A 112,465-nucleotide genomic window follows, 5' to 3' on the forward strand; every position below is an offset into this window, starting at 1 on the left:
ATTCTTGCTTACTTTGTTGCTACTAATTCACAATATACACACTAAAACAGGAAGAAAGAAAGCACAGGGAGGATGAGAAGCTGACAGCTTAAAGAATGTATTCACCCAAATTGCAAAGAAGCATTTCTTTCATTTACCTCTATTGTTATTTGACCATCAGGTAGTTTTGAGATATTCATCTGGGAGATTTCTCTTTACAGAAATAATTTCAGTGGTATGACTTTACTGAAGGAATAGTCCCATAGAAACCTATTACAGCAATGTTTGTGAATTACTCCAGATAATGGGGACACTTATTGTGTTGCTGTTAAACATTTTTCAGATCCATTGTGATGGGGTTGTGGTAGAAGTCTCTGAAAACAAACTAAAACCTTGATGATGTGTTGACTATGATTCATCATCTTAATATTAAGTTTTACAGTCATTGTGTTTGATAAAATTTGCTGAAGGACCAAATGTCCACTGGTGAAATTACCAAAGCAGTTCTGTAAGACTGAAGCTGAGACAGAAAGAGTTGATAAAAAAAGCATGCTGTCTGGGACATGTCTTATCAAAGTCATCATCAGTATCCTTGCATGAAATTCCATCTAAGTGTACATTAGCTACCTTCGTAGTGTTCAATAATTCAGCAGCAGAAGACGTCGTCACATCTCCGATTTCCTGCCCGATGTTGTTTAATGCCTGTCGCTATCTCTGGAAACAGGAATGACTTGGAAGTGTTCAGCATGGGGGGGATGGGGGTGGGGGTGACTTTGACTCGCCTGTTCTTCTTATTCACTTCTCCTCTTTTCTGGAAGGAGAAAGATAGAGAGCAAGTCAGAGGAAGAGCGGGCGAGAGTTAAGTGGCGTGTATTCAGAATTATTGATTCCTGGCTGCCTGCACTGAGGGTAACCTCACAAGTTTCATTTCCATCATGTCTGAGTGTGAATAGTGTTTGTCTGCGGTCATTAGTGGCTCTCTGTGTATAGACTGGAGATACTGAATATAAGTGAAGATTAGATGTTTAATCCAGAGGTCGATATGTTAACTGTATATCCTGGAGTTGTAGAATATTATTACATGCATTTTATTACAATGCAAACCTACCATTCAAAATGAATGAATGACATGAGAGGTGATTTTTCACTCTGTATTGACATATTTTGCTTTTTTGATAATGCAAACACTAGACTTGACATTGGCATGGCTCTTTTGGAAGGCATTGTAGGTCATTTGAAATACTGATAATTAAAAATACTTCAATCCATACATTGCCTGAAGTTTGTTGTAAGAATATTTCAGTAATTTATGTCTTTGTATATTTTTAAGTTTGGATACAAATATTTCTACTTAATACTGTGTCTCAGGAAGCAAACTAAAGGGGGAATAAGACCATAGACCACAACAGAAAATAAGGAGTGAGACTGATGTGTTAAGTGCTGCGCCACACACACACATATACCCCCGAACTCTAAAACCAGCAGAAGCACAGGGAGGGTGCTAATGGTGCCTCACAGCACACACTCCTTCAGGGTATGTGTATCTGTGTATGTCTAAGAGAACCATTACTCATCAGAGGCAACTGGCTGGCGAACAGGCATGGATGGATGGGTGGATAGCGTCCCCCACATGCTTGCATAGGTGTGTGTGCACGATACCAACCCTGGATTAGGTTCACAGACAACGTTTCTTTGAGTGAATGAAGTGCTATACAATTATATATTGCAGAGAAGTGGATGGTGGGCACACATTGCCCAGGACTTGGACATGATGGACATATTGTGGTTTGTTTCTGTAACCTTAACTCAAGTGTTGCAAGTACCTTAAGATAAGTGTAACAATGCTTCGTACGAGCAAATATTGTCTTGCAAGATTGGATATATTGGTCTTACAAAATGAAATACGTTGTCTGATAACATACACACAAAGACACACAGAGTCTCACAAAACACATGCTGATAACACACACACAATAACAGTCTTCCTTGATTTGGAAATGTCAACACTTCACCTGCTGATCTGTGCTTGAGGAAAAAAAAAGAAATAAAGATGTACTGTTTGCAGCTTTTTATTTCTCTACTTTGAAGGTATTTTTGTCAATGGTGTTGAGGGAGCAAGAGGATGTCGACCATGAAAGGTCACAGTTGATTGGTTAACAGCAGAAAGCTTTTACCTGTTTTGTGCAAGAACGTCTGCCTGACCACACTATCTCTTGTTCAGCCTGCCTGAATGAGACTGGATACCACTAAATTCTTTTTAGATGCACCCAAGGCCAAATAGTATCTTGTTATTGTGACACACTGTCTGCTCCTCTGGTGAATTAAAAAGGAGGGGAAAAGTCAAATTGAAGTAATTGAAAATGGCAAAAAGAAAAAAGAGGCGCTGGCTCTGAGCAACTGTTGTTGGGTGTAGACCATTATTAAACGTAAAATGTTAAGTACTAACACTATATGAGCCACAAAAGTGAAACAAAAAAGCTTTTTGTGCAAAGTCCTTTTGCTTCTTCATTATAATGTAACAATGTATAATAACTTCCAAAAGAAATCCAGAGTATATCCCAGCTCTACTCTTGCAGACTTTGGCTTAATTACATTACATTTTTTATTAATATTCTGTTTCAACTTACATTACTAAAACCATTTTCATTACAGGCCTACTAGGTATTTTTTTTATAGTGATAATGATAATAGTTGTAGGATAGATAGAATTTTTTTCTGTAATGGTTCCTTTAGCTGTCCTACGCTCTTTGAAAGGTTAGGGGGCAGTGGTGGACTGGATAGTTGGTTGCAATTTGCAAAAATCCCCGTTAGGTGCCACTAAATCTTACACACTGAACCTTTAAAGGATAAGCCTTGTCTTGTTTTTTTTTTTCTTATTGCCAGCAGATCCCATGAAAAGGGCAAAAACAGATTTACCCCATGTGGCTCTGGGGTTAAGATGCCAGTGCCATCTCAATACTAAAGGCATAAAATGGCTTCAGAAAACAGAAACCAAAACCACCAATGTATTAGTCCGACTCTGAGTACTTCCCAACCCTGCCTGCGTGTCTCAGTCCCAAACCCATTAGCTGCAGTTGAATACTTTACTCTTTAAAAGCAGGTCATGAATGGTACTGTAAGCTGGTCACTGTACTTTTTAGCAAACAGTGCTAAATAGTGTATTTGTTATGGACTGTTTTCAACTGTGGATTTGGGGTTGACTCAAAATAAACTACAGTGCCCATGTTCATAGTAATGAAGGAACATGTCACCCAGTACAAAAGTGTGGCTCACTGATGTGTTTCTAATAGTTTTTGGATGACAATGGAGCTCTATGGCACAGAGGATTAAAGGAGACCTATTATGCTTTTCCATATTTTATGACTTATCTACAATGTTACAATGTTGGATGTTTATGTTAAATATTGCCAAAGCTTCAAATAATGAGGTTAAAGTATAAATGCTCTGTTTTCAACAGATTTTTCTACCAACTGCTCCGTTCTATGACATAGGGAGCCAGATGGAGCCGGTATTCCATATATGGTCATTTGCTCCGCACAGCTACACTTAGGCTGTATTCGAAACTGCCTACTATACAAGTAGTACATACTGATTTGGCCTAAATGGAGTATGTAGTATGCAGTTTGCAAGCAAAAGCAAAATCTGCAATCTGTATACCAAAAATACCTGGCTTACTGATTGGGAAAAATCTCCAGTATGCGTCAGACCAGTCTACCTTGCGAACTGTGGCCCATAATGCAAAGCACTACAACTGTAACAACAACCAGTCTTTCTTTTAGAGGAAAACAACAGAACTTGTTTTACAATTTTCATATGGTATTTCATCACTAAATCCACTTCTAACAAGTTTTGAGGCGAGAAATCAACTGTGTAGATTTTAAATATCAGCAGTTTTACGAAAATTGTTGGCAAACTGAAAATGTGCTTGAACATTTTCTCTGCAAACGCGATGGGGGAAGCTAAAGAGCCAGCCCGCGGCCGGCCAGCCAGCTCATGGAGCCCTCTGGTCCTCACGTCAGCTTACGGACCTCACAGCCACACAGACCGCTGCAGCCAATGCAGCAGACGAGTCCAGCAACAACGTGAGAGTAAAGACCCGCAGCTGTGAAACAGTTTAAATGTTTGTACCACTGTTATTCTGTCTTTACATTCTGAGTAATGTTGTTACGTTTTAACTTAAATCAAGAGACATCTGGTTTGTGATGGACAGTCTTGTAAAAACTTACAGCACTTTGATAAAAAAATAAACAACAACAGTCTTGTTGCTTTATTATTATCATTATTCTAAATAGACATTACTTTGTGGTTACAGTACTTGCTTATTATTTGCTTTCATTTCATTCCGAATACAGTCTTAAGGTGCGTTCCCACCGAAAGTGAATCCAGCGTTTTGGGCGGCTTTATTACATACAAAGTAAATGCAAAGACGCGAATTCCTGCGAATTTGCTCCGGGTGGCGCGAATGAGGCATTTGTCGTTCAATTCGCTGGTTTGTGCGAGTTCAAATTTTTCAACTTGGGAGAGAAATTCGCTTGAGGCGATGTTGCGAAAGCTTATCAGCAGCGAGATTGTCCAAACGTCACCGGCGGCTTCGGACGTTGCTTGGAGAGGACCAGGCGAACGGTGTAATGACAATCCACTGGCCGACGGGGAGCTGCTAAAGAACGGGGAAGTGGACGGCGAGTAGCGCTGCAGCTTTCGGACAAATAAACACCCGTAGTAGTCTGGATTCTGCTCCGACAACTACGCCGTTTACCAGCGGGAGGAGGTCAGAGTTAACTGGTTTTATTAAATTAGCTTTTTACTTTAGTTCTTGGAATTAAAACTTGATTTATCTTCACTCACGCTTCTCGGCAGCTAGCTTCCGTGCACATTAAATAGACAGGAGCATCTACAGCTTGTTTAAGACCTAGGCCTACATGAAGTGCCAGTATGAAATAGACATTTTTTTTGAACTTTCAATCATGCAAAGCTTCCATACAAGAGCCTAATAAAATTGTAAACAAAGCAGGCAGTGGCGCACAATCTGTCATCAAACACAGCAGATAATGGCACACACTCTGATGTTGCAAGGCAAAAACTCCGGTTTTACTGTCAACATGACTACCTGACTAACTACATGACTATCTACATGACTGCAACCGGTGTTTCTGAAAAACCTCACACTGGCAGGGGTTTCCAAAAAGGATTGCTTTCAGTGACCTGATGCTGTGTTTCCGTGTGGATGAACGGCCAAACCGTGTCGAAAAGGTCACGGTTTTGAAAATACCCGTGTTCGTGTAGACAGGACCTAAGATTTTCAGTAATTAACTAGGAACTGTGCTACAGCTCCAAAGCTGTTGTTGCAACTACCCAACTTTGTTTTTCAACCTTTGTTTTCTCCCAACCACACAGATACATTTCCTCTGCATGTGTGTTCTGTAGCTCTGCCGGTGTGTTATGTGTCTGTGATAGTATATATTACAGAGTATGCATTAATATTCTGAGCCAGACCAGGCTGCAACATTAAGCTTTTTTATCAGCCCAAAGACCTGTGTTTCAACTCAGCCATAGAAGGCAACAGTCTCTACTGTGATGTTTACGTACACACACACACACACACACACACACACACACACACAGTGATAAATATGGAAATTTCTCTGACTCTAAGACACAATGACACAGCAATGAACATGCAAATTATTCCTCTCTCTGTCTCTCTCGCTCTCTCTCTCACACACACACACACACACACACACTTAAAGCTAAGTTATTTCTGTGAAGTTGTGCCATTTGTCTTGAAGTATTTTGATTAAACTTCACAGGAGCAGACATCTATAATAACAGTATTTTACCTTCACAGTGGTTTTGGAGTACAAACTTTGAGGAACCTCCTTAGAGACTCCTCGGCTCCCACACCTCTGCCTGGCCTGCCCTCTTGTGCTGCTGTTGTTTGGATTTGAATGTTAAAAACGATGCTACTGAAAGTCACATGCAAGTATTCCCAGTGTGTAGACACACAGATGCACACGCACACACACACGTTTGTATTTGGCGGTTTTCACTCTGGATTTGTTTGATTGAGTCGGAAGCAGAGATTTCTATTTCCCCTCTCTCTGACCCCAACGGTCTGCTTTCATGCTTGTGTACTGCTTTTGTGGTTTGTGTTCAGTTTGCATAGTCCATCCATCACAAACATGAGAATGGTCTTCACTGTTGCCAGGAAATTATGTTGGCGGCCTGTTTGAAGAAGAAAAATGCCAAGAAGAAGAAATACAGAACAATATACAGACAGGTATAACTGTGTGAGCATCAACATCTGTATGGACATAGAAATCAAAATTAGAGTAGAAACAAAAGCAAGACAAGCGAACAAATCCCATAGCGAAGTGGATAGCTACACACTGCATTCTGATTAGTATTGGGGAAGATGTCGGTCTTAGGGGTTGCTCTTTGCTACGGTGAGTAAACAGCAGGCGCTCTATTGATAGTAACCATGGCAACGGCTTATGTACGCTACACAGCGGTAGCTTATTTAACTTTAAAATTATAGGCTACATAACTTTACCTGATAAGCCTGTATCTAGTTTAAAAGAAAGAATGTTTCTGCTGATACTTGTTCAGAAAAAAACCCACAAGAATAACGTAGACTAACCATGTTCCGTACACAACGATATTCCGTACAGATGACCTTTTCCCACCGATCGCTGAATAAATACTTCCAGGTTATTTATAAACTATCTATGTGTGTAATCACAATTTCCCCCTCTTTTATTCCTGACCAAAAAAGAGACCCCCCTGCTGCTTGTTTCAGTGTGATTTCAGTTAGGTTGCTATGTGCGCCCACTGCGCTTGAAAATGGAGGGTGGGCAAGCTACAGTCCAAAAAGCAGCTTGGGTGTGGAGACTGCTACAGCAGCAAAAATGTACATAGTTTGAATTAATGATTCTCACAGTACTACAGTCTTTATGAAATGATTATTATGTTATCACAAATCATTAAATATTTGTGTTAAAATATCAACATTTTGTTGAATAAATTCTTTGAAATAGGATTTTTTAAACGTCAATTCTGGGCAATGACCGCTTGGTGCCACTCTCACACTGAGACAGGCAGCAAAGACGCAGCACGTCTGTCGACACAGACGCTGTTTGCATGTCATCCTGTGCGCAGTGATGATGTTTATATTTATAAAGGATTAAGATAAGGTTAAAAAAAAATTAACAAATGCACATTGTTTGCCCTTATTCTTGTTCTTCAGAAAGATATGGTAATGTTGTTCACTATCGTTTTACATGGTTCATGCTTAACTCACTCCTTCTAGCTTATTAAAGCAGTAATTAACTTGTGTTTTAAACAAATTAAATGTCCTGACCTTTATTAATAATTTAAATAATAACGGAACACCATTAACCCTAATGAACATCCGTACACATGCGGAGGAGGTACTTTTCCCCACTTTTCTCAAATACTATTGGTCCAAAAGACATCAATTAAAGAATAAACCGTCCAATAGGTATTCCCCCTGGGAATGAGCATACAAACATGCTTGTCAGGCTCTCAACAACAGCGTGGTGGTCAGTGGAGTGCAGTGAAGTGCGCAAAGTGTACGGAACATTGTTAGTCTACATTAGCTCAGAAGGAGCCTGTTTTGATGTTATGATTGTAACTCTGATGGTAACTTGTTTTAACAAGCTAGATAAAAGGTCATGTCCTGGCAGTGGAAAATATCTTTGGTTTAATATTTGATTTGATTACATTAATAAGAAGAAGATAAGAAATATTTTATTGCTACTGTGGAAAGGGAATACTGCTGGTAAACAGCACCTTATTTGTTTAAAGTGTTTGCAAACCACATATTATTGAACCTTTGTGTATATAGCAGTACATTTAAATTAAAAGTACGCAATACACTACTTAAGAATTCATTATTAAATTTTGCGCATAACTATGCAATTTATTGCAAGAAAATCACGCAATTAAAATTTTAATCGTTGCCCAGCTTCTGCTGTGGGAGCACTGGACAGGTTCTGTTCTACGTTCAAACTCTACCACTGTTTGACTTTAACTAAGAGCGTCATGCACAGGTTTGAAAAAGGCTTTCAAATGACCAATTTTCTTTTACATGAAGCACATATACATTTACTCATTTGGCGGACGCTTTTATCTAAAGCGACTAACATTTGAAGAACATACAAGCATCAGTGAAGTAAGATATCTACGAGCAACAATAGATACTAGTAAGAGTGATTAATGCATATGGCACCAATGGGATAAATACCTAGGGGAAGCAATAAGAGTTAAAAAATAGTGCAATTAAGACAAGTGAATTGTAAGAAGAATTGCATAGGAAGTGCATGTTAGAGGTGTTATAAGATGAAGTGTTCTTAGAAGAGATGAGTTTTCAAAAGCTTCTTGAAGTTAGAGAGGGATGCCCCCTGCTCTGATGGCATGTGATAGCTCGTTCCACCAACATGGTGAGAACAGGGATGGAGAATGCCTTGTGTGTAGGGATGGCAGAGCCAGACGACGTTCATTGGAAGAGCGCAGTGGCTGAGAAGGACCGTAAGCTTGTATTTTAGAGTTTAGGTGGACGGATGCAGACCCAGCAGTCACTCTGTATGCAAGTGGAGTGACATGAGTCCTTTTGGGCTGATTGAAAACCAGACACACCACCGCGTTCTGGACCATTTGTGGGGGCAGTAGTCGAGGCAAGATCTAACTGCCAGTTTGACAGTGCCCTTATAATACAAGTGAATACGAGCATTGATAACATTCAGTCCCTAAAATTTACACTCACCTTAAACAGTATGCTTCAAAGAAACTTCTTGCATAGTATGGTTTCTGGCTGTTTGGCAATCTGACAAGCAGTTCATTTTAAGCTTTTACCCCCTCTACAGCATGTGCTAAACTTAAAACCACTTTGTTTGATCAACATCTCCTCAGTTCAGTTTTTCATATCTTTCATTCCAATCATGACATTTGGTCAACACAAAGAGAAACACACAAGCTAGAAAGCTTCAAATCACTTATGGTCTCTCTACTTAACCAGACCCCCATGTCTTCCTATTGTTTGCAGCATAAGCCATTAAAGCTTCAAGCATTTCCATATGGCCAGGTGGATTTGTTTACTACAGATCGGAGACAATGGCAGTGCTTTTAAATGCATGAGCATGCCTCTGCACTAATGTGGGCACACACATTTGCAAGACTAAATGTGCCAGAAAGAAGCCGCCCATTCTGTCACTCCCAGCCACGCTCTTTGATGGTGGACTAAATAGGTTGTTGATGCTTTGACGAGTTTTTAAACAGCTTTCAGCAGACTCCAAAGAGCCAGGTGCTGATAGACTTGGCTGAGACATCTCAGTCAGATTTTCGCCTTGACCACAGTTCTTTTCATGGTTTCATCAAGATAAATTCTCAACTGTGTGCTTTGAATTGTTTTAGTCATAAAGCGCAACACATTTCCCCTCAGGGTCCTGAGTTTTGCCTTAAAGAAAAAATGGTAATTAGGAAAATCGAAGACATTCACAGCAGCCTAGAACACCCATGTGCTGTCCTTTGCCCCAGATATGTTTTTTATTAACACCTGCCGGTTTTAGGCCCACAAGTGGTTCTTCAACTGAGACTTTGTGTACAAGGCTTCTCAAAATATAACAGCAGCGTTACTGTTAATGAATGCGCCCCAGTAACAAAAGACACATTTAATCTAATTAGAAATTGTTGTACAGAGAATGTCATGTAAGAACTTACTGATTGACCAGAATGCAAGCAGAAAATAGAGGAAGAATTTGCTTTTCATATCCTGGTAAGTGCGCATATAATAAATAGTAAATTAGCAGATTATTGTCTTTCCAAAATGCAGTCAAATTGTATTATGCCCATGTCTATGATTAAAATGAACAACATTAAAGTCACTAATCAGTTCAGTATGAAGTAACACGTGGCAGCCAACATGGGGTATAGTGTTAGTGAAGTGTTCTCTAGGAGAAAATGCTTTGGAATCTACTGCAGCTCTCTCAAATCAATGTCGTACACACACAGACACACAAAGCCCCATAGCTTCTGGCCTCACTTAACAAATCACAACTGCTTCACATCTTGTGCCGCCAAGGGTGCCTCTCCTTGTGACTCCCATTTTGAAACAAATTTATCAAACCACACGCTTTCTTCCTCTATTCTGCTCTCTACTCACGAGAGTGTGGCCTATTGAAGAGGCGACGACAAATTTAGGGAGTCAGAAAGGGAGATTGCACAAATATAATGTGACTGCTCCATATTGCCTCAATGCCCACACACACACACACACACACACACACACACACACACACACACACACACACACACACACACAGTGACGCATAATGTAGCTACACAAACCTTGAAGGACTGGAGCTGAGAGTATGGAGTAGGAGTCATGATTGAATTTATATTCCCCTTTTCCGTTTTAATGTTTTTCATTTTAAATCTTTACACAGTTTAAATTAAAGGGGAAATTCGTTTTTAAAATTTTGTTTAGATATTTTTACACTCTTTCCTCATATTTCAAAAGTTTTTAAGGAGTTGATATTGTGGCTCTGTGACAGCTTATGTTGCAAACAAATTACTTCTAATGCAATATTAAGTGACTTGTTGTAAGGCTCGGAATTAAGATTTTGGGTTCCCACTTCTGACTGCAAACAACTGCAACTGTGGCAAAGTAAGATCAGTCATTAATTGGTCACAAGCCCTGCTTATACTTATTCATAAATGAATTTATCATTCCCAGCGGGTTTTAAGTTTGTTCTTCTGCTGCTAGAATTTCAAAGACAGTTGGACCAATGTTTTGATTTTTGTGGTGCATTTAAAGACCGGCCTGATTGTCTGACCAGATTATCTCTATCTAGTGATCATCTTCCGCTCTTGGCCTGCTGTACATTCTGTTTTAATGGTCTTTAAATCACCTTTGCTAATTTTCTCTCTGTCTTTGCAGCTGGTCTGAGGAAAGCATTTCAGACTGTAGTTGTTCAATTTATTTCCATTGTCTTATAATTAATCTTCCATTGTGTCATAAATTGCACAAGTGAGCAACATTTTAGCCACGTTTTCTCTTTTATGAACAAATGTTGTTTTTCACTTCAAGGACATCCTTGTGTGTGTCTCTCCTTCATAATTAATGGGTCCAAACAATGCACATGATGCCTCACACACACTGAACAATTACACCAGAGGGACTATTATGTCTGTGTGTAAGACAAAGCCTTCAGATCCTTTCCTGAACCGGTGTGTCTGTAAGGGCCCTCTTTGTAGTAATTACTGGTGATGCCATTTATAGTTTACGTAGTACACTGCATTTATAATGATAAATATTGGGAGCCTCAAAATCCCCAGACTTTACTAAAGTTAGATACATAAGTGCTTAGATTCATAGTAAGTTAAAATTTTCTTGCACCAGTATAAATACATCTGTACTGATACCTAAATGATTTTTCAATACCTAGAAACAATAAATTAATTTGGGTAAGCAAGTAAAATGGCGGATATTAATTGTGGTGCACTTTAAAGTAAATAGGGACCTTGACCAGTCATCTGTGTATCACAAATTATGTTGTTTCAGACTAAAATGCAAACTTTTGAAATACTTTGATTCAGACAATAAACAACAGACTGATACACCATGTTTGCCTGTCTGTGGGAAGAGCCCTTCAACTGTATTACTTTTCTCTGTAATATTTTTCACTAGTGTAAACCAGACCTCAGGGTCTACTCTTTAAGGCCTTTTATTGATCCTTCGCTCCTGAAATTATTTAGTGTCTTTTGCTGAGAGATCCCTTTTACTTTATGGTGAACAACACTATTTATTTTGTTTTACAGCTAAAATGTTCCGAGTGATTCTCTGTGGCACATATTGATTTTTAATTCCCTCCTTCTTGGTATCATCCAACTCTGTCTTTCTCTTTTGTGTCTCTCTTTCATGCACACAAACACTGAAGAATACACTGAATCCACACATTGTTCCATACCTATACAATATCTAAATAATACATTAAATAGGCTTTTTCTTTTTATGGATTGTTGCCAAAAACTACCAGCCATTTTTAAAAGGACTGGATTAGTTTAAGCTCATTTTCACACAGAGTTTTAGTCCCCACGCATACAACGTGGTTTTGTTATCTCACTCCAATCATTTATCACCATAGTTTAAGCTATTCGAGGTCTTGCATCAAGTACCTCTCAGTTAAGTGAAGAGAAAAGTAGAGGGAAATTGCAGAGACAAGGCTGATTATGCACCATTTCAGAAAAAGGATTAAAGGAAAAACAAAGTAGACAAACTACACAGATTTATTGTGAAACTACTCGAGTGTTTTAAATATACTTTTAACAGATTTTCTTTTTTGGTGGCTTTTCGCGATCTGATTTTTTTTCTCTTTTTTATATACAAAATACACAGATTCTTTTTTGAAAACACAATACTGAATAATGAGCTATGTATATTAAATTGTGCAACAAATTGTTATCACCTACACATATAACATAATCTCATGCAGCCATTCAAATGCAACTCCTTCTATACACACATACTATATACTACATACTATACACATTGTTTTGACACACAAAGGGATCACACACTTGAAAAACATACTCCTTTCCTCACACATGTAGCAGCACTGTCACGTGGCTCTAAAATTTCAGAAACAAAAATTCATCCACATTCATACATACAAGCAGGAAAGGCATTCACACACACTCATGACCACTTAAACAAACAATTAATGCACATCCAGTATCTCACAAAAGTGAGTACTTAGGGGTGTACTCACTTTTGTTGCCAGCGGTTTAGACATTAATGGCTATATGATGTGTTATTTTGAGGGGACAGCAATTTTACACTGTTTTACAAGCTCTACACTCACTACTTTACATTGTAGCAAAGTTTAATTTCTTCAGTGTTGTCACATGAAAAGATATAATCACATATTTACAAAAATGAGGGGTGTACTCACTTTAGTGAGATACTGTGGGTGTAAGAACAGGGAGGTGAAACCCCCTAACCCATATGGTTAGGACCATTATTGTGCTGTTATCTGGGTCAGGGTCATGGTGGCCACACACAAAGCAGAGCGGCCCATATGTTCCTTTCTTCAGTAAGTTTCTCCAACTGCTCTTAGGATCTCCTGGGATTCCCTCTTAGACAAGCTTGGATGCACAGTTTCTCATGGGATCTACTCCCAGTATATCAAGCCCAGAACAGTGGCAAAAGGATGTGTCACTGGGCTGTCGCTTCATGGGGAGGAGCAGTGACAAGTCCTTGTCCTTGATCACTGACCTTTTCAATTCTAAACACAGTGTGGAGAGTGAGTGGACAGCAAAATAGAATAGATAAAGAGCATACAGAGGTTTCACTGAAACCACAGGCTGTCCACAGTCTGACAGGGTGGGTCAACAAATGCAGTGTGCCATTCTGGTCTCAGATATTTCTGCAGGTAATCCCAGCCTTCAGACCATTGCTGTTTCTGGGAAAATGTTGTTTAGTCAAGTGGCTTTGAGGACCAATTTGAGGCTTGTTTCATTCAAATGCTATGAAGTACATATTTTAAGATTGATAGATTTAGGCAGGTTGATTTGTTGTTGCTACAAACCATTACCTCGACAAGGAAATGTCCTCCATATCCATGAGAGCATACACTACCCTGAAGCTGCTCCTGCACTGTAAGTAATGATGTGTAAGACATTTGTTGCCATGTCACGTCTTGACCAGAACAGGGGGAAAGGTAAGTTTATTCCTGGAGATGTTGGGCCCGCACCACCTGATAGAATCCCTGAGAGGTAACACTGTACCAGCACAACATGAAACATAGGCATGAGGAGTGCTGCTGTGACAGCTGGCGCTAGAGAATCAATCAATGCATGAGACCTGGCAAAAACTTGTGGAACCCTTGGTTAGAGAGTCTTGGAGACTCCTGAGCAGTTGGTTTATTTGAAAAGCAGCTTCTGACACACAATCCCTCACTCTGACCATTAAAAAACAGGATATGATTGCTAAGGCAGCATCGCAGACCTTATGGGTTGCCAGACTTTTTATTGGAATTACAGTCATCACCTGGCTCATATCAGCTCCTCATGACTCGACCAGCCCATCTGGCTGATTTCAACCCACATTTGCAATGCTTGTAGGGGACACTGATGCCACTGATGATGATGGTGATGCAAGCCACCGCAATAAGCACAATCTGGCTAGTGAGAACCAGTAACCAGAAGCTAGTTGCACCAGCTCTTTGTAAGGTCAATCTTAGCGTAGTTATATTGTTAAGTGTTTACTAAGTAGAGATCAGAAATCATCAGAATCAGAAATACTTTATTGATCCCCAAGAGGAAATTATTGAAATATATATAAATAAATAAATTTATAGTGATCACTAAATTAAAATGGGTTGCTCCCCTATGGTTGCTCCACACAAGCAAGTCCTTACATGGGATTAGTTGATACTAAATATTTACACCCTGTGACTGCCAGGTGCTAATGATTTATAGCTACATGAGCTACATGAACTAGCTAACTGACAAAAATAGCATTAGCTTGCTAATATATGATAATTATTTTACTGATTAGGTGGTGTCAATCAGAGCCTCTATTACCCCTCCGCCTCTTACTCAGAGGTTCCTCACCAGCAACAAGATAGTTTTAACCAGTTTTATCCCATTGACCTGTCTGAGCTTTTAAAAACAGTATCACAAATGAGAGTGTCGTCCAGCCCACGTGATGTAATACCAACAAGTTTTTATTAAAGGTAATGGATTTCAGCTCTCTATCTACTGGTTGTGTCCCTGGTTATTTTAAAACTGCTTGCATAAACCCACTTTAAAAAAAAAAACCTCCCTCCCTCCAACTTTTAGAACAATTTCCAAACTACTTTTTATAGCAAAGACTTTGGTAAAACAAATTAACAAATTAACAAAATATTTGAAAGGTTTCAATTTGGTTTTGCCGTAAGTACCACAGCACTGAGACTGCTCTGCTTAGAGTCACCAATGACCTTTCAATGTCTGCTGATAATGGCATGCGCTCAGTCCTGGTACTCCTGGACCACTACATTTGACACCACTGATCACAACATCATGTTAGACAGAGTGAGGCACTGGGTGGGGATCTCTGGTACTGCCTTAGAATGGTTTTCATCCTACCTGTCAAATAGGATGTTCTGTGTGTCTGTTAATAACTATGTCTCTTAATTTTGTTCAGTTAAATATGGAGTGCCTCGGGGGTTGGTCTAAGAATCCATTTTATTTTCCTTGTATTTGCTTCCCCTTGCACACATTATCCAGAAACATGGTGTCTCTTTTCATATTTTCAGAGGTATGTTGTCGGTTCCAGAGTCTCGACTGAAAACTAAAGGGGACAGAGCGTTTACAGTCAGGACCCCGAGGCTCTGGAATAGCCTGCCCGAGGAACTCAGGGCGACTGAGTCAGTGAACTCTTTGAAGTCCCTTCTTAAAACATACTTTTATAGGAGAGCCTTTCGTGATTTAATTTTATTTTATTCTAATTATTTTTTATATATATATATTTTATATATATATATATGTGTGTGTGTGTGTGTGTATATATACATTTCTCTCTCTATATATATATTTTACAAATGATTGTCAGTTAAATTTGATGTTGTTTGCCCCCTTAAGACTGTTAAGTGGTTTCCTTGCAACAGATTTACACATTACTAAAGTCTTTATGTTTTAATGTTACAACCATATTTAGTAAATCAACTCTCAGAACACATGAAAGGCTTTATGCACAAATTTAGCAACAAAATCCAGACCGAAAAATATATAATATATAAAATACAAAAATGGTGAAAATGTGCACATCTTATGCAAAAAATGTGTAACTGTAAGTGAAAATAAAAACATACATGAGAGAAAAAGTTTAATATTTACCAAATTATATGTTTTAGTTAATTCAGAATCAGCTTTATTGCCAGGTATGTGCACACATACGAGGAATTTGACTCAGGATTGTAAATTGCTGATGATGTGCGATGTACTAATACAATAATACAATAACACAATAATGAAATAAATCAGACACAGGCAACAGTGTAGACAGCGCAAATATACACACTATGAGCAAAAAACAATATAGACATATTGACAAATAGTGCAGTGAGCAGAGTGCAAAGGATGCAGGAGTAAAATAGTATTATCATTATTATGTACATGTCGGAGGTGGAAGTGATATACAGGTACACATATACATACATGCATACATGTATACAGTGTCCAATGTGGCTGTATGATCTGTCTACACACCTATCTTAGTTTTTATTAATTGATTTTTTGGTTCAATATGATGACCAATGCGGGTTTACGGATTTGTGTGGAATGAAGTTAAACACGCTACTAAACTCAACTACATCCAGTCTTGTCTAATGGTCATATGTCAAGGTGGCATATCTCGTCTTAGTGAAGGACCTCGCCAATGCAAAACAGGTGTAAAGACTGACGGACCAGGGGCCTCATTTATAAATGGTGCGTAAGTACAAAACAGGGCTGGAAACGTGCATACGCCATTTCCCAAGCAAAGGTTGTGATCTATAAACAACAAACTTGACGGAAGAATGTGCGGTCCTCCACGCAAACTCTGAGGCATGCGTACACAAATAAACTGAAGAAATGAGAAACGGCAACTCACATGGGTTAAATGTCACAGTGAGTTAAATGTCTTTTTGTCAGAATTTGCCGTCCTTTTCTTCATGCAGTCAGTACATATTAATATTAATGAGGGGTACTTCACTGATCATTTATGGGCAACTATGGTCGTTTAAAGGGTTGTACATGGGGCTCCCTCACATGCACCACATTTCAAGGTGATTGTGATTTATAAAGGGAACATTGCTTAAAAGTGTGCATAAGCACAGACACACACAAGTCTGAATACTTTTTGGCAAAAGTCATTTTTGGCGTTTGGGTGCACATACACTTTTAGTGAGGATTCTACACACAGTTTTATAAATGAGACCCCAGGGCATGTCTGTTTGAGGCTACTATGTGTTTTATGCACCTGGCATAATTCCTGTTAGGCCTCTGTATTTTTTGTTGGCCTTGCTGTTGGTTTACTATGATGGTCTGGTCCTTCCACACCTGGTGGTAATCCCATTGCTACTATTTCAGCTTCCAGCTCAGTATCATTATCACTGGTGCGTATGTGCCAAGGGCTCTTGGGTGCTCAGTATTCCAGAGTCAGTGTACAGGCCGCTGCTCACAACAAAGCAGCTCTACTTTCATGGTACTGTCTAAACCCGGCTGAAAACCAAGGATGGTTCCCGGGCCTTTTCAGCAGTGATAAAGATGACATCACAAAAAACGAATCAACGACTCAAGGTCACAAAACTACAATGAAACAGAGCTGTGTGTTGAAGTGAGATTTAATTGTTTGTTGTTATTCCCAAATAACTGTCTTTATATGTGACGGGCTGTCTTTATCTGAGTGTATCTCTCACAGCGGCAGTTAGAATGCCCTTGTCTTTGGATGACAAACACCTGACGTCTAATTTTGCTCTTTTCGTTTATCATACAAACACACACACACACACACACACACACACACCTTGTGTCATAATCTTCATGGGGACCTGTCATTAACATAATGTATTCCGTAGCCCCTTATCCTAACCTTAACAATCACAAAATTCCTAAATCTAACCCCTAACTTTAACTTAATACTAACCCCAACCCCAAACCAAATCTTTAACCTCAAACAGCCCTGTTGGACCCCACATGTTTAGTGGGCTCCCAGTTTCTGGACCCCACAAATATAGTAAAACAAGCCCACACACAAACAAACACACACACACACACGCATGTGAAGTCACAGTAAGTCATATGCCAAACATTCTCTCATCACAAAGACTTACCATACACATACACACACATTATAGAGGCAGGCTTTCCAGGCAGGTGGACACACACACACACACACACACACACACACACACACACACACACACACACACACACACAGGTGTCTAGTGGTGAAGTTCTGGGGACAGTTGATCCCCAGACAGATTAGGCTGCAATCTGAAAGCTCCTCAGGCCAGCCCTGAGATCATGTACACACACACACACACACACACACACACACACACACACTGTGCCACCAGAGCTTTAAAGTCACAGACAGAAGTCACTTGAAAAACTCTTTCTGAGGGGGAGTTGGAACAGTTCAACTAACAATGCATTAATATAAGGCTTCCATGAGGAGTGTTAAAACATTTTATTGTTTACTTTAGAGAAATATGTTGTGTACTGGCAATTTTAGTGGCCCTTTTATAACAAGGCAACAAGTCTAAATACACCTAGCAGTCTCTGGAGGATGTGCTGTTGTTTATAACCTTGATTATAAACAACTGAGCAACTGTCTGAACACCTGATTGTCCATCTGTGCAACTGACCAGCCACCATTCCGGATATTGTTGTCCTTTTCTTTGCTTATGTTTTGAATATCTAAATCTCACCTCCTTTTAGCTTGAAAGGTGGCTTTGAAAAGTTTGTGTCTTGATCCTTTTCTGATGGCGGCGGCAGTTCTCGATTTGGATTGGATGGATTTGTATTTGTCACATTGTCAAATTCATCCTCTGCATTTAACCCATCCCTAAAGGGATGTGGGCAGCCACTATATAGCGCCCAGGGGCCAACTCCAGATTGCCAGGTCAAACGACACTGACTGGAGAACCTACATAACATGTTTTTGATGGTAGGGGAAAACGGAGCAGTGGGAGAAAACCCACACTGACCATGCTAACTTCACACAGAAAGGCCAGAACAACCAGGGTTTTTGATTGCACCTTCTTGCTGCGAGGCCACAGTGCTATCCACTAATCCACTGTTCCACTAGGCCACCATGCTGTCATCTCTGACTGATATGTGCTAGGTCCAAGCTATAAGGAAAAAGTGCACTCATGACTCTTCCCAGGACAAGCCGGGGCCCAGTGTGCTGGTAGCCTTCAAAATTAATTTCATGTTTTAAACTGAAACTTGGTTGGACCAAGCTAACAGTGCAGCTGTCCTTATCAAGTCTACCCTGTCCCAACTTCAGTTTCGTGAGCGAAGCTAGAGTGCATAAGAGAGAAGGTGGAGTTGCCATTTTGTTTAATGACTCCCTCCTAAGCAAATTGCTTCAGTTCTTCAGTTAAATTCCTGTTCTCGAGCTATTTTTCTAAATATCTACAGCTCTGTAACATCCTAGTTAGCCGCTTTGTAGGATTAAGTGCTGATCTTCATTTTGCGCTCTACTTTGTGCAAATTATTTGCTTCTGTGCATTTTGAAACCGCCATTACACTACAGGGATGGTTTCAAGAGCTTCTATTGACACGTTGATAAGGTTTGATGCATTATTTAGCCATGACCAAGGTTCACCGCTGAAATCCCTTGTTACTGCTGTAAATCCAGGCTGCTGTCCTCCATGAAGGATCAAGCTAAAGGGAGAGAGTGTTTACTATTTTAAATAGATTTTTGATGGACTGCTCTAAGCTTTACAGTCATGCTAGCATCACTCGGCTAAGCCTTCAGTTAAACTTGCCTCACCCTTCCATAGGGGCTGCTCACACTAAAATAATTTTATCATTGAAGTATTGGCCTTCAAATATTCGCATTGATTTCACTTGTCACCCCATACTGTTAGATCAATAGTTTTCCCCAACACAACCGAGAGAAACCTTCACTACAGGTAACCCTGTGTGGAGGATTCTCTCTTGACATATCTTGATCAGATGAAGTGTGTAAAGGGCCACTGGTGTTTGATTATATAACAGCTGTGAACTGCTTTTTTTCCATCACATGTCATTATTTATTCACCGTGTATCTTTTGATGTGCAGAAGCTACCACTCAGCCTTTTACAAGAACACATTTTATGAAAAAGATCAAGCGCTTGAAAAACTCTTTGCTAACCATTTAGAAGAAAGCCACTTTTGATTGTTGTTTGAATTGTATGGGTGTGTATACTGAGGAAATGGCAACGTGTTTGATTATCACTTTTCACATTGCGCTTTTTTCTTACAGCTCTCTAGACCTTATAATTATAAAAAGCCATGAGAGCTCACGAGCGTTTTGTTGGAAGGTTGATTATCTTTTGCTTTTTCTTTGTCTCTCTATTGCCCTTTCTCTGACTTTTTTCTTTCTCTAAATCAGAGGATTATAGTCTTTTTTTTATAATGTTCTCTTGTGGCCCATTAGATGAGCTTGTACACAAGGAAAAGTTGATTAATGTAACAAACCCTTTCCTTTTGTACTTTTTCTTGGTTTCGCAGTCTTTTGCTTGCTCAGGTATTCTTCTCTCATCTTCTAACCAGATTTTTAAATTTTGTTTGTGTAGGTTCGACTACCAGGAGCTGCTACACAACTCCAGTTTCTGCCTGGTGCCCCGGGGCCGACGTCTTGGATCCTTCCGCTTCCTGGAGGCCCTGCAGGTGTGTGTTTAAATATAATATATATATTATTACATGTGTGAATGCATACTGTATATCTATGTGTGTGTGTGCAAGGTGTGGACATACTACAGGCAGTATGTTTCAAATGAACTACATTTTATGATGTGTTGAGTACATCTAAAGTTACAGGTATTCATCATTGTGAAGGCTGGGCAAAAAGCCTGCCACCATAGTAAAATTGTGAAGTGTTTCAAACGAGATAATCTGACATGCTCTTTGTTTTAAACATACTGAGACTTTATAAAAAGTTATTTCCCTATTTTGTTTGCAAAATTGTGAAAAGAGACACAAGTCAAGTGTCCTGGGCGCAAGGGTGTTTAATGTTAACAGATCCAAAACCATGTTATTGAATTTAAAGTTAACACCCTCAGCGGGACTTTCCAACAAACCCTATCTACACTGAGCACATAAATTACATATTCATTACCTTTTCTTTCAGAGGTCATTGTTTTTTTATTAGTTGTAAGATTAGACACACTAGGGTCATGTGTCCACATTTCCCAAATGTAACACCATCTGCTGTAGAAAATGTCCAATATACACCATCTTTCTAATTTTGTTCTCTTTCTTTTTAACTGATTAATATTCAGTTTTTTCTTTCTGGAGTTTTTATCTCCTAAATTGAAGGTCTAAATGCTGTAATGCTATGTTTCTCCACGCTATCAGGATGTAATTCTGGTGGAGAAATGATTAAACCTTCTGTTATGTTTCTATATTTTATGCCTAAAAACAGTCAAACTCCTCCTCACATGACATTGGTATTGTGTTATTCCCACGATTACTGGTAAAAGCTAGTTCAGCTTGCTGGGAACTACATGGAACCAAAGAGTTCCTCGGCCTCTTCTTACCAACTCCTGATCTTATTACTATTGACAGATCTGTCATCTCCCTGCAGCAGAAAAGGCCTGATTCTGGAGATGCATCACAGAGAAAAGAAAGAGGACGTTTATACATATCTTCAGACCACAGATGTGTTCATCTTTCATTATTTCTATCTGTCTCTATGTTGTTTTGACATGAAGTATCTGGCTATGCCCTGTGCCTGCCTTTGGCTGTCATTATTTTCCTTCTTGTTTTTTCTCACATTCCAATTATGTATTCTGTTGAGGACAGACTGCCCACTTAGGAATAAATATAACACCAGGAATAAATAGGTTGTGCTTGCTTCCACCTTCAGGATTCATCTAGAGCTAGAAGGATTTGTATTTCATGTTTTTACTGAGTACTTTAGTGTTCTTGAATATTTTGGAAAGTCCTACGGTGGGGTTTAGCGATTCTAATACAATGCACATCTTTTTTGTCAAATGCAGCTAATATCTCCCTCACAGTCTGCTAGCTGTCCATTCTGTGTGTATGCTGAAAATAAATCTGGTATTTGTACACAGTCCCTGGCTCTGTAAATGTGGATTGGACCATGCTAAATGGCTTTCCCACGGACATTCAGCTTACTTTCTAGTTTGTCCAGATGTGCTGTTGTTGTGATGTTAGCTAATGCAGCACTGGAGGTGTATCGCTGTCTGGAGCTAGTGTGCAGGCTCTGGGACCCTTTCGTTTTCACTGCATGTTACTGTAGCGACAGTTTGCTAACGTCGGTTACATGCTGTGTCGTTGTTTGTTCTATATCGTGGTATATGTCATGGAATTCCTGAATCGCTAACCCCACCTAACAGATTTCACCATTTAGCTGTTTAGCTAGAAGAATGAGTGGACCACCTTGGCATATAGTAAAATCAGTTGACTCCTTTGATTATAGCACATTTACTTTACTTTGTTGTTTATTCACAATAATAAAATAACAATATAATGTAAATGTGTCAGATTATATATTAAAACAATCAAACAATACATAGGTGTCACCAACCTTTCTGTAGTCTGTTTTTGGCACTTTCTGGCACCATAATGTTCCCTGTACTCAATAGTAATGAGAAAGTAGAGGCTGAGCTTTCTGGTGACGTTAGAAAAGATAGGAGGTTTTTTTTAGGAAAGATGCAGAAAGGGATAGGAAGAATGATTGGCAGAAAAAATGGGCAATACTTTTCGTTAAACTTTTATTTTAAATGCATTTAAATTATTTAATGGCTTTTTCAGGAACTTAGGCCTGTTAGAGGTAGAAAAAGAGAAAAGGTCCCATATGCAAAGGTAGGAGAATCATCAAAATTCAGAGGACAGTGGATGAGAGGACAGAAAAACAAAGAGACATGTAAAAGGTTGACAGTGAGGAAGAAAACAAGAAACGAAAAAGAGAAAGTCATCTCACAAAGCCAGACTAATCAAAGCAGTGAGAATCTGCGCAGACAGGTCACTGATCATGCACTCGGCATTTTGTGAATCTCCTTTAATCTCTCAGCTTCACTTGATTGAGAATCTAGTCGAACTTGAACTTTAAATGAAAATACCAGACTTATTGAATTTTTGTTCATTCTTCTCTGACACTGCTCCACTACTTGAGACTAAACATAAAAACCTACCATACAGTATTAAAGTGAAGCCATGTGACATCCTGGGCTCTTTTCTGAAAAACCCGTATTAGCATTTATTAGTAGTACATGCGCCCTGTGATGGACTGGTGACCTGTCCAGAGTGTACCCCGCCTTTCGCCCGATGTCAGCTGGGATTGGCTCCAGCCAATGATATTTTACGCTTAATGGCAAATGTTGGCCCTTCACCATAAAAACACCTGTTTTACATATGTATATCTATACTTCTAACATTCAGCACTATCATGGTGTGAGGTTATCCATGGTTTTTCTTAGATAAGAAACAAGGTTTGGCTAATTCCCATTTAAATTAATTTAATATGTATTATATATAATTGCAGATGTAAATATAATGAAAGCACACCACAGGCTTATAGATGAGGCATACAATATGTAAAGTGGAAAAAATGATCTAGAAAACAGCATATCTTACTGAAAAACACAGTTTCAAGAGCCTCATCTTAAAATAATTTACAGCAACACAGAGAGCTGCTGTGAGAAATGAAAACAGCTCCTGATGAATAAACTCACATTAATGATTTCTCTAAATATTGATGCATACAGGGAAAATAAATAAATACTCTTCATTTCGTCCTTAATCTTTTTGGCAACTCCATTTGTTCCTGCAAAACTCTCACTTGGAACACTTTGAAAGTGTCTCATCAGACATAAACTACCTAAGAGGATAAATCCCTCAGCGGAGGGAAAAATAGATCCCTCCCAATGCTCTGCTTTAAACTTTTTTTCTCCCTCTGTCAAACTGTGAACACTTGTCAACAGAAACAAATTCTTACTTTTTTTGTTACGACTACTATAAAGCAAAACCTATTAATTGCATCTCATTTCAACAATATAGACAAGTATAACAAGTATACACACATAAGGTTAGAATGATTAGGTAGGCTCAATAACTCATTCAATTTTGTTTTATCATTCTGAACAGTGTGGACTACTGCTTTCTATTCTTACTTCCATTACATAAACATAAATTTCTGCCCACTTTCATTTACTCAACTCCAGTCCCCAAAAAGTGTGACTTGTCTCTTTCCTAACAGGCGGCTTGTATCCCTGTTATTCTGAGCAACGGCTGGGAGCTTCCCTTCTCTGAAGTCATCGACTGGAGGAAAGCCGCCATCATTGGAGATGAGAGACTGCTGTTACAGGTACTGAAAAATGATGGAGGGATTGGAAGGATATATGCTTGAATGAATGGATGGGTTTTAAGATAAGATAAGCTTTTATTGATCCCCAGAGGGGAAATTCAGGTCGTGTAGCAGCACAAGGACAGACATAAGTAGATAGATAAATAATTAGAAGTAGATAAAATAAAATGCAAATATTAACTGTACAAGAGCAATTAAATTCAAATTTACAAGGCATCTTATAATGCAGTACGGTCTCAAGCAAAGTGACATAGGTGTGATTAGTAGCAGCAAAGTCAGCATGTAATATTTGATATATATAAAATACCATCTAATATGCTATACTTCATGTTGTATCAAAATAGAAATATGATGTAGTATATTATGTAAGCTGTTAACAGCTGTAAACAGTTTAATATTGTACTGGATAATATATCACATATAAAATATTATATAGTATGAGTATAGTATATTAAATAGTATATAATAATGAATATAGTATAATATATTATATATGTATACATAAAGTATACTGGAAACTGAATAGAAAATGCTATAAAAAGACTATACTAAGAAGTGACATTGAGGGATAGATAGAAATAAAATGATTATTACATATACAATTACAGAAGGTATGTGGATGGAAGTTAGTGACCTGGATGAATAAGGCAAACATTCCTCACACTATATAGCATCAAAGGATAAAATGTGCCCTTTCAGTGCCAGTATGGTGAAATGCCAAATTCTTCCCCGATGATCCCTCAGGGATCTCTGGGAAGATCCCCGAGAGCAATCACAAAGACAAACACAGAAGCATATAACACATAAATCAGGAATTGCTGTGAAACTCATTGGGAACAGATGTGTGCCCCAAAACAATAGGTCGTCAAATAGAGCTGCAACAAGAGATTCATCAGTTTGATTTGAATGTTTAAGCAATTTTACACATGTATTCAGGTACAGAATCTGAGGAAAAATTCACTAATGGATGGAAAACATTAATTATCCAAAGCAGGAAGCCTGAGTTGCAGCACAAAGTGCATAATTGGCTATTAGTGCCTATCAACACACATGATGACTAGACTTTCAGTTCAATTGAGAGAAGGGGAGAAATCTAATTGCAGCCATGTGTTTTATATGTAGTAAATTGTATTTTATTCTGACACGACAGCTGTGATATTCACAGTCACTCACACCTCCTCCAGGAACTATTTTTGTCTAAGATGGATTTGATCTCCTTCTGTTCCCTTTAATTATGGCAGCGGTGATATTTACAATCTCTAATTACCCTCCATATTACTAGGTGCCACCTGCATGACCTGTATTGCCCTCTGGACAGCATAACACATAACATAAATTTGAATGTGTGTGTTTTTGTGTGTGTGTTGAGGGTTGGGGACAGTATGTGTGTCTCCCTTTAATTAATATGACAAGACAAGCCTAATTAATATATACACAAGCCTAAAAACAAACTGGCTTTTAGAAGAAATAAAGCCGCCTTTTATTATTAAACATTACTGAGACGCAAAATGATGCAGTAATGGTGTTAGAGGTTTTGTTGTTGGTTTGTTTCCTTCAACAGAACAAAACCATCTATCTAAAAGCTTGCTAATTGCTGGCTAAAATAATCTGTGTGAAGCAAGTATTATGTTTTGACGGGGTTAAAAACACTGAGGGTGTACACATTTATTACAGAGTTAGTTTTGGTGCTGACATATAGAGGCAGGGATGAAAAATAAATAATTCCAAGGCTTTCAGGATAAAACCTGACCTGACATTTGTTAGTACACAACACGATAAATCAATCACATGATGACTGATTTGCACACATTTTTTCATCTTATGACGTAGAGAGCAACCAGGTGGCATGGGCTAGCAGCTGCCAACCCTAAAAAATGCCTTGCTGCCCCAGTTTTGGACAATCTTATTTAAAATGATATATATTAGAAGGTGGCTGGTAATTTACAACAGCAAAACTCGGATTTCCTGCTCATTCTGCAGACACAAGTGCAACATACAAAGCACACAGTTTAAAAAGCACTAAAATGCTTTGCTCCAAGCCCCAAACAAAAAGCCACATTAGTCAGCAATGCAGTGACAGTTCATTCAAAGCTTTGTACCTGGGGGTTTGCACTTTCACCACATTTTCAAATTGCAGAGTTTTGCTGTTTCATCAGCATAACTGGAGATCTTGGATTGCTGGCAACCCTGAATGTGTCTTCACAGAGTGTAAGTGACTCCATTGGTGCATGTTGTCTTTACATTTAGTTCTCTATCTAAGAGTCAATTTAACATTGACATAATTACTGATCACTGAGAGCAACACACTCAATGACCTGTCACATGTAAACCCTCCAACCTGGTGAAAATTGTTTGTTGTTTAGTTGTGTTTTCCTCCTTTACTACCACCTGTATGAAAACAATAAATAACTTGGAGGAACAGGAATTGGGCAGTTGCCTTTTTAAATAACAATTTTTGATTAAAAGCTGCATTTATTGCTTATTAAATGGTACTATCAAACAGTGTAATTCAGTACAGTGGCTCTGTGGTTTCTCATATTCTTCCCTGTTCTTTAATTGTATTTGTCATTTAAATTGCATAATACAGAAGCCAAATGGGACTAAATTAAAGCTAAAGCACTTAGATGATTTATACATTAGTGATTGAAATAAAACGATTTATGCAACAATTTTGATGATACATTATTTTTTCAGACAAGCAAAAATGTAAGCAAACTCTCTGGTTCAGGCTTTTCAAATGTATCTGCCATTTTTCTCAGTTTTATATCAAGCAATTTGAAGATACCACTTTGTGCTCTGGGAAATAGTGATGGATACTTTTCATTTTTTTCTGTCATTTTATAGACTCAATGATACATGGGTTAATCCAAAAAATAATCAATAGACGAATCGATAAACTAATTCAACAAAGAACATATTACTTTTCACCCCCAAAGCACATCAAAAATTCATGTTTAAGCAGGATATATCTGTTGACATTTTTACATGTAAACTGCCGAAATAACTCATTTGCCATGTGTTGATTTATTAGACGTGAAAAGGTGTTTTACATGTGATAAACTTGTGTGCTTCTTTGTAAGCTTTTTTTTTTATAAAACTAAGCTTTCCATACTTTGAGGACACCTTGAAGGTGCTTAATTTGTTTACAGCTGTACTGAGACAGCTGGCAAGGTGGCAAGAGTTCCATCAGTTTCTGGAAAGGAAGTGTCACAATAGACTCTTTCCAGCTCAGGATTTGGGCTTCGTTGCACAACTAAACACCTTAAAAGAAGTCATTAAATGCATTTAAATACACTATACAATAAATCATTTAATTATTTGGTCTAAATTACAACATCTGTAAAATATTATAAAAATACTATAATAACAAGAGCGTGTTTCTGGTCAGTGAACAGATTCTGGATGCTTGCCCTCTTTGTCTCTTTGTCACACTCACACACTGTTCAACACATCGGAGCTCAAACACCTGCCGAGAGAGTTGAATCTCATTACTTTCAATTACATCACTGAGAACTGCAATACCTGGCTGTTTAATATGTAGCGTTTCTATTCCCCCTGTGGAGAGGAGACATGCACAACACACAGATGCCCAGACACACACAAAAACACACAATGCCCCTGCTGAGAAACATAAACACTATTAGAGTCAATCGAGGGGAAGAGAATTGAGCTGATTTGATTGGTGTTGTTTATATTCCGCCTCAGAGAGCTGAACAATTAAACCTCGCTCTGCTGTCTACAGATCCCAGTGACGTCAACAGCAACACAACCTCCAAGTGTGTCTTCAGTCTATATGGTGAATGAAGGGATTTCTGAGACTGTTTTGTTTTCAGAATCAGAATTGGGTTTATTGCCTGGTACATTTTCACATATGAGGAATTTACCTTGGTATGAATTGGTGCTTACAGTACACATAAAACATAAATATTAATATAAATATATAAAAGTAAGGAGTTCAAAAACAATTTACAAGTGTACAAAAAATATATAAAAATACAATAATACTATAAGACAATGCTGACAAGTATGTGCAAAAGTTGGTAACATGAGCATAAAGCACAGTTGAGCTTTGTTGTAAAGTGTGGGGTCAAGAGAGTCTATGAGGTGTGTGTGAGTTTGGGGAGGGGGGCATGAGAGTCACTGACAGTGGGGACCCGGGCCTTGTTGAGGAAGCCCACTGCCATCGGAAAGAAACTGTTCTTGTGGCGAGAGGTTTTGGTCCTGATGGACCGCAACCTCCTGCCTAGGAAGTTTGTATCCAGGGTGGGAGGGGTCAGCTGCAATATTTCCTGCACACCTCAGAGTCCTGGGGGTGTGCCGGTCCTGAAGAGAAGGAAGATTGCAGCCAATCACCTTCTCTGCAGAGCGAATGATACACTGCAGCCTGCCCTTGTCCCTGGTGGTGGCAGCAGCGTACCAGGTGGTGATGGAGGAGGTGAGGATGGACTCAATGATGGCATTGTAGAAGTGCACCATCATTGTCTTTGGCAGGCTGAACTTCTTCAGCTGCCGCAGGAAGTACATCCTTCTTTGTGATGAAGGTGATGTTTAGCTCCCACTTGAGGTCCTGGGAGATGATGGTGTCCAGGAAGAGGAAGGAGTCCACAGCGGTGCCTGGGGAGTCACACAGGATGATGGGGGAGGGTGGGGCTGGGCTCTTTCTAAAGTCTGCGACCATCTCTACTGTCTTTAGAGCATTGAGCTCCAGACTGTTCTGGCTTTTCACAAACAAAACTGGAAAGTTATTGTGTTTTGTCATGTTTCAGACTGTTGGCCAGACAAAACAAGCAATTTGACGATGCCATTTGGTGCAAAGTAAACACGGCTTTGACATCTCACCCTGTTCCTCATAGAAATGAATGGGCGAGAAATCTGTTGTAACCACAGCCACAAAGTATGTAAGGATAGGCAACATGGGTTCCCTTTTAATTTTGATTTATTTGAACTTTATTTTTGAAAAAGTGCAACATTTGAGTGTGTGGGGATATAAAATCCAAGTGAAATTAGTTTATACTCTTTCAGTGGAAAATCAGTAAAAAAAGCAAACATCAAAGACAGGCTCATTCTTGCTTGCAGCTTCCTCATTAGGCTCCATGAAGCTCTACAACTTGAGGAGAAGCTCAAGTAGCTTAGGACTCTTTGATTGATAGTCTACAACCTTCTCCTGGATCACAACTGGTGTTTTACTTCTAGTTGTTCTTGACAAGCTGATATTAGCACCATCAGTCACCGTGTGTCTTCTAGACCACAGTGGCTTTTCCATGGCCATGTTTGAAAGGTTGGCACTGTAACCATCAGTGAAGAGGTGTTCAGTTTGTGGCCAGAACACCAGAAGGGTCTTGGGTTCTAAATCCACCACCTCTTGACGGCAGATGAGGCTCTTCAGAAATATTGGTTGTAAGGCTGCTTATTCCTTTTTCAGCTTCATTATCAACCTGAGAGGGGCAGCTAAGGTCATGTCTGAGCACATCAAGGAGGTAGTTTGTTTTTCTCCAAACTGAGCATCAAGAGAGCACCCTGCTCCATCTTCCTCCATCAGGATGGTCAGGTTGGCAGGATCCTCGTCTGCCTTGATTTCATCCATCCACTGCTTCTCCCCGAGGGTGTTACTGCTGCATGCCAAAAGCCAGTTGCTCATGTCTTCCATGACAATGTGAGCTGGGACCTCAATTTGCCTCTGGTGCAACACGAACAGAGTATTTGGGCTCCAAGCAGATCTGCAGAGTTTGTTGGAACATTGCCGTTGCATAAATCCTTTAAAGCAGATTAACAGGATGAGGCACAAAAACAAAACTTGATTGATTTCTTGTCACTTTTCAAATAAAATAAATGAATCATGATTATTATTACTTTCTGGAGCAATGTATGATGTTTGGCAAGGTGCTTCAACACTACAGAGATGAAAATGTTGACTCATTGAAGCTTGAATGCTCTCCCACGATGTGTGTCCTCGATACTATGTTACAGGAGTAATAACAACTGGAATGAGTTAACATATAAGCTCCATTGTAGTGCAAAAATGATTGATGAAGAGAAAATTAATTGGTGACAGATTTGATAGTAGATCAACAGTCATTTAGCCAAAATACTAAATATTTGCTCGTTACAGTTACTTAAATTACTTCTTAAATGTGATGTTTTGGTGTTTTTCTCTTCTTTGTATCACTGTAAATTGAATATCTTTGGAGCCAAATAAAGCAGGAATCAAAACGTCACCTTGGACTCCAGAAATTTTTATGGGCATTTTTAATTATTTCTTGACATTTTATAGACTAACTGATTGATTCCCAATCCCATTTACTTGTGCCATTTTGCCTGTGTTTTTTAAAAAGATTTCATGAAGCTAGTTTATAAGCAAAAGCAAACATATAACATCACAAAATTGTGTGAGGGCAATCTTCATGATATTTCTTGTCATAATAACCAACAAACCAGCTACAAGAAGAACAAGAAACCAACCTGAGTCAGCTGTAACACCTGAACAACACATGCTGGCAAAGTATGTGGAAACTATTTAGCAAGCAAGCAGGGAGTTTGAAATTCCCTCCATGTCAAGTCAGTATGAATGCAAACTGAACCAAACCCACATAAAAAAAAGAAAAAAAGAAACCAAGTGTGACCAGGGAAGGAAGAATTTCCTCTGATCTTCTGAGCATGTCCACAAAATTACTTCTGCTTCCTCTACCTGTCTGCCAGGCTTTACACTTCTTTTTCTCCACACACCGATTCTCATCCCCACACTCAACATTGTTTAAAAATCTAACTTAATCTATCCCACTGTCATTTTTGTCCTCTTGCTTTTCTTTCTCCAGGTTCCCTCCATTACCCGGTCTGTGGGCCATGACAGGATCTTGGCTCTCCGCCAGCAGACTCAGTTCCTCTGGGACGCCTACTTTTCTTCTGTAGCCAAAATCGTCTTAACTACACTGGAGGTAAGCTTGAAGAAATTGCCTTAATGGGAGTTTTGGATTCAGTTTTGTCAGGAGAGCTTTATTTAATCAAGCAAACTGCTACGTCTTGTTCTATACTGTACATTGCTGCTGGCTAGGAGTCACCTCCTGGACATAAAGTTTTAAAAGAAATTTTCAGTTGTCAGTTATATTTTTTGACCGTTAACCGAAGGTTAGCTGAAAGTGCCCTCTTTTTTCCAGCAATGTTTGCTTCATGTTTATACAATTCTATCTTCTAACAATAACCACAGCATCTAGCTAAACTATAACTGGGGGTTATTTGTCTTTCTCAAGGGCACCTGGCCACTTTTAGCCTTTTACAAAACTGCGTTATTAACCAGCTTTCAGACATCTTCAGTTAACACTACCAGTCTGCACATAAAAATCATGGTTGTCACCTTTAATACATATTCAAAACACACAAAACACATGTCCACCCTTGAAGATTTGAGGTAGCTGTGACATAATTTGAATCCAGTCTAATGACCTGGGAAATATGATTAGTGCCAGCTGTTGATTTTAGAATTTTTATAAACAAACAGGTCATATTTTCTTAGGAAACTTAAATCTTTACACACAACCTCAACAGCAATCCATAAATGGTGATGTTTAAAGCAGCATAATTGTTTTGTTTTTTTGCCACTTGGGGGAAGAAGAAAAAGTTAATAATATTTACTCCCCTTTTACCTCTGTTTTGGTCCATCAATGCCACCAGTTGCTTAATGCTCTACTATGTTCAGCAGCTTTTCGCTAACATTGGTTGTTCGCCATTTGGTGTTGGGCAGGTTGCACATAGTCATTTCATCACATCAAAAATCAGAGCAGTAACACTAAACTGGAACAGTAATGTGGCAGGCCGTAAGAGAATGTATTTAGTAGTCTCCCAGCCTGAGGAAAGAAGCTGCTCTGAAGTATGGTGGTATGACAGCCGATACTTCTGTATCTCTGGCCAGACAGCAGTAGGGAGAACAAGGTGTGGCTGGAGTGGGTACTGACTTTTAGTAACCTTTGGGCTCTGTGCAGGCACCTCACCTCTCCGATGTCGCTGATGCTTGGTGGATGGGTACCAATAAAGTTCTGGGCAGTTTTAATCACCAGGTTGCTTCCTTGCAGAGACCTCTTCTCCTGGTCCATACACATCCCAAACCAATGCTTTCTATTGCTCTTCTGTAAAAGCTAACAAGAATGTTTTTGCCTTCTTAAGTTTCCTTAGGAAATACAGCCGTTTCTGAGCTTTCTTTACAAGGTTTGAGATGTGAGATGACCATGACATTTTCTGTGATTCTGATTCCCAGGAACCTGAAACTGTTCACCTGCTCCGCCTCAGCTCCACTGTTGTAGACAGGAGTGTTTTGCTGATGCTGAGAAGTAGGTTGTTCTCTGTGCACCACTCTGCAAGACAGTTGATTTCCTCCCAAACGTTAGTCTCATCATTGTTTGAAATCCTGCTGATGGTGGTGGTGTCGCTGTCTGTGGGTGTACGTTGTGAACCGGAGGGGCCTGAGTACTATAGTGGAGGAGGTGTCACCACCAATTCGAATTATCTGGGGTCTGTTTGTGAGGAAGTCCAACATCCAGTTGCAGATTGTGGTACTTGCTAAGCTTGACAATTAGTTTCATGTATTTATCAAGATGTGTGAGGGCTGAGTGGAAGGCTGTGGAGATGGCCATCCAAACTTTGACAAAGAAAAGTAACGTTGATTTTAACATAACACTGGAATAAAGTATTTTGATTCTTGAAATCCAAATACAATGTGAGCGGGAGAGGCAGTGTGAAGTGCCACATGGGAAGGCCTGTACTGTCATGCAGCCCTCAGGTTAGAGGGGCTCCACTATGTGTGTGTGGGTGTATATACCTGCTCCCAAGACCAGAAAGCTAGAGGCTTACATGACCTCGCTGTAGCTCAAGTGTAGATGGTGAACTTATTCATGTATGAGTCGTTGCTCTCTGTAGCATCTTTAAATACAGACACAGAACACAATAATCCTCTTTATTACCACCATCTGCAGCAGAAGCATCACATAAACATCAATACAATCGCTATGATATATCTTGCAGCACACATTATTGTTTGCAACCATCACCTTTACCTCAAATACTGAAATCATTACCACCATTGCTTTCTGTCACCATGTCTGTCATTGCAATAACAATGAAATCACCATCATCACTCAACTTCAGGCTTGTTCAGATGAGAGTAGTGTCATGACCAACATCTGATATATATTTCTGTTATAACATTGGACATCAGTCATTTACATACACATGACAATGAGATTAGACACTGTGTTTTGTCCACAGTGTAATGGTTGAAATGTTGTAGAATTTTTTCAGCATGTGGCTTTGAAGTGTAATATAGTACATATTTTGAAAAATTGCAATTAAGAGATGTAAAATCAGCAGTTTGAGGGGAAAACCACTCTCACTGCATCAGAACACCTTACCAATTTAGATTTAGTCTTTAATTTGGTCTTTGTATTCAATTATTACAATCCTTTAGTAAATTTTTTTGTGAATTACATTTTTACATTTGGAGTATGGATTGTGCCTTTAAGCGGTATATTAAACTCAGCGCAATCAACCCAGCAATCAAGCTTCATTATTTAAAGCAAGCCTGTGTAACTTTAGCTGAACATTGGCAACTAAGGCAACAAGTAGCAATTACAGGATAATGTTAAATGCTAAAATATAGTAGCACAAGTAGAGAAGAGTCATACTGTCAGCAAACTGGCTTGAATTTACACAACATTATCTAACAAAAGTTTGCTAACATCAGCTACCATAAGCTTCTGGTCATACCAGAACAATTAAGGCTATAGCAGTAAAACCCCTGAATGTATTACACTGAGCAAGGACTTACTGGTTATGAGTTTAACTTGCATTTATTAGAGAAACAATGTGCTGTTTGTGCTTTCAAAATATACACACTCTCACATTAAGTCATGTATATTTATTTTTGTTTGTTTGTTTGTTTATGTTTTTGGTTGGATATATTTATTGGTTTTCAATATTTTTACAATACATATTGCACAGAAAGGAAAACACAGATATACAAAAAATAAACAACAAAGAATAAGAAAATACCCAATGTATATTGATGTATATTATAAAACATGTATTTACTGCCATATACAAGCTGTATTTCCTCAATATAGTAAAGTACAGACTTGGTTGTGTAGCTTAGTTACCATGCATGAATGGTCCCCATATTTTTTTTGTGTGTCTGTAGCCTTTAGAAGCGTACATCAGTGGTCAGGCAACTTAATTGAGTCTTCAGTAACTTAATAGTTGGTGCTTCAGTTGATCAGGATGAAGAAGGTTAATCAATTTTACCTTCAATGTTGACCGTTTTCAGATCATAAGGAAAGAGACACAAGATCCAAAGATAAAGATTAAGTTGAACTGAAACTATGACATATGAAGTTAAGATAAGGATTTTGCTGTACTTGCCTGAAGCTGTCATAAATGCAACCATTCTAGTGGATTAGAATGTGTCATACTAGCAAGCAGCCAACTGCTATCGATCAAAGACTACATACTCAGATTGAATATGGACCCTGCTGACAGACTGGGTGATCAACAGACCACAAATATTGATACATGTATGTTCAATTTATGTTCAGATCAATAATTTAAACATTTTAGGATTTGTTTCTCTTAAAATCACAGTGAAAACACCAACAAATGTCCAGCACTAGCAGGGTATGAAATTAAACAGAAGCCCACTGACAGCCATACACTGCTGGCCAGATGTGCTAAAATCTCAGAGCCAGCACGCCACCAGGCTAAATGGGTGAAATGAGGCGTTGTTGATAACTGTAGTGAACCACATACTGCGAGCCTGACAGTTGGTGTTAGGAGTGTGTGTGTGTGTGTGTGTGTGTGTGTGTGTGTGTGTGTGTGTGTATGTTTAGAGCTAGCTGCAAGTGCCAAGCCAATTCTCCAGATACTCTCTCTGTCAGAAAACCACAATGCCTAAAAAGTGTTCTTTCATACTTTGTTTTTATTTATTCTGTTTATTTAAATGGGAAAAGTTGTTAAATATATAGTTGAAAATGTTAATAACATATTTTATTTAAGTAAAAGTACAATTTTTTGTCACTCTGTGATAAGATGAGGTCTTTATTTATCTCGAGGGAAATTGTTAGTGCAGCATTTGCAGTACAAAGTAGGAAAGAGTGGAAAGCTACATAATTTCAATTAATGTGCAAGTATAAAAATATCAATAAACAGATGTCCAAAATACCAAAAATATAAATAAACTAAACAGCAAGGAGCATAGGTTGCTCATATCTCAAATTTCTTCTTGGTGAGTGGTACATGTATGAGAATACATGCATATGTCCGTCCATGATGTCCCATTACTGCACGTTATGCGCCAATATATCCTGTGAATCAGAACATTATAATGATTGGAATCCACAGAGAGACAGTAATCCAGAAAGAAAGAAAGAGACTATTGAGAAATCCTTACAAATCACATCAGAAAGTCATCCAAAGAAGGTTAAATCAATTATGCAATTATGTAAATCTGAACATTATAACGAATAACCATAATAACATGTAATATAAAATATATTAATGTACACAATAATAATCTTTCACATTGTAATCTTTAGATTTTTACCTCTTGCATGTTTGTGTGCTGCTGCATGTCCCTCTGTGTAAGTATGTACATGTTTTGTCAAAGTAATAATCTCACATAAGGGGAAAGAAGTGCCTAGGAAGGAACCAAAAGTTAATTGTTTGTTCTGGAGGGACAGGTTTTAGCATCAGCATTGATGTCGATGTTCGTTTGATTACGTTTTTCTTCATCTAATAACACGGATTTGCCGTGATTTTTTTCTCTCTTCTCTCTTCTTTCACATCATACCGCTATAAACTGTGGGCAATTCCCTCAGGCAAAGTCTGAAATGTATACTCACGAAAAGGGTCTAAAAAGGGCTCAAAATGTCTGCAAGAGAGCCCTCGCGCACTTGACGATTTGACAGTGGGACGGCCCTAAGCCCTCATGGATTCACCACTTTAAGTTAATTAATTGAATTTAAACCTCAGATTATATTTGAGGGTTTTTCTTATAAATTTAAGTTAATTTTGATAGAGCTAGAATGAATAGTGCTCATAGTACTGTGATTGCTGTTACAAAAAGGAAATGCAATGCTTGTTTCAATTTATGTGTTTATTTAAGACATATAGTAGAATAAGTTATATGCTTGTTGCTGTTTATTTTAAGGTTATCAACATATTGTCCCTACTACTACTGCTGAACTGGAAATAAAATACAACAAATAAGAAGATAATTGAGTTGTCCCTTGCGTCCTTCAATCCTGAATCAGGCCATTTTCAAGTATGGGCAGGAGCTGAAAATGTCTTAAACATAACAGAACTTGACAGTACATGTGTAGTGCCCCCGCCTAGGCGTATATTACTAATGTCCCCTTAAAATAACAGTGAAATGCTGCACTATTCAGACCAGGTTTTTGTTGATCAGTGGTGCTCTGGTTAAGGTTTGATTAGGTATCGGCACATAAGCGACTTGGTTAGGTTTAGGGAAACATCACAGTTTTAGTTAAAATAAATATTTTGCTATAATTAGGGGACCTTAGTTATCATTGGTACAATAATAAACACATGGGTATGGTTATGGGATGAACATGATTATGCTTTGTTTTTGTTAGTTTTAAACAGGAAAACTTTTTTTGTGATTGTTGCAGCTTTTCTAAAAAATTGTGATGAAAGTTGCAATGTTCTTTTTTGTGGTGAAATTAATGGGAATTGGTGTTAATAAGTGAAAACTGCAAAAGTGGCTGTGATTTTTTTAAACTTATCGTTGAATTATGATTGACACTTGTTTAAACACAAGGTTTTTATTTTGAAAAATATGTTCTTAAAACACACACATACACACTCACACAGTCTCATACTTAGGCTTGTACTTTTACTTGAGTAAAAAAAATGTATGCAGTAAACTGAGTACTTTCACCACTGATCAGCAGCAGGTTGATGTTGTGTCAGTGTTCTTTCTAGAAAGGCCCCCTGAAGACTTGACTCACTCTTACAACACTCAACCAGCTAAGCTGACCTTTGGTAACATGCCAGATGGATAATATTAGCTAAATAACTAATGGACTCCTCATGTTGGGAGCAAGCTGATGCCCTAAGTGAAGGAGGTCAAGTATCTCAAGTTTGTTCTGTGGAGTCAGTCCCCTTCTAGAGAGTTCCCCAAGCACCAGCTGCAGCTAAACATCTGGCTACTTTTATTTCCAAATATCATTGCATGTCTGGAGGGGGAAGAGTGTGTAAAGACCTTGTGAGGAAGGTTGTGTTGGCTTGAATCATCCATATGATGTTTCCTTGTGCTCATATGGCCAATTTATTGTGTTTAGATCAGATATAATGATGGAAAATAGAAATACAATAGTGATAGGATTAATTTTGCGTTGTGTGTTGCTATGAATTTAACTTCTATTCCAAAAATTGCGTGTGTTTATGGTTGTCGCTGTTCTGTAAAACACACTCTCCAAAACATCATGTTTTCTTTGGACATGATACTATATGGTATTATACAGAATGTGTATGTATGGATACTGAATGACTGGTACCTTTAAGTCAACTCAGTTAAAAATGGGATTTCATGTGTCTGAAATAAAGAGCCAAATAGGAAGACTAATTTATTTTCTCTCCCCTTACTTGCACGTCATTGTGTTTTCTCCCATTTTGTCCCCGTTCTGTTACCTTTTATCTTTTCCTATTGTGTATTTGTTGTTGTTTTTTAATTTTTATCTTCATTTTTATCTCGACCACTTTTTTTGTTCCTTGTCTTTCTCCTCACATGTTTTCTCCTCCATCCCCTCCATCAGATTATCCAGGATCGTGTGGACTCCCATGTGTCCAGAAGTCGGTTGTTGTGGAATTCCCTACCTGGTGGTCTCTATGCACTCCCCCAATACTCAACTGACCCTGCCCAGTTCCCTTTTTACTATGCCATACTGGGTAAGTGTTGATCTTGTCAAATCAGGAGTTTGCCCGGGCTTGCTTAGATGCTGTTTTTTGCTATTTGTAGTTTCACCAAATATTTATAATACATAAACATGTGAAAAGATGATACCGCAAGAGGTGCACGGAACGGTGTATTATATGCATATTTTTAGATTAAGCATGACTTACACTTCCAAAGGATATCCTTATCTATGATTACATCGTGAATAAATGTCCATTAATCTCATTAGAAATAATACTAAAAAAAATAATATATACTTGCTATAAGACTGCTGTTGAAGCCGATTTCGGAAACTTAAAGCTGGAGGCAAAGAGTGAGGAGAAAGTGGCCTGGTTTGTTTACATGTATGCGTGGGTGTGTGTATAGATATGCATTCAGACTGAGTGATTCTCAACAGATTGAGGCTGTAACTCAGATCGATGTTTGTCTTTCTCTGAGGAATTGCGGACACAAGGGTTAAGGGAAGAAGAAGGTAGGGATAGAAGGAAAGATGGGGCAGTTTGGTTTATGTCACAGCAGTAAATCATTAATTTAGCTGCTGCCATCTCCAGTGCTGCTGCTCTGGGAATAACTTGTCATCAAAGCTGTGTGTATGACGGTCTCACTCTGCTACCTTCCCATAACTTTTGATGGCAAAGCAGTCGCAACTTCTGCCTGCTAGTTGGAAAATGTTTGACTTACTGCTCAGATGTAGTGGCCTCAGGATCTGTAAAAATATCTTGATTTGATTTACATCTTTACTTTTGTTTGTGCAAAGTTGTGCCGTTATGTGGGCAGTGGAGCTACTTGAGACTGTGTGTGTGTGTGTGTGTGTGTGTGTGTGTGTGTGTTTCTTGTTGAGCATCTGGCTGGTTTGGCACACATACACTCACACACGTCAGCAGCCCTCACCAGCCAATAACTCCACAATCCTCTTTCAACGGGCTTTACAGGACCTGCGAGGACAAACCTTTACAGAGGAGAGTAGGTATAATGGGGCTACACTCACCAGAAAAGGGAGGAAAAACAATGTCCATTTAAAATATACTAGTTGTTCCTCTTTTTAGATAATGTTCAATAGAAATATGTACACAATCATCTGTTCTCGTGCAGGAAAGAGATAAGACTTGCAAATATTTCTTAGAGACAGAGGTGTTGGAAGCATTTGTCAATGTAAACTGCAATTGGTAAAGGACACGATTAGGACATTTGCAGTCTGTGAAGTTAAGACCTCTCATTTAATGAGAAAATGCAAGGTGAGCTTTCAAACTTAAGGCTCAATCAATAAAACTTCTGGCCCTTGAATTGAGACCCGGCTGCAGTCAGTCTCTCTCCGAGGTCCTGAAATGCTCAGACCTTCTCTTTTTTTATATCCACGGTGCTAAATCGTCTTTACTCATCTTATCTTTCTTTCTTTTTCTACAATATCCCTATATCCCTTCCCAGTTCACACTTAATGTCACTCTAACAGCTCTCACATTACAGCCGGGAAGACTAATGACCCGCACGTGAAGCTTAACCACTCTCAAGGTGTGAAAGACCCCACTGAGGTTCAAAACAGATCAAATGACCCACCAGTCAATTAGAACTGAAGAAGGGAGGCAAAACATTTTCAAGAATCCAAAGCAAGTCCAGTTACCTTTGACTTAAAATCTTTAGATGTAAAGTTTTGGGACATAGAGAGGCAGATTTTAAAAGAATGTTCAAAATTGATGTTGCTGCTGAGGCCACTATTTACAGACTACTACCTCTTAATACAGGTAAATCTCCCAAAATGCTGAGTCCCACACTTCCCACAGTGCAAGTGGTCTTTGTGAGACCTTCACTAAAAAGTCATTGATTCTAACTGGCAGAACAATTTGTCTGCAAACACTTTGGTAATAAAAGAAGCATATGTTTAATAAATATGAAGGTGGCATAGCTCCTTCCAAGAAAGCTCAGATGAAGCAAAAGGACTCAGCCTATTTCTGTGACACCCCCCCCCACAAGGGCAGCCCTCGTGATACACAAATACCGCTAAGCCCACCTGAGATGGCTGGTCGGGGGGCCCAGTGTCAGAGAGATGGATAGAGCTACACTAAAGAGCACTCTGGCGCCCATTTTCATGAGGATGTGTACTCCCCTGTTCCCATACCCACCTAACACCGGGCATGCCATGTGCCTGCAATCCTGGCCTTCTTTAGTTGTTGTGAATATTACGTGTGTAGTACTATGTGTGTTCCCATATCTGCCCCAATTTACATATTGTGTATTTTGAGCATCTCACATACGGGCATTTACTTTTTAAGTTGTTTTCAAAAAGCTGCACTATTCAATATTTTTAAATTAACAATGATAAAAATGTGTAATGCGAGAGGGGTTATTTGAAGTGACAAACCCACACAATGTTTTTCTTCATCTTTCAACTTATCTTTTTGGTTTTACTGCCCACAACTTCACTGCTTTGGGTTATCAGTTTCAAGCAGTAGCAGACACCTGTTATCAGCAAAAACAACTCACTTATTTAGCGACTAGCGAGAACACAGTGGAACATTAAGAGCTAGATATATCCTGCTCTTTGTGTGATCTTTTCTTTCATATAAATTCAATGATTGTGTGCTTATCACATTAGTCTTACACCAAGCATGTACATAATGCTGTTTACAATGTCAAAACAAGGTATTACATAGTTGGGGTGTCACCTTAATCTGACTATAATCTATTAGTGTGCATGTAAACACACTGAATGGTGTTACATATGTCATGTAACAGGGCTGTAGTTTTGCATTGTATTTTCTACTATTAAAAGATACAGTAGGGCATGAATGGATTTGTTTCTAATAGAATAGAAAAAGTATTCAGAGAATAAAATCCAATGGTAGGAGCCAATGCCTTTATATTATTGATTTATTTCTTTGGCACAGGCTGCCACAGGGAGAATCAATTTCCTCAACCCCATTTACCCGTTGTTCCATATGCTGGCTATCATATATCGAAGGTAGTAATTTCAAGTTTGGTTCCGCTTCATAATTTTCTTTTTGTCCTGTTTGGTTCATTTGTTTGCCTCAATAAAATGCAAAACATGTAACTAACAAGATCTGTTTTATTGTGAGGTTGTAAACAATACAATTACTCTTTACTGGTACAAATCACATGAGTCACAATTCACTAAAAGAGACACAAAGCAAACCCTTGGATTAGACATGTTTACTCATGCTCAGTCATGGGAACCAGGGGTATATATCCTGTCAGAAAGATTGATGACGGGTGCAGCACAGAGTGCTTTGTGTCCAGTTAACCATAATGGAGCTTTATGGAGAGCTGTATCTGCACAAATCTGTGTTAAAACCCTAAATACAGGTGACCCATGACCACTGTTTCTGGGGTGTGTGTGTGTGTGTGTGTCCAGGAAAAAGCCCGTCGCAGCAGTTCACGGCTGTGATCCATACGGTTACTCCTCTGCAGTCCCAAATCTCCCCTGTGGTGAAGCTCATCATCGCTGTAGCCAAGTCCAAGTTCTGTGCACAGGTGGGAAGTGTGTCTACATCTCACTGTAATTTGGTGCTGGTATTAAATATGAGCTGCCAAACAAACAGCAGACACGTTATCAAGAGGTGTAGATATTTTATCACTTATAACTGCCTCATGTTTTCGTTAAGACTTCTCTTCGTCTGCTTCTTCTCTTTCGCTTTCTTCTATGCATCCTCCTTTTCCTTTGTCCCTTCAGGTAATAAACTTTGATGAGAATACAACTAGATATACGTTTGTATTATCAAAATATTTACTAATTGTGTTTAATATTATGCCTTTTACATTTTTATGATGAACTGGCTGTGAAAAGAAATCAGATAGTTTTCATATTGTTTTGACTTTTTTCTCAAACCATTTGACTTTATCCTTTATAATTTTAGATTTTTTTCCTTTACGTTGGCCTTTATACTCTGCCGTACTGCTAACATTGTGTTTTTTGACTACACATACTTGTTTGACCTCTGTGCATAATAGTATATAAGCGTGAACATGGCCTAACTAACTTGTATTTACAATATATAATCCATCTTAAAATTATCACATAAGGGAATTGAGCCCAGAAAAGACATAAGACTATGAATAAATGTAGTACATCAGCAGATGAAACAAAGTGACTGATAAAGAATTCAGTAGTTTTACATTGCATCCCTTTAAGATAATTTACTGAATACTATAAGTTTACTGTTACACACAGCTAAAGTGTATCTTTATACTTCACTTTGTGAAAGATATCAGCTTTTTCAAAAACCTCCATGCAGAAACAAATGTATATTGATGTTGATGGTTACATAATGTTAACCAAGTCCAATTTCTTTTCCCATACAGATTGTGATTTTATGGAACTGCGAAAAGCCTTTACCTCCTAGGAACAAGTGGCCCTCCACCAGCGTGCCTCTCACTGTCGTTGAAGGACAGACCAAGGTAACAGCTGCTGGCTTTTTGCATCCATTATGTATTAAAAGATATTTTGTTGCTTAGCAATAAAGACATTTATCTCACCTTTATAAAACAGATTTGCTCAAAGGTACCACCAACCCTTGGCTTCTAGCTGTTTTCCAGTTACTACAAAGTTAAAATGAAAGACACTACAAAGGAAGGATGAAAAAAATGCAAAAGAGATTTTCTAATAGATGGCTCAGAGAATGACAGAAAAATATAACCCGCAGATCCGTCAAGAAAAGGGTTGGTGGGTGTTGTAATTGAGTGGTGGGATTTAACACCAGGAATTGATTTGCTTGTATTTAATTCTTGTCAAATTCTGCTCCAGGGAAAAATACATAAATAAATTTGGTATCTTAGGATTTTTAGCATGTGATAGTTGTGTGTTCATATCACAGGATTGTGTTTGTACTAAAATAAACACGCCTCTGCAAACTGCTTCCATGCAACTTTATCATATAGTCAGACTTTAAATCAGTGTTGTTTCATAAAATGGAATAACCTTTCAGCTCTAGTGTTTTTATCCACTTACTTTTCATACTAAAACTGTATGAAAAAATATTTCTTTCCTCTATTCCAAATCGGGGGTGCAGAGCCGCAGCGAGTGCAGATTGCCTTAACAATACAACTATGAAAGAAAAATAATCCATTTTTTCAAACCACCTTAACAACACACTGAAATGGCTGCATCCCTCGGAATTCCCTTGTGGTGAGATATCCTGGGACATGAGTGATATATTTGAAAACCAAGTGAAAACCTCTAAAACTATGCAACATAAGGAATAGCACAATTGCGCTCCCATAGTCTTCACATTCACACTGTAACCATAACACAGTATATGTAAGCCTTTTTTTTGTTTGATGATTTGTTTCCTTTTTAAAAAGTGAAAAAATGCTTTAAAAGAGCTCCATACAACAATTGTAAGAAGTAGCTGCTGGAAAAAATACCTCTGATACATATTGCAGAAGCCAATGAGATGGAAGATTTATATCTATTAAAGCATTAACGTATCAGATGTTAAAGCCTTCAACACATTAACTGTGATCCGCCTAAGAGGATAGGACGTGGTGAGGGATGTGACAGCAGGAGCCTGATTACCTTCACCCTTTAACCTTGTAGGTTGAAATAGTCAAAATATCTCCTGAGGATTCACCCAGACTCATAAAGAGGTAAAATACATGATATCTGTAGTGAGGAGTTAAACTTAAGATAAATCAGATACATTCTGAATCATAAAACCTCAACTTCACCAGTGGAGAAAGCTAAAATAGAGCTAATATTCTCTGCAATAACCGCAGGGAGGAATTCACCATTTAGAGCTTCACTTCATGATAAATTGTTCAAGAAATTAAGCAAATACCCTTGAGAAGGCCAGATGTTCAGTCCCGTGTGGGTTGTTGTTATATTAAAACCCAAAGAAAAACAAGAGTGGACTCTGATTAAGGCTCATTGAGGCTGAAATGTATCAGTCAGTTTTAACTTCAATGAACAGTCACTGAAAATGAAATGCTTTTATTAGCTTTATTACTGCCGAGTGCCACAGATTTTGTTTGGCTTCTATTAACATTCTTGTAAGTCCTCAGTCTACTGAGCATGTTTGTTTGTTTTTCTGCAGACAATTCTGAACCAATTGGCACTTATTAATTGTTATAAATACTTTGTCTTTTGTTCCGTTGATTGCTTACATGTGTCCGGGTTCTGGTTTTTGGGGGCCTGCGAGTACTGTTGTAATCACAATGCTGATACTTTGATGATATACAGTAATCATAGTGACCATGTTGCACCAAAATTCATCCCAAATTGTATGCTAACAAATCTGCATTGTAACTCTTGTAGCTGCTGGTGCTGCTCCTAAAGAGGCCTCCACAGAACCGTTTCTTAAATCTTCAGAAATTCCCACAGTAATGGGGTTTATAATTGAGATCTGTACTGAAAATACAAAGTTTTTCAATCAGTATAATCAGATGGATTTTAAAGACCCTGATTCCCCTCACAGGTGTTTTCAATTATTTTAGCTGATTTAACTTCTCCACAGGATTTGTGTGTTTGAATGACATCTCCCTCAATGTCAAAGTTTTGTCACACCTGTTAGGGTGGAAAATGTGCACCTTGTCTATCACCCCCAAAATCATTGTGATTGTAATCATTGTAAAAGTGGGCATTGCTTTACCCATTACACAACCAAACAGCTCACAAATTTTCAGGTAAAAAAAAACGAGACTGATTAACAAATAGTACATCCACTGTAATGTGTGAGACATGTGAGTATTGAGGAAAGATTTCAGTTACCACTGTTGATGGACCGTGCATGTCAGACACAGCTTGTCCAAGGGAGATTGCACACAGACATGTTGCCCCCCCCCCACACCCACCAAGTGCCTGAGGGATGACATTACAGCCCATGTCTCCCAGTTCCTGACACCATGATATATTTTGTTTTATTTATTGCGGGCATTCCCAAATGGTTTCCTATAATATTTTGTATAGTGTCCTATAATAATTAGGCCTATTGATCTGTTGTGGCAGGTTTGGACAGCCTCCCTTGCACAAACATAATACATTTCGAATCCAGCTTTCAACCAACAGCAGCACTTAAGAAGTGTGGTATTACGAGATACCATTCTGTGCTGTCAGTGTACTTCTCTTGATGACTAAAGTACAATTCTGAGCTATCCACTTTTATATTGCTTTACTGAGAGAAAGTCGTGTGGTTCTGAAGATGTGGTTTTCTATGTTGCAAAAGCAATATGAAAGTCTTTTGCACAAAAATGTGAACTTTTATGGGGAAAACAACATTAGGCTACATGCATAAATTGGTTTAGTAAGAAAATCATACAGAGTAAATACTGTGAAGCTCTCAGAAGGATCATAATGCAACAGGTGCAGCAGTGTATCACCAAATTTAAATGAGAAAAAGCATCAATCTATCCCTGGAATCTGTCCAGCCAGACTGTTGAAATGAAATTGAAATATCTACAATATTTCAGATCAAAAGATGATTAATGGGTGAGGAAACAAGAAAAAAACACTATCTAATAATAATATTTTAATTATCTAATCTTTTTGTTAAATATTGGCTAATTTAATAACCTTGTTGGATCTTGAACAGTTTGCATTTATTTTATCGTATTTGAACAATTTACATTTAATATAAACCATATGAGAAGTTTAGAGGAGAAATGTCTGTTTGAAAAGGAGCCACAACAACAGTGCTTTTTGTGTCAGAAGCCAGAAAGTTTGTAAACCACAGGTTTAATCTTTAACATTGTACTGTATTTATACACTTAATATATGTTTTTGTTTTTTTTCCTTGCTTTAAAAAGTATTTAAAGCTACCATAAATGTAGCAGAGCAACAAAGCAAATATTGAGATCTTTAATGGAATACAATGTAAATAGTGCAGTCTAGCCTCTCTGTTAACAGAGAATGATAAAGAAGTATTGTACAGTGTTGGAAAATGTTCTTTCCTGTGGTAATTAAATTCTAATGCAGTGTTATTTCTGGTTTAAATAGACACTTGATGGTGAGATTGAAGTGACAAGAGTTTTGATTGTCAGCTATTACATTCAAACCGGGAGTGTGACTTTGTTGGGATTGTTCTCATTTGCTGACATACACACACACACAGAGGAGCTCACAGCCGTTATATGATATTTCACAATTGAAAACAATTGAGCTTCTTCCTAAAAATGCACTCTATTGCATCACATACACATATACACATGCACACGGACATACACACACGGCAAACTCTCTCTAATCCTGATGCAAATGTGTCCCCCTTGAAATACAAGAAGTGTTTCCACTGGTGACCATAAAATGCATCTCAAAGGCGATATGCATGTGTGTGCTGGTACCCAACAGCGCCCATGGTCCTATAATTAGTTGTGGTATATTGTCGTGCAGCCCAGACAGATGCTCTTCAGTGTATTTCCTTCCAAGTGCTCACTGTGTTTGTTCCTACTATAATAACTACACACACACACACAGAAAGCTTGTGTTTTGCCTCGACAGATTGCAGCAGTAGAGTCATTTGCTGTTGGTTATGAGTGTATGTACTCCGTAATGTTAAGTGGATACACTCCATCAGCAAGCTTTTACTTCCTATCTCTCTTACCTGTACTTCTACTCAGTGTTTGCTTGCACTCTGTCCCCAAAATACCATGTCTACAATTTAATAAATTTTGTTAATATCTTCAAGTCCTCAAACAAAACCAACAAAATAGGTTTCTTGTCCTTCAAGGTCTGAAAAAATAAACTTGATTAAAGTGATGATATTGTTAAATTCTTTTGATTACCATCATACTCTTTTACTACTTTAATTAAATCTTCTTTGAGGCCACACATCCATTTGGAATTTCTGGTGCATCATTTCCATTTAGGCATTAGAGATGGGTGCACATGCCAGGTAAGGGACAATTTCAACAGGTTGCTTTTCAGAGAGTTACCACCACTTGATTATTAAATTATCCCATTCCAATGTGTTTATTTCTGCTTCAACTACTTTGAAAGATAAATTATGCACAATAGAAATCCCCCGAAATCCCGACCTGTCACATGCTTCTGTTCCTTCCTTTTATTGTTGACTGTAAATATACTTACACAACAAACTTAACCTTGATTGTAAGTTGACTGATTTGGAGACAGTTTGAGATTCTGGTTGGGTCGGAGCTCCCTTAGAGAATCAGGGTCATACAGGTTTAAATGAATTACCTACCATTAGTACACAGTGGGTAAGGTGCATACCATGAGTATAGTTGATCAGATGAGTCAAGTTACTCATAGCTTGGCCTCACTATAAGGGAGGTTCTGCTTGTTCAGTATTTACGACCCAAACATCAATATTATAGAAGGAGCGACCTATACACTCCCGACAATCACTGTTAATATGTCGGCGATACCTTCACTTTCATCATTCAATATTAAAGGTGTTACCCCCACACCCTCAATTTTATATTTATAAGTAAATCTTAAACATTTATCCTGACTCCTTAAGTATACATTTATATTATAACAAAGGAGCATAAAAGTGAAAAGATCAAAGGTAAAGTAGGACCTAATGTTGAAACCCGATTGAACAGGTCAGGGCAGTAGATTATAGTAGAACTGATGGTCTTTTGTTGACCTCAAAATATCCTTTCCAGTCTAATAAAAATGTCTTCAGGATTTATCCGGTCTTAGGCAAATTTAGTATTTTATCAACACCAAAAGTACATTCCTTTTTTGGTCATGCATATGTAGAACTGATGTATGTCGTGTATGTAAGAATTATTGCCATATAAAGTTGTTGTGATTAATGTTTTAGGAAATAGTTGCCTATTTACACATCCAGGAGACACAGAGCAACATTACCATTCCTTTGGAGTTGTGTTTATGACTACCTGCCAAATGTAAGTCCCTTCCCAAATCTTTGTATCTCTGTTTTGCTCTCCACCAACTCCTGAGGAAATGCTCTGTGTCTATAGCTGCAAAATGTTCCACTTTCTTTACCAGCTAGTCATTAATTTTCTCTGTCAGCCAGTTCGTGCCAGGCAGATATTATGCAGTGGGTTTATTGGAGCATTTTTGTTAACAACAGCTGCGTGCTGCTCCTGGAAATGAGGTTGAGAGTGGTGAGAATGAAGTAAAACAGTAAAGTCCCAGCCCTAAAACCAAAACAGCGAGCTGAAAGAGAGTCAGTTCTGTGGTATAATCACTACGAACTCCTTTCACATTACAGGTAATTTAATCCATTGTTAATCTAAAATTATATGTCTGTCCAGCTTTAAATTAAAGTCCATGTCAGCTCTAATACATACCAACATTTTATTGTAGAAGAAACTAGGCAATATCCCCGCGACCCTGCACGCAGGATAAGCGGTTGACAATGGAAGGATGGAAACTAGGCAATATTTTATTTATAATATTTTATTTCAGTTTTTTTTTTCTGATTCTGAATGAATTGACCAACAAACAGGAACATTTCTGAGATGTAGTGCAAAATGTAAAATTGGACATCAGAAAAGTGGTCTGGGCCTGCTCTGACATAGAAAGACTCAAATAGTAAAGAGCATTTTTGTACAAGTGCCATCATTTTTCACACCAATAATAACAATGTTCATCATTAGAGAAAGTGACTATCCATAGTTTATGATGGTGTTTCAGATAGCTATGTGATCTTTGACTTTAACTGTAATTTACAGACATTTAGATATATCCATGGCATAAAGATATACTGGATATCTCCAGAGACTCCACTTGAGGTAGCATGAGTCATGGCAAATATAAAGAGAGAAAAGAGGGTGACAAAGATCAGGTTCAGACAATTGAACTGCCAGTGATTTAATCTCTGTCCAGAGGCAGAAAGCCATTGACACCAGCCAGAGTAAGGGATGGAGGCTGATTCACTGACAGACAGTGACTGACAGACAGACATACAGTACAGTTGGGTTCATTGTGAAGTTTTTGGTCTGTGCCAGCACTGATGTCTACTGGACCACAACTGCTGATGGGCAATATTTTAAGTCAAAGCATCTGTGTTTAGATCACACAGGGGCATTAGTGTATAACTCCAGCAAAAGTGCACTGGATTCATCTTTTTGATTTAAAAATGGATGTGATCTGAATTCATTTCGACAAATTATAATGAACAATTAAGTTTGCACATCTAGAGCCATTTAATGTCTCCCATCCCAATCCACTTCTGTTTGAAAATAGCATTTATTCTTAACTGAATGTTTATATATAAAACTGACCTATGATTCCATTTATGCTCGCTTCTCTTGACTTTGTCAGCCTCTGGGGACCATGAATGTCTGTACGAAATTTTGCACTGATCCATCTAATAGATGTTGAGTAAGACCTCTGATACAATATTTATCAATTGTGTAATAAACAGGCATTGATCAATTAGATAAGCGAACCAGCAAATGGACACAAACTGATACAACATTTGATTACAGAGCAAGAAAGAGAAAAAAGAGTGAAAACAGTCAAAGAGACTCCCAACAGACAAACATAGGCAAGGGGCTGTTGGAAATAAACGTAAAGGTGACCTGAATGATGCTGGGAAATGTAGTGAATGTATAACATTCAGACCATTCGTCCATCATGAATGCAGCTGATTATCAGGCAATTTACTACAGACAAATACACTGTAATGGTGGTTTTCACAAGAAAGCAGAGAGACTGTTACACTACTATGAAAACCATCCTGACTGAACTAATTACCTGCCTGCTGTTTGTAGGGCATCCATCCAAAGAAAATGTTTGTTTTTTTTACTTTAAGCAGTGATTTAATGCAGTTTTTTATGTGGCACTCACAAATAATTGGAGGAATTTGGGGGATTTGTGTTCAAATTTGTTTGATGTTATGCATAATTTCTAGATGAATTTGCACTTAGCATCAAATGACTCATTAAGCTGAGATGGAAGTAGACATTAACCTTGCGGATATTTGTGGTCTTACTTTGCAAAATAAGCCTCTTAGTATTACAACTGGGGGTGTAAATTCAGTCTTCTTTATTTCACACAGTGACATGTTAAATGTCACTGCTGTAGCAGTAGTTAACATGGAGGTTCAATTTAGTTACATAAAATCTTAGTTGACCAAGATAAAAACATAAGAACAAATAATATGTAGTCTACTTAGGTACACTAAAGTGCATCATGGACTGTAGGTTGTGTGGTTAGTCCAGCTGGCCTCACAGGTTCAACCTACATATACTAGAGAACTTGAAAGATCCCCTGTGTCTAAACTCAGTTTGTATCTTTCATGTTTAATAAGCATTGCTGACTTTTGATTGTTCTATTTTAATGATATGAATGAAAAACTCAGTTGTTCAGTAAAATCTGCTCACACAAAAACAGGAAATGCATGTTTGAATTTGTTTGTTGTGCAAAATACAATACAACTTTACCTTCAACCCTCTGTTTCAGTTTTGGCTTGTATGTTTTCAAGGAGATGGTCGTTGGAAACCTTAACTGAACCATAGCTGCTCAACAGTTGAATAATTCACACTTTAATTACAAGTCAATAACATCATCAGCAGCCCTCTTTAGACTAATGGATCAAGGTCTACTACACTTTCTGTTAGGCAAAGAATTGATAAAGACTCACACAGAACTTATTAAGTCAGTTGGTTTATTGATTGACACACAGCAGGGTGTGAAGCAAACACTTTCTCATTGGCTGTTTATTTTGCCTAGATTTTTTTATACCTCTTTTCCAACTATATACCTTCCAAATGCTTATGGATGTAAATATATTTTCTGACGAACTTACAAATCTCAGGGAAAAGAAATCATGAACATTGGTGGACCCCACTGCCTAGTGGTTAAGACACGGGCAATGAAAAGCAATGTCCCCGGTTCAAGTCCAGACTCTATCTCTATCTAAAAAAGTCACATAATGCCCCACATGTAATTTTATAAAATAATAAATATGGACCTAAACACCTGGCTACATGTTAGTTACCACTGAGGGTTAATGCCACATGGGGCTCTTCAAAATATCTCTTGAAGAAAATATAGGCTAATTCGTGTTGCTTTTGATAGAATTTTTACATTAATAAACTATTGTTAATAATGTTCATCTCTTTCTGTGTCTCTCTCTTCAGACAATGAGCAGTCGTTTTTTCCCCCACAATGCCATCCTCACTGATGCTGTTCTCAGTCTGGATGAAGACTCTGTTCTCTCAACCAATGAGGTAAGTCGCTGATGACTGATGATCAACCAATTGGCACAACATTTCCGGGTTTTTTTATTTACGAACTGGTGATCTGAGACAATGAAGCATTATCAACAAAATGAGGTAAAACGGCTACATTCCCAAGACCACCAAAAGACCATTATCAGACATCTGGATTAGAATCAAAATTACTGAATTAATCACCAAAGAAGCCACATGCTAACAGTGGATGACTCATTGATTACAGACAGAGGTAAACAACACTCCTTCTTCAACTGTCAGTTTTTAAAAGCTGATATTGCCAGCAGTCACAGATTTTATTAGCTGTAGCTAGCTAAAAAAGCTAAGTTTGCTCCATGAGTTGGCTGTTTCCTGCTGACTTGTTATAAAATTAAAACCCTACAAAATGTGTCTTGATGGCTACATATATGATATCATGCTAAAATATTGAGGCCAATGCCGCATATCCTTGGCAAAAAGTTAGCCCTAGTTTTATAATTATGGTAAGAGCATGCACCCATACTATTCCTTATTGCATAACGCCATATGGCTGATTAGCATACATACTTCATATTCAACCCGGTCTCACTCCCAAGTCGTCACATATGGACGCTTGGTCAAGAGCCATAATCGTCAGTTTGTGATGCACTAGGGATCCCTTTGACGACATAGTTCGACGTATTGAGGGAAGCCCTGTTGTGTCAGTTTTTGATGGTAAAGGCAAGTATGATATTTAAGAGAAAAGACGAAGTAAGGAGGTGATTGGGGTGGATAGAGGGCCAGAACCCGGACCTTGAAGCAGGAGAACAGGGTTTGTGTCCCGTGCGAAACAAAACATTAAATGTTTTTATTTAGGGAGGTGAGGTAAATTGACATTAACGTTAGTTAACTTAAGTCTTAATTGACATACATAGCTATTTTAACCCAAACCATGATCTTTTCCTAACCTTAACCAAGTAGTTTTGTTGCCTAAACCCAACCAATTACTTTCTGTGCCTAAACCTAACGAAACTGCAACGTTTCACGACTTTAATTATGCGCGTTTCAACATGGCAATGTATCGAAACGTTACGTTTTATCTTGAAAGTGTAACTGGATATTGCATATTTATTGTTGCTAAGCGTTGCTAAGTTGACTGTGGATCCCTAAACGTCAATAATTGGGCTACCCAAGTCTTTAAAAAGCGACGACAAAGGGCCTTGACCATGCGTCAGACGTTTGACGAGTAGGGAGTGAGACTGTGTTGTCATATTTCACTCTTAATGTCACAAAAGAAGAAGCATTTAGGATAAAGACAAACCAATGTGTTTGGCGAATGTAACTCTAACTCAGGTAACGTAACCTGTACAGTGTAAACTTTCCCAAACACAATAAAGAGCAGGACTTCCAACTTTTCAGTTTAGTTTGGCGCAAAAAAATTGCATACTATTTTCTACATGTCTGCATACTTTCATCATATTCTCAGCTACTTAACACATTATGATTGAGATGGCTTATCTTGTTTACTTTATTCATGGTAAATAAACATCTAAAAAAGCTGTCTTACTCACTGCATGTTTATCATCACATGCTGTGGGATTCAATTAGGGATATAAACTATACTTTGAAGAATGAGACTGGTAGATCTAAGGCACATTATTTATAACATTATCAACAGATATTGTTCCATTTGCAATTTTATTCACTATATGTGTGTGTGTGTGTGTGTGTGTGTGTGTGTGTGTGTGTGTGTGTGTGTGTGTGTGTGTATGAATATATAAAAGGTGGTGATATCTTAACACAATATTGAACCTTTCTGAAATGAGGCAGTCAGTCCACACACAGTCATCAATACCATTCATTACAAATGAATTGCCCCACTCTGCCAAACATTGCAATGGCCACTGATCTAGAAGAGGAAAATGTTCTTTGCCTCAAAAGGATGACTCCAAATGCATCAGATGGAAAGTAGGAAGAGTAGTAGGTTTAGCAAAGCAACCAAGTTAGACACCGGATTTAAAATGCAAAACAAAGTGTTCTGATAACAGACATCAATCTCGTGGATGCTCAGTGATTTACGAAATTGCCAGGATGTCCGAGAACCAGTCTTAATCAAATTACTGGGCAATGTGTGGTTAGGATACATACTATTAAGATGGTCTGCTTTTAATTAAACTTAACAGTGAGGGAAGTAGAGAGGGGATGAAGCAGTGGGAATTCAAAATGCTTTACATTGGCAAAGAACAAACACATAATAAAATACAAATAGAATTGACCAGAAATACAGTTGGATTGTAGTTACAGTGCATTAATAAGTTGTAAGTTGCTCCAAATGCAACAAAGGAAATACAAGCGCAACAGAGAAACCATTAAATCAAAGACACAGTACAACAGAAGATTAGATTTGAAAGTGAAAGTGAAAAAAAGAAAAGATAGGAAATTTTGCTTTGGAAAAAGCAAAAGAGATGAAAAGCAAACAAGGGAAGGGAAAGGAAAGGAAAAAAATATCTGAGGCAAAAAGTGAGCATGAGAAAAGAGAAATAAAAAAGAAAATGTGAAGGGGGAATAGAAAAGGGTAAGGGAATAGGAAATCATACAAAAGGACTAAAAACAAAGGAAAATCAAGGCTTGAGGAAATAAGGAAAGGAGAGTAGAGAAGCATATTGAAGAAGGGTATAATGAGAAACAAAGTGCTTTCACAGAGTCAGGAGTTTTACGAGAGCCATTACCTCTGTGTCTGTATCATTACACTGTCAAAACACAGAGCACCTCTTTGATTAAAGTCTCACTTGTTACATAAATGAGAGGATGGGAAAAACCACAGTGGTTTGTTACACTGACACTTGTTTTAGAACAAATTAGAAACCAGTGAATAGCCTAAAGCTTTGCCAAAAGAGGAAATAATGTTTCAGTCCCCCCTTTTTTAGTCAAGACTTTGACATGTTAGCAGAGTTTGTGTTGTACCTCTTTATGCTCTCTGAAACTACTGAATCCCTCTTTATGCTCTCTGAAAAGCAGAGGCCAATACAAATTTTACAATTAAAGGTAAATGCACACATCTATATTTGTCCATGAGATCTGATATGTATGTTTTCGTTTCTTTATCTTCATTTTAGATTATTGAAATCTGTGTATAATTTAGGATAAGTGTGTGGGATTGGTTTTATATAATCAAGGTGTCACAACTGGCACTTTGTACAACCACAAAATGAAATCAAAGCTTGTCTTGGACCAAAACAATCTCTAAATATAAACTGACTCATTCTGTATTTTGCTGGTTAGTATTGTATGTTTGTGCACAATACTGTTCTCAAATGTTTTTTTTGTCAAGACTCCATATCAACCGTCATTAAAGAAAAGACATCCATTTAGAAGCACTTCTTGTTCCATTACTCCCTTTTCTGGCGAAAAGTACTGAAACTGACCGTTCAACTGTCTTGTTTTGTATGAATTTTTGGTGAGCAATTGTGGTGAGCACTAACCTCAGTGACAAATACCTTGAGCTTCCTGTGACTACAAGATAATTGCTTTTAATCTTAACTAGCAGCAGTTATACAGGTCAGTTAAACAGCTCTTACAGCCGTTAGAGAGTGACCAGTGAACGGTGGGTGGGTTGTCAATGTGATAAAATTAAAAGCCAGTACACTGAATTAAATGAAAACACAGTTACCTCTGAATCCGTCTTGTGTAAATACTGTAAATATTTAGGGAGAGACTGGCGGACTCCGTTACTCACAATCAAAACTACTGTATAGAAAGGTAAATTTTAGAAAGGTACTTTTTGAGGTCTTCCTGTGGTCTCTGTAGGCGCTGTAGCCCCAACATGTAGTTTTATTTTTCAGGAAGCACACATCAAGCAACAACCAGTAAATGCACAACTGTAATTCCAGCTTTACTTAAACTGAAAATCATGATACAACAACACAGCTACACTTTTAAGATGATGGTCAAAAAATGACACACTGAGTCTTTAATGTCTTTCCAAAATTACTACTTCAGTCAAAGTGGCTGCCACTTTTTTTTGCTTTGTTCACTGTCTTCATACAATTTTCACATTTAAAATGAGTTATTACCTTCCCAACATAAGATAGCGTAAAATATTGCATTTTGAAGTATTTACAAATGTTGTTGGGTTTTTTTGTTTTATATGTTTTGAGCCTTAGGCTGTAAAATGATCAGGAACAGCTTATTTGTGATGCTAAATGAATGCTTCTGCTTTGAGAGTCATTACAAGTAGCAACCTCGTTTCGCTTCAGCTTTTCAGCGGGTAAAAGATGCCCTCCATAATGGATTGTGAGGCCTGATGAGCCCAAGAGAGCCAATATATCTTTAAACTCTGAAATGTTTTATTGATGGGAGCAAGTCAATGTTCACCTTTTCTACGCTGATAGGATCACAATTACACTTTATAGCACTACAATTTGTGGCACAGCAATATGAGAGAGTTTGCACTACTAAACTTTTATGGGCACACAGCTTGTTTTACGAAACGAGAGTAGGAAGAAGATGTCACAGAGAGGAATCGTAAAGTGCAAGTGGAGCAAATCTTCGCTGTGCTCACTAGCCCGATGCTCTAATTGCCCTTTTAACATGGTGAGGGGATTTATTTAAAGGAAATGAAATATGTCAAGTGAATGAAAATGTGCAAGAGAGAATATTAAACTTTTGAAAGGACATTTCATATTATAATACCTCTGTGGAAGAATGGCTGTGCCAATTTCGTAATTACATTGTTTCAGCTCATTAAATGTATGATTATTCCATGAAGAGAGATTAGAGAAGGGAATACGACTGGAAAAAACCTGACAAAGCCTTTGTCTCTCATTGGGCGGCCAAGCATGCCGCTGCGTTTTGCCCTTTGGAAGACATTTTCAATATGGTGGATATGGAAATAGTTCTTCAACAGCATTTATAGTTTTCATCAGGACTGTTGGACTTATATAATTATCCATTCATAAAAGAGATAAAGATATTAGCTCAGTGGCCCTTTTTACCCAACTACATCATCTTTACTTTATTTTCTGACACTTTTAGCCACAGTGTCTTGCCATCACAAAAACTTTGTTATTTAAAAATAAATGCCTTGTAATACAGACAACTAGTATTAGGGAGTTTAGGTATACACCACAAACAAGTAGTCCTGCATTGAGGGAATGTTAAGTAATAAAGGGGAATATGGTATAATTCAAGCAATGAGTGGAGTTTTTCAGCCAGCTGATAGCATCCACGTTTTGAGTATGAAACTAAACTATGCGCAAAAAGTAAGGAAATTTGTGTTTGGTAAATTATTTCTTTGTTGTAACAATAAATCTTATTCCATTGGAAAGCCTGTTTATGTCCCTTTTAAATGGTACCACATTTGGAAGGAACATGCATTTGTGAGATGAGCAGCAGAGCTGAGAATGTGGGTTGCACCCATAAAAATTTGCCAAATCTTCTCTCACAATGCAAACCGCTTTTCTTTGCTGTGGCTCTTGTTTGGTGGATTGGATGATTGAAGTCTGAAGAAACAAGACATATTGGCAATGTAACAATTAATTCATTTAACAAACAGGAGCGTCAGTTGCTTGTGTAAGAACCATACACAGCCACAACAGCTTGGCACCTCCTCCTCATGCTGGTCAACAGCCTGGTCACACACTGCTGTGGGATGGCATCCCATTCTTCAACCAGCATTTGTCACAAGTAGGGGTGTGACAAGTTCTCGTGCCATGAGATCGCGCAAGATTAAATTGTGGTGAGAATTCTCAACAGGTAAAGAGCTGTCTTACGAGACTCAAGCAAGTTACATTTTTCACACGCTGTCAAGCCACACATTCATTTTCTCACACAGTGAAATACAAATGTATAACTAATAGACTCACAGAGCGAATCAACTCTGCCCAGCTGATTGACACCGGCTTATGCCGTGATAGTCAGCAGGACCTGCTCACGTTGTGAGTCAGACATTATGTATATACGGTCAATGGTCCAGATAGCTGTGACGAGTGGTAACGTAGCTGGTAGAGTTTTGCAACATAAACATCTAAAAACTGAAGCGAAGTCTGCTCTGTTTAGAACTATGCACTGGAAGTTAACGTATGTGAATTGTGGTGAGATTTCTGCCTGATCAAAAATGTTTTATTTACTTTTGGCTTCACATGTAACATGCATTCCCAAACTGAGTCGGTCAAATGGTCTGAAGAGGATAACGTTAACAACCAGTGGATCAATAATGTAATGCACCTCAGAGTAAAGGGAAGGTAGACTTCTCAATAAATGTTGATGTAAGTCTGGTAATATGACGACTTTTTCTGAAGAACACAGATGTGCAGAAAGAGATTTGACCATGAGCAGCTGAAATACAGGAGCTATTAGGTTAGGTTATAGATTTTGAATTTTGTGTTTCTCTTTATGTAAATACATTTTTAAAAATCACCATAAACTGGCAGAAAATAATCATCAGAATGCACGAAATAAAGTGTTTAATGCTCAAAATTTTCATATAATTCAGAACTAAAGATTTCTTAAAAATAATGTTAAAATCTCGTCTTCTCTCGATCTTGTGAACCCAATCTCGTCTCGTGGGTTAAGTGTCTCGTCACACCCCTGTCACAAGTATAGAAGAAATCATTATTATTATAATTCAACCAAATAATTTGCTAGGATTAATCTACCAAACACAATTTTTCTTAGTTTATAATATCAGATATGGCTATGCGTGGGCGTGTTTCACTGGTCCATCGTCTGAGGTACTGCATAGACGTATATAGCTGGCTCATGGTCTGCTATGTGTACTATGCTTACTAGAGGGCAGTATGCAGGAGTTTTCTGTCTTTCCCAACCAAAGGCACTTCACCGTTTTCTATGGGTTAAAATGAGGGTCAGTAAGATTTTGAGCTGAAGTGATAGTTTGAAAGCCTCTGCAAAATAAAAACTTTTTTCTGTGTTAAATCGTCACCCCTCGATGCTCAAAATCAGTTTTTCACAGGTTTGCAGAGGGTGAAATGCAGCTACAGATTATCGTTTTTGACCCTTGTTTGAGCCCATGCTTTTTTATTGTTTTTTTAAGCCAAAGTTGGGACAAAAAAGGTTGTTTCAAAATCAACAGTGTTTGTGAGATGTTACTGTAGATACCACCTAACAGATGTGACCTAATCCTAACAAATCCAAACACAAATGTGCATATTATTAGTATTTTGTATGTCTAAACGTATTGGGTGTAGTACACTGTGGTCTTGTGGTGCAGCATTGCATGTCAGCACTGTAATAGAAAGAGCCATAAGAGAGAAGGTTGACAGCAGATGATTTTGGTTTAAAGTTTGACAGCAGAGAGTTTGCTGTATAAATGTTAGAGAACACTTTTAGATGTAACCATACACCGCAGACAGTGCCTGGTGAGAGCAGCTATAATTCAAAAGATGTTTCAAACCACAAACCTGCAATAGCCGCTTGTGGTCGCAGTGTGGACCTTACACCCCAGCTGGATGTCTTGGATCATACTGAGACTGTTGGTAAAACTTCATCAAAGCCCCATCACTCCAAAACTGCTGGATGCAAGCTCAGTTTAAGATGCGTTTTCCTCACTTTTATCACCCTGAAATCAGATGGAAATTTGACAGTGAAAGCGCCACGGTGGCATTACTTCAAAGGCAGCAAAATACAAAACAGATTGAAAACACAACTTCTCAAAACACATTGGAAAAGGCCACACACTGAGGGGAAGATAAAAGCTCTAAAATGTGAGGTAACTCCTTTTCATCTCATAACACTGGACATGTTAAATCCAAATGTCGGGAGAGATTTGTGACAGATCTATTGCTGGATTGACCCCCTGCTCCTCGGATCAATTTTGGCCTTGTAGAATATTAGTATGTATAACACACACACACACACACACACACACACACACACACACACACACACACATACACACAGTGTGTTCAAGTCTTCCCTTGAATTCCTCAGCCACATCAACCTCTGTTTAAAAATGTAATTAAAACAAACATATTTGGGTGTAAAGAATCAAGGTTCTGTCACCCACACTCACACATACACTCTCAAACATGTAGACATTCACACAAACACACACATGCCACTTCACATTATAAAGAGCCTTTTAATCTCTAAAGGCAAAATTATATTTGCATGATATCATTAATCCTTTCAGCACAGCTGTGGAGACATCTGACACATCTCTCATACAAACACATGTACAAGTACACACACACACACACACACACACTATGCTTGCACACAGCTAATAAGTCCGTTCATCAGGGGCTACACTGAGAATGGCAGCTCCAACCTTTCTCTCGGCTTAGCGCCGGCACTTTACAATAATTGCTCACGCGATTCATGACAGAAGCCGCAAGGTATCGCTAAAGAACATCCACTTTCTGTGCTCCCCTCCCCTCCCCCGTCTCGCCACCTCTCCTATTCTGGTAATTAATTTTCTCCCTCGGCTAAGAGTGTGTGTGTGTGTGTGTGTGTGTTACCCAGTATTTCATTATATGCTGATCCCCTTATTCTCTGGTGTCTGCCTGTATGTCTCAGTGGTGTTTTTGAATTCAAAAGAGGCACTTTCTCAGGTAGTGCAAGCTCCTTCAAGGTCACCAGGTGCTCCCTATAACTCCAAAGGAAATTTAGGGAGCCTGAGAGTGATACGGAGCAGGACAGACATGGTCCAACGAATGAAAGATATGCAGCTCTAGAAGCACGAGTAGATTAGAGAATCATACCTTTAGAGTTGTTCAGTGCATGCAAGATCTACTGTAAAGGTGTGTTCAAACCAAATGCAAAAGGAAGCAGCTTGTTCACCTATAAAGTCAATGAAATGACATGAGTGGAAGCAAACAGACACACTGATGACACGCACTGATGAATTGAAATCATAATCAGAAACAAGTTTATTGCCAAGTACGTTTTCACAAACAAAGCATTTGCCTTTGTATTTTGGTAATTAATGGTCAGTAAGAGAAGTAAGAGAAAATGAAAAATAAGTATTGCAAGTCAAGAATCATACCTATAAAAAGAAATGTGAAAAGATATACATTATATATATATATATGCTTTAAAATTTAAACAGCTGTACAGTATTTAACCCAACCTGAATCACCGCAGCATTTAAAACCTGATGTTATTTTTACCATTTCATACTGGTAGTATATTCCATTTAAATACCGTGTGTGTGTGTGTGAGTGAGAGAGAGAGAGATCAGATAACATGTCTTATGGTAATCCACCAACAAAAAGCAGCGAAAACATTTATGTGTACTGTACGTTAAGTCCAGTTGGTAACCTCAGATAGGCCCTAACTAACCTAAAATATTCTCAGGGACTGTAACTCAACACTTCCTGCAACTCCTTCACAGTAAAAGCCATAATCTGCCCTTTTCATTGAAAGACTTTAATACTGAATTGATTTCTGTTCGGGTCTCTTGTTCTTTAACATGTCTTTCTTTTCTGTGTTATTTTAGGCAGTCAAAAAAAGCATTCAGACAGCACACCGTGAAGATTTTGAAATGCTGTTAAACATATTGTTTTGCTGTACATTCTTTAATTTAAAGAGGACACAAATAAACACCTGGTCCATTTAGCTCCAGAGTGCGAATCAATGTTCTGACTTTAAACTGTTTCAAGTGAATCTTATATAGATACTGAAATTTGACTTGATGGAAAGGAAACTGCTTACAACACCTTTTGAAATGCTATTTGTTAAGTTGTGAAAGAGAGAGAAGCTGTTGTTTTTGATGGTGGCCTTGCTGGCTAAATCCAATTTGATAGCTATAATAAGGTGTTTACAGGGCCTGAAATTAGCACCGGACACCCGCTAAATGTGTCTTTTAGATGCAAGACATGTCACTTTTATTATTTATTGGCCAACTTTTGTATTTAAGAGGTGGTATTATGGTCATTTTCAGGTTCAAAATCTTATTTAGGGGTTGTACCAGAACAAAAAAACATATTTTTCTCATACTGCACATTGCTGCAGCTCCTCTTTTCACCCTATGTGTTGTACACTCCGCTCTTGAGCTACAGAGTGATGCATCTTACTTTCTATCTTTGTTGGGAGTTGCACATGTGCAGTTCCCAGGTAAGGACTACTAGCCAATCAGAAGCAGAGAAGGGCTGGTCGTAAGAAACAAGGTAGTGTGATCCAAATCAAAGCCGCTTCAGACTGCGACCGTAACCTAGCAGATGGTATAAGTTAAGTCTACAACCACACAACATCATTGTTCCACATCTTACCATAAACCACTACAAAAATCACCATATTTCAACTCAATTTTACATAAAAATTGGCCAAACAATTTGAACATTTGCTCAGTAGCTTTTACATCAGGTGTAACATTAGCATTATAGTTATAACTTTAGCTGTGTTAGCCAACATTTACAACAACTCCGCACTTGAACAGTCTTTGAAGTTACATTGCCGTGTTTATTTTAAATATAATTCAAAACCAATAAAGCATACTTACAGGTTGTGATTGTGAAGGCCCAAACAGAGTCAGAGTTGAATCGTCTTTTAGGACTAAACGTTAAACTGTGAGATAGTACGTAGCTTGTCGTCATAGCGACGCCACACACAACTGCCGCAACGTAATGTTAAATGCGACACACACACCAGCGATCCACACAGCTTTCTCTTTTTTAAGTTAAAACGTTTCAACATTACTCAGAATGTAAAGACAGTTAAGCGGTATGAAAACCTTCCAGCTGTGTTTTCCTCTGCTGTTGTTGCTGCAGCGGTCTGTGTGACGGTGGGAGCAGAGGGCTCTGTGAGCGGGCGGCTGGCCGGCCTCACACGCTCCTCCCACGGGTTGGCACAGGCTTCTGCTGCCGCCACTTGCGGAGCTCCTAAACTCCGAAAATATTCAAGCACATTTTTGTTCCGCCATCACTTCTCACAAAACTGTCAATATTTGAAATCTACAGAGCTGATTTCTCACCTCAAAACTTCTCAGAAGTGGATTTAGTGATGAAATTCTGAATTTCTGGTGCACGCAATGATGATGCAGTGAATAGTGACAATTCTCTCTGACCAGTCAGCAGTCTGTCATGTTTTCATGTTACATTTTAGTTTCCCTCAGCTTGCTTGGAATCTCGACGGAGGTGAGGTGATACGAAAAAGTACCTGGAAGCAGGTACAGGTGCAACATTTCTACGATGGAAAACCAAACAAAGGCGAGTCGAGCCGAGTCGAGCTGGTACTGTGCAGTGGGAAAGGGGCTTAACTAAAATCAAAGGGCCTCCGCTCAGACTAGCTTGGTTTGAGGGCATACCTGACCCCGCTAGCCGCTTGGCAAGCTTTATGACGCGTTTTCATTGTGACGTCACAGTGAAGGAAGGGAAACAACTGGACTACAAACGAGCTGTTTTCAAGCGGTTCAGAGCAGAGCTTTCTGTGGGAGATGGGAACTCACTATGGGCTGAACTTTGGGCTTTTTCACTTTGCAAACCTATTACATGCAGAAAAAAGATATATAACTCAATAAAGGAGAGGGAAAAAGACAAAAAGCATAATACCACCTCTTCAAAACTCAAAATGAGTATTTCTTGTTTGCTTGCTCGGATCCAGAAGAGGAGGTTTTTGTTGAGATATGGACTCTTGTGGAGATTTGTACTGAGACAAGGACTCATTCATTGGGTGTTGAACTGAGGGTTCTGAATTGAGTGCTTACTTTATAATACTCTGTGGTGAACTTCAAGTTCTTGTATGCTTTGTGTTTTTTGTCATCTGTCGGTACCTTTGAAATACCCTGTTGTTAAGGATTGTTGAGTAAGGTGGAGTGATTTTCATGTACTGAAAGACATGGGTCCTTTGTACATGCAAACATGCATGTAATGTTTTTTGTGCATATATTTTGAACATTGAATGACAACATAATTTACATAAAATGATGCCTAAATTAGCTGAATGTTATTCCTACATTTCAAAAGTGGCAATAGAAATACTTGTCTGCCACAGTGGCAGGCAAAGAAAAAATGTCCTAGTTGTTTATATCTGCTTACCTCCTCTACAAGCTGCTTCAGTTCTGAATGTTTTGGATAAGCTGTATCAACTCTTTACATTATTGTGTGCTTTTCCACTCCCGTCACTATTCCTCTTCCCCTTATCGGCCCATTTCTCCTCCTCTTTTTCTTTCTTTTTTTGCCCCTTGTCTGTGTTTTCTCCTACTAAATCTTTCTCTTTATTTTCCATTGGCCCGCTCTTCTTTTCTCTCCTCTGTCCTCTTTCTTTACTTTCGACTTCCACAGGTGGATTTTGCCTTTATTGTATGGCAAAGCTTTCCGGAGCGCATCATTGGTTATCCAGCAAGGAGCCACTACTGGGATAGTTCCAGATCCCGCTGGGGCTACACCTCCAAATGGACCAATGACTACTCCATGGTCCTTACGGGGGCAGCTTTCTACCACAGGTACAAAAAACAGATCTCTTGCTGATCAATGATTGAAAAGATTTGCAGTTGTTTCACAAAATTGTTTTACATTTTTATACATTGTTTGCAGTTAAGATTAAAGTTATCATAAATCCTGTTGTCCCTGCCCTTCCTAACTGGGTCTGCCGGAAGAATAAAGATTTTTATAGTGATTTATCCATCTGCCTTTTCTGCACTCCACCATGAAAATCTTGAGCTCTGTTTGTCTTCTTGTTTTGTGTTGCAAAGCATCCTCAAGTTTTGCTGTAAAAAAAAATTGCAGCAGAATGTCAACTAAATCCTACATCTAGAGGGGGCGAAACAGGAAAAGTTTCTTAGGTTGTTTGGACAAGCCTACACAGTTGACCTGTGGTGGTGTTTGCTGTTGGTCGTGTAGTTATGTTTGGATTTTGCTATTTGGACAGTTACAGAATTCAGTGGAGGGTTAATAAAATTTTCCAAACTTAAGTTTCTCGTGTTATTATTTTTTTAAATTTAAATTAACTTTTTCAAGGATGAAATAAACTCAGCATTATTATAAACATTATGGTATTCAGGGTAGGACTAATGTATGAGGTAGTTAACTAAAAATATTAATACTTTTATAAAAGTAGATGTTTATTATTATGTTTGTATTCATGATGATCATTAATTGGATGTCATTAGTTTATTTACATGACTGGGTACACAGTAAACGTAATGCTGTTTTATTACTTACGTATATAATTAAACATATTAAACCACTGGATAATATGTAAACAATCATTTAAAGGCATGTAAGACAGCATAATGACAATATAATATTGGATTGCTTTTGATCTGAATTAATAATGTGTCATGTTAAACTATAGTCAAGCTACTCTTCCATCACTGTCATCAGTTTGCCTTGTGGTGCAGTTGCCCTGCCTCACCTGTCACGTTGACCTGAATAATTATTCCTTCTTCACAAAATACATACCAGTCATATTTCATTTTGTATGTGAATAATACAAAAGGAATTTGGATAATAGATCTTTCTCCACCTCTTTGTTCTCATACAATGATTGTCAAAAACACAGTGCTAGGACTGAATGAAAAAAATGGTAAACTGAAGTATTAAACAGAGCGGTGAATTAAATGGAGAAGAGTGTTGCTCTCCGAAGGGATATGAAGCATCTTGTCATGCAGATAAACAGCTCTCTCATTGTTCTATTGTTAGGACGCTCAGTACGACTCATCAGTCCTTTTGTTATTTAAAATATCAAATGCCAACTCAAGGCAGAAAAAAATGAGTCAGCAAGTTAGAGGGAAAGGTAGAAAAAGTGTGTGTGTGTGTGTGTGTGTGAGAACGATGGACGGCAGACCTTGGCAGGGAGGTAACAGAGCTGACAGTGATCTAGTGCTCCCATGATGCTGAGAGTGCAACACAGGAACCACACGGAATATAATAGAATAGAAGTGCAGCTTTAAAAAGAAATAAATAAACACACAATTAACCTCATCTGTCTTTTTTTCCTTTGTGTGTGTATGTCAGATACTACCACTACCTGTTCACCCACTATGTCCCAGCCAGCCTGCTGACCACGGTGGACCGCATGGCTAATTGTGAAGACATCCTGATGAACTTCCTAGTTTCAGCCATTACCAAGCAGCCGCCAATCAAAGTCACACAGAAGAAGCAGTACAAGGAAACCATGATGACCCAGGTAAAGCTTTATTGTTAGCTTTACACTCATGTATTGGTCATCCTTGTAGTTAAGACTGGTGATTTGCAGCGACGGTGCAAATTTTTACTACCCAGTGTTCTGCCTGCAGGATGCTAGCACTGCGGGACTGCTAGTAACATTTATTAGGACTGCCCTACAATAATTAACTAAACCATTAGTCAATGAGAAGAGTCTTTGTGGACCAACTTTTCATCAGCGAGTTTGACAACAGGGAATCCATTAGCCTACTGAGGTGAATTACAACCGACCAGGACTCCAGGGGACAATGAAGGCACAGAGGGTTCAGAGGGGGCAAGAAGATGTGTTGCACGGAAGAGGAGTGAGTTTGTATTGAGTTTGTGTTGACAAGTCGACGAGTATTTGTTTTTATGACGTTGGAAATTATTTATTCCTGTGTTTTGAACAAGATTTATGGGATGTTATATTGTGTTGAAAAAATGTTCAGTCTCCTTACTGGTTGTTCTGCCACATTCAGAATTATTACTGCTTGTCATTAACATGTAGCTCGGTTCATGCCCCTTGTCTTGAAGAAACAACTAGTAGTCGACTATGAAAATCTTTAGTTGGATGCAGCCCTAAATGATCAGGGTGTAATACAAAGGTACAACCTTAAAAACATTCTTAAATATATGGTGTCATTCCACTTTCAGAGCATTCTGGAAATGCCACAGTGTAATAAATCCTTGTAAACGTACATGCTAATTTAATTAAACTGTGCCCATCAATTGTTTTCTTTTTGAATTAGGTTTCAATTGAGGAGTAAACCATGCTGTAAATGAGATGATTACAGAAATGAAACCCCACCTAGACCAGAAACAAATATTAGAATTGGTGCTTACATCAAATTAATCTGAGTGTTTGCACTTTGTAAAGGCAAAGACACAACGATTGTTTCCATAAAAACCTGTCTGCAGATTTGTGTGTTTCCTTGAGGCTTAACTAACACATTTGATACCTTTCCTTTCTCATGAATCATTTGCAGAGCCAACATTTTAAACATATTTGGAACCTGCATTTTTGCTTGCTGTCAGTCTTCTTTCCTGTCCTTTACTAGTGCATTTATATGTTTCTTAGCACATTACTGACACCAACTGTTGATCAGTGGAATAGTGTGAAACATCATAATGTGATTCATCATGTCATCTTCATCCTCTTGCATGTAATGTGCATGCAAACAAAATGAAGACCCCTGTGTCAAAACGCAACTCCATAGTGACATAGTTTAAAGAAAAGGTCACATGTTTTAGATGGAATAGTTGAACTCCCTGACTTCGTTTTTGTGAATAGAGAAGAAGAAAAAAGATTCACCTCTTTGTGTTGAATGAGCACTAGTGCCGAAGCTTCGGGCTACATTCAGCGCTGACCTTCTCTCTGGGAGATCCCTATGTGCATGTTCTGTGTGTGAAAGTGTGTGTGTGCTTCATGTGGCCAGCCCAATGGCAGGTTCTGATTGATGGTCTGACCACAGGCAGGACGATGACTCTGCAGAATGGACTTGGTGATTAATGTCTTAATTGTGAAGGCAGCACGGCAAACCTAGATTTACTCCCTGCTTCCCTTGCTCTCTCTTTCTTTCTTTCTTTTTTTCTTTCTTACTTTTTGAGTGTCCCCCTCTCTCACCCCTGATTTGTTATTTTGCTCAATCACAGTGGAGGAATCTTTTAAGAAACCTTGACCAGCAAAAAACCTTTTAATGAAGCAACAGAAGACATGACTTATATATATATATATATATATATATATATATATGAGTAGAGATGTTTCAACCAAAGTGCCAAACCACTTCTTTGATTCGATTTTTTTGTAGTTTCATTATACCACCTGACCCTGAGTATCCCCCACTGCCACCCTCCTGCAACACACAGGATGAATCCCTGCCTCCACACCCCTATGCCATAGCTTATCAAAGGGAGCTGCAGCCCTCCACCTTGCCATCATCTGCCCCCTCTCCAACTCATCTACCAGCAGCCACACAGGGACCCACCCCTCCTCCCCTCTGCTGGTGACGTAAAATAGTTGGAGTCAATGAGGATAATAAGCTGCAACTAACAGCAAGACCCTCTAAAACAAGTATACAACTGGTGATTAGCCGTAGAGTTTGCTGGCTCTACAAAACTCACAATATAATGATTTTTTTAAAAACTGCTAGTTGTAGCCAAAAAGTGGCAAAGCAGACTGTATTTCTAACAATATGTGCAATAAATGTCATTGTTTGTTTTCTACCAGTCTTACTGTGCTAGTGCAGTGTCAACAACAACTCGTGGGTATTCCCGCAGAGGGAACCAGCTGGTCAAGTCGACCAGCTCCATTATTATGATGAACCTGGATTCTCTGGAGCAGCAGATGGTGAAAATAAATAGTGGGAGATACAGTCTGTGTTACTATGATAAGCTGTCAATAGGGAGCAGCTTCACCAGCATGACGGCATTCCTACCCTGGCTCATTAAAATGCAGTCATGGAACTGCTAAAATGTGATGGTCTACAAGATTTCCACCATCAGTGCACAATGGTGCTGGTGAATAAGTAATATGTTATCATATCATTCTATGTCATAAGGTCGTGAATACCGCAAGAGAGGGGTGTTCATATGGATTATTCTCATAAAACATTGCAAATTCGACCCCATTTGAAGGCAGTGAGTGTTGCAAGCAGTCAGTAAATTTGTTAGCTCTGACACCTTTTTTTACCGCACTTCACTCTCTCTTGAAGAAAATAATGTAGCCTATAATCCAAAAAAAAAAGAATGGGCAGATTTAACGTCCAAGAACAAAGAAAACAGAAAGAAGTTTATATGTATATAGCACATTTCAACAACAAGGCAATTCAGCAGTCATGGGACAATGGTACAAATATGTATTTTGAATAAAATGTGTGAACTCTTCAGTAACTCTTTATTAAACAACAACAATGTGCAATCCACAGAACAAAAGGCCAGGTGGACCTAACAGTCCAGTAAAGATAAAACAGTAATAAGCTCTGGTAGCTATTGTGACTGTCCCAGCAGACTAAATGTCAGAGCCACAGATCTCCAGCTACAGTAGTTCACCAACTAGACCAAGTCACTTTCTGCTCCGACCAGTCCTTTACCATGTGTTTATGTATGATTCAGTTCTTTATTTCTTGTGCTGCACTGTAAATAAAAGTTTACCTTTTTACTTTAAGATTTCTTTCAGCTAATGGGTTATACATTATGGCATTGTCAGTTAAATAACATTATAATTTTTCATTTGTTTTTGCTGTTTGTTAGCATTTGCAGGATTATAGTCAGCATTCTCCTACATTATCACCTGCTACAGAGCTGTGTTGATTTATTTCATAGTTCTTGTAATATATTTATCTCCCTCTCTCTGTTTTCCATCTCTGTTTCTCTAAACTAAGGGCTCCAAGGCATCTCGGTGGGCCGACCCAGACCATTTCGCCCAGCGACAGACCTGCATGAACGCCTTCAGTCACTGGCTGGGTTTCATGCCCCTGGTGCACTCCCAGATGAGGCTGGACCCTGTGTTGTTTAGGGACCAGGTTTCCATCCTGAGGAAGAAATACAGGGACATTGAAAAGCTATGAATGCACAAGGATACACACCAAATCACTGGCAGGAAGAGGAAAAGTAAGAGAACCTGGCCGTGTGTGTGTGTGTGTGTGTGTGCTCTTGTGTTTCCTGTCTAAGAGGTCGTGACAAGAATACATGCACTAAATGTGAAGATTTGTGAGGCTATATATAGAAAAACTCTAACATGCACTGGACATAAAAATGATAAAACACTGAGGTACGCTTAAGGCATTTAACTGCGTATTTCAATGAGCAAAAAAACACTCATTCTGTATACGTGGTAAATAACAGTGAGTGACTGTGCACACGTGCAATGTGTGACAATACAAATATGAGTGCATGGATACACATGCAACAAAGACCTGGACACATTCAAGACAGTCCTGACCACAGACATATAGTATGTGTTGCATGGTTTGAGACAACTGTACAAGGACCTGAAAAAGACTTGTTTGAATATGGAAAAAAAATCTAAGAGATATGTCTATTGTGGAAGTTGGACTGTTGGGAGTAGAGGAGTATACAGTATACTGTTGGGCAAAAGACAAAGGAGATTTTTAGGTTATAGGTTGTTTACATAAAGTCAAAGGCCGCATTATATGGGGTTATGTATGTATAATAAAGACAGAATTGTGGACAAAAGGGACTAACTGTAGCTTCTGGGTCGTGCCACATGATAGCTGCTACCCCAAAACACCAGAGACAATGGCAATATGCCTCTTGTATACTATTGTAGATTTTCAGCAGCAGTTCCTGTCTGTGTGAAGAAAATGAAAAACAAAATAAAGCGATGTTATGTTATAAGAGAAGAGGCCAGGTTTCAACAAAATTTCTTGCTTCCTTCCTTACTTTGTCTGGTATTTTTTTTTATATTTAGATTATCTTATTTGCTTTTCCAGTTCTTTGAATCATGTCTTTTTTTGTCACAGCTCTTCTGCCTTCACTATGTGTGAAGGTGCACACACCATGCAGGTAGCTAAACACACTTTCAGTAAAGGTTAAAGACAAAGCAAGCCTTTGAAGTGGAAGACATTGTGACACTGTGAAAACACTATAAAAATTTAAATGATATTGATAAAAAATTTGAGAACAATGATATCATAAACAAGAGTTAGCTCAAAGGTATTTGAGTGTCAAATTAGTTACATTGATTCTTGAAAGAAATAAACAAGATATAGGTGAAAGATCAACTTTATGTCCCCTTAAATAGCACATCAGTAATTAATCTACTAAATAGAAACGGAGTCTAGAAGAGTAAAATTAAAAATGTAAAAAAATACATAGCAGCACATTACTGTGTCTCAGTTCAAATACTTCACTTATATGAAATACCCTGCATACATTACATTTAGCTGACGCTTTTATCGAAAGCGACTTACAATTGCTATACATGTCAGAGGTCGCACGCCTCTGGAGCAAATAGAGTTAAGTGTCTTGCTCAGGATGGGTCACAGTGGGGGATTGAACCCAGGTCGCTCACACCAAATGCATGGTCTTATCCATTGCACAATCACCACCCCGTGCACTATGCAGTAATTTTGACAGAGTAGTGTTGTGTCAAATCACACAGTGCTGTTGTGCACTAACTAGAAATGACGATATCAAGATTTCACCGCTTCTTCTTCTACTTTTTTAGTAATGGCAAATTGTAACCTGGAGGATCATTATTGCCATTATCATTTCACCACAATTTTCACCCTCCAAAATATCTGCTGGCTTGTTTGCTCACATTAAAATTAACTTCAACTTTTACGATCGCATCCGCTGCAGCTTCCTCGGCCACCGTTTTCACAAGTTTGAAAATACATTGGTGGTCCCTCCCCTTCTGCTACATAAACAAGATGGCGACCTTTGAGGGTGAGAATGTCCAGCAAAATATTAAGTGTACGTATGGAAGGGGGCAAATTGAGACACACTACTAGTATAATGGCTAATTTGGAAAGTGGTGAACTGATAACAGAAAAACTAAGTTAACAAATGATATCAACAATCACAAAACAGCTGAAATAAAAAAAGAGTGCCTGCAAAAACAACAATGGTAAGGTGATAAAAAAGATGCTTGTCAGTATCCATTTGGTCAAAGATCTGACAAAAGGCGGAATGTATCAATGTTAGTTAAAACAGTAAATGTTATGTTTACAGCTGTCAATCAGTTATATGATAGGTTTAGATCAGGGCTGGACTGGGACAAGAAAATCGCCCCTGGCATTACACCAATGCTTCCATTTAAGAGCTCAGATTAGGGGTGTGATGAAACACTTAGCCCATGAGACGTGACATTGCACAAGATTGGAGCCATGACAACAAGACAAGAATATATTTTAATAGGCTTAATATTTATGAAAAATATTTATTGATGAAATATTCAATAGGTGGGTCTGGGGGTCCTCCCCACGTCTCTGGATTAAATGACTACAGGTCTGTCGCCCTGACATCTGTAGTCATGAAGTCCTTCGAAAGACTGGTGTTGGCCCACCTGAAAGACATTAAAGGCCCCTTGCTGGACCCACTGCAGTTTGCCTACAGGGCTAACAGGTCAGTGGATGATGCAATCAACTTGGGACTGCATTACATCCTGCAACACCTCGACTCTCCGGGGGCATATGCAAGGATCCTGTTCTTGGACTTCAGCTCGGCGTTTAACACCATCATCCTGGACATCCTCAGCACCATCAGGAGCCCCCCACTCTGCCCCCCATCAACATACTCAACAGCCGTGTGTCTGCTGTGGAATCTTTCAGGTTTCTGGGATCCACTATATCCCAAGACCTAAAGTGGGAGCTCAACTCGGACACCATCATCAAGAAGGTCCAGCAGAGGATGTGCTTCCTGCGCCAGCTCAGGAAGTATATTGTATATACTGTATACCAAATCCACCTACCTCAAGTACATAATAACTGCACATAATACTTATTTATTCCAGCATCCTTTGAACTGTGCTCCATCGCACTGTGTACATGTGTACATATATGTGTATGTGCACCTGTATATCACATCCACCTCTGACACCAATATATGGTGGAAATGTCTTTATATTCAGGGAAGCACAAAATCCAGGTGTCAGGTGACAATTAGAATATAAATATAAAAATAGAATAGAATAAAATGCAGTAATCAGCAGCTTTGTTTTAGCTTAAGATACTTTTTGGACAGCGCAGAGGTTTCTTCTATATTGACATTGCATTGCAGGCTTATTGTGCATTTTTATTTGTTAACATTTCTTTGTGCAAGCTATTTTTCAGAACATTTTTAATGCTTTGGGTGGTGGTGGGTAGCCTACATGTCCCCAGTGTAAATGGCACCTTTGACCCTCCCTCCTTGCTTCCTCCCTACAGGTTGAGCCACTCCATGCTTACCACTTCACCTCCACTCTCCTCCTGCTCTCTCTCTCACTCAGCCCATCATGGTCACTTTGTCACTCTGCTCGGGTAACACACACCTCCTCCTCTGCCTGGTAGTGGCACGGTCTCCTTGACTCCTTCAAGTGCCTGTGCCTGCACTATGCAGGGTACTGCTGCGGATGTTGAAGCTACTGCAGACCCGTAGCAAACATATTGTTTTTTTTTCCGCGTATGCGGCGGCCTCCATCTGAAGACCTTTTTTTTGGCCCGCAACACAAGAAACCGAGGAGGGAGCCAGTAAGAGATGTAATTGGGCCAGCACAATGTCAGTATAGAAAATTACTCAATGGGCCACTGTTAATGCTTTATGGGCTGGTCATTGGCCCATTTTTTATAAACAGTTATATAAATAATTAATTTACGTTACACCGTCCCCAAAGGTTCCTCGGCCCACCGGGCATTTGCCCGGTATGCCAGATTACCAGCCCACCCCTGGTTTAGATCAGTGTGGAGTTTTTCAAACTGATAGCAATGTTTTGGGATTTGCTGCTCACCAATGTTTTGTGCCAATACTTAACCAATAGGAGTCACTAGTGCAGAGACAAAGGTAATGATCCCTCACTGGCTTCCGACCCAGATCTCTGCCATTGGAACGCATAACCCAGTTGAAGCTCTGCTGCAAGGAATTGAACACCTCTGCAATGATAGGTAAGTTTTTTGTTTTTTGTTGTTACACAAGATACTTGTTTGAACTTTCTTTCAACCTTTCAACCACCTCGATTTCACTCAGGTGCAAGAATGTATAGCAGACATTGCGGTGCTACCCTGAGCTCAGTGTTGAAAAAGTCTTAAAGGGTAAGTTCGGTATTTTTCAACCTGGACCTTATTTTCCCATGGTTTTGTGTCTATGTGACTAATTGGCACAACATTTTTTTTTAAAATGGTCCAGTATTGAGCGAGCGCTAGAAAGGGCTGCAACGTAATCCTTGTGGGCAATTGCGCCCTGTCAAAGAACATCCACTTAAGTGCTTGTTTTTGCAACTGACAGGCTCAGATTGTTATCATAAGTGTCTGAAAACATTATGGAAATAATCCCTACAGAGATGGACCTTTTTTGAAAGAGTAAGGTACTTATTGTTTCGCTATGTTGCTTTTGTCAAAGTAACCAGGCTCTCTTGACAAAAATACTAATTTCACTTCTCTAATCTTGCCTTGATCCGTTAATTTGTGCTATTGTGTGATCTTTTTAACCCTGGTGACTGTAGGATCTTTCTTTTTTTTTTTTTAAGTATCTGTAAGGATTATTTTTGACAATGTTGTCAGACCCTTGTAATAATAATCAAAAATCAAGCACTTTAGTCGTACAAGGATTATGTTGCGGCTGTGTTTCGCTGCTGCTGTTTGCAGAACAATCAAATAGGCTTCATGGTTCCAAGGGTGAATGTGTGAAACACAAAATAAAATGCACATTTGAATGTATATACTGTGTGTGGACAGACTCCATCAAAGTACGCTGCAGTACGGAGGGTTGTTCCCATGATGGTAAAGGAGCTGATCAACCATCTTTCCGTGAAGCTCCCTCATCCCCTCTGTCATGCTTCATTTGTCTTTCCCTTCATCTATCTTTCAATTCTTTCAATTTCCTCTCACCTTTCGTCTCCTCCCTCCTGATCTTACTTCCTAGTTTTCCCTGTACATCAGTCCTTTATCTAACCCCTTGTTTTCTCTTCAGGTTTTATCCCTTGTTCCCTCTCTCACAACCAATAACCAGGATCTCTTTATCATCTGAAGGTTATCACAGTTTTTCCTCTTTTGATATGACATGTCTCCAAAACTAACATCTACAATCTCAGCATATCCACGAAAGTCTGCATTCCTTTCATGTAACACCTTCATATAATGTCAATAATAACATCCAAACAACATACATGTCAACTGATTTGATAATATATTTCGCTACAGTTACTTGTGCATACTATTTATTTACTGTTTTCCAAAAAGAGTTTCATGATAATTTATTTATAAGATATGCTTTAGTCTTCATAATTTCTCTTAATTTAGGCAGTTCAGTTTCTCATATCACTTCATAAACTGCTACCAACTGAGGAAGCATGCTCATGTACTGTATATAAATGTATACTGCAAATTGCAGGTTATATATAATTTTCAATTCTGCAATATTACTCTGAAAGGTATGATCACATTTGCTCATTCTAGATGAACGTCAATACATTTTTTATTGTCATCTAAAGATAGCGCCGAAACAGTTAGTTAATCAATCAATTAGTTGATCAACAGAAAATTAGTCGAGACCCATTTTTAATAACTGATTAATTGTAATTTATAAGCACAAATACTAAACTGGTTTCAGCTTTATATAGCTGTAAATTGAATATATTTGGGATTTGCACTGTTGATAAGAGGAAACAAACCATTATTAAGGTGTCTTTGGATCTGGAAAATTGTGATGGGGATTTTACAGTAATCCCCATCAAAGAAGTTTAAATGAACAAATGAAGAAAGAAAATGTCAACGGATGAATCTGTAATGAAAATGAGCAAAATCCATAGCCATAATCTGAAATACAAATCAATAAATCTTTGGTCTGTCAGTCACTTTCCTACACACTGTATTGTAATTCTAAATCAACATGTATGGTTATGTGTTAGTCTAACTCTAATTCTATGTTTGACATTTTTGTATTTATCTAACCTTGATCACAACCTTTAGCCAGAGTCGCTGACTGTCTACCAACGTATTTGTAATATCTAGAGCTGGTTTAAATTTCTGTCCAATAACCAACTGAAAACCCCTTTCTTGCTTCACATTCACAGCACTTCTTACTGACAGTCAGCTTGTTGAATCAGACATTATTGAGATTTAACAGTGGCCTGTCAAAATAAAGTGACACCATTTGTACTAACATTGGATTTGATTCATATTTGTCAGTGTATGAGACCAGAATGGACCATTTTCCATTAAGAGTAAACTATTTTCCAAACACAATCATTCCTTCTTTTCTCACTGTGCAGTTTTCTTTTTCTACAACGTTTGGCACACTACCAGAGCCAACCGATGATTTAGTGTCAGCTCCAATGGCTTTCATTTCAGTTTGCTTTAGGGAATTCTCCTTTTGCTCTTATGATGCATTATTATGGTCCCTGCCACCTGTAAAACATTGTGCGTGTGTGTCTGTATTCATGTGTGTTTGTGTGAGAGAGATCATAATGTGTATATTATCGTATGTATAATAATGGTGTTTAAGAGTTAGAGTACTCTTGAGACCAACACGACCACATAGTGTAGCTTGTAGCTGTGAAAAACGTGTTCCTGTTTTAACATTAAACAAGTCTTTGTGTATAAACTATTACCAAATAATTTCTGTTTCTTTGTTTGTTTGATGACTGGCTCATGCTGCCAGTTAAGGAAATAAAATGCATGGAAATATTACTATGTATGCATGGAAGAAGTACTACGTATATGTATTTGAGAGCAGTGCTATAGAAAACCTAAAGGACATAAACTCAGAGTTTACAACTTTATTCCACCTAAAACATTTGGTTGGAATATCAAGAATTTACTCCTAAAAAGTAGATCTAAAGTCACCATACCGAAAAGACAAAATTAGTCATTTTTCAGTGCCTTCTAAAATGATCAATATCAATTTTACAAAATTTATTAATATGGAGTAATATGTGGTTAATGCTGGCCGCACACATGACGATAATTGGGCCAATTTTAGATCCGATTCCCCCCTCTGGACAATCCCGAGCCGAGGCTGGTCGGAATTATTGGCCAGAATAATCCTGTGTGAGGGGTTTATAGACAAAATCTTAAGGTCGACGACTGGATTGGAGGTTCCCAGAAGTTTCTGATTGGAGGCTCCATAATTTTTATTCATAAATATCCAACATGTTTTGAAATATCAAACATGTTTGCACACAGTGCAACTAGCTGATGACAACAGTCTGCCTTCATGTTTGATAATGTCTGAAGTCACGTTTGATACTGTGAGTTTTTGTGAGATCCCAGGTCCCTGGTACCGCTACTCTGAGATCATGAAGTATAAACCTATAACCCCAAGTGTGTGATCCTGCTTCTTGACTGAATCATCTAGTGTGTGCGTATTTAAGATTAAAATATACATTAAAAATCGGTTAATTCTGTTGTTATGTCTGTGGTATCCCACATTTTAAAAATTGGCTGGTGATTTGAAAATCCTCTAGTGTGCCCCAGACATGAGGTTTGGTAAAATTTAGAGAAATCTCCAGACAGACCGGAAGGGAACAAATTAGCGCAACACTGCCTTTGCCACTTTTCGCTCATTGCTGTAAGTGTATCAATAGTAGCTTTTGCGTAGCATAAATTAGCTATGGTTGGGCGGATAGACGATGTTGTCCATCACCGATGGCACACAGACATCACAACAGATAGATAGATAGATAGATATTTGTTAGTTCTTTCGGAAATTCATAGTGTGTGTCATAGTGTCAGACCAACAACCAGACAACTGCTTTCCCAACACAAACATCTCCCGAGTGCTATACAAGTTATACTAAGGTGCAGCTCCCTGACACCCAGAGATTAAGCTCTGTTTTATTATCTCATTGTTTGCTAATAAATCCAATGCTAGTAGGCACAAATGACCTGGGGTCAATACTGAGCCATCATCGTGATTGTACCCCCCTCCCTCGCAAAAAACATCTTATTTTATCACACTACCCCCCCCCCCCCCCGGTAGCCTATTATTTTTTAAATCTACCTGGTTTGCACCTGCCTCTTCTCTGCTCTTTTCCCCACAGTCACTCAAACACACCTACTCCTCTAGTCTCTTACGACAAACACACAGGCTCGCCTCTTTCTGTCTACCTCTCCCTGTATATGTCTGCTCAGCTGACTTTCTACATCAGCAGTATGTTTTAAAAGTTGCCGAAAAGACACAGAACTCGGATTTTTCCATCCCTAAATTAGCATCCTACGACTTTTGAGTCCAACAATTTACTGTATGTGTTGTTGTCCCATGCAGCACCTCACATATGTATCTGTAATTTTAAAGATAAGGGATATACAATAGAAGACAATTATGATCTCCCCCACAGACATTTATCCATACCTGGTAAAGACCACACATTGTGTTCCATTTCAGCTCATTCATAGTCAGTTTTCAGCAAATCACAGTGGAGCTTGCAGACTTTCTTCATCACTGGTCAGTCCTGTGTCAATTGCCATCCCACAAAGGTGACACAGTTTTGAGGTATAAAAATGTCCACAGAAAGTTATAAAACCAGCCCTTCAGCATAATCCACTTCTCCACTGTCCATTCATATCCTCAGCATGTTTCAAACAGTCCAACATATGGCTGAATACATAGATCTGTCAAAATTGCTGCTAGCACAGTAAGTCGGTCTGTCTGTTACAATCAAGCTTGTGTATGTTCGTCAGCCCTCAACTTTGAGCACAAACTTCCCACAGAGCCAATCAGAAATAAATGTGTCTATTTGCATCTCCAGTTATCATGGCACGTTTTTAATGTGTTTTTCTGTCCCTCATTTTGTCGGCCTGTTTTTCTGTCTGAATTAGATTTCAGATTTCCTTTAAGGGCAGCACACTCTCTGCTGGTAAGTCACTATTGTGCATTTCTGTGTGTGATGGTAATGAACCAATAAAAGGGCGCAAGTCAAGCACAAATAGCTGTGACACCTGCATATTCATTCTTTTATAAATCGTCTTTTGTCTGCTGCCTCTGTTCCATCTGAATATGATGTGAGTCAGTGAAGCACAGAGAAAAGGCCTCTTGTCTATAAAGAGCTGTCAACAGGGAGTCCATACCATAATAATATCTTGCAGACTGTTTCTCTGCAGCAGATGCCAATTTTTTTTTTATCTTTTCAGGGTAACACATACACACACCTCCCTCTCTGTAAGAGCATGTTAAAGGGCCTTGTTTCCACTGTGATCAATACAGGTCAGTGTTGTCATTGAATGTGATCATCCGTGGGTTCCCTCAGGAGGAAACTATACCGCTTTTGCTTTCCCCCGTTTGTATTTATTGGACAGTGCACATGGATCCCTGTTCATGCTGATGTCAGAGGAAGTCAGGCAGCACAAAAAAACATGGGGGAAAAAATCTGACATGGGAAGAAGAAAAGGCACAGAAGAGTTTAAGTGACATAAAACAGTAAAATCCGGATCTGCTCAGGAATCCGTAAGGACGTTGCTGACAAAATGATCAATATAGTTTTCTTTCACTATTGGGTAAATCAAATTAGAGGATTTTTAAAACACTATTCTCCAGGCCCTTTTACGAGAAGAGTGAATTATAGGGCAATTAATTTACGTAATTTAAAAACATATACCTAAAAGTATATATCCTGTTTCAGCCTGCAATTGTTGTCCAATCACTTGTTCACACATGGCCACAGTTAAATGGCAACATACAATAACAACAGTGGTAGCAGTTGGCGCTCTGTGAGAGGGGGTCAACGAACGAACTAGACCTCAGAGTTTTGTCTATTGTGTCTTTGTTAAGAAATGATTTATATTATATGTATGTATGTTATAATCTTACAAATATACAGACTGACAACAAAAAAGTAAGAATGAAGTTTTATGATAAACTTTCTGCAGTTCTGTTTTCCAAAAAAAAATCAAGGTACTCAGGAAAGTAATAGTAATACTAGACAATATTCAACCTCAGTACTAACTTGAAAACAATTGTTGAAAAAAGTTGTTGTGTACAGGTTTTTTTGTTATAGTTTACTGCAGAATCCTAGCAATGGCAATGTTCAGTTTGTTGACTAATTTCAATAAAACAGGGAGCTTGTGTTTCTCTGCTTTACAGATGCATAGACCTACAAAAACCAGGGGGAAAAACAGACCCATGAAAATAAAACACGGGATTTATGAATTTACTGTAATAGTATATGATGGGGGAATTTCTTCTTTTCTAATTTTTACCGACAAGTGTGAATTTTAATTTTACTTTTACACAACTGGTATAAAGTTATCAGCTGTTACCAATAATCATTTTTGCAAACAAACAAACATGTATATGTCTGACATTAAGATAAGAAAAAGAGAAAGAAAGCACATTATACATGAGAGGCTTGGGTGACTCCATCATATATGTCTGCAGTACAGAGGGAGACAGAAAACTCTAGCATCCTTACATCCATCTAGTCTTTCCATCAGTCCATTTGACTCAATCAGTCCTGACAGCCGGCATCTCCTTTCCTTTCATCTTTTTTTTTTTTTAAGCCGTCAGCATCCATCTCATTCGTTACGGCTCTATTATGCAGTGCTGCCTCAATAAAATAAAAAATGCATGAATAAATCATAACCAACCCCAATCTCTCTGATTCATAGAGTTTGGATAATTATTCAGTTTTTCATGAGAGGGCAGTCATTGATTTGGCGTGACCCTGAAGAGTTTCCAAGGTTATGGGATGGGAAATTGATCGGCAACGAGCAATGATGGAGAGGAACAAACTCGCAGAATATCCAAATATTCAAATCTCTCTCTCCCTCTCTCTTTCTCTCTCTTTCTTTCTCAGCTCTCGCTCCTCAAATATCCGTGACCAAATGGACTTATAATTGGAAGTCAGGAGGCCCAGAAATACTCCTCACCTTCTTTCTGAGTCGTCTTGAATATTAGTTCTGGTGAGTTAAAGGGTTGATATGAGCACATGGCGAGAAGATGAGGGAAAGAGAAAGTCATTAGTAGAAGCCTGTTGATGGTATTTGTGAGGGAGTTTTTTATCCTGTAGTTTTTTCTCACAAACACACATTCAATGGTCCATCTTTTCCCCCTCTTCCAACAATGTTTCTCATTATAGCCTGTCTCCTAACATTTGTCATAATGGGCAGTCACATGTGATGATATGGAGTGCTGGGGCATTGTGTGTGTGTGTGTGTGTGTGTGTGTTCAATGGTTTCAGAACATCACAGTGAGATTCCTCACACACATGTCCGTACACATATTTTGACAGGGAGTCAGAAAGTCCTATTTTTTCTTCAGAGTCCTTATTTCTTCCCAGTGGGTGTTTAGAGTCCCCCATTGTCTGAAAGGAATAAGACCTGTGTCTAGATCTATGAATCCTATTATGAAGGAAGTGAAAAGTGGAGATGGAGGCAGAAGAAGGGAAGATGGATTTTAAATAGATCGACAGAAAATGTACAGACACTGTCCTCACCAGACAAACTACAATCCCTGGTCATTTGTTCAAATTCTAAAAGTGGCCTGCATGAGCTCTCTTTGTGTCAAGTGCATGCTAGAAACGACATTTGGTGTAGCTGCATTGTTGTCCAGGAGAAAACAGTAGCGCACACGTGAGAGAGCGAGAGTTGTAGGGCTTTTACGCAATGTAACAGGTTATAGTAATGAAAAGAACAAAAAGTTGTGAATGTTTGTCATAAATCGAGAGAAGTATGATCTCAGGAGGAAATTGGGAGAGGGCAATGAAAAACAGGAATCTTATAGGAAAATTCGGGATGGTTGTCACGTACAGGGTGCCGGTACACCCCTCTGCTTCTCCAAACTGGAGAACTGCCAACCACAATCTACTGCAGGTAATACTTTGACTATGAATAAGTACCCCACTTCAAAAAGGCCAAACTATCCCTTTAAGTGTCGCGCAGAACACTATAAAACTATTTAAGATAATTTTCCTCTTGAATTATTCATGTGAATTTGACTGCAGCACTGTATGTGTCATGTGTTATTCGCCGCAAACAGCCACTACAATGACTGTGAAGATTCTAGCAACGTCTGTGTAATTTCAGCCACTCTCATTTTGTTTTCACTGTATCTTTATGTAGTAGGCTCCTAAAGAGGGGTATGGACAAAATGTTTTGTTTAAGTTTAAACAATTTTGTACCATTACAAGTCTTTGCATTGACTTTGTATGCAATCCCGGCGTGTCTAAAATTCACTTTGCGTCTGACTGCATCTTTAGAGAGGAGGTCGGGGGGGTGAGGCTCACAACGCTTATAACAGTTGTAGTAAATGTTGTAGGAATTATGCATTCAACATAACGAGATAACTTAAACATTGAACATGTCTGTTTGGTGTCAACACAAAATGTCCCAACATTATCTGGAAGAAAAAAAAATTCACTTTCAATATAACAAGGTGTTTTATTAGCCTAAACCTGACAAAATGTTGGCTGTTTGACATGGTGTCCTGTGCTTTGTAGATCCAATGAACTTAATCCCGGCAGCAATTATGTCTCCTCCAGTTGGCAAAGCAAATGAGAAATGTATTAGTCTTGTTTGTCCTGTTAATAACTTTTTTCTTATACCATAATAATGTTACTTTTCCTGAACTTAACCAAGTAGTTCTGCAACAATCAGGCAACACAACATGGATCTCTTTTGAGATGGCCCCTATGCCAGATAAGGTCATCATGGTACCTTGAATTCTTGCTATGACTTAGTTAAAGTTTGTTGTTTTTCACAACCTTCATGATGTACATGAACATAATTGAGGTGGATAGAGATTGTATACTCTAATCTTTAATTAACATACATTAACCAGACCTTAACAATAGGAGTGGCAGTTCAGAAAACCTTCATACAGAATGAGCCAAAGCAGGAATGACACGTGCTTATAAAGGGGTAGCATGCCACAATGCTAATATAAAACTGATGTTTTGGGAAGATTGTGCTTTACTGTCATGTCATTGTCAGTAAAGCATGTTGAATTGAAATTGAATTATAAGAGGATGCGGAGTAAAAAAAGTCTCAGCAGGACAGAATGATGATGTATAGAAGAGAATTATCCCTCCAGAGAGACGTCATCTGCCATTTCTGCACCGCTTCATCTCTGAAAGTGAGAGAGAAATGTGAAGCACAAGGCCACATTAGACTTTCTGTAGATCAGTGAACACTGATACTAGAGACTGCAGTGCAACAACTTTCACATCAAATGAATGGTATAAAGAAAAATAGGTCTTGTCAATACAATGTCATATGAGGTATACCAATAATACATTTGCACTACATCTACATCACACCTACAGGTCCCAGTAATCTGTGGGCGGCAAAACAAATTATTGTAGTTTTAATAAAGGAGTCAGGCAGTAATTGGCCTTTTTCCATCATTCTGCAAGATCAGATTGTATGCTGCACACGGTATGAGACTGCAAGGCTCAGTGAAAGGAGTTGGTCACCTCGCTGAGAAGTTGTAGGTGTGCAGTCTGTCGCCTGCAGTTCCTCATCTAACAGCTCACTGTGGTTGCTCCAGACTGTGCCAATACTCCCTGCAGGGTTTCAAACCGATCTACTGCCAAAAAATGCAGACAATGGACATTGTTTTGTAGATGCACAATTGATGAAGAAGAAGATATACTTTATTTAATCCCGCGAGGGGAAACTCACTGTTTTCACACTGTTATTATTTTTACACACAGGTCCGAAAGACACATACATGCACAAACAGGAAACAGCAACACATGGAGAGATGTCACAGTCAGTGCAGTGCCCCGAACAGATGGGTGTTCAGGGGTTTGGTCAAGGCCTCCTTCGGCAGTGCCCAGGAGGTGAACTGGCACCTCTCAGCTTCCAGTGTAATCCATTCGGACTGAGCTACTGCCGCTGTATCATTTTAGTCAGTGCTTATCTCACTGAAAAACACATTGCATTTCCTGTGACTGCTTCATATTAAAGGTAAACTCGTGTTTTGCCAATGAAATGCTTTTAATGTGAAGCTGCAGCAGTAGGAGATGATTATTTTGGATAATGCAGTAACTTAATACAGCATTTTCCCCAGGAATGTCACCACAGACATATATTAGTGGGCAATAGGCTCAATCGCCATTGTTTTTTAACAAGGAAAATGTTATTGCTTTTTATAAGGTGAAAAATAAGGCTCAGCTCCCCCTCCACCTCAATAACATTCTTTGAGTTTTGTGTTTCTCTACTGAGGTGGGGTCAGATAAACAGCTCATCGGTTCTGGTCTGTACATCTGTCTGGAATGAAACCTCTGTGCATCATGCATCGCTGTGGTTAAACGCACACACACCGACACACACAAATGGACGTCTGTACACAGAGTTCCCAGTGTGCTAAGTGTCAGGAAATGAGATCTGGATGAGGAGGGGAGGAAGTTCAATTCTAAAATAGGAAAAAAAAAAATCAACACCACTGAAACAATCTAGCCTGTGTGTGTGGAACAAGTGTAAATGAAATGATCTGAACCTTTTGGAATTGCTTTCTACCCAACAAGGCTGTCATGCTCATGATTAAGCGAGTGAGAGAAAGATGGACAATGAAAGTGACAAAGAGCAACAAACCAAAGGAAATTCAGTTAGACATGGAAATACACACCCTAAAATTAAGTGTTAACATTGCTCCAGTCAAAATGCTTTCACAACTCAAAAGTAACTGAATAGTTTCACTATTCACTATATCAAGAGTGATGATGGTCTTGGTATTTTGGCCGTCTACAGGGTGGAAGAAACATAAATAGGCTTTGAAGACGTGGTTAATACAACTGAAAACGTGAGAAATGAATGTACCACCCCTGCTGTGTACCTTATGGAGATCAACAGTACCAATTCAACTACTGCAGATTAGCATTAAGTACTATAAAGTACTACAATGATAATCTTGCGTTTACAAATGAGTGAATTGATTCTGTTTATTGTATATTGTTCAAATTTTGCACAGTCAATCATACAGAGAAATTATGATACTGAACAGTCATTCTGAAATTAAATAAGGTTTCAGGAGCTGCTGCAATTTGTGTAATTTGGCAAAGCTGCATATAAAATTAGAAAATGTCTGCTGTTACTGTTAATTTGTATTGATGGTGATGCAGCTAGGTATGACTAAACGTCTGATGCACTTTGATGTCTTTTCAACAGGTCTAAATGTCACAGCTGAATGGAAAAAGGTTCCACAATTTTAAGCTAAAGAGATGATGTAGGCCTATGTGTATAGAACTTTGAAGTCTATCTCAACTATGTATAATATTTGTATAGAGTTACCTTACTGTAAGAGAAGAGGTAATTTATTAACTCTATTTTATGAGTCTGTCACTTCCCAATAATTTTCTGGTAAGTTTCCTGGAACTGACTGTTCAATTTGGCACTAATTATGGAGAAAATAGGAATTTCCTTGAAAGAAGAGTTTAATTAATTTAATTGGAAACTTTATTCTTCATATGTGTTTGTACAAATTCATCTTTACATGTTCAGTTGACATGATATTTACTGATGAAAAGACACTGGTTTACACAGTTAATTTCACTATAGTCCATAAAATAATTAAATAGAAATTCCAAATCTGTAAAATAAAATTTTTCCAAAGATTCTTCATTGTTAATTATTAAATTGATATCAGTTGTTATTTCCTTAAATTTTCTTATGTTTTTTTAACATTTGCATTGAAAAATTTAAATTTTCAATTAAATTTTGAGGTGTATTATTAGCATGATGTAAGAGATAATGTGAGAGCATCATGTCATTTACTGCTGTTCCCCTTCGAGGGAACTCGAACTGCGTCGGTGACGTCACTATGGGAACGCCTCAGGGCGTGGCAGGGCTGAACTATGAATGAAACTACTCCAATCCTATTGGTGTTACTAGAACTGTAGTGTGTGACGGCGTAACCGGAGGGGTATATATGCACGGCGGCACACAGGACCCATTAGCTTCTTTCTATTCAGCAGGCACTCTGGCTATGTTTGGAAGCTCCATCATCCTACCTGAAGTTGAGACAAAGCAGATTATGTCGAAGAAATTCCGACAGTGTGTCTTTCCCTGTCAGTGCTTCATCACGGAAGGTGATACCCATGGGATGTGCGTCTCATGCCTGGGGATGTCGCACGCCCGGGCAGCTCTCGAGGGGGCTCCTGGGGATCGCAATGTGAGATCGCCGAGGGTGCCGGAACGGCTGAGCCTTTTTCCGGTCCTCGTCCGCAGAATCCTCCTCCCCTCATCCCCGAATGGGAGCCCGTTTCTCGGTTTCTTCCACTCGAGAGGTGAGTCCGGAGAGGCTTGCACGATCTGGCTCTGAGGAGCTAGATGTGCTTAGCATGGAGAATGACTTCGGGGAAACGGAACGTCATCAGCCCTCGGCAGGATACGAGGAGTTGTTAGAAGTGGTGACGCGGGCTGTGGCCAAGCTGCACATTGATTGGCCACAGGTGATGCTGCAGCCGTCGGTGGGCAGCAAACTAGACGAGCGGTTCTGCAACACCAAGCGCCACCCCCGCGTCGGCACTTACCATTTTTCCGGATCTACACAACGAGTTTTATCTCAACTATCTACACAACGAGTTGTGTAGATCGTGGAACAAACCCTTCTCTGCACGGCTGTCTACGTCCCCCCGGCTGGACTACGGCAACGTGATGGAGATCAGACAGCACGGCTACGGAGTGATGCCACGAGTGGAGGAGGTGCTGGCTAGCTACCTCTCTCCCAACCTCGCCTCATCCCTCCGGACGCCGGCGCTCCCCACCAAGCCGTGTCGGATGACGTCCGATTTGGTGGGCAAGGCCTACATGGCAGCGGGTCGAGCTGGTGCTAGCCTGCACACGATGGCTGTCTTGAAGGCATACCAGGCCGATCTCCTTTGGGACTGTGACGTAGGGGGAGGTCCCTCTGAGGAGGACCTGACTGAGCTCCGTAGAGCGACGGACTTAGCTCTCCGTGTGACCAAGGAAACGACCCGTTCCATCGGCCGATCCATGGCGGCTTTGGTGGCTACGGAGCGCCATCTGTGGCTCAACCTCTGGCATCCAGGGGAAGGAGAGGGCTTTTCTCCTGGATGTGCCCCTCTTGCCTACTGGCCTGTTTGGCGAAGCAGTGGATGCCGTCGTCAACAGGTTCCAGCACGCCAAAACTCAGGGGGAGGCGTTTGAGCAATATCTCCCCCACCGGTCAGACTCCAGGACCGCGACAGCTCAGGAAAGGCAGACGCAGCCTTCGTCCAGCACCTACCGCCGCAGCCAGAAGCAGAGCATCGCTTCACGGGATCCCACTCAACCAACCTGAGACGCAAGACGGCGCTCTCGCCCACAGCCCCCCGAGAAGACGGATCTGAGGACCGTCATTCAGTCTCGGTGGGCCTGGGGGAAGAGGTCCTGAGACTTTGAGTAGGGGGACCCACCACCACCACCCGCCTCCTCCCCCTCCCTGCCCCCTTCCCCTGAGAGAGGCCGATCGAGGTCCCCTCTCTCATGGTGGCTCCAGCAATAGGCGTTGTTCTCTGGAACACGACTGGGCTCCGGAACACGACTGGGCTCACAAACCATGGTTCACCGGCAAGTTTTTCCTGGCGGACCTCCTCTTCAGGGTGCCACCGGTCTGTCCACCCCGAGGGGCTGGTCCCCTTGGCAAATTTCGCGGAAGCTTGGCGGAGCTTTGAGAACATTTCACTGTGGGTCCTGCGCACAGTAGTAGATGGCTACAGGCTGCAGTTCCGGGTCCGCCCCCCAGATTCTGCGGGATGGTCGGGACTGCAGTACACGCAGAACAGAGCCAGGTGTTGGGATAGGAAGTCCGCTCTCTGCTAAGGAAAGGGGCCATAGAACTCATTTCCCCGCCGGTCAAAGAAGCCGGCTTCTACAGCCGACACTTCCTGGTTCCCAAGAAGGACGGAGGATTGCGTTCGATTTTGGATCTGCGGCCCCTGAACCAATCTCTGAGGAGATTCAATCCGAGGATTGGTTTGTCACAATAGAACTGCAAGACGCTTATTTCCACATCTCCATTCGTCCCTCTCACAGGAAGTTCCTGAGGTTCGCCTTCAGGGGCACAGCTTACCAGTATCGGGTTCTTCTGATCGGCCGAGCAGTATCTCCCCGCACATTTACCAAATGCATGGATGCAGCTCTGGCCCCGTTGAGGCTCCAGGGCATCTGCATACTGAACTACATCGACGACTGGCTCGTCCTGGCCCAGTCTCAAGAGTTAGCAGTTCGGCATCGAGATGTCGTCCTCGCCCACCTTCAGCGTTTGAGGCTGCGGCTCAACACGAAGAAGAGCGTGCTGATGCCCGCCCAACGGACTACGTTCCTAGGGGTGGTGTGGGACTCAACGACGATGCGGGCCCACCTGTCTCCCACACGCGTCGAGTCCATTTTGTCCACAGTGACCGGAGTGCAGTTAGGCCGCGCCATCACTGTAAAACACTTTCAGAGGGTGTTGGGTCTCCTGGCAGCAGCGTCCGGTATAATACCTTCCAGGCTACTGCACATGAGAGCCCTGCAGTGGTGGCTAAAATCCAAGGGATTCTCCCCTAGGGGAAATCCATTCCGTCTGATACGGGTTACGAGCAGGTGCCTTCGTTCCCTGTCTGTATGGAGGAAATCTCTGTTCCTGTCCCAAGGTCCCGTGTTGGGAGTGATCTGTCGCCGAACAATTATTTCGACAGACGCCTCACTCACGGGATGGGGCGCGGTCATGGACGGCCGCTTCGCGAGAGGCTCCTGGGAGGAGCATCATTTATCTTGGCACATAAATTGCCTGGAAATGTTGACGGTTTTCAGAGCTCTGAGGAGTTTTCTGCCACATCGCCACATCCTTGTCAGAACCAACAATACGGCAGTGGTGGCCTATTTGAATCACCAGGGGGTCTGCGCCCGTTATGCAAACTGGCACATCAGATCCTCCTGTGGTCCCAGCAGAGACTGCTGTCCCTCAGAGCAATGTACATCCCTGGGACCCAGAATCAAGGAGCAGACCTGCTGTCGAGAAGGGGGCTGAGGCCCGGGAATGGAGACTCCACCCCGAGGTGGTGGAGTTATTATGCGAAGAGTTCGGCCCCATAGACGTGGACTTGTTTGCGTCCCGAGAGACAGCACACTGTCCCCTGTGGTTCTCCCTCTCGCCCCCAGCCCCGCTAGGGCTGGATGCCATGGTGCAGACGTAGCCGAGGCTTTAATATCGTAAAATATATTATTGCAGCATTCCACCTCCCTCTGAGTGATGGGCCCTTGGGGAAGCTTCCACTGGTCGTGCGCTTCGTCCGTGGAGCCAGGAGGATGAGACCCGTGACCCGTTTCAGGGTTCCCACCTGGGACCTGGCAGTGGTTCTCGAAGCGCTAGCTGAGGCCCCCTTCGAACCCCTGGAGTCGGCTGAGGCCAAGCACCTGACCCTTAAGATGACCTTTCTCCTCGCTATCACCTCTCTGAGGAGGGTAGGGGATCTCCAGGCACTTTCGATTTCTCCCCGATGCCTGGAGTTTGCCCCGGGGAGGGTCAGGGCCATCCTGCACCCTTGTCCAGGTTATGTCCCTAAGGTTCCGGCCAGACTGGCAGGGTCCACGGTGCTGCAGGCGTTTCATCCCCCACCTCATGTGAGGGCGGAGGATGGGAGACTTCATCTGCTCTGCCCTCTCAGAGCACTGAGTATTTACACTCTGAGGTCTTCCCGGTGGAGGAAAGCAGACCAGTTGCTGGTGTGTTTCGGGTCCCCCAAGGCTGGGCTCCCCGCTTCTAAACACACCATCAGCAACTGGATTGTTCAGACTATTTCCCTGGCCTATCAGGTGTGCGGTTTGCGTTCACCTATGGCCGTAAGGGCGCACTCTACTCGAGGCATGGCGGCTTCTAGGGCCCTCCTCGCAGGGGCATCACTCCAGGATTTGTGTGACGCGGCTGGCTGGGCCACCCCTCACACTTTTATCCGGTTTTACAGTCTGGACCTTCCTTCTGCACCCAGTACCCGTGCGCTCTCCTCCTAGTCGTCCTAGGTTCTGCACGCTGGGGGTTTCGGTGCGGCCTAAGTGGGTATCTCGTTCCCATAGTGTCGTCACCGACACAGTGTCTCGTTCCCCTTCTCGGGGAACAAGGGTTACATACGTAAACTGAGACGTTTTCCACATAAAATTTAACAGTTTTTCAGTTAAGTTCAGTAGAAAAACTTTTTCATTTTAAACAATTTGGTTAAAAGTTAGAAAAACTTTACCGCACACTTAAATCCAGGTTTTAAGGTTTAAAGCAAATTACATTTTCCCTGCACAGATACTATCTCTTTCCTCTTTCTAGGTCTTCTGCCTTGTTTGTGGTGGAAAGAAGCATTTCTCCTATTTTACTTAGTGTCACACTAATATCATAAATTTCAAGAGGTTAGACTGGCACTAAAATTATCAGTATTATCAAAATAATTGTTTCTAAACACAAAGAACCACAGGGAGCGTTGCTGGTAAAGAAAAACACCACTTGTCTTCATGCATTAAGAATTCCCTTCTTAATAACTTTTTAAACAATGGATAAGATTTCTGGCTCAATCCAAACGTAATAACAGTTCATTTGACTTTTATTTTTCATTTTCTGTGCATCCTTAAACTTCACGGGTGAATTACAATACGATTATTTCTCCCTGTATTAGAAGTAAACATTACTTAAGAGCGCAGCTGGTGGTCGTGTGTGGGTGGACTGTTTTATCTGCAGCTGAGGCCCCACAGGTTGTTTACCCAGTGATGTGGCTTTCAGGGGTTTTTAAATATCTTCACCTGAAAAAAAGACCTTATGACCAGTAACTGCTTCTCCTCATGCTTGTAAACATTTATACAATCCCTGGTAGGTTTAGAGCTAGGTTTAATGGTTTGGAGGAAGTGAATGTAAAAGAAGGATAGCAACACCCGTAAGGATCCAACCCACCCAGGTCACAGTCTGTTTGTCCCCTTGCCATCAGGGAAGAGATGGAGAGCCATCAAAGCCTGAACAGATTGAAGCAAAACTTCTTCCCCAGAGCCGTATCCTTCATCACACCCCTCCATCACAAAGGTGTTGACGACTGAGGACTGTAAATTTAGTTTAAATAAAGTTAGCCTCTCCCACCCACCCCTCACCCCCAAATGCTGCTAATGCACACCAGCATTTTACCTTACCTTATTCATCGTGCAATCCCCATTTACCTGCCATGGATGTTTATGTATTATATGCAGATAGAGGACACTACTTATATGCTCACATGTCTCTGTATTGTCTTCAAATCCATATTGTTATGCAATATTTATTGCACTGTTTTCACTGTCACTGTTTTCCTGCCTTATCCTCCTTTTTATTCATTATATATAGACAGATGATCCTTCCTCATTATAATTATCTTGTTTATATCATGTTTTTTATTGCTGCTGGTTTCAAAGAGATACCAAACATCATTTTGTTGTATGCTTACAATGACAAAGAAAGTGTCTTTTTCTCTAAATCTCTTCTTCAAAGTGTTTTAAAGATGTTGTTCTTTTGCCAACAAGGTCAGAGTGACTAAGAGGGTTGGTGGCACACCAGAGAAAGACAGAACCAGAGGGGAAGAGATAAAGAGAGACAAAGAGAACAGATTTACCTTTTCAACGTTTACAGACAGTTTCACTGTCAGCACTCCCTCTTCAGTGTGTGACAGTCTGAGAGCAGCAACCCCAAAGGGAAGGTGACATTTACCTTTTTCTGGCCCACAAAGAGCCCTCGACTCCTCAACAGCCGCTGACACACGGACACACACGCTGTATAGGACACATGATAGCTCCTGACAGAGTCAATGTTTCCATTAAGCACTGAACTTGACAATTTGAATGTCTCTGAAGAGCAGACCGGCTTTTTTCACAAGTGAAGCAGAGAGCACACAGGTGTGTAGAAAAGATGAAAGCTAGGATGAATATTTGCTTGCACGAGGTTTCCAGACTCATGTATCAATGGTTAAAGAAATAATCTAAAATAAATCACAAATACAGAGATTAAGGTGGTCAGGAAACTGTGCAAACAGGGGTTAAAAATTCAGGCCTTGTGTTTTTACCGCATGATGTAGACCTTTTTCACATGTCACTAGTAGATGAAGCACAGGTGTGAATACTTCAATTAAAAATAGCTCAAGTCCTTTTAGGTGCTTCAGCTTCAGGGTCCATTAAAAATGAATTCGTGGCTGAAAATAGTCCCCAAGAAATACATCATTAACTTGTGTTTGAGTAACTTTTACTGCTTCCGGTTTTAGTAATTACTAGGGATCTTTAAAAGCTATACTTGTGACCCTTTTAAAAGATTTAAGTCTATACTGGAAGACATTGTAGGTTTTGTTCTTTTAATAGGATTTGTTGATATTAAAAATATAGAATCCTGCCATCCATGTAAAGCAACTGAACTCTGTAACAGAAAGCTATTCCCACCCCCACACACATACATAAAAACTCTATCTTGGCATATTTCCTACTAAATAGAAGACAAATGCTGCATCTATTGTAGGTGTAGTTAGCACTCCCATCTGTCACAGAGAGAAGGAGGAACACAGCTGGCAAATAAGCAAGACTCTTCACCTCTAACAGACAGACAGACACACACACACACACAGGAATTTCATCTTAAATCTTCCAGTCTTTTGTCAGTGTTTCAATTTCACTGTACACTCCCTGCACCACTGAGCTGATAGAGAAAGGAAGAAAGGAAGAGGGCTACAGAGGAATGACAGAACAAAGAACTGTGTCACTCTTCCAAATGTCTTTTTTTTACTTTATAGAGGAGCATCCTTTCATTCGTGATCTGCTGGGTGAGCAGTCAGTCTGAGCTAACTTATTCTTAAGGAGAGGGAGTTGTTTCACAGCTTTCATACAATATTACAGCTCTATGGACACAACATTTTCCTTGCATAATAGGTCCATCAGAGCATTACACAGTGCTGCTTCCTCTGTCCCTTCATTTTGATGTACTGTCTTGTTGGTCGTAGAGAACACTCCCAACTTCTTATGCAACTTCCCTCTTTAAAATGACTTTATATGAAATGATTGACAATAGATAAAATATTAAATTGCTATGTTGATAACCATTCTTGACCTTGAAAATGGAGCTAAAGAATTTATTAGCCATTTAGCAGCTGCAATGGAGCACAAGTAATGTATGAACAAGCCGTGCACTACTGGTGATGTTCTCACATCTTGTGCTGTTTTTGTTAACTTTTTTGTTCTTATAGCTTCTTTTTCTGTTTTTATTTAATTTATTTTTATTTCTATTGTGTCTTTTGTTGTAAATACAAAACCCAGAATGAAGCAGCACACTTTCGCAAGTTTTTCTTTCTAGCAGCCCTCGCCTACTGTCAGTAGTGGAAGGAGTATTCAGAGCCTTTACTCAAGTAAAAGTACTAATACTGCATTATAAAATACTAAAACGGGCCAATAACCTACTTAAATAAAAGTACCTACTTAAATTATCAAAATGAAATGCTCATCCGATGGTGTTTTATTTTATATATTGCAAATATTTGCCATTCAAACCCAATTTTCTTAAAAGAAGAGAAAGAAATCTGTTGTTGCAGTAAAGATATTTTGGTTTTAATTTAAATCAACTTGTTTAAAAATGCTCAAGAAAGGAATTTATGTTGCTTGAAACAAGAAAGAACGTTTGCTACACTAGAATTTTGAAATATAAAATGTGAAACAAGTTAATTAGCATTTAAAACTGGTTGGAATATCTCAAAGCATGGATAGATTTTTTCACAATTTTTTTAAGCAATCTTTCAGTGCTCAGTAAATGACTGAAAAGACTCAATAAGCAGGTTCTGTGCACTGAAAAATTAATCATATTTTAAAAACTGCTCATATGTTTTGCAGAGTATGGAGTACAATATTTGAATTCCTCTGAAACGTAGTGGAGTAGAAGTATAATGTAGCACAAGTACCTCAATCTTTGTTATCAAGTACAGTTTTCAGTAAACGTACTTACTTCATACACTACTGCTTAGTTACATTCCACGACTGCTTACGGTTGAGTTCAAGCCCTGTCACCTCATAATGCCCTGTCACTGAAGATAAGCAACACACAGTGTTAGCACCGTTTGTTGTCTCTGTAACATCAGCCAGCACTTATCACAGTCACTTTTTTTGCACAATTTTATACTTGTATTGTGCAATTACACATTTATAAATTATTTGTCTACACAGTGTAATATAACCAGTTGTTGTCCTGTGCAATTACATTTATTTCTATATTGTGTAAATATCGCCTGCTGCGACCTATGCAGTCTATCTTATCTTGGTGAGAAACTCTTAAATTTGACCATATACTGTACTGCTGGATATGTGTTTTAACGCATATACTTGACACTTGCTAACCAAAATACGTTTCCACAGAACTTGAGAAGTTTTCTTGGTAAGTGAAATTACAGTAGATACAAGGTCTTTGGTTAAGGTTAAGTGTTCTGCCTTACCTCTTTTATCCCCACTGCCTCCCTTTCATTCTTTGTTCATTTATTTTCATTAGCATTTTACCTCAGTTAAATTTTTCAGCTTGACAGCTGAATAGGAAACAATCTCAGATTTACGAGATGATAGCAGGCAAGCAATTATTTCGGTCGCTTTTCACACATTCATACTTACTTCTGGAAGATGTGAAGCTATTTTTCTCTGCAATGTGGTCAATTGAAGCTCCAAATGATGTTCATTAACATCAGTAAAGGAGCATTAGGCTGGTAATGATTATGAAGGTTATATTTACTCTTGCTTATAAGAACTCCTGCAGGAAAACTGCTGAAATGTTGGTATTCAAAACAAGGCAGCAGGAACTTTATTTCTGATTGAAGGTACAGTAATTCAATATAAGATTTTGTGCCGAGTGCACATAAACACACACAGAGACATAAGATACATGGTGGTTAAAAAGAAAAAGCAAAAGAGGAATTTAATCGGTATTTAAATTGAAAAGAATTAGACTGTCATCACAGTATAATTTGTATTGTAAACTATGTCTTTTCCAAGCCTTAAAGTGTTTGTGTGTTTATGTGTGTGTGTCTGACTCTGATGAGACAGGGCACTCTCCATTGTTTTCCTGCAGTTTTCAATTTGAAGGTCATTTGTTTGCATTATCCAGTTTATGACAGGCGGGGAGGGAAAATGCCACTGTTGTATCTGATTCTAATTATTTAGCAGCTGTAAAACACTTGTCGCTGCCTCTCCTGTTTGCCTCCACCTCATTTGTCAGGCTTCGTCTTTTTTGGCTTCTTTCTTTCCCTGCTTCTCGCTCCTCATTTTCAAACCAACAGTTACAAGTAGTAGTGCCATTTAAAGCAAAGATATGGCGGAAATTTGTTTATCTGCTTTCTTACAAATAGTTAGATGAGAAGATAAATAACAATTTCAGCAATGTGTGGTCAAAAAGAGATAGCTCTGTGACATGTTTAACCTAGTTTAGCATAACAGTAGGTGAAAGTATTGTTATTACAGACCTCCAGGGGTTTAATTTATCCCCTTGCTGCAGTGAGATAGTACTCTAGGGTGCATCAGTTGGGTGTGCTTATGGGTGCAACAGAGCACACACCTGACAGACCTGACAGTGAAACAACTAGCTTCTGGTAACCTGTTAGAATGTCCTCTGTGGAAAAATAGCAATTTTCCAGCAACCCAACAAAATTGCGTTATGTACAGTACATACTGTATCGCGTTAGTATCTTGTAGATGTATCTTGTAGTTCTTCACTTTTGCAAAGATACTGGAGAAGTACTAGAAGTTTGTCCATGGACTTGCTTTTCACCTTATGTTTTTGTGCGTCCTGGGGGGGGGGGCATTCTGCTGGAAAACAGGCACTGGGGAATACTGGGGAATTTAGTTCTTCTATAACCAGTGTGAGGACTGGGTCTGTAGTAGCCTCCACTGAGGTTGTACCTTGCAACCAATTTTGTTAAAGAAAGAACCTTGGTGAATTTGAGGAGCAGAGGGCATCCAGTTTGTTTTGCATTTGTGCTTTTGCTGATGTAATTCTTTTTACTTCATTGTACTGTAATTTCTTTCACACACACACCACACTTCGCAGCCAAGTGCAATTTAGTTGGTGTACGAGTCAACTCATCCAAACTTGAGTTCATAATACTCAGCCAACAGTGGATTGCCCCCTTCAGGTTGGGAGGGTGGTAAAGAAGTATCTTGTTGATGGGCACTGATTGGTGCAGCATTTGCATTTATGCAGGCATTGCACCACACTGTGGTGGTAGAGGGAGCTGAGGTTGAAGCTGAAGCTCTTGATTTTCCAGTCTACATTTGCAGTCACCTATAGTCATGAGCTCAGGGTTTGAATTTAAAATGAGAGAGTGAGAACTGTGCTTCAAATGATTTTCTCTCAGAGGAAATGATGTCAATACAGTGTGGAAGAGGGGGATATCAGATGCTGTTTAAGCACTTTTATTGAAGGTACCATTTACAGTACCTTTAGAGACAGGGTGAGGAGATCGACCATCCTTGAAGACCTTGAAGTGGAGGTGATTCTCCTTGCCTTAAAAGCAACCAGTTGCGTTGGTTCTCCTGTGAAAGTAATCCAGGCATGTGCAACTTTGGAGACCCCAGGACACCTTGTTGACACATGCAGCCACTTTATGCCTCAAAAACCTTTATACCCTAAGAAACGCCATCGACAGTCTCAGGGACAGATGCCACCTCTCTCCATCTCACCATCTCTGTCTCTCTCGTTCCCCTTTTCAGAAATTAATCAGGCAACATGTACTTGGGAAATGAGGTGACATTTTCATATAATGAGAGCGATGGGTGGAAGGTAAGGAATCACTGCGTTTCCAGGACCTGCCATCGACAGAGATTGACATTTTCCATTACAGAGTCAAAATGTACATGTGTTGCTCCATCTGAGTTGCTATATTTGTGTGTGTGTGTGTGTCTGTGTGTGTGTATGTGTGTGGTTTAAGGTTCCTTTTGGCAGCAGACGCCAAGGAGGTCATCCATCTTGTTATAGCCATATCCCAAAATGTGTGTACATTTGTATGTGTATGTTGTGCATGTGTGTGGCACCTGCTGTGTGTGCTTGAGTGCAAAAGCATGTGTGTGTCTGTGCGTGTCTGTGTGTGTGAAGAGTGGTGGTAGGGTGAAAAGGCATGATTTATGGAAGAGAGTGGTGCTGGAAAGCTCTAGGTACAGCGACGCCTGTAAATCCTGATAAAAAACCTGGATAGAAGCAATTTAATGCCATCAATCTTCCTACCTAGAGGCCTGTGATATATTGGCAGGTAGAAAGGAGTGTGTGCATGTGTGCGTGCGTGCGTGCGTGTGTGCGTGCGTGCGTGCGTAAAGGAATTAAAAAGGTAAGCTAAACTCATTCCTTTGGTAGACAAACCTGTTTTTAACTTGGCACCTGCTTTGTGGATTTTACAGTCAGCCTACCATACAGTATATACCATGGCATCATAGACCTTCATGCCCTGATGAAACACTTAGGGCCTGATTTACTAAAGGTTTGCGTGAGTAAAAACGTATGCAAACTTGATATCAACAGCAAATTAATAGTTAAGCTGATCTACTAACGGTGTGCACGGAGAACGACGTCTTCCAAAAGTGCAAGATAGCACCTGGTGTTCATTTAGTACTTTTGCCTTAATGATTATGCAGTTTGGGGCTTTTCAATTTTATTGTGGAAAGTAATGGGAGTGTAACATGCAAATACCTTTATTTACTACACGCAATGTGATCTAGCAAGCCTACAAGCAATTTCATGTGAGTGCAACTGTTGTTTTGTATTTTCCTTGAAGCTTTGACAATACTGTTGTATTAACATTTAGCCATTATGGTGGCACCAGATTAAAGGCTATAGGATTAGCAAAATCACAAAGAAACATATGTCAGTAGTATTCTCTTGCTTCAGATAGTGGCTGAGACCATCACAACTAGTCCCGAGATGAATCTAAGACACCACCAGATTCTGATTGCAATGCAAAACAAGAAAAAACTTAATTCTAAAAACTCTAGTCTTTCTTTTTTTATTGTGCAATTTAATACTATATCGTTTTATTTCTTCATACCTCTGGTAGTTATGAAAATTAAACATTCAAAGGGGGGGGGGGGGGGGATTATTTTATTTAATTGCAGACAACTCATAGACATGCAACCTGTGATGAGGGATTGCAAGCAGACATTGCTTTGTATTATGGCATTGCATTCTCTCAAATAGAGTATTATTTATAGCACGACAGGGTTCCATCTATCTTACCACAGCTATTGTCACTACTCAGCTTTGCTGTTCTCCACTAATTAGTGTGAAATTCTTGAGATGCATCTCAAACAAGATTTCTTATTGATTTTATTCATTGTCTTGACAAAAAAGTCTTACTAAAGTTACTTAAAATTACAAAGATAGCCAACATTCCTTGATGACATACTTGATGACACTGTTTATTCAGCTTCCAAAAATATGGTTCTCCTACTGCTCTCTGCTTTGCTGCGCTCAAGCATCTCCTCTCCTCTCCTGCTCTGGTCTCCTTTCCATTGAATTGTCACCTCTCCTGAACAACAACAACAACAATAAACACATGAATTGTCAAACAATCAAGATTAATGTTACATTAGTTAAATAAATTCAGGACAGGATTACAATTTAATATGTTAAGTACAAGTAAATGTTGTTTCCAGAGCAGCAACACTAATATTTATCACTATATACTGTCTATATGCTATATATGCTTAGTAAATGTTTACATGCTTATGCTTGTTGTGCACTGATGAAGTATTGGCTTTCTACTCGCAAAGGTGTTATTGCACTTACTTACATCAGCACGAGGTTACTGATCAACTTGAGTAGTCATCTTCACTTAATTTGGTTCAGTGTCTCAACCACGGCCTTGTTGTTGGTGGTTGTTTCTCCGCCATTGTGTTTGCAAAACCTCTGAAGCTGTGAGGTTAAGATACTGATCAAGGAGAGGAGCTGTGTGGCGTGTGCACCAGCAGTGATTGGCATTGTGTTAAAGTTTACTCCTGGCTCTGATTGGTTGTTTTGACTCGGGCACGGTGGCTTCTTTGGGAGCTTTGGTATGGTATTAGAAGCAGTTAGGCCAGAGAACCAATTTTTTTTTTTACAGATTATTTGTCTCATGTACTACTGTCAGGATTTTAACAGACTTTCCTACTGCGATTTCTATAATCTATAATAATATATCATATCATAAATTATAAGTTGATTGTTCTTAGACATCTCGATCTGTAAAAAGTAAACAGCAGCTATAGCTGTCACATAATTGTAGTGGAGTAAAAAGTGCAATATTTCCCTCTGAAATGTAGTGAAGTAGAAGTAAAAGTAGCATAAAAACGTCCAAGTACCTCAAAATTCCACTTGACAGTACTTGAGTAAATGTGCTTTGTTAAATTCCACCACTGACTATGTCACATATGCATACCTGAACATGATGTTTAAATTCTCCAATTTTCCAAAACCATGACAAGATCTTATCTCTGCGACTGTAATCACTCTATGATATTTACATGTGTAGATATTTAAATGGGATATTCCAAATGCTGTGGTTAGCACTGTTGCCTCACAGCAAGAAGGTCGTGGGTTCAGACCCCTTTCTGTGTGGAGTTTGCATGTTCTCCCCGTGTCTGCGTCAATTCTCTACGGGTGCTCCAGCTTCCTCCCACTGTCCAAAGACTGGGGACTAGGTTAATTGGTGACCCTAAATTGTCCTTAGGTGTGAGTGTGAGCGTGAGTGGTTGTTCGTCTATGTGTGGCCCTGCGATGGACTGGCGAGCTGTCCAGAGTGTACCCCGCCTTTCACCCGATGCCAGCTGGGATTGGCTCCAGACCCCCGCGACCCTGTACGCAGGATAAGCAGTTGACGATGGATGGATGGATGGATGGAACAATATGATCAGTACGACAGCTTATGAGGGTCACTGTTTGGATAAAAATTTTGATTTTGAAAATATTATGAGGAAAAAGAAGAAAAAGTTTATGCTCACACGACTTGAATATGAACAACATTTTACATTATTCAGTTCATTTTCAGGATATCGTTTTAAGTGCTACTTGTCAAAGTAGTTGGCAATACTTGGCAAAAAAAAACAGCCTCTGAATTTTTATTGATATCTGACAATCAACAATATTTTTTAAATTAAACATTTACGATAGAGTTATCCTTCCTGTGGTTGACAGAAAATTACAAAAAAAAATGAAATCTGCTGAAGGTCACACTGAATCATTTACATATTAAAGTTAATTGTTCAGTTTGATCCAAGACCAGATATTTCCTCTCTGGTCTGCTGTGAAGATGATGTTGCATCGACAGCGTTATCTTTCTCTGTGACAGGAGAGGCCTTGAGAAATGATTTAATTTACCTCCGCAGGCATTAAATCACACCCAGTAAGAACATCTACTTCACACACACACACACACACACACACACACACACTTACAGCATGCACAAACACACACACACAAAGTCAAGCACAGGCAAACATCCCACATAGACATAAACACCTGACACACAAACAGATTGACAAGACAGTAAACCATGAGCCTGTTCACGCTGCTGTTTTGCTGATTGTCGATTTCTCTCACGCCATCTCCCTGTCTCTCTCTCACATCAACAGTTGTAATCGTCTAAAGGTGGAGTGACAGTACCAAGCTGAGCAAGTGTTCTAATCAAAAACGTACGACTTCAGCAGCCTGTGATTTAGGAGACATCACACTCCCTAAATCTGTTGAAGTATCCACCAGATCTCCCAAATCCCAAAGTTTCCTTCCCCCTGGCAGTGACTTTCAAATCATGAAAAGTTGGGAATGCTTTTTCACTCAGTGACAAGTATAATGCCACGTTCATGTCATTTGGGAGTTACCACTACTGCAAGTTTCCCACTTTTAAAACAGCAGCTATGCCAACTTTCAAGTTGCTAAAATGGAAAACTGACTTTTTGGAAAGCTCCAATATATATTATAGAAGTCCTTTAAGAAAGATACATGGGGTCCTCATGCCGGCCAAAGTCCATTATTAAAGGCAGTGAAACCCAGACTTAATGTACATAGTGCCTTCTAGTGCAGAACTACACTGACCGACCACTTTAATAGGTAACACAAATAGCTCATCAGCCAATCACATGGCAGCAACTCAATGCATTTCGGCATGTAGACGTGGTCAAGACAACTTGCTGTTCAAGTTCAAACCAAGCATCAGAATGGGGAAGAAAGGGGATTTAAGTGACTTTGAACGTGGCATGGTTGTTGATCCCAGACGTGCTGGTTTTTCAGGAACTGCTGATCTACTGGGATTTTCACTTACAACCATCTCTAGAGTTTATAGAAAATGGTCCATAAAAGAGAAAATATCCAGTGAGCGGCAGTTGTGTGGACGAAAATGCCTTGTTGATGTCAGAGGTCAGAGGTGAATGGGCAGACTGGTTTGCACAGGCTCACCAAAACTGGAATAGAAAAAACGTTGCCTGGTCTGATGAGTCTCGATTTCAGCTCCGACATTCAGATGGTAGGGTCAGAATTTAACGTAAACAACATGAAAAGCATGGATCCATCCTGCCTTGTATCAACGGTTCAGGCTGCTGGTGGTGGTGTAATGGTGTAGGGGTCAAAGTGCTTTACATTAAACATATAAAGTAACACATAAAAATTGAAAAAATACACATTAAAATATATTTTTGGTAAAATAGAAAATAAAAACAGGATTTTAAAAATAAATAATAATAATAATAATAATAATAAATAATAATAATAATAATAATACAGGACATTAAAAGTTACAGTGCAGTGTACAATCAGGGTTTAAAGAGTTAAATGGAAAATAAAAACAGACTGAGGGGTTTAGTAAATAATTGAGTAACAATTATTTTGAAAAGAGAATAAACAGAGAAGTACACTTAATCTACTCTCTCTAGCTATAGACACAACGTAGTCCCTGTCCTTTAAGTAGGATTCAAACCAGTTTAGTACTGTGCCAGAAAGTCCAACCCAGTTTTCAAGTCTGTCTAGTAATATGTTGTGGTCAACCGTGTCGAATGCAGCACTGAGATCCAATAATACTAAGACTGAAATTCTGCCACTGTCACTGTTTAAATGGATGTCATTGAAGACCTTAACAAGAGCCGTCTCAGTACTGTGGTCGAAAACCTGAGTGGAAGACATCAAAACAGTTATTTAGTGCCAAGAAAGCACTAAGCTGTTGAAAAACAGCTTTTTCAATGATTTTACTTAAAAATGGGAGATTTGATATGGGCCTATAATTGCTCATTAGTGAATTGTTTAGATTGCCCTTTTTTAAGAGTGGCTTAATGAGTGCAGTTTTCGGGGCCTGTGGGAAAAAACCTGAGAGGAGAGACATGTTGACAATTTGTAGTAGATCTGAGGCCGTGCATTTAGAAACATTTTTGAAAAAAACTGTTGGCAGAATATCAAGGCAGCATGAGGAGGATTTCAGATGTTGTATTATGTCCTCCAGGTTTTTATGATTAATAGAATCAAATTGTCTCATGCATATGAATTGTTTTTAAGTGGACACAGGCAGGGGCGGATGGTACAAAAAGTCAGCCCTGGCACTGTAGCCCCACCAGCCCTCCTTACCACGCATCCCACCGAACACACATTCACTCCTTAGGCTACATTTGTGTACAGATGGTGAAATAATATAAGCAGTAGGCCTACTGTATGTAACAGCAAGGGCGTCACTTTGTGTTAAAAATAGGTGGTGACATAAGGTCTGAGAATAGGGGTGTGATGAAAGACTTTGGTCAGGAGAACAAGACAAGAAGATATTTTAACACTATTTTGAATAAATATTACTTAATGAAATATATAAGAAGATTTTGAGCATTAAACTCTTAATTTCCTGCACCAATTTATGGAGTAAATGTCTTTATTTATATGAATGGCAACACAAAATTTAGGTGGCAGGTGACAGTTCAAAATAAAAAATAAAACTGAATATAATGCAGTAATCAGTAGCTTTTTTTGTTGCTTAAGTAACATTTGTTTCTTCTATATTCCTATATAATTGCATTGCATGTTTTCTTCTTGTGCAAATAAACCTTTCTCAAAGCAATTTAATTTGTAATTTAACATTTCTTATTAAGTTAAGTTATTTTAAGAACATATTTAACCAATTTTGCTTTAAAAAATGGATTGGGACATGTTCCCAGCGACCCTAGTGTAAATGACACCAACGGTAACAGATTTGTAACATTTCATGTATGTGACTGGCACACAATGCTCAATAGTTTTTTAAGAGCACACAACACATTTACACATGCAGTTAAAACAATGGCTGTCCTTCTGTGCTCACTCCTCCCTGTCTCTGCCAGGCCTACAGTAGTATCCTTCCTCCCATCACTGGGAGCCTACAAGAAGACCAGGGGTCTCTCTCTGTACGGATTCCAACAACACAGTAGCCTCTAGAACATTGCAGAAAAATGTTTTCTCACACACTGCTCTCAACATTGGAATACACATGAATAAAAACATTACTCACTAGCCTACTTAATTTTGCTCTCCTTGCCTTCTCTTCTAATATTTCCACACAAGCGGAACATACACCTCTGCTGCAAACACAGCGGCTTGCCCTACTTCTTTCTTTCTCTTTATCAGCACTGTTGACTTTCTCCATCAGCAGTGGGCTGTTTTATTTAGTGGCCGAAATGACACAGCACTCGTAATTTCCACCCGCGATTCCGTTTTCACACACGGGTGCGTGGAGGAGGCTTGTTAATGAGGAATCGAAACCAAATATGCACCTGCACCAAAGTGTTCACTGCTGCTTTACATGGTCCGTGCTTGTGAAATTTCCACCGTCTGAGTCTTATAACATAACAGGTGATCATTTCTGTCAGTGTTTCTCTGCAAAATGCTTAAATGGGTTGCCAGATATAGTTGGGCGTAGAAGTAAAGCTGATGTGTAGGAACACTGATATTAATATCAATCTGACCGGCCAACACCGAAACAAATCCCTCTGGCATATGCCAGAATTGCCAGGTGGCCAATCCGCCCATGGACACAGGGACAACACATATCCTGTAACTGACATGGAGGCACTGATTGTTTGTCTAATTGTTTGAATTTTGTCTGTGAAGAAGGAGGCAAATTCATTGCAGGCCCTGGTGGATAGAAGGTCAGAGGCTACAGACACGGGAGGGTTGGTTAGCCTGTCGACAGCAGCAAACAAGGCACGTGCATTATTAGTGTTTTTGGTGATGATGTAAGAGAAGAAGGACTGCCTTGCATTTCTCAGTTCTAAATTACAAATGCGAAGTCTCTCTTTATAGATGTCATAATGAACCTGGAGTTTTGTTTTCCACCACCTGCGTTCAGCTTTTCGACACTCTCTTTTTTGAGTTCTAACCAGCGTGGCATTTCTCCATGGAGATCTTCTCTTACCAGAGACCACCTTCACCTTGGCTGGTGCAATGGCATCAATAACATTTGAAATTTTAGAATTGAAATTATCTTAAGCTCATTGACTGAGACCCGTGAGAGGGCGGGTGTCGAGGAGAAAGCCTCAATAAATTTTTCACTAGTGTTTTCAGTGATATGCCGTTTTGTGATTGCCTCTATTTGTACATTTTTGTGTACTCAGATAGCACTCTCAAAGAAAACACAGGAATGATCAGAGAGAGCAACATCAGTCAGCATAACCTTGGAAATGTTCAGACCCTTGGAGATGACCAAGTCCAAAGTGTGCCCCTTATTGTGTGTGGGCTCCGTCACATGTTGGGTCAGTCCATAATTATCAAGAACAACACAGTTCTTTAGTCCCGCTGCCCTGGGGGTTGTCAACATCCATGTTAAAATCACCAACAATAACCACACAGTCAAAGTCAATACAGATTATAGACAGCAGTTCACCAAAGTCATCAAAAAAGTTTGCACAGTATTTAGGGGGCCTGTAGATATTTAGAAAGATAACTCAAGAAGAGGAATTCAGCTGAAGAGCCACATATTCTAAAGAAGCAAAATTCCCATAAGACATCTTTTTGCATTGGAGGGAGTCATTAAAGAGGTGGTATTATGCTCATTTTCAGGTTCAAAATCCAGAACAGGTTTTACATGGTTTAATTTTCAAAAAACACCATATTTTTCTCATACTGCACATTGCTGCAGCTCCTCTTTTCACCCTGTGTGTTGTACGCTCTGCTCTTGAGCTACAGAGTGATGCATCTTATTGTACAAAATTTTTGTTGGGAGTTGCACATGCGCAGTTCCCAGGTAAGGACTACTAGCCAATCAGAAGCAGAGAAGGGTGGGTCGTAAGAAACAAGGTAGTGTGATCCAAATCAAAGCCGCTTCAGACTGCGACCGTAACCTAGCAGATGGTATAAGTTATTACCAGTCCACAACCACACAACATCATTGTTCCACATCTTAGTATTAGAACTGAACACTGAACTGTAGCCGGTGGCCTGACGATCTATGCTGCCTTGCCACAAAAATGCTTCCATAGCGCAAATCCATAGACTCGACTGTACTCGGCCCTGCTCCATTTTCCATTGCAGATAGTACCCAGAGATAGCAACGCCACACACAACTGCCGCGACGTAATGTTCAGTGCGAAACACACACCAGCGATCCACACATCTCTTAAAATATATTCAGTCTACAATTAAAACGTTTCAATATTACTCAGAATGTAAAGACAGATAAGCGGTATGAAAACCTTCCAGCTGTGTGGTCCTGCAATAGTGGTGAAAATCTGTTCTACTGTTGCACACTCGGTTGTTGGGGAGGTTTGTTGCTAAATCTCCCTTTCGCAGCTGTCCACGGCTGTGTCCTACTAAGAACAGGGGTTGAAGAGGCGCTATGCCTGGATGATAATGCAGGCTAGCCAGTCGCATCACAAATCTCAGGGCGCTGGGTTCTGCCTGTTACTCGTCCTCCCATTTCCCAAGGAAATGATTTACTCTTAGGATTTGCACCAAGAGCGTTCCAGGGAGGACTCCCACTTTTAGATTTATTACCCAGTACACAGGCCTCCTGCTTCTTGGTAGTCTTGTTGGTGCTAATTAGCCGTGTGTTTTCATGCTCTTGTCCACTGTTTTGGGTCCACAGTAAAGTAGTGTCATTCCCACATAGTCCATTCACTTCCACATTCACTTCTAACCTGTGGATCTTGGTTTCCAGCACAGTATTTTTCTGTAGAAGTTTGTAGAAGTCGTCCATGGAGAAGGGGGGCATCTTGATGCTAATTAGCATTAGCTATAACTCCAGTCACTGCAGTACAGGCTAGTGCTATTGACAGGCCGCACTCGCATAGCACTAAGATCATAAAAGTGTTTAAATGGCAATAGCCTACTTTATCTGACAGTCCCAGTGATTTAAAAGTATCCAAGAGCCGCTGCTCATAATTTCTAGCAGAAAAAAAGAGAGTTTCAGCAAAATAATTCAAGCAGAGGTAAGAGCAAGCAGCAAAGCGTCGTTTTAATGCGTCAGTCTACCTGAGTATTGTTGCTGACCATGTCCATCCCTTTATGACACAGTGTACCCATCTTCTGAGGCTACTTCCAGCAGGATAATGCACCATGTCACAAAGCTCAAATTATCTCAAAGTGGTTTCTTGAACATGACAGTGAGTTCACTGTACTCCAATGACCTCCACAGTCACCAGATCTCAATCCAATATCGCACCTATGGGATGTGGTGGAACAGGAGATTTGCATTATGGTTGTGCTGCCTACAAATCTGCAGCAACTGTGTGATGCTATCATGTCAATATGGATCAAAGATTCTGAGGAATGTTTCCAACACCTTGTTGAAAGTATGCCACGAAGAATTAAGGCAGTTCTGAAGGCAAAAGGGGGTCCAAACCGGTACTAGCAAGATGTACCTAATAAAGTGGCCAGTGAGTGTATATCCACTATAGTCCAGAGTTCTAGTATGATGTAATGCATCATGCAACAAGGTGGTAAAGTCGTATCAAACTGCATTATTTTAATTACATAAGCACAAATGATTGTCTGGGCATATTACAGACCTGTGACAGCCACAGAGATTGGTAGGAGATTGCTTTCTCCTTTTACCCCAGAGCATTTGATTTATTGATTGCTGTCTGGATGTAAAGACAATTTACACAAATAACAAAACTGCTTCTGACATACATTGCCTACTCTAGCTTTAATATCTTCCCATGCAATCATATTTCATGAAACGTGTATATATATATATAAACTATATATCTAGAACATTTGCACATTATTACTCTCTAATTGTTTGTTAGTGTCTATTTTTCAGTTTATATCCCATTTCTTTATTTGACTTACGTTTATTAAAGTTTCATTTTGCCGTGGATGTATTTACACCTCCCCAACACATAAACATACACATCATCCGCTGTATGACAGTGTACAGAGGAGGCTGAGGAGAAAGTCCTATGTAGGAGAATAAAGTGTCAGCTGCAAATATCTTGTGATGGGCATTGGCTGTCCAAATGACATCAGTCCAACATCCTGCGTAATTTAAGACCAGCGTCCAGAGACCTCATGACAGATAGATTAAGATTTTGACAGCCTTAAGCCTTCAAAGCTCACACCTTGACACATTCGTCTTTGAACTTTTACTTTGCTGCTCTATTTCTCCCTCTCTCTTGACCAATGCTCACTCTCTCACTGAGAATGACAGACCCTTATGTGAAACAGACTGACTGTCAGACAGACACAACATGTCTTTCTCTGAACTAACCTGGCCTGCCCGTCACTCCTTTCACACACAGACACACACATGCAAGGTAAAATGATTCCAATACAAGACTTAATGGTGTTTTTAAGGGACACAGCAGGACATTAAAGAAACAGAAATGTAGGAATCATGTTGTAATCCATGTTGTTTTAACAACTTAACAATGTAATTGGTGTGATAAGACACTAAAGGCTAAATGCAACTCCATAAAATACCCAAAAATACAACAATAGAAGTGCTCACTAACATAGATTTTGACAGATTTGTGAACAATATTTGAGAGGAACAGGCCTTTTGTGTACATAGAGAATGTCTTAGATCTTTGAGTTCAGCTCACGATGAATGGGGGCAAAAACAAAAGTGTTGCGTTTATAATTTTGTTCAGTGTATGTATCCTGCAGCAATAACATGGCTCACATTTGAAAATAAGGCTCTCAGACTGTACCATGAAAAACAGTACAGGTCCAAAGTATGCAAAATATGTGGACATGGTTGTATATTCATTCAATTCAATTCAATTCAATTTTATTTATATAGCGCCAAATCACAACAACAGTTATCTCACAGCGCTTTTCATAAAAGAGCAGGTCTAGACCGTACTCTATGATGCTATTTACAGAAGCCCAACAGTTCCCACCAAGAGCAAGCACTAGGCGACAGAGGCAAGGAAAAACTTCCTTTTAAGAGGCAGAAACCTCAAGCAGAACCATGGCTCAGGGTGGGCGGCCATCTGCTTCGACCGGTTGGGGGTGAGGGAGGGAGGGGAGAGAGAGAGAGAGAGAGAGAGAGAGATGTAAGGAGAGAGAGAGGGGAGGGAGGCAGCCTACACAATATACACACAGAGGTACAGACAGTGAAGGTGATGTTGCTATAGACTAAATGAAAAATGGTACAGATATTTATAGTAGTGTTAATGATAACAGTCGTAATGTTAATGATTATAATAACAATAATAACAATAAGACTAGCAACAATAGTCGTTGCAGCAGAGGGTGTCGAGCAGGAACACGGGAGCAGCAGGTGACCCGCAACCACAGATCCAGACTCCACAGCTCCAGAGCCAGAAAACCTGGAGGAAGTGATAGGAGAGAGGAGAGAGACGAGAAAGCACAAGACTACAGAAAGGGGAGAAGTTGTGTTAGTAACATGCAATAATGGGATGAGGTTGCATACAGAGGGAGAGAAAGTAGAGGAGAGAGGAGCTCAGTGCATCATGGGAAATCCCCCGGCAGTCTACGCCTATAGCAGCATAACTAAGGGATGGTTCAGGACTAACCTGAGCCAGCCCTAACTATAAGCTTTATCAAAGAGGAAAGTCTTAAGCCTACTCTTAAATGTGGAGATGGTGTCTGCCTCCTGAACCCAAACTGGAACCTGGTTCCACAGGAGAGGAGCTTGATAGCTGAACACTCTGGCTCCTAGTCTACTTTTGGAGACTCTAGGAACCACAAGTAACCCTGCATTCTGGGAGCGCAGTGCTCTGGTGGGGTAGTAAGGTACTATGAGCTCTTTAAGATAAGATGGTGCCTGACCATTAAGAGCTTTGTAGGTAAGAAGAATGATTTTAAATTCTATTCTGGATTTTACTGGAAGCCAATGCAAAGAAGCTAAAACAGGAGAAATGTGATCTCTTTTCCTGGTTCCTGTCAGAACACGTGCTGCAGCATTCTGGATCAGCTGAAGAGTCTTAATGGACTTTTTCGAGCAGCCTGATAATAAGGAATTGCAGTAATCCAGCCTAGAAGTAACAAATGCATGGACTAGTTTTTCTGCATCATTTTTAAACAGGATGTTCCTGATTTTCGCAATATTACGTAGGTGAAAAAAGGCGGTCCTTGAAATTTGCTTAATGTGAGACTTAAACGACATGTCCTGATCAAAGATAACTCCAAGATTCCTCACAGTGGTGCTGGAAGCCAGAGCGATGCTATCCAGGGAAACTATATCTTTAGATAATGCGTCACGGAGGTGCTTAGGCCCCAGAGCAATAACTTCAGTTTTATCTGAGTTTAACATGAGAAAATTACAGGTCATCCAGGTTTTAACATCCTGAAGGCACATTTGAAGTTTAGCTAAATGATGAGTTTCATCTGGCTTGATCGATAGATATAACTGAGTATCATCTGCATAACAATGAAAGCTTATGGAATGTTTCCTGATAATATTGCCTAAAGGAAGCATATATAAAGTGAAGAGGATTGGTCCGAGGACAGATCCTTGAGGAACTCCATGACTAACTTTGGCATGCATGGAGGACTCATCGTTAACATGTACAAACTGAAATCGATCTGATAAATAGGACTTAAACCAGCTTATGGCGGTTCCTTTAATGCCAATGAAATATTCCAGTCTCTGCAATAGGATCTGATCGTCAATGGTATCAAATGCAGCACTAAGATCTAATAAAACCAGTACAGAGACAAGTCCTTTGTCTGATGCAATAAGGAGGTCGTTAGTAATTTTCACCAGTGCTGTCTCTGTGCTATGATGAGCTCTAAATCCTGACTGAAAATCCTCAAATAAACTATTGCTCTGTAGAAAGTCACACAGCTGTTTAGCAACTGCTTTCTCCAGAACCTTAGAGAGAAATGGAAGGTTAGATATAGGTCTATAGTTGGCTAAAACATCCGGATCAAGTTTGGGCTTTTTCATAAGAGGTTTAATTACAGCTACTTTAAAGTACTGTGGTACATACCCTGTTGATAAAGATAGATTGATCATATCTAGTATAGAGGTGCTGACTAAGGGTAAAACATCTTTAAGCAGCCTAGTCGGGATGGGGTCTAAGAGGCAGGTTGATGGTTTAGATGAAGAAATTATTGAAGTTGGTTGGTAAAGATTGAGGGAAGCAAAACAGTCTAAACATGTATCTGGTTCTACAGCTGTTTCTAAGGTTCCTGAGTTAAGAGATAAGTCGGTGCCAGTTGAGGGCAGGTCTTGGTGAATTTTGTCTCTAATAGCTAGAATTTTATCATTAAAGAAGCTCATGAAGTCGTAACTACTGAGAGCTATGGGAATACTTGGCTCAATAGAGCTGTGACTCTCTGTCAGCCTGGCTACAGTGCTGAAAAGAAACTTTGGGTTGTTCCTATTTTCCTCTATTAATGACGAGTAGTACGCTGCTCTAGCATTACGGAGGGCCTTTCTATAAGTTTTAAGACTATCATGCCAAATTAAACGAGAATTTTCCACTTTGGTGGAACGCCAATTCCTCTCAAGTTTCCGCGATATTTGCTTTAATTTGCGAGTTTCAGTATTATACCATGGAGCTAACCGTCCTTCGCATCCTTAAATTTAGCTATAGCACTATCAGACAGACATCTTGTATAGAAATTTTTGCCCAACGGCGAGTAGTTCAGCAATACAAACTCAAAAGTTATCAAACAGTGGTCGGACAAAGAGGGATTCTGTGGGAACACCACTAAATGTTCAATTTCAATACCATACACCAAAACAAGGTCGAGGGTGTGGTTAAAACAGAGAGTCGGTTCATGAACACTCTGAGAGAAGCCAATGGAATCTAACAGAGAGATAAACGCAGTACTGAAGCTGTCATTCTCAACATCCACATGAATATTAAAATCCCCTACAATAATAACTTTGTCCGTTTTAAGGACTAAAGTTGACAAAAACTCTGCAAATTCAGATAAGAATTCAGAATACGGGCCAGGTGCTCGGTACACTATAACGAAGAGAATTGGTTGCAGTGATTTCCAACTTGGGTGCGAAAGACTAAGAACAAGACTTTCAAATGAGTTATAGTTTGGTTTAGGTTTAGAGCTGATTAATGGGCTAGAGTCGAAGATAGCTGCAACTCCACCTCCTCGGCCTGTGCCTCGAGGAATGTGAGTATTAATATGACTGGGAGGGGTGGATTCTATTTATTTGCACTATTGCTCTTGTGGTTTTAATTTTTATGAGGTTTTTATGCACAGCTCCTCTTCTGTTTACCTTTTTAAATAATTTCGATGGTCGGGGGACAGACGGCGTCACTATAGGATTTTCACTAAGTAACTCCTGAAATGGAGGAGCAGAGAAGTGTGTTAGACTGTGACTCTGCGTAGGGTTTTGGGTGGGTAACTGCTGAAAAAGAAGGGCAGAGAAGTGTGTTAAACTGCGACTCTGCCTCCTGGTCTCAACTCTGGGTTGTCATGGATTTGGTCCACTAATAAACTTGGCCAGATTTCTAGAAATGAGAGCTGCTCCTTCCCAAGTGGGATGGATGCCGTCTCTCCGAATCAGACCAGGTCTTCCCCAGAAAGTCTGCCAATGATCAACAAAGCCCACATCGTTTGCTGGACACCACCTCGACAACCAGCGGCGGAATGACGATATGCGGCTATACATGTCATCACTGGTCAGATTTGGCAGGGGTCCAGAGAAAACTACGGTGTCCGACATTGTTTTTGCATATGTACACACCAACTCAACATTAATCTTAGTGACCTCCAATTGGCGTCATTACCGCCGACGTGAATAACAATCTTACTGTATTTACGTTTATCCTTAGCCAGCAGTTTCAAATAAGACTCAATGTCGCCCGCTCTGGCCCCAGGGATGCACTTAACTATGGCCGCTGGTTTCGCTAACTTCACGTTTCTCAAAATGGAGCTGCCAGTGATCAGAGTTGGTTTCTCAGCGGGTGTGTCGTTGAGTGGGGAAAATCTGTTAGAGACGCGAACAGGTTGGTGATGACCTGTGGGCTTTGAATGCTTACGACTATTCCTCCTTCGGATAGTCACCCAGCCACCCCTTCCTGGCTGCACAGGGGATGCCGGGGGACGGCTACCAGAGGCTAACTCAGGCCGTTCCGCACTGACTACCGGGGACTGGCTAGCTACAGTAGCTAAAGACTGATCTACCAAGGTGCGGAGCCGGACTTCTAAATCACTGAGCCTCGCCTCCATGTCTATAAATAAACTACACCTATTACACGTACCATTACCGCTAAAGGAGGCAGAGGAGTAACTGAACATCTGACACACCGAGCAGGAGAAAGTAGGAGAGAGAGAGGGAGAAGGAGAAGCCATCGCTAGCTGCTGAGCTAAAGTCGCTAACGGCTAAGCTAAAGTACTGTAGCGTCAGTTACCAAAACTTTAGAACAACTATGAGATTGAACAGCAGTCACTAAAAGATTGAAAGAAGTGTGAGTGCTTAGGCAAAATTACTGTAAAGAATAAGTGTTTAGCGGACAGTTGGCCGCTGTAATCAAACAAATGTAACTGTTATTTAGCGAGAGCAGCGCAACACGGTGCCAACACACAAGCACCGGAAACGGAAATGAGTCGACACGCTTACCGCAATACGTCAGCAGTACGTCAGCCAAGACCAGTCAAGAATGCAACTGTCTGAAATGAGTGTTGCCGTGTATTCATTTATACTTTTATTTTAAATCAGACACAAACCTGTAATATCAATCTCAAAAAAGATGAACAGGTTGACTTTAGGCTGCACATTACCTTCTGCTGCTGCTACATTGAGGGCTGTTCTAGAGTCGTAGTCCCTCTGCTCCATGGTGGTGGGGAAAGTACTCAGATCTTTCACGTTTTACTTAAGTGAACTCATTATGCAGAATTGCTCATTTCAGAATACTATATTTTACATCACTGGATTATATTTATTGATTCATTAATGTGTAAGCATCACTGATGTTGTAGCTGGTAAAGATTCCAATGTTAAAACAATTCATATACTGTTGGGTATCGTAATCGATAATAGTACATCATTCATTATTCATTGATTTATATTTATTTATGTAGCATTAAATAACAAAACTAGTAAAGTAAAGTACAGGTACCTCAAAATTTTACTTAAGTACATTGTTTTACTACAATACTGTTCACTGTCTGGGTTTGGATCTAGAGGAGCACTCATTCTTCAGATTCAGAAAGTAATCTTACATCCACATCCCTTTACATTATCTTAAGTGTTTGGTTTGTCTGCTCTTCACTTGTTTTTGGAATAACTGACAACTCTGACAACTGTATGGAGTCTGGCTTCACACACACCTTACAA

The 112,465-nt window shown here is 39.6% G+C and overlaps 1 protein-coding gene across 1 annotated transcript; it reads left to right on the forward strand.

Moving 5' to 3' along the window:
• The first annotated feature begins 3,928 nt into the window (after window positions 1-3,928).
• Window positions 3,929-69,514, forward strand: LOC119909485 (exostosin-1a). The gene is made up of 11 exons (XM_038727731.1): window positions 3,929-4,083; window positions 20,311-20,404; window positions 23,958-24,065; window positions 30,878-30,997; window positions 37,877-38,009; window positions 41,384-41,502; window positions 42,331-42,426; window positions 51,043-51,132; window positions 63,333-63,493; window positions 65,007-65,178; window positions 68,579-69,514. Exons 1-11 carry the CDS (start codon window positions 3,929-3,931, stop codon window positions 68,762-68,764), a joined length of 1,434 nt encoding a protein of 477 aa, XP_038583659.1. The 3' UTR covers window positions 68,765-69,514.
• Window positions 69,515-112,465: the final 42,951 nt, after the last annotated feature.

Source organism: Micropterus salmoides, unplaced genomic scaffold, assembly GCF_014851395.1.
Source record: "Micropterus salmoides isolate LMB-PRFRI ecotype aquatic unplaced genomic scaffold, ASM1485139v1 Ms_hic_scaffold_18, whole genome shotgun sequence".
NCBI classification, from domain to species: Eukaryota; Metazoa; Chordata; class Actinopteri; order Centrarchiformes; family Centrarchidae; genus Micropterus; species Micropterus salmoides.

Coding starts and splice junctions, on each gene's coding strand:
- LOC119909485 (XM_038727731.1), top strand. CDS start 3,929: ATGGGGGAAGCTAAAGAGCCAGCCCGCGGCCGGCCAGCCAGCTCATGG. Junction 20,405..23,957: donor GCTTCCTGGAGGCCCTGCAG/GTGTGTGTTTAA, acceptor CTTTCCTAACAG/GCGGCTTGTATCCCTGTTAT. Junction 24,066..30,877: donor ATGAGAGACTGCTGTTACAG/GTACTGAAAAAT, acceptor TTCTTTCTCCAG/GTTCCCTCCATTACCCGGTC.